The 141,565-nt window shown below is 51.5% G+C and overlaps 6 protein-coding genes across 6 annotated transcripts; 2 read left to right on the forward strand and 4 right to left on the reverse strand.

The window, feature by feature from the left end:
- Nucleotides 1–3,000: 3,000 nt before the first annotated feature.
- On the reverse strand, nucleotides 3,001–4,396 carry LOC310887852 (olfactory receptor 14A16-like). Its single transcript, XM_083814030.1, has one exon. The coding sequence runs from the start codon at nucleotides 3,998–4,000 to the stop codon at nucleotides 3,044–3,046; it is 957 nt and encodes a 318-aa protein (XP_083670156.1). The 5' UTR covers nucleotides 4,001–4,396; the 3' UTR covers nucleotides 3,001–3,043.
- A 9,708-nt stretch (nucleotides 4,397–14,104) lies between these two features.
- LOC310887721 (olfactory receptor 14A16-like) lies at nucleotides 14,105–30,530 on the reverse strand (the record flags this gene model as incomplete). Its single annotated transcript, XM_083813896.1, has 2 exons — nucleotides 14,105–14,173; nucleotides 29,661–30,530. The coding sequence occupies 2 exons, from the start codon at nucleotides 30,528–30,530 to the stop codon at nucleotides 14,105–14,107; spliced, it is 939 nt and encodes a 312-aa protein (XP_083670022.1).
- An 11,946-nt stretch (nucleotides 30,531–42,476) lies between these two features.
- On the reverse strand, nucleotides 42,477–43,414 carry LOC310887722 (olfactory receptor 14A16-like; the record flags this gene model as incomplete). Its single annotated transcript, XM_083813897.1, has 1 exon — nucleotides 42,477–43,414. Exon 1 carries the CDS (start codon nucleotides 43,374–43,376, stop codon nucleotides 42,477–42,479), a length of 900 nt encoding a protein of 299 aa, XP_083670023.1. The 5' UTR covers nucleotides 43,377–43,414.
- A 7,271-nt stretch (nucleotides 43,415–50,685) lies between these two features.
- On the forward strand, nucleotides 50,686–70,882 carry LOC310887864 (olfactory receptor 14A16-like; the record flags this gene model as incomplete). Its single annotated transcript, XM_083814042.1, has 3 exons — nucleotides 50,686–51,127; nucleotides 66,613–67,010; nucleotides 70,052–70,882. The coding sequence occupies 3 exons, from the start codon at nucleotides 50,686–50,688 to the stop codon at nucleotides 70,187–70,189; spliced, it is 978 nt and encodes a 325-aa protein (XP_083670168.1). The 3' UTR covers nucleotides 70,190–70,882.
- Nucleotides 70,883–87,882: 17,000 nt separating this feature from the next.
- Nucleotides 87,883–89,539, forward strand: LOC310887723 (olfactory receptor 14C36-like; the record flags this gene model as incomplete). The annotated part of the gene is made up of 1 exon (XM_083813898.1): nucleotides 87,883–89,539. Exon 1 carries the CDS (start codon nucleotides 88,343–88,345, stop codon nucleotides 89,537–89,539), a length of 1,197 nt encoding a protein of 398 aa, XP_083670024.1. The 5' UTR covers nucleotides 87,883–88,342.
- Nucleotides 89,540–126,127: 36,588 nt separating this feature from the next.
- Nucleotides 126,128–127,075, reverse strand: LOC310887861 (olfactory receptor 6E1-like; the record flags this gene model as incomplete). The annotated part of the gene is made up of 1 exon (XM_083814039.1): nucleotides 126,128–127,075. One exon carries the CDS (start codon nucleotides 127,073–127,075, stop codon nucleotides 126,128–126,130), a length of 948 nt encoding a protein of 315 aa, XP_083670165.1.
- Nucleotides 127,076–141,565: the final 14,490 nt, after the last annotated feature.

Genomic DNA, 141,565 nt, shown 5'->3' on the forward strand with positions numbered 1-141,565 from the left:
GGGCTTATCTTGTTTAATATCTTTGTTGATGACCTAGATGAGGGGATTGAGTGTACCCTCAGTAAGTTTGCAGACGACACCAGGTTGGGAGGTAGTGTCAATCTGCCTGAGGGTAGGGTCGCCCTTCAGAGGGATCAAGATAGGCTGGGATGAGGCTAATGGGATGAGGTTTAACAAGGCCAAGCACCCGGTCCTGCACTTTGGCCACAACAACCCCATGCAACGCTGTAGTCTTGGGACAGAGTGGTTAGAAGACTGTAAAGAGGAAAGGTACCTGGGAGTGTTGATCGATGCTCAGCTGAACATGAGCTAGCAGTGTCCTCAGGTGGCCAAGAAGGCCAATGGTATCCTGGCCTGTATTAGAAATAGTGTAGCCAGCAGGAGCAGGGAGGTGATCATCCCCCTGTACTCAGCTGTGGTGAGGCCACACCTGGAGTACTGTGTTCAGTTTTGGGCCACTCACTACGAGAAGGATATTGAGGCCCTGGAGCGTGTCCAGAGAAGGTCAACAAAACTGGTTAGAGGTCTGGAGCACAAGTCCCATGAGGAGCGGCTGAGGGAGCTGGGATTGTTTAATCTGGAGAAGAGGAGGATCAGGGGAGACCTCATTGCACTCTACAACTTCCTGAAGGGAGGTTGTGATGAGGAGGGGGTCGGCCTCTTCTCTCAGATAACTAATGATAGGACTCGAGGAAATGGCCACAAGTTGCGCCTGGGAAGATTTCGAGTAGAAATCAGAAAAAACTTTTTCTCTCAAAGAGTGGTCAGGCACTGGAACGACCTGCCCAGGAAGGTGGTGGAGTCACCGTCCCTGGCAGTGTTCAAGAAGCACCTGCATGAGGTGCCACGAGGTATGATTTTGTATCTTAGGGGGTAGTATTGGTGATAGGAGGATGGTTGGACTAGATGATCTTGTAGGTTCTTTCCAACCCTGTGTTTTTATGATTCTATGACTCTATGACTAATGGTAACAAGTATTTGGGGTTTGACTTCAAGTTAGGAAATGAGGTTGGGGATTAGAGCAATGGATGGCTTTCAGGGTGAGAGAGAACATTTAGGGTAGCACTAGATTTTTGCATTACTAGTTAGAAATACAGACATACTAATATAGACATACAATATAGATATAATATAGACATTACTAGTTAGAAATATAGTCATAACATGAATATTTTCCTAGTGAGTGTTGCAGAAGCAACAGACTTATCTGAACCCCTCTCACCTCTTCCAAATCTTTCCTTACTGTTATCCAAGACCCTATTCTCTCCACCAGATTTCCCACCTTTATTCTCCCAGCTTCTCCCTGTCCTCCCCAAATGTGTCACCCTCTTGGGGGCAGCTTTGTGATGGCCCTTATGACCTCAGGGGCTCTACCTTCCTGCTGTTGGCCAGCCAGGGGCTGGGACAGAAGTGACCTCACAGCCAGCATCCACAGGGCTATGAGGAGCTGTTGTACTCAGGAGGCCTCTTCCCAGCCCCCCCAGGAGCAGCAGTGGGTGCAGGGGATGCCCTGCAAAATCCCTCAGGTACTCTGCCTGCCAACCAGCTCGTGCTTCAGAAGGACTCCTACATGTCCAGGCTCACGTTTCTTCATACAGCCTTTAGCAACTCCAGCGCATCCTGAACGGAATGGCCGCCTCTGTGTGAAAAAGTGAATCAAGCACTGAATGTGCATTTTAGAGAAATGTTGAGAACTTTGCAGAAAATTATAGTAAAGGCTGAAAAAGGGACTGTACCGTCAAAAGTAAATGACCTTAGGAAACAATCTGTCCTGAAAGAATTGATGGCAACTCTAGGGAATGGCTTATGGAATTGGGCTCACTCAGATTCAGCCCCCACCCTCTTACCCCAAAAACCCTGCAGCCCCCCAGGCCAGCCCCACTCCCCAGCACAGCACAGCACCACAGTGTTGGCCCTGGGGCTCCTCAGGCAGTAACATTGCACACACACAGTGCCCTGCTCTGCTTCCAGGACACCCCATGTCCCACACAGTCTTGCCCCAGCCCACCATGTCTGGGCTGGCCTGAGCAGCCATTCCTGCAGCCCCTGCCCATGCTGCCCACAGCCCCCGAGCTGGCGGTGCTGCTCTGCAGAGCGAGGGGGCTGTGGTGCATGGGGCCGTGGGGGCACTCTGCAGGGCCGTGGGGGCACTCTGCAGGGCCGTGCTGGTCAGGCTGGGAAGGCAGAGGCAGCTGGTGGGGGGCACTGCCACTGACTGCCTCCCACACAAGTGGTTCTTTTGCCATGGAGGGTGCGCGCAGATAGCCGGCCTTCTTCAGAGTCAGAGACTCATGGAATAGTCTGAGCTGGAAGGGACCCACAAGGGTCATCAAGTCCAACTCATTTCCAATGTCAGGAGCTGTTTTTCACTATATCCAGTCTATGAAATTTCACCAGAGGTATAACAACCAGTTCATCAGACTGTTTTCCCTATGCCTGCTGTGTTTCCTGAAGCTGCAGAGATCTCCTTTGCCTGTTCCCTCCCAGATTTAGCACCTTATCTCTGGGTGGCTCCACCTGGGACATGCCCGTGCTCTATGGGCTGCACGCTCTACTGACTCCCTGGCACGCACTGTCCCTGCTGAACTCTTGACATCTCCTGGCAGCTCCTGCTTCCCTCCAGACAGACGCCTGCCTGCCATCAGCCCTCTCACATATTGTGGACAGAGGCAGGTGAATTCACCATCACTGCGGGTGCTGGCCAAAAACAGGGAACAGTCACAGGTGCACCCTGACAGAGCTGCTGTGCCAGGACCCTTCTCCTGCACACTGCCACGTGCCCCTGAAGCTCCATGACAGGTCTACAAGGAAGGGTGTCAGGCAAGTGAGTCAATGCATTGTCCTTTCTTTTATTAAAATACACAGAAAGCCTGACCCACCATTTTTACAACGACTTGGAGTCACATGAGACAGGTGCATACAACGTAAGAAGGTATGAACAATGATATTTCTTTGTGGGAAACACTATGAGAAGTAAAGCAAATTTAAAAAAAAAAAAAAAAGAAATAGAAACAAATAAAACCATTTCTGGGTCTTTATAAAGTTAACATACAGAAGACGGGCAGTTTATTCCTTCTGATAAAGCTCCAGTCATCACTTTCCACACTACATCCTTCAGCTCCTTGTTCCTCATGCTGTAGATGAGGGGGTTCACTGCTGGAGGCACCACCGAGTACAGAACTGCCAGCAAAAGATTCAGGGATGAGGAAGAGATGGAGGAAGGTTTTAGGTAGGCAAATAAGCCAGTGCAGAGAAACAGGGAGACCACGGCCAGGTGAGGGAGGCACATGGAAAAGGCTTTGTGCCGGCCCTGCTTGGAGGGGATCCTCAGCACAGCTCTGAAGACCTGCACGTAAGAAAGTACAAGGAAAACAAAACACCCAGATGCTAAACAGACACTAGCCACAATAAGCCCAACCTCTCTGAGGTAGGCATTTGAGCAGGAGAGCTTGAGGATCTGGGGGATTTCACAGAAGAACTGCTCCAGGGCATAGCCTTGGCAGAGGGGGAGGGAAAAGGTACTGGTAGTGTGCAGCACAGCATAGAGAAAGCCACTGCCCCAGGCAGCTGCTGCCATGTTGACACAAGTTCTGCTGGCCATTATTGTCCCATAGTGCAGGGGTTTGCAGATGGCAATGTGGCGGTCATAGGCCATGATGGTGAGAAGAGAAAACTCTGCTGAGATGAAAAATAAAAAGAAAAAAACCTGTGCAGCACATTCTGAGTAGGAGATGGCTGTGGTGTCCCAGAGGGAATTCGCCATGGCTTTGGGGACAGTGGTGGTAATAGTGCCCAGGTCAAGGAGGGCGAGGTTGAGGAGGAAGAAGTACATGGGGGTGTGGAGGCGGTGGTCGCAGACTATGGCTGTGAGGATGAGGCTGTTGCCCAGGAGGGCAGCCAGGTAGATGCCCAGGAAGAGCCCGAAGTGCAGGAGCTGCAGCTCGCGTGTGTCTGCGAATGGCAGGAGGAGGAACTCTGTGGGGAAGGTGCTGTTGGACATTTGCTGCCTCGGGGCATGCAGACCTGCTGTAGGAGAAGAAAAAAGTGAGAAGTTAGGCAGACTTCTCTGAGCAAAACCCAGTTCTCCTTCAGAGATATTACTATTCCCTGTTGAATGAAGAATGAGTCATCTCATTCAACAACCCTCCCAAGTGAATGACAGCGTGCCTGACAGTGTAGAATGGAGTTTGGGCACATTGTTCACCAGCAGTCCAGTTCAGAACAGAAGCTTACACCCATCTGCATCCTAGACAAAGAGAGTAGGAGAACCACACACACGAGGAGAAATAAGAGAGAATACCACAATGCTCCAACCAGCTGACAGGGGGAAAATCAGATGGGCACGCAGTGAAGCCTTCACTCTACCAAGCTTGCATGCTGCCTAGAGAAGTGACACTGCAGGGCAGGTACTCTTAGCCTCCTTGTTGTGTATCATCTTGCAGGACACAGGCTACTCTCCTTTTCTGGAGGTCCAGCTGAGAAGGAGGTGGCTCATACCCTAAAGCCCCTGAAGGCAGAGGCTGTGCTGGGTGTCAGAGGAGAGCAGGGGGTTGCTGCAGGCCTGGCAGGGAGTGCAGAATCCCCCCTCCCTTGGTCTTCCAGGCAGCAGCTTCCCTGTCCCCACATCTCCTCCCTGCCATTGCTGACAGACCCTGTCCCACCTGCTGTGAACTCAGCTCTGCCATGCAGACACCTCCTGTCCCAGGACACTTTTCTGGGACATATTCCTGTGTTCAGTGTCTAAGGAGCAGCTCTGACCTGTTCTGAGAGCCCTTCAGGGCCGGAAAGTGAAAGAGAAGACTTAGGAGGAGGAGATTTATGGCAGATAATCCCTGCTCTGGAGCTTGTCATTCTCCTCTTCTCCAAAGAAACCATGAGAGTCCTCCTGAAAGATCTCAGAGGCTGTAGGATTTGCCAGTAAATCAGGAGATGGCACCAGGAACAACTGCTGTGTTGCCTTGCAGCCAGAGACTTACCCTGTTCAGGGCTGGGAAGATTTCTCCAACACTGAGCTCTCAGCATCCCCCCTCCACACTGCCTTTAACATCTCCCTCCCTTCTCCCAGCCGCCCTTGTCCCCTGCAGGCAGTGCCCCCAGCCCTGCTGCGCTGTGCAGAGGAGCTGCTCCTGGGCAGAGCTGTCTCTCTGCAGCGCTGCCCGCTTGCCAGGAGCTCCCCTTGGTCCCATGAACCTGGCCCAGCTCTGCAGCACAGGGAGCTCTTGACAAGTCCCTGGGCCTCCAGGGGAATCAACTTTGAAACACGCTGAAGTAATCATTTATATTCCTTCACTCCACTGGAGAGGGACCACTGACCTTCCTCATTTCAGAAGAGGTATGACGTCCAAGGATCACCGTTCCAGGTCCTGGTTTCAGGCAGAACACACACCCAAGGATCTCCCTCCCCCTGCTGAGGGATTTCAGCTGAGTCAAACCAGGCATCTCATACTTGTTTGCAGTTCAGAGGCTAGAAGGGGGTTTAGCTGCCTCTCCCATGCCTCACAGAAGCCCACAGGAGTTGGGATTCCTCTTGTCTTTGTGCAGGTGGGCACAAATCAGGCAGCTGTATGTCAGCTGGTTGTCTCAGCTCCCAGCACATTGAATGGAGACAGAGGCCAGGAGGGAGCTGGTCAGATGCAGACCCCTGGTGACATTGGAGATGCCAGAGTGACTTTTGAGTGAAATTTGATGTGCCAAATTCCTCTGGGCCATAGAGATTTTACTATTGCATGTCCAATATAATATAGCTGTAGCCATTGCTCAATAGCAAAGAAATAAAAGGCAAGCTATGACCTGGTTGCCATCACTGAATCATGTTGGGACCACTCCCATGACTGGAGTGCTTCAATGACTGGCTGTAGGCTCTTCAGAAGAGACAGGCAGCACAGACAGGGTGGTGGTGTGGCTGTCTATATTAGAGAGTGTTTTGATGTTGTAGAACTCGAGTCTGAGAATGGTAATGTTGAGTCCCTATGGGTTTGGGTCAGCGGGAAGGCCAAGAAGGAAGGCATCCTGGTTGGGATATCTTATAGACCTCCAAACCAGGATGAAGAGACAGATGAGGCATTCTATAAGCAGCTGGCAGAAGTTGCACAATTGCCAGAACTTGTTCTCGTGGGGCACCTCAACTTCCCAGGTATCTGCTGGAAATACAGTACAGCTCAGAAGAAGCAGTCTAGGAGGTTTCTGGAGAGTGTGGAAGATAGCTTCCTGACAAAGCTGGTTACTGAACCTACCGGGACGGTGCCCAGCTAGACTTTTTGTTCACAAACACGGAAGGACTGGTGGGAGATGTGGTGGTCGGGAGCTGTCTTGGGCAGAGTGACCGTGAAATGGTAGAGTTCTCTATTCTTGGAGAAGTCAGGAGGGGGATCAGTAAAAGTGCTGTCTTGGACTTCCAGAGGGCAGACTTTCCATCGATCAGGACACTGGTTGGCAGAGTCCCTTAAGAGGCAGTTCTGAAGGGCAGAGCAGTCCAGCAAGGCTGAGCACTCTTGAAGAAGGAAACCTTAATGGCTCAGGAGCAGTCTGTCCCCACGTGCCCAAAGATGACCCGGCGTGGATAATGCATAAACACAAAAAGGAGGACTAAGGAGAATTTCGATACTTTACTGGAGGCACAGGGAAACTTAGTGTCCAGAGATGAGTAGAAGGCTGAGGTGCTTAATGTCTTCTTTGCCTCAGTCTTTAGGAGAAAGAGCAGTTGTTCTCTGGCTACCCAGCCCCCTGAGCTGGTGGAAGTGGATGGGGAGCAGAATGTGGCTCTCATAATCCAAGAGGAAATGTTTGGCGACCTGCTAAAGCACTTAGATGTAAGCAAGTCAGTGGGGATGGATGGAATCCACCCGAGGGTACTGAGAGAAGTGGCGGAAGAGCTGGCCAAGCCACTTTCCATCATTTATCAGCAGTCCTGGCTATCAGGGGAGGTCCCAGTCGACTGGCGGCTAGCAAACATGGTGCCAATCTACAATGAGGGTTGGAGAGTGGACCTGGGAAACTATAGGCCTCTTAGTTTCACTTCAGTACTAGGGAAGCTCATGGAACAGGTTATCTTTAGTGTCATCAAGTGGCACTTGCAGGGCAACCACGCGATCAGGCCCAGTCAGCATGGGTTTATGAAAGGCAGGTCCTGCTTGACAAACCTGATCTCCTTCTATGACAAAGTGACGCGCTTAGTGGATGATGGAAAGGCTGTGGATGTGGTCTACCTTGACTTCAGTAAGGCTTTTGACACCTTTTCCCACAGCATTCTCCTGAAGAAATTGGCTGTTCTTGGCTTGGGCTGGTGTACGCTTCTTTGGGTTAGAAACTGGCTGGGTAGCTGGTCCCAAAGTGTTGTGGTGAATGAAGAACTCCACTAGTGACCAGCAGTTGGAGGCCGGTCACAAGTGGAGTCCTCCAGGGCTCAGTTTTAGGGCCAGTTCTCTTTAATATCTTTATCGATGACCTGGATGAGGGGATTGAGTGCACCCTCAGTAAGTTTGAAGACGACAACAGGTTAGGTGCATGTGTTGATCTGCTTGAGGGTAGGAAGGCTCTGCAGGAGGATCTGGATAGGCTGGACCGCTGGGCTGAGGTCAACTGTATGAACTTCAACAAGGCCAAGTTCTGGGTCTTGCACTTGGGGCACAACAACCCCAAGCAGCGCTACAGGCTGGGAGATGAGTGGTTGGAAAGTTGCCTGGCAGAGAAGGATCTGGGAGTATTGGTTGATAGTCGGCTGAATATGAGCCAGCAGTGTGCTCAGGTGGCCAAGAAGGCCAACAGCGTCCTGACTTGTATCAGAAGCAGCGTGGCCAGCAGGACTAGGGAAGTGATTGTCCCCCTGTACTCGGCTCTGATGAGGCCGCCCCTTGAGTACTGTGTTCAGTTTTGGGCCCCTCACTAGAGGAGGGACATGGAGGTGCTCGAGCGAGACCAGAGAAAGGCAACGAATCTGTTGAGGGGTCTGGAGAACAAGTCTTGTGAGGAGCGGCTGAGGGAGCTGGAGTTGTTTGGCCTGGTGGAGGCTCAGGGGCGACCTTATCTCTTTCTATAGGTACCTTAAAGGAGGCTGTAGCAAGGTGGGGGTTGGTCTATTCTCCCACGTGCCTGGTGACAGGACGAGGGGGAATGGGTGAAAGTTGCGCCAGAGGAGGTTTAGGTTGGATGTTAGGAAGAACTTCTTTACTGAAAGGGTTGTTAGGCATTGGAATGGGCTGCCCAGGGAAGTAGTTGCGTCACCATCCATGGAGGTCTTAAAAAGTCGTTCTGATGTAGAGCTTAGTGATATGGTTTAGTGTAGGACTTGTAAGTGTTAGGTCATAGGTTGGACTAGGTGGTCTTGGAGGTCTCTTACAGCCTAGATGATTTTGTGGTTCTGTGATAATATCAATTATTATAGGAACGCTCAATATTATGTGTGTCTGTGTGTGTGTGTATACTTATTACAATGTTTCCTTATTTTTAATTTGGCTAATTTTGCACATTAAAATTGTATTATTCTTCCCATTTCCATTTCATTATCTACTTGTTGAGCATAGCTCAAAGACTCTTCACACAACGAGCCAGGCTCTCTGTGAATATAAACAAAAGAAAGGAGCCTGCACTGCCTTCTTTGTCTGACATCCTTCCTCTGAGACCTGGTCTGGATCTGCAGGGGTAGTGCCCGTGTGCAGGGGTGCTGAGGAAAAGAGTCCCATCCCAGCAGCACGGCCAGGGAGCACCAGCACTTGGTGCCTGCAGAGCTGCTCTCTTGCCACTGCCGCCCTCTCCTGCTGAGCCCTGCTGGTGGGGTCAGGCCCGGCTGCTCCTGTAGTTTGGTGCCAGTGCTGCTGTGGGGCTGTGCTGGGACTGCAGGCAGGGACAGGCAGTGGGCACGGCAGTGGCACAGCTGGCCTCCACTTGCTGCAGCACTTCCCTCCTAAGAGGGGATCTCCTCCGGGCACTGCCTGAACTGCAGGCCTTCCTGCAAAGTTGCTGTCAAGAACAAGCCCAAGGAAGAGACTCCAAAGAGGCTCTGTGCTTTGCTGCTTTCCAGATGGGCTTGGTGTGGTGAGAGCAGAGTCCCAGCATGGAGTTTAGGGATCTGGGGCTGGTTCACAAGTTCCCTGTTAGTTGCTAGTGGCCATGCAGCTGATGAATATTTCTAATTCCTAGACACTCGGGCTCCACAGAACATGATGGTGCTGATGGCAGATGAGGATTTTTTGTTGTTGTTTGTTTTATTTTTTCCTCTGGAGGGAGCCAGGGGCTTCCAGGAGAGCCCAGGTGATCTGCAGGGGCAATATGAGCCTGGGAGACAACTGCAGAACGTGAGCCTGTCCAAGGTGGACTGACCAGAGCTCAAGTGCTCAATCTGGTGTGAGCAGGCTGAGGAGAGCTCTGCAGCCCCAGGGCACACAGCAGCCCCAGCAAAGGAGTCTGGCGAGTGATTCCTTGCAGCCCTGGGGCAATGGCAGTGACCCCATGAGCTGGGTCTGCCTCCCAACCTGACCAGCACGGCCCTGCAGAGTGCCCCTGCGCCCCGGGCACCACAGCCCCTTGCTCTGCAGAGCAGCACTGCCAGCTGGGGCTGGGGCTGGGGCTGGGGCTGGGGCTGGGGCTGGGGCTGGGGCTGGGGCTGGGAGGGCGCTTCCCCTGAGTGTCTTCTAGGCCAGCTTCAGGCACATGGCTTCTGGACGTGAGCATGATCTTCACTGTGCACAAGGAGCTGAGAGACCGCCAACATGCACGGGGCTGGAACACTGCCTGCAAGGTCCCTCCTGCCCCAGCACCCCACAGGAGTGGCACAGAACTGGCTGCTGTGTGTCAGAGAGGCTGGGAGTCCAGCAGCAGTGCCATGGGCTTGAAGGATCACAACCAGCTCACTTCTACCTGGGCAGACTCTGGCCCAAGAAGGGGGTGTTTTGTAGGTATGGTATTAGGAGGGCAGTGGTGCCTCAGAAGCTCTAAGTCCAGTAGGAAGCGAATGGCTGTTAGCCTGTGAATTGACTTCTTTATGAAGTAGCTGACAGGTCATCCCTTGAATCCTGGCTGGGATCTGTGAGCCTAAAGGAGGCTCACATCTGCTGGTCTCCATGATAGGCCAGCAGATGCACCTGCTTTGCACATCGTTTGTGAGATCCTCTCTTCCTAAGTACCTGGTAGCCCCATTGAGGAAAAGGTCTTGAAGAGGTGTTGTCATGTCAGAGGTTTCAGCTTTTGCCTCATTCATCCTTCAGGGCTGCTTTCAGTTTTCTACACAGAGGGGGCCACTGCCTCCCAGATGCCTGAGGGAACACAAAGCCTTCATGAGGCCATGGAAAAAGTTACCCTGGGTCCATAGGAGCCATTCTGTAACCAAAATATATAGGCAGGAAGCGCACTTTTGTGGTGTTGCAGAGCTGCTGGGCACATTGTGCAGGGTGCTCCGACAGCCTTTGTGTCCTTCTCCATGCTGGCTTAGGAGCTGCTTCTTTCTCAGGAACAGAGGAGCCAACAGAGGTGAGAAAGATACTCTGAGTTCATGAAAGCCATCAGAAAGCTGCCCCTAAGAAGATGACTAATATGGGGAAGGCAGGAGGAGCCTGGCCAGGAGAGATGTGAGATTTGAGGGAGGAAAGAGGAGCTTGGACAGCAGACGCTAATGATTTTGGAGAGGTAAGAATATTCAGGTAATGTTGATCTCACCATAAAGCTGACTTAAAGCAGTCATATGAGGCCCTTACCCTATTTTAACCTGTTACGTTAATACTTAAATCTAAATGCCTAAATGAGGAGATGGGTGGGAATGCTCTGATGAGCTCAGCTCTACCTCAGGATCTCCTGCCCCAGCAGTACGAATGTGACTGTGGAAGGGACTGTGAGGTCACCTCTGTCTCTGCAGTTGATAGGGCAGCAGCAGGAACGTGTCACGGAAAGGGACTGTGAGGTCACTTCTGTTTGAAGTATCTGACAGGTCACACTTTCACCTAGGATCTGTACTTTTTGGCTGACATCTGCCAGTGGTCCTGCTAGGCCAGCAGAAGGCACCTGGGTGGCATGCTGACTGTGGGATCCCCTCTGCCTACATGCCCAGGACGATCCAGACAGAAAGAAGGCCTGAATATGGGTTGTACTGTCCCTTCTGCTTGAGTACTGAGTGGACAGCAGGCGGCACAAGGCTTGGTTGTGTCTACACAAGAAGCTGCAAGGCCAGCAGCAGGACCATGATTTGGAGGATGCTGGTGAGGTGACTTCTGGCTGGCTGGCAGACAGGCCGCAAGAAGGCCGATGGGTTGGGATGCCTACTTCAGGAGTGGTTTCCACCCTGATGGAGTTTTCTTTGGTAGTAGGAAAGAGCAGGAGAGAAAAAAACTGCTACAAAGTGCACCTTGGAAGGTTGGCACTGGCCATGAAGAGGAAGAAATGTCCCCCAAAGGGTTGTGCTGTTGTGCCACAGGTCACCCAAAGAGTGTCTGTGATCAGACCATGGCTTTGTGTTTCAAGGAACAGCTGGTGAGGGTTGACAAGACATCGGTGAAACGACGGAAATGCCGGGCTGAGAGCAAGGTGGTGAACAGAGATGGGTGTCTGCAGCCTTCAAGGAAATAGGGAAAAGTGTGGGGCAGCATAGGGAAGTCTGGAGAGGACAAAGAGGTGGGTGCTGGCAAGAAGAGAAGGCCCCAGCAGCCCTGACATTTTTGTCCCCTTGCATAGAGCTTCTGAGGAGATGAGATATAGTCATTGCAAGGGCGGTCATTGCTTTCCTGAGACCCTGTGCAGAGGCAGGGAGGTGTCATACCGCTGTTCTTCTCGTGGCAGCACACTGCTCACCAAATCCCACAGACCCCCAGCAAGAGCCCTGAGCCAGACATGGGGGTGCAGGATCTTCCCTCCCAGTGGCTGGAGTCAGGACCTGGCCCTTTTACTTCACCACAACAAACCCAGAGTTTTCTCAGCACAGTGCTTTGCCTATCTGTAAGGATGGCCTCCAGTTTTCTGCCCTAACAAGTCCCTGAGGAGAATCTCTTGGTAATGGCCCTCAGTGGGGCCCATTAATACTCCAAGTCACTTCAACTTTTCCTTCTGACTTTACTTTCTCAAGCAGTTGCATCATTCTCCTCTCAGTATCTCAGGTTCAGAGACTGAGCACCAAAATCCACCATGGAATTCATTAAAATGCAGAAACACCTAAGGAAACATATGTCTTCCATGGTTTTATTCAAGTCTTCAAGACTTGGACAACTAATTGGAGAGCTTTCATGGTGTAGTTAAGGGGGAAGATTTCAAAAAACACCTAATAAAAATCTTTTCTTGTTTTAAAAGCTGAATTTTGTTGCATTTCAGCTTTGAGCATCTTTCTTCAATTGATATTAATCCAGGGCTTCTCCGATGGAGACGTCCATAGGGAGGAAAAGCAGACTCTTGAGGTCTGACAGTGCATGGACAACCTTGCTCCTCTCCACCCCAACCCTGACATTTCTCTCATGGCCACCTGGCACTTGCATCACTTTTCCTTACACCAGACTTCTGCACTGAAGTCTGCAGCTGGATGTTACAGCCCCTTTGCACCAGCTCCCACCTGCTTTCCTTAGAGACCTGGCTGCACACAGGCACAGAAGGGCTTTTCCTCATTTTCAAACAAAAAACAGGAAAACATGCAGCAATTTTCCAAACAGCAAAGCAAGCTCCTCATCTGGAATGTCTTCAGTGAGGTTTACCTTCCCATAAGGATGACTGTAAATTAAGCACTTTATACTGATTGATAGGAAATTATAAGTATTAAGATTAACCTGGCAGGCACCTCAGCACCACACAGCTCACCCTCACCCCCCAAAAGCTCACGTGTTGAGGTAAGGACAGTTTGATAGGACAGAAAAAGAAGAGAGAATAATGATGATGATGATAATAATAATAATAATATGTACAAAGCAAGCATGCACAATGCAATTGCTCACCACCTGCTGAACGATGCCCAGCCTGTGCCTCTGCAGTGGCCCCGTTGACCATGGCCAGCCTGCATCAGGATCCAGTGTGCCTGTCTCTTGACCTTATTTTTTTCAGTGCAAAATCATATTTCAGAAGGATTTAGTACATGTTCTTTCCTTTCTCAAGAACAGCCTCTGCTTTCTAACCCCACATAATGATGCCATCAATGTACTGCTGGTGTTCAAGAGCTTGCCCTGCTCCAGGGCGGTCTGAATCAGTCCATGGCATATAGTAGGGCTGTGTTTCCACCCCTGAGGCAGTTGATTTCAGGTGGACTGGACTCCCTTCCAAATTAAAGCAAACTGTGGCCTGCATGGTGCTGGCAAAGGAATGGAGAAAAATGCTTTAGGTATATCAATTGTGGCATAGCAGTAGGATGCCTTTGACTCCAGTTTGTATCGATGGGAGATATCATCAGGGATGCTGGGGATAAGGTATGAGATGACATGCCATCCCACTCAGGCCAGCTGAACACCAGAGCCAGCAAAGGATGCCCAGAGCCTAGAGAGGGAACAGAGCTTAACAGGAGAGCTCCCACAGGCCCACATGGATGAGTTAAAGTTGCCCCATCCAGAAAGGCAGATGCATTGGGAGCCCAACTCAAATGCCTCTATGTAAATGCACGCAGCATGGGGAATAACCAAGGGGAACTGGAGGTGTGTGTGCGGTTGCAGGGTTATGATCTCGTTGCAATGACTGAGACATGGCGGGACATCTCCCATGACTGGAATGTGGCCATGGACAGCTTTGTGATTTTAGTGAGGACAGGCCAGGAAGGCGAGGTGGTGGAGTTGCTCTTTATGTCAGTGAGCAACTGGAATCTATGCAGCTCTGCCTAGGTGGGGACAAAGTGCAAGTCGAGAACCTATGGGTGAGGATCAAAGGACAGGCCAACAGGGGTGACAGTGTGGTGGGTGTTTACTACAGGCCACTGGATCAGGAAGAGGAAGTGGCTGAAGCCTTCTACAGGCAGCTACAAGTTGCCTCACGTTCTCAGGTCCTGCTTCTTATGGGGAATTTCAACCACCCAGATATTTGCTGGGGAGACAACACAACTCAGAACAAATGGTCCAGGAGGTTACTGCAGACCACTATGAATAACTTCTTGATACAGGTGGTAGGTAAGCCAACAAGGAGAAGGGCGCTGCAGGACTTGGTGCTAGCAAACAGAGATGGTCTAGTTGGAAACATGAAGGTTGAGGGCAGTCTCGGCTGCAGTGATCATGAGATGCTGGAGTTCAAGATCCTGCGAGGAGGAATCAGGGCAAAAGGAGGACTGTAACCCTGGATTTCAAGAGAGTTATCTTTGACCTCTTCGGAGACCTAATTGGAATAATCCTCTGGGCCAGGGCCCGAGGGGAAAGGGGGTCCAGGAGAGCTGTCTAATATTCAAGCACCACTTCCTCCAAGCTCAGGGTTGGTGCATCCTTACAAGAAAGAATTCGAGGAAGGGAACAGGAGAACTGCATGGATGGGCAAAGAGCTCTTGGGAAAACTTAAACAGAAGAAGAAAACGTACATGATGTGGAAGAAGGAACAGACCACTTGGGTTGAATTTAGGAACATTGTCAGAGAATGCAGGGATGCAATGAGAAAGGCCAAGGCCCAGTTAGAATTAAATTTAGTGAGAGACATCAGGGATAACAGGAAGGGCTTCTTCAAATACATCAGCAGCAAAAGGGAGACTGAGGAAAATGTGAGTGCTCAGCTAAAGGAGGTGGGTACCTTGGTGATGGCGGATACAGAGAAGGTGGAGTTACTGAATGCCTTCACTGCTTTGGTCTTCACTGCTAAGGCTAGAACCCAAGCACTTCTGAGCCTGGAAACAAGAGGGAAAACCTGGAGGGAAGAAGACTTTCCCCATGGTGAAGGGGATTGGCTTAGAAGTTATTTAGGCAAGGTAGACACCCACAAACCTATGGGCCCCAATGGGATGCACCTGAGAGTGTTGAGGGAACTGGCAGGCGTTATTGCTGAGCCACTCTCTATCATGTTCAAAATGTCTTGGAGGACAGGAGAGGTGCCTGAGGACTGGAAGAAAGCCAACATTACTCCAGTCTTCAAGGAGGGCAAGAAGGAAGACCCAGGCAACTACAGGCCGGTCATCCTCACCTCCATCCCTGGAAAGGTGATGGAGCAGCTCATCCTTGAGGCCATCTCTAAGCACATGGAGGAAAAGAAGGTGATCAGAAGCAGTCACCATGGATTCATCAAGGGGAAGTTGTGTTTAACCCACCTGGTAGCCTTCTACAATGAGATGACTGGATGGATGGATGGATGAGGGGAGAGCAGTGGATGTTGTCTACCTTGACTGCAGCAAGGCTTTTGACACTGTCTCCCATAACATCCTCCTGGGCAAGCTCCGGAACTGTGGGATCCATGAGTGCACAGTGGGGTGAATCGAGAACTGCCTGGATGGCAGAGCTCTGTGTTGTGCTCAACGGTGTCAAGTCTAGTTGGAGGTCTGTGGCTCGTGGTGTCTCCCAGGGGTCAGTACTGGGTCCAGTGCCATCCAACTTATTCATCAATGATCTAGATGAAGGGACGGAGTGCACCCTAAGCAAGTTTGTGGATAATACAAAGCTTGTCAAAGTGGCTGACACATCAGAGGCCTGTGCGGCCACTCAGAAGGACCTGGACAGGCTGGAGAGATGGGCAGAGAGGAACCTCATGAGGTTCAACAAGGGCAAGTGCAGGGTCCTGCACCTGGGGAGGAACATCTCTGGGCACCAGTACAGGTTGGGGGCTGACCTGCTGGAGGGCAGCTTTGCGGAGAGGGACGTGGGGGTCGTGGTGGAAAAGTTAGCCATGAGCCAGCAATGTGCCCTTGTGGCCAAGAAGGCCAATGAGATCCTAGCCTGCATCAGGAGTGTGGACAGCAGTTCAAAAGAGGTGATCCTCCCCTTCTGCTCAGCCCTGGTGAGGCCACACGTGGAGTACTGTGTCCAGTTCTGGGCTCCCTAGTACAAAAGGGATGTAGAACTTCTAGAGAGGGTCCAGCGCAGAGCCACAAAGATGATTAAGGTATTGGAGCATCTGTCCTGGGAGGAAAGACTAAGCAAGCTGGGTCTGTTTAGCCTAGAGAGGAGACTGAGAGGGGATCTTATCAGCCTTTATAAATGCTTGAGGGGACAATGTAAAGTGGATGGGGCCAAACTCTTCTCAGTGGTGGTGAGTGATAGGACAAGGGGTAATGGGTATAAATTGAATGACAGGAGATTTCATTGCCATATGAGGAAGAACTTCTTTACAGTTTGGGTGACAGAGCACTGGGACAGACTGCCCAGAGAGGCTGTGGAGTCTCCTTCTTTGGAGATATTCGAAATCCACCTGGATGCGATCCTGTGTAACATGCTCTAGGTGAGCCTGCATGAGTAGGGGGGTTGGACTAGATGATCTCTGGAGGGCCCTTCCAACCACAACCATTCTGTGATTCTGTGAAATAAATAAAAAGATGTTGTGTTGTTGTTCTTCTCGGTGTGTAAGTAGTCTTCATTTTCAGAATTTTGTAGCTTGTCTAGAAGATTTATGATTGTTTTCAAAGGTCTGGGACATGTCCCAGCAAGATGAGGAAGTTCCCTCTATGCAAATATAAATTTATATAGATATTTCCAAAAATGCATGTCCTCCCAATAACATAAATGGAGGTATTATATCCCCCAAACATATTTATCTTGGCATATTTCGCATCTACGTTTCAAATTTAAATGGATTTGAGAGCAATAAAGTCTTTAGAGGTTGAATAGGTCCTGCCTTTACTTCTTTGCCATTGTGCTACAGCTGCTAGCAGTTTCCTCATATCATCTCTGTTTATGACCCAGAGAAATCTGACACCACAAATGTCACTCAAATGTCACTCTGGCACCTCCAATGTCACCTGGTGTCTGCATCTGAACATCTCCCTCCTGCCTTCCACCTCCATTAAATGTGCTGGGAGCTGAGACACGCAGCAGACATGCAGATGTCTGGTTTGTGCCCACCTGCACAAAGGCAAGAGGAATCCCAGCTCCTGTGGGCTTGTGTGAGGCATGAGAGGCAGCTGAACCCCTTCTAGCATCTGGACTGCAAAAAAAGAAAGAGATGCCTTGGTTGACTCAGATGAAAAACTCCCCTCATCAGACGGAAGGCAGATCCCTCCCTGTCCTTGTGTGAGTGTTCTGCTTAAAACCAGGACATGGAAAGGTGATTTCTGGACATCATACTTTTCCTGATATGAGTAACGACAGTGCTGGAAATGAGTTTCCTTCCCCAGTGGAGGGAAGGAACATCAGTGATTACTTCAGTCCGTTTCAAAGTTGATTCCCCTGGAGGTCCAGGGACTTCTGAAGAACTCCCTGTGCTGCTGAGCTGGGCTGGGCTCCTGGGCCCAAAGGGAGCTCCTGGCAAGCGGGCAGCGCTGCAGAGAGACAGCTCTGCCCAGGAGCAGCTCCTCTGCACAGCGCAGCAGGGCTGGGGGCACTGCCTGCAGGGGACAAGGGCGGCTGGGAGAAGGGAGGGAGATGTTAAAGGCAGTGTGGAGGGGGGATGCTGAGAGCTCAGTGTTGGAGAAATCTTCCCAGCCCTGAACAGGGTAAGTGTCTGGCTGCAGGGCAACACAGCAGTTGTTCCTGGTGCAATCTCCACATTTGCTGGCAAATCATGCAGCCTGTAGGGGTTTTTCAGAAGAACCCTCAGAGTTTCCTTGCATAAGAGAGGAGTGAAAACCTCCAGAGCAGGGATTATCTGCCAAAGCTGTCAGAGGGACAGAACATGATTGTTCCTTCTCACGAGGCTGGCTGCAGGCTGTGCAGGCAGGGTGCAGGCAGGGATGGCCAGGGCTGTGGTGCAGATCAGGGTCCCTGCTGTGCCCCAGGGGCTGTGTGCCGGGGCAGGGCCTCTGCTGCCTGCCAGGCTCAGCACTCAGCTTGCCCGGGGAGCTTCCCATGGAGATGCGGGGAAAAGCTGCAGGTGGAAGGAGCCCCCCAGCAGGGCAGGGCAGGGCAGGGTCCTGCTGGTGCCCAGATGCTACTGCCTGGGGCAGGCTGCTCAGAGCTCCACAGCACCCCCAGGGCATCTTTGTGGGAGATTCCTGAAAGGCAAGAACAACACCTCCTGTACCTGAAGGGAAGGCACTCTCTGAGGTCTCTGCTTTAATCTTCCTGCTTTTCGAGGGCAGTCGGGATGATAATGCTGTTGTCAGGATTGTAGAAGTGACTGAAACTCACAGGGCATTACACTGAAAGAGACCTGTAGGTCTTTGAGGAACCTCACAATTTCGCTCCACACTCTTTAGTCTACAGACAGCACCAACACCACCTTCATTGTTTCTTGTGGGATTGTTGGAACTCCCTCTCAGCACGTTTAAGTAGGGAGATGCCTCTGGCCAGCGGATGCCTGATATCCATCCCTGGTGCTCTTTAGCATATACTGTATGGTTGTACTGACTCCTGCCGAGCCTACAGAGAGTCTGCATGTTCTCTGTGGCACCCTTAGGCAGAGAAACACAGAGCTCCAGGCAGGAGCAAGTCTTCTTCAGATGAAGATGCAGCGAGGATGCAGTCTTGGTGAGGAGGTTTCTGTGAAATATGGTTTAGGTTTTGCTCAGAAAAGTCTCTCTAACTTGTCACCGTCTATTCCCCCATGGACAGCCAACCATGCCCTGAGGCAGCAAATGTTCAACAGCAGCTTACCCACAGAGTTCCTCCTCCTGCCATTTGCAGACACACGCGAGCTGCAGCTCCTGCACTTCGGGCTCTTCCTGGGCATCTACCTGGCTGCCCTCCTGGGCAACGGCCTCATCCTCACAGCTATAGCCTGCGACCACCGCCTCCACACCCCCATGTACTTCTTCCTCCTCAACCTCGCCCTCCTTGACATTGGCTGCATCTCCGTCACACTCCCCAAAGCCATGGCCAATTCCCTCTGGGACACCAAGACCATTTCTTTCTTCAGTTGTGCTGCCCAGGTCTTTATGTTTGCTGTCTTTATTCTAGCGGAGTTTTACCTTCTCACCATCATGGCCTATGACCGCTACATTGCCATCTGCAAACCCCTGCACTATGGGACCATCATAAGTGGCAAAACCTGTGTCAACATGGCAGCAGCTGCCTGGGGTAGTGGGTTTCTCCATGCTGTGCTGCACACTGCCAATACATTTTCCCTTCCATTCTGCCAAGGCAATGCCCTGGACCAGTTCTTCTGTGAAATTCCCCAGATCCTCAAGCTCTCCTGCTCAGATGCCTACCTCAGAGAAGCTGGGATTATTGTTTTTACTGCATGTTCACTTTTAGTGTGTTTTTTTTTTCATTCTGTACTCCTACATGCAGATCTTCAGGGCTGTGCTGAGGATTGCCTCAGAGCAGGGACGGCACAAAGCCTTTTCCACGTGCCTCCCTCACCTTGCCATAGTCTCCCTGTACATCAGCACTGGCACATTTGCCTACTTGAGACCCCCATCCATGTCCTCCTCATCCCTGAATATTTTACTAGCAGTTCTGTACTCAGTGTTGACTCCAGCAGTGAACCCCCTCATCTACAGCATGAGGAATCAGGTGCTGAAAGATGCAGTGTGGAAAGTGATGTCTGCGTGTTTTTCAGAAGCAAAGTAGTTACTGTCATCTGCATATCACTGATAATGCAACTCATTACAGACCGAGATATTTTCATTATTTTTTCCTTCCATCTTTACTTTTACTTCTTTTACTGATGGTAAGGTAGTCCAGAGAGAAATGTGATCACTATTTGCATTCCACAGACAAAGCAGAGCTCTGCAACAACAGGAAATGGGAAAGGCGTTGGGAAAATTATTAGTTATTCAATCAGTGAAATTTCACAGTCTGGATTGAGTGAATCACCCCAAAACTTCTCCTGACATTGGAAATGAGTTGGACTTGATGATCCTTGTGGGTCCCTTCCAGCTCAGACTATTCCATGAGTCTCTGACTCTGAAGAAGGCTGGCTATCTGTGCGCACCCTCCATGGCCAAAGAACCACTTGTGTGGGAGGCAGTCAGTGGCAGTGCCCCCCATCAGCTGGCTCTGCCTTCCCAGCCTGACCAGCACGGCCCTGCAGAGTGCCCCCACGGCCCCGCGCACCACAGCCCCCTCACTCTGTAGATTAGCACTGCCAGCTCAGGGGCTGTGGGCAGCATGGGCAGGGGCTGCAGGAATGGCTGCTCAGGGCAGCCCAGACTGGCCTGGGGAGAGGCTGTGTGGGACATGGGGTGTCCCGGGAGCAGAGCAGGGCGCTGTGTGTGTGTGTGCAGTGGTGCTGCCTGAGGAGCCCCAGGGCCAGCAGTGTTTTGGTGTGCTGTGCTGGGGAGCGGGGCCAGCCTACAGGCGTGCAGAATGCCTGTGGGAGGGGAATTTCCTGCAAATTGCAGCAGCAGGGACACTGCCACTGACCTCCACTCCTCCATTTGCTGCTTTGGGGCCTGACCAACCTGGGCTGCACTGCTGGGCTGGGCTGGGGAAAGGAGAGGGAAGTATGGAGAGCTGGGGAGGGGCTGAGCTGGGCTGGTCTCCTGGGAGAGACAGGGAGGACCAGCAGAGCAGGGGCTGGGCTAGGCCCTTCTTCTCTGGACGCCCTGGCAGATGCTGCCCCAGGGCAATGGCCCTAGATCAGCCCCTTGCAACCACCGTTCGCAGCACCGGGCTCTCGCCCCAGCTCACACAGGTGGTTTCTTTCTCTAGGTACGGACACTAAATTACTAAATCAGGAGTCCGTCTTTACCTTGTCCATATGAGAGTGACCATAGTATTGGTGCAGTGAGATGATCCTGAGGAAGCCCAAGTGCCATAAACTATTCTCTAAGGTTGCCATCATGTCAGGTGGAACAGAGTTTCCAGGTCACTTCTTTTTGGCACTATGGTCCTTTGGGAAACCAGATGAATAAAGCAATACTAGTATTCATTATGCTAACTCCTTCTCCGCAGAGTTCTCAAAGTTTTCCTAAAATATTTGCATAGTTCTTTTCCACACATTTCCTTCACTGTGACCTGGAGTTTCTAAAGTCTTCATGGGGAAACGTGAGTCAGGATGTGTGGGAGGTCTTCTGATGCCTGAGCTGGTTGGCAGGCTGAGTACCTGAGGGATTGTGCAGGGCATCCCCTGCACCCAATGCTCCTGGGGGGGCTGGGAAGAGGCCTCCTGAGCACAACAGCTCCTTGTGGCCCTGTGGATGCTGTCTGTGAGGTCACTTCTGTCCCAGCACCTGGCTGTCCAACAGCAGGGAGGCAGAGCCTCTGAGGTCATAAAGGCCATCAGAAAGCTGCCCCCAACACGGTGACAAATTTGGGGAGGCCAAGGGAAAGCTGGGAGAATAAAGCTGAGAATTCTGGGGGAGAGAAGAGGGGTTTGGCTAACAGGAAGGAAAGATTTTGAAGATTTAGGAGGGGTTCAGGTAATGCTGCTGCTGGTGCAACACTCACTGGGAGAACATTTATGTTAGACCACTGGTAATATTTCTAACCAGGAACCTTTAAACCTGGTGTTACTCTTAATGCTATCCCTCATCCTGGAAGGAATCCATTGCTGTAATCCCTAAATTCAAATCCTACCTTGAAGTCAAATCCCAGACACATAACCTGTTACCATTAGTCTTAACCTATTGCTCTCGGTAATCCCTAGTCCTTAATCCGTAGCATTAATTTGTCAGCTTTAACACTAACCCTCATTCAGTAACAAAGCACATAATAAAACCCTAACCAAAAATCTAGCCCATACCCTAAACTCTGACTGGGTATTAAAAGCAGAACACCAAAGCCTCTCTCTAAGACTCTGCCCAATACTAAACATGGAAGGAAGATCCAATCCCTAGACCTTAACCTGAACACCTAATCCTCAAATCCCTCATTCCTACACACTTATCACAAAACTGAAGCGGTTTGGCTGCATGATTCTGAGCAGCGCTTGAGACGTCCTGCAGCAATGACTTGGTCTTGGAGGAGGCAGGTGGGGTGACATGGATCTGGTCAGGCCATAGGGCTCAGGGGGGAGATGGGTGGGGATGCTCTGCTGAGGTCAGATGTGCCTCAGGATCTCAGAAGGCAGCAGGAGGCCCATGGCTGTGCAGGTGGGTGTCAGGGCACTTCTGCCTGAGGGCTTGATAGGCCACCTCCAGGCACATGGCTGGTCTATGAGGGTGGCATTTTAGCTGTCATAAGGAACTGATGAGCCACTGGCACGCTGCAAGTGTAAGTCGTTATTTCAACATCATAGCTACTCTAGTGCCTAACAGAGGTTGCACAACGCTCTCTCCTGCCCATCAGAGAAGCTGAAAGGCCATCAGGAGATGCATGGCCTTGTAGGATGACAACGACTTTGCTTTTATTTTGTGGGTGTTGGGCGTCAAGGAGGACACCTTGTAGGTACGTTATTATAAGGTGTCGCCTGTGCCTTAGAAAGTCTGAATCAAGCAGGAAGCAGTTGGCTTTTGTGGGGACTGCGAGGTCACTTCTGCCTCTGGAGCTGAGAGACCAGCAGCAGGAGCATGGCTGGGCAAGGCACTGGGAGGTACCATTCTGTGAAGTATCTGCCAGGTCAACCCTTGCCTCCTGGCTGGCAGGTGGCCTTTTAGGCTCACATCTGCCAACGTCTCTCACAGGCCAGCAGAAGGCAGCTGGCTGGCATGGTGCTTGTGTGACGCCCTCTGCTCAAGTACCTGAAAGGCCCATTCAGAAGCTGCCTTGGATGTGGGTTTTCAAGTCCCTTGTGCCTGAATACATGACATACAGAGGCATGTGGCTTGGTTGTGTCTAACTGAATAGCTGAAAGGCCAGCAGGAAGGCCACGTGGCTTGGAAGATTAAGGTGAGGTTCCTTCTGTCTAGTCAGATAACAGGAAACAAGAAGGATGATTTAGCATGCCTTTTCTGAAGGGTAGTTTGAAAGATGATGGAGCTTTTCTTGGTAGTTGGACACAGCATGTGAGAGAAAAACTAGGGAGGTAGAGATATCAATGAAGCTATGGAAACGCCAAGGTTGGACCACTGTAGGAAAGCAAGATGGGTGTTTGTATCCTGAAGGGAAATGGGAACAGGTGTGGGACATCATAGGACAGCCAGTGGTAGAGATGGACAACGGTACTGGCAAGGCGAGAGTTAGCCAAGAAAACAACGGTCTTGTGCCCTTGGCTATGGCAAGTCTCTCTGCCACCAGGGCCTGGGAGGAGACATGTTGTCCTCTTAGCAGTTGGGGTTCGTCTCCTCTTTGCACTTCCTGACAGAGGCCAAGAGGTTTCATACCACTGTCTTTCACTTGGCACTGCATACCACACATCCCACCGATGGAGGAAGAGTCTGGAGATTCACATGAGGGGCAGGGCCTCTCTGCCCAGAGCTGCAAGCAAGGCTTGGTCTTTCTGCTTGATGAAACAAAGCCAGCATTTTCTCAGCCTCAGAGACACCTGCACAGGGCCTTGGCCTACCTGTAATCATGGCCTCAAATTACCTGCCCTAAGGAGTCCATGGGGCTTTGTCAGTAATGGCCCTCAGCAGGACCAATCAATGCTTTGAAGGACTTTGGGTTTGGCTTCTGACTTTGGCTTTCTGAGAGATTTCATCAGTCTCCTCTCAGGAGCTGAAGTTGATAAAGTTGTCAGCAACTACACCTTGGGGTTTATTGAGATACAGAGAGGCCTAAGAGTCTCTTAAAGAGGTCTGGACAGGTAGGAGAAGTTTGACACTGTACAGACAAACTTGCTCCTCACCTCTCCAGCTCTCACCATTTCTCTCATTGATCCCCTAGGACTTGCATCACTTCTCCTGACATCAGGATTCTCCACTCAAGTCTGCAGTTGCACCTTGTAGCTCCTTTGTCCCAACTCCCTCCTGCTTTCCTTAGAGAACAGGCTGCACACAAGTGGAGAAGAATGACTCTTAATTGCAAGGAAACTAAAATAAAGTATGATAAAGCTTAATAATCAATAAAACACACTGCTCAGTTGTGTGCTAGCTCTAGATTGTATGTAATGAGGCTCACCTCCCATAAGGGATGGTCTCATCAACATTTTTTTCAGTCAGTAGACATGAAAGACTTTGTAAAAACATAGTTCAGGAGTTGCCTAAAGACAGCGTTAGAATACATAAAGGAAGTAAAAGCTATGAACTCCTTGACGCTTAAAGCAGCAACTAGATCATAGTGTGATAGTCATAGAATCTTAGAATCAAAGAATGATACAATCTAGGAACAATTTAGGCTTGAAAAGGACTATAGGATCATCTAGTACAATGCCCCTGTTATGGTCAGGGGCATCTCTCAATACATAAGGCTGCTGAAAGGCCGTTCCATCCCAACTTTGAACACTTCCAGAGATGGGGCATTCACAACTTCTCTGGGAAACCTCTTCCAGTGCTGCACTACTCTCATCCTAAGATCTTTCTTCCTTATATCTAACCTATATCTACGCCCTTTCAGTTCAAAATCATGACCCCTTGTTCTGTCACTACAGACCCTGATAAATAAAATAAAATAAAATAAAATAAAATAATAAAATAAAATAAAATAAAATAAAATAAAATAAAATAAAATAAAATAAAATAAAATAAAATAAAATAAAATAAAATTAATAATAATAAATAAAATAAAAGTTTTTCTTTCTCATGAGCTCCTTTGAAATACTGAAAAGAATCAATAAAGTCTCTGGAGCCTTCTCTTCTCCATGTTGAAAAACTGCAACACTCTCAGACTTTCTTTGTAGGAGAGTTATTTGTTCCCTCTTATCATTGCCCTGTACTGTAGCCCCTCTAACTGGTCTATACCTTTCTTGCACTGGGGGCCCCACAATTAGATGCAGCAAGGCAGGTGGGGTCTCATGAGAGCAGAATGGAGGCGGAATCACCTCTCTGATGCTTCCTTGCAAAGAACCTGGTTTGCTCAATGCCAGCTGGCTAAATCCTTCCTCAACACAGAGCAGAGAACAACTAAAACACAGGGCTGCTTTAGCTCACTGGAGATAACAATTTTAAGGGCTGTCTGCCTCTCAACTTTTAGCAAACACAAAACACAAAGATCATTGCTGGATGAACACTTGGACAGATGAAGATATTTCTCTGGAGGTTTATGGAGAGACAAAATTTTTCTGAGGCCTCTAGCTCATCAGCTGAGATTTCTCCACATGAGACAGCCACGTGGGAGACATGAAGTAGAAAGGAACTTCTCTCCATCTCCACCATGGACATGGCCCCCGTGTAACATGTACAACCAAGTTTCCAAAGTACTGAGATGATGCAGCTGATGCACTGGGGGGGTCCTTAGCAAAGGAATAATGTGGGAAGAGAGGAGTCCAGCTGGAGGAGAGATAGCATGTGGATAAGAAACTGTGAATAAAAATAGATGGGATAACCTGGACATTGGTTTCTGAGGCCATTTCTGATATTTCTGGGTATCTGAAACCTCTGCATTGATCAGAAGAGCATGGCATAAGCCTTCAAGGTGACTGTCGCTCATTGCAGTGGCTGCAGGAGGTAGAAAAGACATGGACTGGGACAGCTGCTGTGCACTGCCTTGCACGGTGCTGAAAAAGTGTCCTCCTCTTCCTTGATCACCACCAGGATGAGGAGTTCATGTATCCTTGGACATGGATCCTGTGCACTTACATTTCAGGCCGGGTGCCGAGTAAAGCGCCCCATGGTCAAAAAAGCCAAAAGTTCTGTGTTGGCACCAGCCTCTGAGCCAAGCGTTAATCAGGTGGGCTTTCCGTGTCCACTCTGTAACTGCTAATCTACCTGCTACTATAGGGATGGACGAAAACACCACCTGTACTCCCGCTCCATCCACTAACCGTCCCAGTCCCCTAAAGTCCTGTTTGATAGCCTTCAGGCTTCTCTCTTCAATATTATCACTGCCAGTTTGGACTATCAAAAGTGGATAGTAGTCAGAGGGGCGAACCAGTTTGGGAAGCTTTCTGGCAACATCCCTGACCCTGGCCCCAGGGAGGCAGCAGACCTCCCTATGGGTAGGGTCAGGCTGACAAATAGGGCCCTCTGTCCCCCGGAGAAGGGAGTCGCCTACAATGATTACCCTTCTATCCTTCTTGGTGGAGGCAGTCTTGAGGCGTGGAGTCGACCTCCTCGCCCTAGGTATCCTCCTGGGTAGACTTTCTACCTCATCTTCACCCGCCAGTCTCTCAAGCTCTAGGGCCTCAAACCTGTTGTGTACACACAGCTGGGAAGGTGGGGGTGGTGGGGGGGCGTCGCCTGCGAGGTCAAGCAGGGGCCTGTCTCCATTCCTCCTTAACTCCTAGGTGCCTGACAGGGAAGGGGGTCCACCCCCATTTGAGTTGTCTCACCCCAGTACCTCTCCTTCAGGCCCTGCAGGGAGTTGCTCCACCAGTCTATCTCCCGCTCACACTCCCTGATAGCCCTCAACCTCTCCACCTCCTCCCTGAGCTCTGCCACCAGGCGGACCAGGTCATCCACCTGCTCGCACCTCACACACACAGAGCCTCTGCCTCCCTCAGATGGCAGCAACAGGCTCAGACACTCCCTGCATCCAGAGACCTGAACTGCCGCATTTTTGGGCAGGCAGTCAGTCTGGGTGGTTACAGACTGTCTAGAGAGAGCAGTCTGCCTGGTGTAGACCATTGCAGCCCAGCTAGTGGTCGACAGCCGTTAGAAGAGTTGTTCATATGGGTGGTGGGGGGGAACGTTCTGCCATCTCTGACCCCCCTGCTCACCCTGCCTGCGCGAACTGCCGCGCAAACTGCTGCCCCCCGCCCTTCTGATGCGTCACGCCCTGTTTGCCTGCCCTGTTCGCTGCGCTCCTGGTCACTCGCTCTCCCTAGGGGCTGCTTTTGAATGGCCGGGGAGGAGGTGCTGCTGGCTCTGCCTACACCTCGTCAGCCTCCCTCACGAGGGCTGCCGGGTCCTGGCGGCTCCCTCAAGTGGCCTCGATGCTGGAAAAAAAGCCCTGCCTGTCCCTATGCCCCGCTCCACTGCAGAACGCGTCTGCCCCAGAGCCGATCACCTCGGCAAGTGGAGTAGAGTAGGAATGATCTTGAAATAAAGATTTACACTAGCTGCATGTCAGCAGTTCCTCAGTTGCTTATGAGAGCAAAAATGGTATCCTCATTGACCATCCATGTGCCTGAAGGTGGCCTATCAGGTCCTCAGGCAGAAGTGCCCTGACACCCACCTGCACAGCCATGGGCCTCCTTCTGCCTCCTGAGATCCTGAGGCACAGCTGACCACAGCTGACCACCCATTTCCTCCTTGAGCCCTATGACCTGACCAGGTCCATGTCACCTTACCTGCCTCTACCAAGACCAAGCAATTGCTACAGAAACTCTCAAGCCCTTCTCAGCCTCATGGGGCCAGGCAACTTGAGTTTTGTGATAAGAGTGCAGGAATGAGGGATTTGAGGATTAGGTATTCAAGACAGAGTTTAGGGATTAGATCTTGCATTCCATGTTTAGGGATTGGGCAGAGTCTTATAGGGAGGCTTTGGTGTTCTGCTTTGAGTACCCAGTCAGTGTTTAGGGTATGGGCTAGATTTCTGGTTAGGCATTTATTATATGGTTTGTTATGGGACGAGGGTTGGTGTTAAGGCTGGCAGTTTAATGCTAGGGATTAAGCGATATGGATTATTGAGAGCAATGAGTTAAAAATAATGGAATGTGCTGATGTGGTGCGGGCTGGACTTCAAAGTAGGATTTGAGGTTGGGGATGAGAGCAGTGGATTCCTTTGAGTGTAAGGGATAGCATTTAGGGTAGCACCAGGTTTTCAGGTTCCTGGTTAGAAATATTGCCAGGAAATAAAACAAATATTTTTCCAGTGAGTCTTTTAGCAGCATCAGCCTTAACTGAACCCCTCTTACCTCTTCAAAATCTTTCTTTTCTGTTAGCCAAACCCCTCTTCCCTCCCCCAGATCTCCCACCTTTATTCTTCCAGCTTACCCCTGGCCTCCTGTAACATGTCACCCTGTTGGGGGCAGCTTTCTGATGGCCTTTATGACCTCAGAGGCTCTGCCTCCCTGCTGTTGGCCAGCCAGGTGCTGGGACAGAAGTGACCTCACAGCCAGCATCCACAGGACCATAAGGAGCTGTTGTGCTCAGGTGGCCTCTTCCCAGCCCCCCCAGGAGCACCGGGCACAGGGGATGCCCTGGACAATCCCTCAGGTACTCTGCCTGCCAACCAGCTCATGCTTCAGAAGGCCTCCCACACATCCGGAGTCATGTTCCCCATGCAGCCTTTAGCAAGTCCAGGGCATCCTGAAGGAAATGGCCACTGCTGTGTGGAAAACTAAATCAAGAACTTAATATATGTTGTAGGAGAGTGTTGAGAGCTCTGCAGAGAAGGAATTAGTGTGAAAGTCATGTTATTTGGCATTGGTCATATCCATATCCAGTGAACAAGGGCCCAGCCCATACTGCACTGTGGTTCCCCCCAGCCTCTCCCAGGAGGCCAGCCCAGTCCAGACCCTCCCCAGCTCTCCACACCTCCCTCTCCTCTGTGCAGCCCAGCCAAGCCCAGCCCAGCCCAACAGAGGAGCTGAGGCTGGGCTGGCCCTAAAGCAGAAAATGGAGAAGTGGAGGTCAAAGGCAGTGTCTCTGCTCCTGCCATCTGCAGGACATTCCCAACCCCTGGGCATCCTGCAGCTCCCCAGGACAGCCCTGCTTCCCAGCACAGCACACTAAAACACTGCTGGCCCTGGGCTCCTCAGGCAGCACTGCACACACACAGCGCCCTGCTCTGCTCCCGGGACACCCCATGTCCCACACAGCCTTGCCCCAGCCCACCACGTCTGGGCTGGCCTGAGCACCCATTCCTGCAGCCCCTGCCCATGCTGCCCACAGCCCCCGAGCTGATGGTGCTGCTCTGCAGAGCGAGGGGGCTGTGGTGCATGGGGCCATGGGGGCACTGTGCAGGGCCGTGCTGGTCAGGCTGGGAAGGCAGAGGCAGCTGGTGGGGGGCACTGGCACTGACTGCCTCCCACACAAGTGGTTCTTTGGCCATGGAGGGTGCGCACAGACAGCCAGCCTTCTTCAGAGTCAGAGACTCATGGAAGAGAAACAAACGAAGCAACAAGCCTCCTATGAGTCCATCCCTTTGCAATATCCATGAGAGCAGCTTTGGGAGAAGAGCTGAGCCTTCAGACACTGACCTCAACACATCCCCTATTATGCTGGAGATGCTGGTGTGGAGCCAGCTGTGTTAGAGAAGTGCCCCTGGCCTGTCCCTGCCTGTGGACACAGGACTGCCAAACAGGCAGCACGGTGAGCAAGCGACAAGAGCAATCAGTCCTCACAGCAACACAAGGGTTCCGTAGGAGAGCATGGGTGGTGAAGGAAAGCACTTCCAGACAGACCAAGCCCTGGGATTCCCTGACATTGCTGCTGTGCCAGGATTCTTTTTCCCTCCACCTCTTCACACAGCCAAGTGCCCCTGCAGCTCCACCACATGTCTCTGAGGGAGGATCTCAGGCAAGCAAGTCATTGCCAGGTCCTTCCTATTATTTAAATACACAGAGAGCCTGGCTCCTTCACACCAGGTTCCTATGTCACAATAGACAGGTAGATACTGAAATGGAAGAGGATGAACAAATACATTTCTTATTCTATCATGAATGACGGAAATGAAATTTAAAACATAAAAATTAAAAAGCACCAAATATATTGGGTCTGAAGCTGTAATGTTACATTATGAGCAGTATGTAAAAGATGGGCAGTTTATTGCTTCAGAAAAATGTCCAGTCATCACTTTCCACACTGCATTCTTCAGCTCCTGGTTCCTCGTGCTGTAGATGAGGGGATTCACTGCTGGAGGCACCACCGAGTACTGAACTGCCAGCAAAAGACTGAGGGAGGAGGAGGACATGGATGGAGGTTTTAGGTAGGCAAATGTGCCGGTGCTAATGAACAGGGAAGCCACGGCCAGGTGAGGGAGGCACGTGGAAAAGGCTTTGTGCCGGCCCTGCTTAGAGGGGATCCTCAACACAGCCCTGAAGATCTGCACATAGGAGAAAAGAATGAAAGCAAAACACCCAGATACAAAAGAGAAGCTAACAACAAGAAACCCAGCTTCTCTGAGGTAGTCATCTGAGCAGGAGAGCTTGAGGATCTGGGGAATTTCACAGAAGAACTGGTCCAGGGCATTGCCTTGGCAGAGGGGAAGGGAAAATGTACTGGCAGTGTGCAGCACAGCATTGAGAAAAGTACAGCCCCAGGCAGCTGCTGCCATGTTGACACAAGTTCTGCTGTCCATTATTGTCCCGTAGTGCAGGGGTTTGCAGATGGCAACGTAGCGGTCATAAGCCATGATGATGAGAAGATAAAACTCTGCTGCTACAAACACAAGAAACATGAAGACCTGGGTAGCACAACCTGCATAGGAAATGGCCCTGGTGTCCCAGAGGGAATTGGCCATGGCTTTGGGGACAGTGGTGGTAATAGTGCCCAGGTCGAGGAGGGCGAGGTTGAGGAGGAAGAAGTACATGGGGGTGTGGAGGCGGTGGTCGCAGGCTACGGCTGTGAGGATGAGGCTGTTGCCCAGGAGGGCAGCCAGGTAGATGCCCAGGAAGAGCCCGAAGTGCAGGAGCTGCAGCTCGTGTGTGTCTGCGAATGGCAGGAGGAGGAACTCGTTGGGGAAGCTGCTGTTGGACATTTGCTGTCTCTGGGACCGGTCCATTGAGAAAAAAAGAGAGAAAAGTTAGAGAAACTTCTCTGAGTAAAACCCACTCCTTCTCTCACAGAAATCACCACTCTCTGAGCTTGCATTTCAGCTATGGACATGACACTGCAGGGCAGGGACTCAGCCTCCTCGTTGTGTATCACACTGCAGGACACAGGCTCCTCTCCTCTTCTGGAGGTCCAGCTGAGGAGGAGGTGGCTCATGCCCTAAAGCCCCTGAGGGCAGAGGCTGTGCTGGGTGGCAGAGGAGAGCAGGGGGTTGCTGCAGAGAAGGTGCCTGCACTGCAGGCCTGCCAGGGAGTGCCTGACTCCCTCCTCCCTTGGTGTTCCGTGCAGCAGCTCCCTCTCCCTCCCTGCCCAGGTCTCTGCTGCCAGGTACTGGCCCTGCTGGCAGCTGCTTCCCTGTCCCCACATCTCCTCCCTGCCATTGCTCACAGACTGTCCCACCAGCTGTGTGCTCAGGTCTGCCATGCAGACACCTCCTATCCCAGGACATATTTAAGGGACAACTCCCCAAGTTCAGAGTCTAAGGACCAGCTCTAACCTAACAGAAGGTAACAAGAACGGGGGACTCAGTGTCTTTATCATAATGGAAAAATAAACTCCTTTCGTCGTCTGCCACCCAGCAAAGCAAGAGGAGAAATCTCAAAGCACAGAATGCTTCTCTTCAAGAATCCCTTGCTCTGGCATTTCTCTTGTGGAGTCCATTCTGAGACACCCTGGGAGTGCTCTGGAGCTGTGAGCAGCCTGCCCCAGGCAGCAGCCTCTGGGCACCAGCAGGACCCTGCCCTGCCCTGCCCTGCCAGGGGGGCTCCTTCCACCCACAGCTTCTCCCCGCAGTGCCCTGGGCAGCTCCCCGGGCAGGCTGAGTGCTGAGCCTGGCAGGCGGCAGAGGCCCTTCCCCGGCACACAGCCCCTGGGGCACAGCAGGGACCCTGCTCTGCACCACAGCCCTGGCCACCCCTGCCTGCACCCCGGCTGCACAGCCTGCAGCCGGCCCTGCAAGAATGAAGTCTCATGTCCTGTCCCTCTGAGAGCTTGGGCAGGTAATCCCTGCTCTGAACCTTGTCATTCTCTTCTCCAAAGAAACTCTGAGAGTCCTCCTGAAAGCTCCCATGGGCTGTGGGATTTGCCAGCAAATCTGGAGATGGCACCAGGAACAACAGCTGTATTGCCCGGCAGCCAGAGACTTACCCTGTTCAGGGCTGGGAAGATTTCTCCCGCAGCGAGCTCTCAGCATGCCCCCTCCACACTGCCTTTAACATCTCCCTCCCTTCTCTCAGCCGCCCTTGTCCCCTGCAGGCAGTGCCCCCAGCCCTGCTGCGCTGTGCAGAGGAGCTGCTCCTGGGCAGAGCTGTCTCTCTGCAGCGCTGCCCGCTTGCCAGGAGCTCCCCTTGGGCCCAGGAGCCCGGCCCAGCTCAGCAGCACAGGGAGCCCATAAGAAGTCCCTGGGCCTCCAAGGGAATTGGCTTTGAAACAGGCTGAAGCAGTCACTGATTTTTCTTCTCTGAGCTGGGGATGGACATTTACTTCCAGTAGTGTCTTTTCCCTTAATTCAAAAGAAGAGTTTGGCATGAGAATCATCTTTTCTTGTCCCATTGTGAGACCGGACACCCACAAATGATGCAGGCTGCATTCCATCTCTTCCGAGCACTTGTTGTTTTTCAGGGGGCGGAAACTTTTTCACAGAAATAGAAATCCCTTTGTCTACACAAGCTACACAACCAATTTTGTGCCTCCACTCTCATAGAACTACGGAATGTCTTGGGTTGGAGGGGACCTTAAAGACCTTCTTGTTCCAGCCCCGCTGCCATGGTCAGAGGCACATTCCACTAGACCAGGTTCCTCAAGGTCCCATCCACCCTGGCCTTGAACACTGCTAGGGAAGCGGGGTTCTACTTCTCTGAAGAACCTTTTCCAGTGCCTCACCAACCTCATAGTGAAGATTTCCGTCTTTAGATTTCAAGTAAATTTTCTCTATTATATTTTAAAAAGATTGCATGTATATATTGCAAGTATGGGATCTCCTGCAGATGGCAACAGCAGGAACACTGCCACTGACCTCCACTTCTCCATTTGCTGCTTCGAGGCCAGCCCAGTCTGGGCTGCTCTGCTGGGCTGGGCTGGGTTGGACTGGGTGGAGGAGAGGGAGGTGTGGAGAGCTGGGGAGGGTCTGGGCTGGGCTGGCCTCCTGGGAGAGGCAGGGAGGACCGGCAGAGCAGGGGCTGGGCTGGGCCCTTGCTCTCTAAAGGCTGCATGAGGAAACACGAGTCTGGACATGTGGGAGGCCTTCTTAAACATGAGCTGGTTGGCAGGCAGAGTACCTGAGTGATCGTCCAGGGCATCCCCTGCACCCAATGCTCCTGGGGGGGCTGGGAAGAGGCCTCCTGAGCACAACAGCTCCTTGTAGCCCTCTGGATGCTGGCTGTGAGGTCACTTCTGTCCCAGCACCTGACTGGCCAACAGCAGGGAGGCAGAGCCTCTGAGGTCATAAAGGCCATCAGAAAGCTGCCCCCAGCACGGTGACACATTACAGGAGGCCAGGGGAAAGCTGGGTGAATAAAGGTGGGAGATTTAGTAGAGATAAGAGGGACTTGGCTAACAGAAAGGAAAGATTTTGAAGAGTTAGGAGGGGTTCAGGTAAGGCTGCTGCTGCTGCAACATTTAGTGGGAATAAATTCATGTTAGATCCTGGTAATATTTCTAACAAGTAACCATAAATCCTAGGCATACCCTTAAATGCTGTCTCTCATCCTGAAATGAAGCCTCTGTAGTAATCACCAACATCAAACCTTACCCTGAAGACAAAGCCCATAACCACTTAGACATAACCACTTAGTGTTTTTTACCCCATTGCTCACTGTAATCCACAGCCCTTAATTCCTCGCATTAAATTGCCTTACCCTAGCCCTCACCCAGGCAGAAATTAAACCATAACCAAAAATCCAGCCCATACCCTAAACACTGAATGGGTTCCCAAAGCAGGAAACCAAAGCCTCTCCCTAAATATCTGCCCAGTCCCTAACCTGGGAAGACACTATCTATTCCCTAAATCCAAATCTGAACAACTAAGCCCTGAATCCCTCATTCCTGGACTTTAATAACCAAACTGAAGTGTCTGGCAGTAGTGGTGACTATGAGGTCACTTCTGCCTCTGGAGCTGATAGGCCATCAGTAGGAGCATGGCTGGGCAAGGGACTGGGAGCAGGCACGTGGCTTGGTTGTCTATCTGAGGAGCTGAAAGGCCAGCAGGAAGGCCACATGGCTTGGAAGACCCTGGTGAAGTTCCTTCTGCCTGGTGAGATGACTAGCCACAGGAAGGCTGATGGGTGTGGATGCCTGTGTGAAGGGTTGTTTCTGAGATGTTGGAACTTTCCTTGGTCACAGGAAACTGAGTGTGAGAGAAAACCTTCTAGAAATTGAGGCTTGGATGGTGGAGACAGGGCATGAGAGGGAAGATATATCACTGAAAAGATGATGCTTTAGTGTCAGAATTTCCCTGGAGGTAATATGTTATCACTCTATGACACTATGTTTCAGGGCACAGCTGGAGAAGATACAGACATCAATGAAGGCACAGAAATGCTAAGCTGAGAGCAAGGTAGGAAAGCAAGATGCATGTTTTCAGCCTGCAGGGAAACAGGGATGGGTATGGGACATCATAGGGCAGCCAGTGGTGGAGATGGACAAGGACACTGGCAAGAGTAGACTTAGCCAGGAAAACCAAGGCCTTTTCCCCTTGGCTATTGCAGGTCTCTCTGCCACCAAAGCCTAGGAGATGTTGTCCTATTAGCAATGGGGGCTCATCACCTCCTTGCACCTCCTGATGGAGGCCAGGAGGTGTCACACCATTGTCTTTCACTTGGCACTGCATAACCCACACCCCACTGCCTGAGGAAGAGCCTGGAGCTTCATGGGAGGGACAGGAGCTCTCTGCCCAGAACTGGCATCAGGGTTTGGCCTTTCTGGTTGATGAAACAAACCCAGCATTTTCTCAGCCTCAGAGCCACCTGCACAGTGCCTTGGCCTACCTGTAATCACGACCTCCAATTAACTCATCAGTCTCCTCTCAGGTGTTGAAGTTGTTGGACTTTGCAGAAGCTATACTTTGGGGTTTATTAAGACACAGCAAGCCCTGAGTGTCTCTTAAGGAGGTCTGGACAGGTAGGAGAAGCTTGACCCTTTATGGACATCTTTGCTCCTCATCTTCCAACCCCATTATTTCTGTCATTGCCACGCCAGGACTTGCATCACTTCTCCTGACATCAGACTTCTCCACTCAAGTCTGCAGTTGCACCTTGTAGATCCCTTGCACCAACTCCCTCCTTAGAGAAATGGCTGCACACAGATACAGAATAACGACTCTTAAGTGCAAGCAAACAAAAATAAAGTATAATAAAGTTTAATAAGCAATAAAACGCACTGCTGAAGTGTATGCTAAGTCCAGGCTGTATCCAATGATGCTAACCTCCTTTGAGGGATAACCAGGATTTTTTTCAGTAGGTTATGTAAAAACACAGCTCAGAAGATGCCTAAAGAAACAGGGCACATAAAGAAAGGGGAATCTTTGACCTCCTCGAAGGTTAAAGCAGCAACTAGATCACAGAATCATCAAATCGAATCATACAAGCATGGAATGTTCAGCGTTGAAAGGGACTCAGTGATCATCTAATCCAATCCCCCTGCCATGGGTAAAAATCTCTTTCACTACATTGGGTTGCTGAAAGCCCCTTGCAACCTGACTTTGTACACTTTCAGTGATGGGTCATCCACTCCTTCTATCAGAAACTTGTTGCAGTGTCTCTCTAATCTCATCCAAAAATATTTATTCCTTATACCCAACTTAAATCATCACCATTTCCATTGTCCTGTTAGTACCGACCCCAGCTTTTCTTTCTAGGAGAGCTCATTCAGTCCTCTTTTCATTTTCACGGCCCTCTTTTGGGTCCCCTCTAACAGGTCTATGTCTTTCTTGCACTGGGCACCCCAGCACTGGATGCAGTATTGCAGGTGGGGTCTCATGAAACTAGAGTTAAGCAGGAGAATCACTACACTTGACCTCCTGTCCACTTCTTTCATGCATCTCAGTATGCTGTTGCCATACTGCCAGATCATATTTTTCATCCACCAATATTCCCAAGTGCTTCTCTGCAGAGATGTTCTCAATTCATTCATCCCCCAATCTACATTGAGATTGGGGATTTCCCTGATTCACATGCAACACATGTGAATCAACAATTTTAAGACTGTGTGCTTCTCAATTTTAAGCAAAAACAAGCTACATAGATCTTTGCTGGGTGAACTCTTTGACTGATGAGGATATTTCTCTGGAGTTTCACAGAGAAACAAAATTTTTCTGAGGCCTGTAGCTCATCAGCTGAGATTTTCTCCAGATGAGACAGCCAGATGGGAGGAAGAAGAGGAAAGGGGCTTTTCTCTATCCCCACCATGGACATGACCCTGGAGGAATATGTACTAGGGAGTTTCCAAAGCAGTGAGCTGTTGCAGCCCACTGGGTGCTTCTTGGCAAAGGAATGAGGTGGGAAGGGTGGGGTCCAGCTCAAGGAGAAATACCATGCAGATGACAGTCTGTGAATAGGATGGGATGGCATAGCCTGGACATTCACATATCTCACATCTCAGCCAAGGATAGGGATTGTGTGGTTATTGCCACTTTTCTGGTATCTTCCTCCTCCAGTTCCTGTGACGGCCCTGCTTTGGAATAATCTGCCTCATCTTCTTCTTCCTCCTTCCCCTTCTTAGCTGGAGTTTCTTCCCTTACTAACTGGGCTCACTTTCACATCCACTGTTTCATCTTCGATGTAGGAGTGACTGATACCAGCCTTTGCATTACGGTTGAGTGTGGCTCGGTAGGCATGGGTCAGGCTGCAACCCATTGCAGTGATCCATGTCTCTCTAGAATTGGCAGGATGACAGCCTACTTTTTCCAAATATTTTGCTAGTTTTGCAGGATGTTGCACTTTTCCTGGGGTGCAGTTCCAAAACATTGGAGGTGCCCAGTGTCCTAGGTACTTCCCCATACTGTCCCACGTGCCCTGCAACTCCTACCTGTCGTGCCTCGGTGCAGACCTCTGGGTGGTATTCTTCAATAGTTGTTTAACATCAAACAAAGCCAGAAACACATTCAGGAGATGTAGTAAGAGGAACATGCTGATGTGAATATCCAAAGGATATTCAGAATTATCAAGGGCTATTGTTGCTGCTCCTACAGCGGGCATTTCATCATTCTCCTAGTGCCTGCCTTTGTATTCTGGGACTTGAGCAGTGTGGCTAGAGCTCTTGCCAGTGAAAACTGAGGCAAAAATGTCATTGAGTACCTCAGCCTTCTCCATATCCCAGGTAACAAGGTCTCCTGTTTTCTTCTGGAGAGGGCCCACAATTTCACTAAGTCTTCCTTTTATAACCAGTGTAACTAAAGACGCCTTTCTAGTTGCTCTTGTTGTTCCTGGTCAAATTTAATTCTAACAGGGTTTTAGCTAACCTGATCCCTGGCTGTTCAGACTGTTTCTCTGTATTCCTCCCAGGCTATCTGTCCTTGCATCCACCCTCTGTAGGCCTCATTTTTCTACACGACTTTGTGCAGGAGCTTCTTGTTTGTGTATGCCTGCCTCCTGGCCTTTTTCTCTGACTTCTTCTTTGTTGGGATGCACACTGTGTAGTGGGTTTACGTGGCAAGCTTTGGGTAGCAGGGGGCCATAGGAGTGGCACCTGTGAGAAGAATCCAGAAGCTGCCTCATGTTAGATAAGGGGCCTGCTGCTGGCCAGACCTGAGCAAATAAGCGACGTTGTTTGTGTCTCTGTGAGAGCAGATTTAAGAAAAGGAATAAAGAAAGAAAAGAATAAAGGAAGGAAGGAAGGAAGGAAGGAAGGAAGGAAGGAAGGAAGGAAGGAAGGAAGGAAGGAAGGAAGGAGGGAAGGAAGGAAGGAAGGAAGGAAGGAAGGAAGGAAGGAAGGAAGGAAGGAAGGAAGGAGGGACGGACCTGCTGGGGAACAGCAGCTGAGAGATGAGGGAGAAACGGCCTTGCAGACACCAAGGTCAGTGCAGAAGGATGGGGAGGAGGTGCTCCAGGCGCCGGAGCAGAAGTTCCCCTATGGCCTGTGGTGAGGACTATGGTGAAGCAGGTTGTCCCCCTGCAGCCCACGGTGTACCACGGTGGAGCAGGGTTCCATGCTGCAGCCCATGGAGGAGACCATGGCGGAGCAGGTGGACCTGTACTGAAGGAGGCTGCAGCCTGTGGAAGACCCCCACCAGAGCAGATTCTGGGCCGGAGCTGTAGCCCGTGGAGAGGAGCCCACGCAGGAGCAGGTGACCTGGCATGAGCTGCTGCCTGTGGGGCACCCAGGTTGGAGCAATGTGGCCCTGAGGGATGGACCCCGTGGTATGGAGCCATACCTGGAGCAGTTCTTGAAGAGCTGCTGCATGTGGGAAACCCACGCAGGATCAGTTCGGGAAGGATGGCATCCCATGGGAGGGACCCCACGTTGGAGCAGGAGAAGAGTGAGACCAACAAGGTCAGAAACGAAGTGCTATAGACTGAACACAGACCCCATTCCCCTGTTCCCCTGTGCTGCTCGGGGGGAGGAGGTGGAAGAGGGTGGATGGGAGAAGGGGTTTTGGGGTTTCTTTACTTTGTTTCTCACTTCTCTAACTTGCTAGTAATAGGCAATAAATTTTACTATCTATCTCCCTACTCTGAGTCTGTTTTGCCCATCACAATAGTTTTTGAGCGATCTCCCTGTCCTCAACTCTTGAGCCCTTTGCATCGTATTTTCTCCCCCTTTCTCTTTGACTAAGCAGCTTTCTCTTCCTTTCTCTTCCTTGGCCCCTCTTCCCTGAAGGACTTTGTCCCATGGTACTCTACAAAGGAGATGCCCCAGGAGGCCGAAGTCTGCTCTCCCGAAGTCCAGGGTAGTGTGATTGCTCTGCTCCCTCCTTGCTGCACTTAGGACCCTAAACTGCACCATTTCACGGTCACTGCAGCCCAGGCTGCCCTTGAGCTTCACATTCCCCACCAGCCCCTCCTTGTTGCTGAGAACGAAGTCCAGCATAGCACTTCTCTCCGCTATCAATGGGAGAAGGAAGTTATCATTAATGCATAACAGGACCTTCTTGGATTGCCTATGCCCTGCTGTGCTGTCCCTCCAACAGATACCAGGGTGGTTGAAGTCCCCCCTGAGGACCAGGGCTTTTGAATGTGAGGCTGCTTCTATCTGTTTATAGAGGGCCTCATCTGCTGGTCTTCCTGATCAGGTGGCCTGCAGCAGACTCCCACTATAATGTCTGCTGTCTCTACCCTCCCTTTACTCCTGACACATCAGCTCACTGTCAGATCCTTGTTCGTCCTCAGGCAGAGCTCCATGCACTCCAGCTGCTCACTCACATAGAGGCCACACTGAACTGAACCAACTGAACAAGCTCCCGTGGGTTTGTGGGGTGTGTGAGAGGAGCATCATCACACAAGGATCATCACATGGATCAACGCTTACCAGATCGGGATGAGATGCCTCAGATGGATCAGTGTTGCCCCACACAAGGGTAGCTAACCCCTCCTCATCCCTGCCTGTGTGTCCTATTTGTTATTGGCCATGAACAGAGTTTTCCAGAGGGAACGTTTGCACCTCTCAGTAACAATCAAACTCTCATAGGATTAACCATAATTCTGTACTCCATCTCTCTCCACTGTTTCACGAGGGACATTTGGTGATTATTTCAGTTGACTTCATTATTTTATTTGACGTCAAAGTATGTTCTGCAAAAGTGACTGTTGCCTTGCAGGAGCTGTCAGCCCTGGAGCCCCAGGGACACCTCAAGGGAGACAAGAATTAAAAACACGGTGAAACCTTGGGCTGGAGCTGTGCTGCTGAGTTGGGCCGGGCTCCTGGCAAGCAGGCAGACAGCTCTGCCCACGAGCAGCTCCTCTGCACAGCGCAGCAGGGCTGGGGGCACTGCCTGCAGGGGACAAGGGCGGCTGAGAGAAGGGAGGGAGATGTTAAAGGCAGTGTGGAGGGGGGATGCTGAGAGCTCACTGCAGGAGAAATCTTCACAGTCCTGAACAGGGTAAGTCTCTGGCTGCAGGGCAGCGCAGCTGTTGTTCCTGGTGCCATCTCCAGATTTGCTGGAAAATCCCACAGCCTATGGGATCTTTCAGGAGGACTCTCAGAGTTTCCTTGGATAAGAGGTGAATGACAAGATCCAGAGCAGGGATTACCTGCCAACGCTTTCAGATGGACAGGACATGAGGGCTCCTTCTCATGGGGTCAGCTGCAGGCTGTTCAGCCGGGGTGCAGGGAGGGGTGGCCAGGGCTGTGGTGCAGAGCAGAGTCCCTGCTGTGCCCCAGGGGCTGTGTGCTGGGGCAGGGCCTCTGCTGCCTGCCAGGCTCACCACTCAGCCTGCCCCCCATCCTCCTCCCCCACTCCCCTTAATGAATTAATTTCATTCCCAGTAGCTGTTATAGTGCTGTGCTTTGGATTTAGGATGAGAATAATGCTGGTAACACACTACTGAGCACTGCTTACGCTGAATCAAGGACTTTTCATCTTCTGATGCTGACCTGCCAGCAAGGTGGCCAGGGGTGCCCAAGAAGATGTGAGGGGACAGAGCCAGGATATGTGACCCAAACTGGACAAAGGGATATTCCATACCATATCACATCAAGATCGGCACTAAAACCAGAGCGGTTCTTTCGGGTGTTACCGTTGCTCAGGGACTGGCTGGACATCAGCTGGTCATGTGCAATTCCTCTGTCTATCACTTCTCTGTGTGTCCTTTTCCTTGTGATTTTTTTCCCCCTTTACTTTCCTCTTAAAATGTCCCGATCTTGACCCTCATGGTTTTGTTTTTGTTTTTATTTTGTTTTTATTTATTTTATATTTTTTTTTGATTTTTTTCCCCCATCCCACTGTGGGGAAGTGACACCGAATGGCTGCATGGTGCTGAGCTGCCTGCAGGGCTAAACCACAACAGATGGCGATGCCTCTGGGCTGTTCCCTGCCCCTGGATGTGTCTACAGGGCAGAGGTGAGCACACAACACAGGGCATGGGGTCTGTGAGCCATGGCAGGGCATAGACGTGGGGACAGAGAAGCAGTTCCCAGCAGGGACAGCTCCAAGCAGCGGAGACAAAGGCAGGCACATCCCTTCAGTCAGAAGTGACCTGGAAGGAATGTGTTATCCCTCCATCACATCGTGTTTCAGGACAGAGCTGGGGAGGGTACAGACATTAATGAAGGTACAGAAATTTCAAGGGGACAGCAAGGTAGGAAAGCAAGATGGATGTTTGTAGCCTACAGGGAAACAGGGACAGGTGTGGAACAGCATAGGACAGCCAGCAGTGGAGATGGACAAGGGCACTGGCAAGGTTAGACTTAGCCAAGAAAGCCAAGGTCTTGTCCCCTTGGCTATGGCAGGTCTCTCTGCCACCAAGGCCTAGGCGGAGACATGTTGCCCTATTAGCAATGGGGCCTCATCACCTCTATGAACCTCCTGAGGGAGGCCAGAAGTTGTCACACCATTATCTTTCACTTGGCACTGCATACCACACATCCCACTGCCCAAGGAAGAGCCTGGAGCCCCACATGAGGAAAGGAGCACTCTATGTCCAGGGCTGTCAGCAGGGCTTGGCCTTTCTGCTTGATGAAAGAAACCCAGGATTTTCTCAGCCTCAGAGCCACCTGCACAGGGCCTTGGCCTACCTGTAATCATGGCCTCCAATTACCTGACCTAAGAAGTTCATGGGGCTTTGTTAGTTAGAGCCGTTAGAGGGACCAATCAGTGTTTCGAAGGACTTTGGGTTTGGCTTCTGACTTTGGCTTTCTGAGAGATTTCATCAGTCTCCTCTCAGGAGCTGAAGTTGATAGACTTAGCAGCAACTACACCTTGGGGCTTATTAAGAGAGAAAACTCTAAGAGTCTCTTAAGGCGGTCTGGACAGGTAGAAGTTTGACACTGTACAGACAACCTTGTTCCTCAGCTCCCCACCTCGCATCATTTCTCTCACTGGTCCCTGAGGACTTGCATCACTTCTCCTGACGTTAGGCTCCTCCACTGAAGTCTGCAGTTGCACCTTGTAGTTCCTTTGTCCCAACTTCCTTCTGCTTTCCTTAGAGAACAGGCTGCGCAGAGGTAGACAACAATGATTCTTAACTGCAAGCAAACTAAAATAAAGTATGATGAAGCTCATTAATCAATGAAGCACACTGATCAATTACATGCTAGCTCTAAGTTGTATGTAATGAGGCTCACCTCCCACAAGGGATGGTCTCATCAACAATTTTTTTCAGTCAGTAGACATGAAAGATTTTGTAAAAACATAGTTCAGGAGTTGCCTAAAGACAGCGTTAGAATACATAAAGGAGGTAAAAGCTATGAACTCCTTGAGGCTTAAAGCAGCAACTAGATCACAGCATGACAGAGTCATAGTATCTTAGAATCAAAGAATGATACAATCTAGGAACGGTTTAGGCTGGAACAGGACTCTAGGATCATGTAGTCCAATCCCCCTGCCATGGCCCAGGACATCTCTCACTACATCAGGTTGCTGAAAGGCCATTCCATTTAGAATTTCAACACTTCCAGTGATGGGGCATCCACAACTTCTCTGGGAAACCTGTTGCAGTGCTGTACTACTCTCATCCTAAGACCTTCCTTCCTTTTATCTCATCTCTATCTACAACCTTTATGTTCAAAAGGCCCCGTTTAAAAAAAAAAAAAAAAAAAAAAGTTACCTTACGAGTTATAGGATGGAGAAGACAAACAGTTTACTACTTCTGAAAAAATTCCAATAGTCAGTTTCCACACTGCATCCTTCAGCTCCTGGTTCCTCATGCTGTAGATGAGGGGTTCACTGCTGGAGGCACCACCGAGCACAGAACTGCCAGCAAAAGATTCAGGGATGAGGAAGAGATGGAGGGGGGCTTCAGGTAGGCTAAAATGGCAGTGCTGAGGAACTTGAAGACCACGGCCAGGTGGGAAAGACCAGACCACGACTGAGAAACATTAAGACCACAGCCAGGTGAGGGAGGCACATGGAAAAGGCTTTGTGCCGGCCCTGCTTGGAGGGGATCCTCAGCACAGCTCTGAAGATCTTCACATAGGAGAAAAGAATGAAAACAAAACAACCGGATACTAAAGAAAAACTAACCAGGAGAAGCCCAACCTCTCTGAGGTAGGCATCAGAGCAGGAGAGCTTGAGGATCTGGGGGATTTCACAGAAGAACTGGTCCAGGGCATTGCCTTGGCAGAGCGGGAGGGAAAAGGTATTGGCAGTGTGCAGCACAGCGTTGAGAAAAGTACTGCCCCAGGCAGCTGCTGCCATGTTGACACAAGTTCTGCTGGTCATTATTGTCCCATAGTGCAGGGGTTTGCAGATGGCAATGTAGCGGTCATAAGCCATGATGATGAGAAGAGAAAACTCTGCTGTGACAAAGACAGCAAACATGAAGACCTGGGTAGCACAACCTGCGTACGAAATGGCTGTGGTGTCCCACAGGGAATTGGCCATGGCTTTAGGGACAGTGGTGGAGATGGAGCCCAGGTCAATGAGGGCGAGGTTGAGGAGGAAGAAGTACATGGGGGTGTGGAGGCGGTGGTCGCAGGCTACGGCTGTGAGGATGAGGCCGTTGCCCAGGAGGGCAGCCAGGTAGATGCCCAGGAAGAGCCCGAAGTGCAGGAGCTGCAGCTCACGCAAGTCTGCATATGCTGGCAGGAGTAACTCAGTGGGGAAGGTGTTGTTGGATATTTGCTGCCTCTGTACATGTGGACCTGTGCATGGAAAAAAAAGACAGAGACAATAGAGGGAGACGTCTCTAAGCAAAACCTCTACCATACTTCACAGATCCCTCCTCAGCATGACACTGCATCTTCCTGTAAGGCAGACATGTTCCTGCCTGGAGCATGGGTTTTTCTGCTTAAGGTTTCCACAGGGGGCAGGTAGATTCTTTGTGGGCTCTGGAGGTGTCAGTTCTGTGCTACAGTATTTGATAAAAAGTACCAGGGACAGATCTCATGTGTCCACTGGCCAGAGGCATCATGCTATTTGCTGGTGCTTAGGAGTTCCAACAATCCTTCAAGAGACAGTGAAGGTGGTGTTGGTGTTTTCTGTAGTCAAAAGGGTGTGGAGGGAAACTGTGAGGTTCCTTACATACCTACAGATCTATTTCAGTGTAATGCTCTTGGAGTTTCAGTCCGTTCTACAAACCTGAAAATTCCATTATCGTCCCCCCTGACCACCCTTCACAGCAGGAAAATGAAGGCAGAAACCCTGGAGTGTGACTTTCCTACTGGTAGAGCAGATGTTGGTCTTCCTTGTCAAAAATCTCCCCCAGAAATGCCCTGCGGGTGCTGTGGAGCTGTGAGCAGCCTGTCCCAGGCAGCAGCATCTGGGCACCAGCAGAAGGACCCTGCCCTGCCAGGGGTGTTCCTTCCACGTGCAGCTTCTCCCCTCAGCGCCCTGGGCAGCTCCCTGGGCAGGCTGAGTGCTGAGCCTGGCAGGCGGCAGAGGCCCTGCCCCAGCACACAGCCCCTGGGGCACAGCAGGGACCCTGCTCTGCACCACAGCCCTGGACACCCCTGCCTGCACCCTGGCTGCACAGCCTGCAGCCAGCCCTACAAGAATGAAGTCTCATGTCCTGTCCCTCTGTTATTTATGGCAGATAATCCCTGCTCTGGAGCCTGTCATTCTCCTCTTATCCAAGGAAACTCTGAGAGTCCTCCTGAAAGATCCCATAGGCTGGGGGATTTTCCAGCAAATCTGGAGATGGCACCAGGAACAACAGCTGTATTGCCCTGCAGCCAGAGACTTACCCTGTTCAGGGCTGGGAAGATTTCTCCAACACTGAGCTCTCAGCATCCCCCTTCCACACTGCCTTTAACATCTCCCTCCTTTCTCCCAGCCGCCCTTGTCCCCTGCAGGCAGTGCCCCCAGCCAATCTGGGTCCAATCTGGTTCCAATCTGGGTCCCCAACGGGCAGCAGCTCTGTCCTGGTTGCAGTTAAGACAGAGTTAATTTTCCCTCATAGTAGCTGGTAGGGTGCTATGTTTTGGATTAGGATGAGAAGAGCGCTGATAACATGCTGATGTTTTAATTGTTGCAGAGCAGTGTTTACACCAGGCCAAGGACTTTTCGGCTTCTCGCTCTGTCCTGCCAGCGAGCAGGCTGGGGGTGCAGCAGGAGCTGGGAGGGGACAGACCCAGGACAGCTGACCCAAACTGGCCAAAGGGGTATTCCATACCATCTGACGTCATGCTAAACAATATATAGGGGTGGCTGGCCGGGGTGGGGGGCCGGCTGCTCGGGGATAGGCTGGGCATCGGTCAGCGGGTGGTGAGCAATTGCATTGTGCATCACTTGTTTTCTTACACATTATTATTATTAATACTATTATTATTATCACTATTATTATTATTATTGTTATTATTATATTCCTGTCTTAATAAACTGTCTTTATCTCAACTCACCGGCTTCACTTTCCCGTTTCTCTCCCCCATCCCAGAGAGGGAGGGGGGAGGGTGAGCGAACGGCTGTGTGGTGTTTAGCTGCCAGCCGGGTTAAACCACAACAAGCTCCTGCCAGGTCACCTGCTCCTGTGTGGTCTCCTCTGCATGGGCTACAGCCCTGACCCAGAATCTGCTCTGGTGGGGTTCCTCCACAGGCCACATCCTCCTTCAGTGCAGGTCCACCTGCTCCACCGTGGTCTCCTCCACGGGCTGCAGCATGGAGATCTGCTCCACCATGGTACACCATGGGCTGCAGGGGAGCAACCAGCTTCACCATGTTCCTCTCCACAGGCCACACGAGAACTTCTGCTCCAGTGCCTGGAGCATCTTCTCCCCATCCTTCTGCACTGACCTTCGTGTCTGCAAGGCTGCTTCTCCCTCCTCTCTCTCCCAGCTGCTGGTTCCCTGTTCCACACCAGATTCTTTTTCTTTCGTTCTTCATTTTCTTAACTCACCAGTGACAGGACCCGCAGGAAAGGTGTTAAGCTCAGGCAGGGGAAGTTTAGGCTGAACATCAGGAAGAGGTTCTTCACCGAAGGGGTGGTTGCACACTGGAATAGGCTCCCCAGTGAAGTAGTCACTGCACCAAGGCTGTCTGAATTTAAGAAGCGATTGGACTGTGCACTTAGTCACATGGTCTAAACTTCTGGGTAGACCTGTGCGGTGCCAGGAGTTGGACTTGATGATCTTTATGGGTCCCTTCCAACTCAGGATATTCTATGATTCTATGAAATCTGCTCTCAAAGAGACGCAAACAACATCACTTATTTGCTCAGCTCCGGCCAGCAGCAGGCCCCTTATCTAACATGGGTCAGCTTCTAGATTCTTCTCACAGAAGCCGCTGTGTTGGATACAGCCTGGACTTAGCATACACTTGAGCAGCGTGTTTTAATGCTTATTAACCTTTATTATACTTTATTTTAGTTTGTTTGCACTTAAGAGTCGTTATTCTGTATCTGTGTGCAGCCGTTTCTCTAAGGAGGGAGTTGGTGCAAGGGATCTACAAGGTGCAACTGCAGACTTGAGTGGAGAAGTCTGATGTCAGGAGAAGTGATGCAAGTCCTGGCATTGCAATGACATAAATAGTGGGGTTGGAAGATGAGGAGCAAAGATGTCCATAAAGGGTCAAGCTTCTCCTACCTGTCCAGACCTCCTTAAGAGACACTCAGGGCTTGCTGTGTCTTAATAAACCCCAAAGTATAGCTTCTGCAAAGTCCAACAACTTCAACACCTGAGAGGAGACTGATGAGTTAATTGGAGGCCATGATTAGAGGTAGGCCAAGGCACTGTGCAGGTGGCTCTGAGGCTGAGAAAATGCTGGGTTTGTTTCATCAACCAGAAAGGCCAAACCCTGATGCCAGTTCTGGGCAGAGAGCTCCTGTCCCTCCCATGAGGCTCCAGGCTCTTCCTCAGGCAGTGGGGTGTGGGTTATGCAGTGCCAAGTGAAAGACAATGGTGTGACACCTCCTGGCCTCCATCAGGAGGTGCAAGGAGGTGATGAGCCCCCAGTGCTAATAGGACAACATCTCCTCCTAGGTTTTGGTGGCAGAGAGACCTGCAATAGCCAAGGGGACAAGGCCTTGGTTTTCCTGGCTAAGTCTACTCTTGCCAGTGTCCTTGTCCATCTCCACCACTGGCTGCCCTATGATGTCCCACACCCATCCCTGTTTCCCTGCAGGCTGAAAACATGCATCTTGCCTTCCTACCTTGCTCTCAGCTTAACATTTCTGTGCCTTCATTGATGTCTGTATCCTCTCCAGCTGTGCCCTGAAACACAAAGCTATGGACGGAGCACAGATTCCCTCAAGGTGACGTCTGACACTAAAGCACTACCCTTTTGGTGATATATCTTCCCTCTCATGCCCTGTCTCCACCATCCAAGCCTGAATTTCTAGAAAGCTGTCTGTCACCGTGAACAGGGGAAGTTTCCTGTGACCAAGGGAAGTTCCAACATCTCAGAAACCATCCTTCACACAGGCATCCCAACCTATCAGCTTTCCTGTGGCTAGTCATCTCACCAGACAGAAGGAACCTCACCAGGGTCTTCCAAGCCATGTGGCCTTCCTGCTGGCCTTTCAGCTCCTCAGATAGACACAACCAAGCCACATGCCTGCTCTCAGTCCCTTGCCCAGCCATGCTCCTGCTGTTGGCCTATCAGCTCCAGAGGCAGAAGTGACCTCAGAGTCACCTCCACAGCCAGACACTTCACTTTCATTATTAAAGTCCAGGAATAAGGGATTTGAGGATTAGGTGTTCAGGTTAAGGTTTGGGGATTGGATCTTGCCTTCCAGGTTAGGGATTGGGCAGAGATTTAGGGAGAGGCTTTGCTTTTCTGCTTTGGGAACCCATTCAGTGTTTAGGGTATGGGCTGGATTTTTGGTTATGGTTTTATTTCTGCCTGGGTGAGGGTTAGAGTTAAGGCAATTGAATGCAAGGAATTAAGGGCTGTGGATTACAGTGAGCAATGGGGTAAAAAACACTAAGTGGTTATGTCTAAGTGGTTATGGGCTTTGTCTTCAGGGTAAGGTTTGAGGTTGGTAATTACTACAGAGGCTTCATTTCAGGATGAGAGACAGCACTTAAGGGTATGCCTAGGATTTATGGTTACTTGTTAGAAATATTACCAGGATCTAACATGAATTTATTCCCACTAAATGTTGCAGCAGCAGCAGCCTTACCTGAACCCCTCCTAACTCTTCAAAATCTTTCCTTTCTGTTAGCCAAGTCCCTCTTATCTCTCCCAAAGCTCCCACCATTATTCTTCCAGCTTCCCCCTGGCTTCCCCAAAGGAGTCACCCTCTTTTGGGCAGCTTTCTGATGGCCTTTATGACCTCAGAGGCTCTGCCTCCCTGCTGTTGGCCAGCCGGGTGCTGGGACAGAAGTGACCTCACAGCCAGCATCCAGAGGGCTACAAGGAGCTGTTGTGCTCAGGAGGCCTCTTCCCAGTGCCCCCAGGAGGAGTGGGTGCAGGGGATGCCCTGCACAATCCCTCAGGTACTCTGCCTGCCAAGCATCTCATGCTTAAGAAGGCCTCCCACACTCCAAAGTCATGTTTCCTCATGCAGCCTTTAGAGAACAAGGGCCCAGCCCAGCCCCTGCTCTGCCAGTCCTTCCTGCCCCTCCCAGGAGGCCAGCACAGCCCAGACCCTCCCCAGCTCTCCACACCTGCCTCTCCTCCACCCAGCCTAGCCCAGCAGAGCAGCCCAGACTGGGCTGGCCTTGAAGCAGCAAATGGAGAAGTGGAGGTCAGTGGCAGTGTCCCTGCTGCTGCCATCTGCAGGAGATCCCATACCCTTCCAAGGTGCAACCTTTTTAATATAAAATAGAGAAAATTTACTTGAAATCTAAAGAAGGAAATCTTCACTATGAGGTTGGTGAGGCACTGGAAAAGGTTCTTCAGAGAAGTAGAACCCCACTCCCTAGTACTATTCAAGGCCAGGGAGGATGGGACCTTGAGTAACCTGGTCTTGTGAAAGGTGCCTCTGACCATGGCAGCGGGGCCCGAACAATATGGTCGTTAAGGTCCCCTCCAACCAAAGCCATTCTATAGTTCTATGACACTTCAGGCCCCAAATTGGCTGTGTAGCTTGTGTAGACAGAGGAATTTCAATTTCTGTGAAAATGTTTCCTCCCCCTGAATAACAACAAGTGCTTGGAAGAGACAGGATGCAGCTTGCCTGTCACATTGCGGGTATGTGGTCGCACAATGGGACAAGAAAAGTTAATTCTCAAGCCAAACTCTTGTTTTGAATTAGAGAAAAGGAGAGCACTGGAATTAAGTGTCCATCCCCAGCTCAGAGAAGAAAAACAAGTGTTTGCTTCAGTGAGTTTCAAAGTTGATTCCCCTGGAGGCCCAAGGACTTATCAATATCTCCCTGTACAGCTGAGCAGGGCTGGGCTCCAGGGCCCAAGGGGAGCTCCTGGCAAGCGGGCAGCGCTGCAGAGAGACAGCTCTGCCCAGGAGCAGCTCCTCTGCACAGCGCAGCAGGGCTGGGGGCACTGCCTGCAGGGGACAAGGGCGGCTGGGAGAAGGGAGGGAGATGTTAAAGGCAGTGTGGAGGGGGGCTGCTGAGAGCTCACTGCAGGAGAAATCTTTCCAGCCCTGAACAGGGTAAATCTCTGGCTGCAAGGCAACACAGCAGTTGTTCCTGGTGCCATCTCCTGATTTGCTGGAAAATCCTGCAGCATATGAGACCTTTCAGGAGATCTCTCAGAGGTTCTTTGGATAAGAGGAGAACAACAAGGTCCAGAGCAGCGATTACCTGCCATAAATAACTGATGGACAGGACATGAGGGTTCCTTCTAGAGGGGCCGGCTACAGGCTGTACAGCCGGGGTGCAGGCAGGGGTGCCCAGGGCTGTGGTGCAGAGCAGGGTCCCTGCTGTGCCCCAGGGGCTGTGTGCCGGGGAAGGGCCTCTGCCGCCTGCCAGACTCAGCACTCAGCCTGCCTGGGGAGCTGCCCAGGGCACTGCGGGGAGAAGCTGTGGGTGGAAGGAGTCCCCGGAGCAAGGCAGGACAGGGCAGGGCAGGGCAGGGTCCTGCTGGTGCCCAGAGGCTGCTGCCTGGGGAAGGATTTTCACTGTACCACAGCACCCCCAGAACACCTCAGAGCAGACACCTCAAGGGAAAGGTCAGAGCAGGGGTTTCTTGAAGAGAAATATTCAGTGCTTTGAGATTTCTCCTCTTGCTTTGGGGGTGGCAGTTAGAGACAGGAATTTACTTCTCCATTTTGATAAAAGCACTGAGACGCTAGTTGTTGTAAGGTCTTTTAGCTCTGAGCTGCTCCATAATCATTGAAAACATGGAGATATCCCTGAAAATTACCCTGGGACGGGAGGTGTCTACAAGAAAGAGCTGAGTACACTGCGGGTGGGATGGGGTCTGTAAGCAATGGCAAGGAGGAGATGTGGGCACAGGGAAGAAGATCCCAGCAGGGACAGCTCCAGGCAGGGGCAGGGAGGGGAAAGGGAACTTCTGCCTGAAATTCCAAGGGAGGGGGGATTCAGGCACTCCCTGCCAGGTCTGCAGTGCAGGCACCTTCTCTGCAGCAAACCCCTGCCCTCCTCTGCCACCCAGCACAGCTTCTGCCTGCAGGGGCTTTAGGGCATGAGCCACCTCCTCCTCAGCTGGACCTCTAGAAGAGGGGAGGAGCCTGTGTCCTGCAAGGTGATACACAACATTGAGGCTAAGAGTGCCTTCCCTGCAGAGTCACTTCCATAGGTGGCATGCAGGCTTGGTAAGCTGAAGGCTTCCCTGCATGCCCATCTGCCTTTCCCTCTCTCAGCTGGTTGGAGCATTGTGGTATTCTCTCTTATTTCTCCACATGTGCGTGGTTTTTCTACTCACTTTCTCTGAAGTGCAGGTGAGTGTAATCTTCTGTTCCGACACAGACTGCCTTCAACCCCATACCCGTACAAAGGTGTCTTCAAGGGAACAAGTCACCCAAGCTTCATTTTATACTGTCAGGCAAACTGTCATTCAGATGGGAGGGGTGGAGAATGAGATGAATCATTCAGCTCAGGGAACGCTGATTTTCTGTGATTCTTCTGAGAGAAGGAGTGGGTTTTGCTTGGAGAAGTTTCTCTAACATATATCTGTCTTTTCCTCCATGGACAGCCAACCATGCCCAGAGGCAGCAAATGTCCAACAGCAGCTTCCCCAACGAGTTCCTCCTCCTGGCATTTGCAGACACGCGCGAGCTGCAGCTCCTGCACTTCGGGCTCTTCCTGGGCATCTACCTGGCTGCCCTCCTGGGCAACGGCCTCATCCTCACAGCTGTAGCCTGCGACCACTGCCTCCACAAACCCATGTACTTCTTCCTCCTCAACCTCGCCCTCATTGACCTGGGCTCCATCTCCACCACTGTCCCTAAAGCCATGGCCAATTCCCTCTGGGACACCACGGCCATTTCGTACACAGGTTGTGCTACCCAGGTCTTTATGTTTGTTGTCTTTGTCACAGCAGAGTTTTTTCTTCTCACCATCATGTCCTATGACCGCTACATTGCCATCTGCAAGCCCCTGAACTATCAGACAATAATGGCCAGCAGTACTTGTGTCAACATGGCAGCGGCTACTTGGGGTAGTCCTTTCCTCTATGCTGTGCTGCACACTGCCAATACTTTCTCCCTCCCGCTATGCCAAGGCAATGCCCTGGACCAGTTCTTCTGTGAAATTCCCCAGATCCTCAAGCTTTCCTGCTCTGATGCCTACTTCAGGGAAGCTGGGCTTGTTGTGGCTAGTGTCTGTTTAGCATCTGGGTGTTTTGTCTTCCTTGTGCTGTCCTATGTGCAGATCTTCAGGGCAGTGCTGAGGATCCCCTCCCAGCAGGGCCAGCGCAAAGCTTTTTCCACTTGCCTCCCTCACCTGGCTGTTGTCTCCCTGTTCATCAGCAATATCGTGTTTGCCTACCTGAAGCCCCCCTCCATGTCCTCCTCCTCCCTTAATCTTTTGCTGGCAGTTCTGTACTCGGTGATGCCTCCCACAGTGAACCCCCTCATCTACAGCATGAGGAACCAGGAGCTAAAGGATGCTGTTAGGAAACTGATTTGGGGGATGTTTTTCAGTACTCATAAAGTTTCTTTCACTCTCCAGAAATGAAAATTGTGCATCCCATTGTTTTTTTTTTTTTTTTTTTTTTTTGCAACAAATGTGTTTTTTTTTTTTCATTATTAATAAAATTGCTTTTTCCTTATTGTCATATTGACTGTTTTTGCTTCTTGCATTCCCACATAGATGTTTGGATTCCTCCCACTGCAATGAATGAGTGAAACTGCTCTGTCTCATATGGATGCTTTATACATGTACATATAACTGTGAGTCAGTTAATCCTCTCATAAAAACTTTGTAATAAATGGGATAACCCGTGTGCACTGTCCGAAGGCTAGGATTTCTCTCCCAAACCAGTGTCAAGAATAGGCCCAAAGAATTGTTCCCCACAAGGGACTGTTCCTCCTTCAGTTCAGGAGAGAATGGCTCACTGTTGGTTCGTGACCTGTCAGAGACCAAGGGCTAGATTTAAACTCACCCATGGGTGTCTGCTGACAGCAGAGGCAGCAAACGGTCACTGCATTACATAACCAGGGCTGTTCCCACATGTGACCCGTAGATGATGTCCTTCAGGAGGGGAATCTGGAGCTACCTGCACAGCCCAGGGTACCTCCAGGGACAGCGGAGCCTGGTGTGGGCAGTGACTGCTGCCCCTCTGAAAGTGAGAGATCTCCCACTGTGATCTCAGCCACAGGGAAAGAACTAAAGCCAGGTATTCACAGGGAACCTGTGACTCTGCAATCTCAGAGAAGAGAGTGGGAACCCAGGAGGCAGTGGGAAGGGAAGCTGGGGGGTGATTCATTTCCCCCTTCGTGAAGTACTTCTGTTTGGTCCAGCCCAGTGATCTAGACCTAGCTGAATCTGCTTCCCACCCTGACCAGCACAGCCATGCATATTGACCCCACAGCACCACAGCCCATTTGCTCTGCAAAGGAGCACTGCCAGCTTGGGGATCACATGTGGGGAGCACGGGAACAGTCATTCCCCACGGCCCAAGGGGAGCTGATCTTTGAAATTTGACCAGCTCCACCCTTCTGCTGGCATCAGTGTCTATACTGGGGGTACAGCCACCAGTGGATCAGCACTGGGTCATGGGCCCAGAGACTTCAATACCCAGCTGCAGAAAGCACTGACTAACCTGATCTACCTGTGAAGCTATCACTGCTCAGAGAAGATGATGGTAGTGGACACCTCCAGAGGTCCCTTCTGACTCAGGGAAGAAAGGGTTGGACTTCACAGTCAGACTGCATGACAATCCTATGTTTTGAGGCCTTTGAGGCTGCTGCTTGTAAATCCCTGCTCCTCAAGGTTACACATTGAGCAGAGTAATTCTCAAAATGAGGCTCTGACTCATGGGAACCTGTGGTACAACAGGTGCAAGGATACTACTGAAAAGTTCTCAGAAACATTACCAGGTATTCCAGAATGACTGAGTCACAAATTTGTTGGACTTAGAAAGAGTCTCTCCCCATCTTTCTTGTAAGCCCCTTTTAAGTATTGGAAGGCCTGAAGAAGGTTTCCCCCAGAGTGTTCTCTTCTCTAGGCTAAACAAGCCCAACTGTCTTCATGGGAGAGGTGTTCCGCTCCACTGATCACTTCTGCGGCTCTGCTCTGGTCCCACTCTGTAAGTCCTAAATCTTACATGTCTGTTGTGCTGGGCCCCCAGAGCTGGATGCAGGACTCCAGGTAGGGTCTCACAAGAGGAAAGTAGAGAGGGAGAATCATCTCCCTTATCCTGCTGTCATCGCTGTTTTTGATAGAACCCAGGATACAGTTGGCTTTCTGGGCTTCATACGCACAGTGCCAGCTCATTCATCAAATCATTAAGGTTGGAAAGGACCTTCAAGATCATCTGGCCCAACCATCACCCTACTGCTAATGTCACCCACTAAACCATGTCACTAAACTCCAGGTCCAACCTTTCATGGAACACCCCCAGAGATCATGACTCCACCACTTCCCTGGGCAACCTGTTCCAATGCCTGAGTACTCTTTCTGAGAAGAAATGTCTCCTAATTTCCAAACTAAACCTCCCCTGGTGCAACTTGAGGCCGTTCCCTATAGTTCTATCACTAGTTTTCTGCGAGAAGAGGCCGACCCTCAGCTCCCCACAACTTCCTTTCAGGTAGTTGTATATAGAGGTTGTTGTATAGAGCAATAGCATGTCCCCTGAGCCTCCTCTTCTCCAGTCTATACAACCCCAGTTCCCTCAGCCACTCCTCATAGGACTTGTGTTCCAGACCATTCACCAGCTTCGTAGCTCTTCTTTGGACATGTTCCAGGGCCTCGATGTCCTTCCTGTAGTGAGGGGCCCAAAACTGAACACAGTACTCAAGGTGCGGCCTCACCAGAGCTGAGTACAGGGGGATGATCACCTCCCTGGTCCTGCTGGCTGCACTATTCCTGACACAAAGCAGGATGCCGTTGGCCTTCTTGGCCACCTGGGCACACTGCTGGCTCATATTCAGGTGAGCATCAACCAGCACCTTTTCCTTTTCCTTTTCCTCTTCACAGCTTTCCAGCCACTCTGCCCTAAGCCTGTAGTGTTACATGGGGTTAATGTGGCCAAAGTGCAGGACCTGGCACTTAGCCATGTTGAACCTCATCCCATTGGCCTCTGCCCATCAACCCATCCTGTCCAGGTCCCTATGCAGGGCCTTCCTACCCTCCAGCAGACTGACACGTCTCCCCAACCTGGTGTTCTCTACAAACTTACTGAAGATGCGCTCAATTCCCTCATCCAAGTCATCAAGAAAGATATTAAAGGGGTTGGGCCCCAACTCCGACCCCTAGGGAACACCACCAGTGACCGGTCACCAGCTTGATTTCAGTCCGTTCACCACCACTCTCTGGGCCTGGTCATCCAGCCAGTTTTTAACCCAGCAAAGTATGTACCTGTCCAAGCCATGGGCTGCCAGCTTCTCCAGGAGAATACTGTGGGAGACTGTGTCAAAGGTCTTGCTGAAATCTAGGTAGGCTACATCAACAACCTTTCCGTCATCCACCAAGCAGGTCACCTGGTCATAGAAGGAAATGAGGTTGGTCAGGCAGGTTCATGCCTTTCATGAACCCATGCTGATTAGGCCCGATCCCCCTGGTTGTCCCATATATGGTGTGTGATTGTATCCAAGATGACCTGTTCCCTCACCTTTCCTGTCAGGCTGACAGGCCTGTAGTTCCCCAGGTTCTCCTTATGACCCTTGTTAGAGATGGGTGTCACATTTGCAAGTCTCCAGTCATCTGGGACCTCTCTGGATGACCATGACTGCTGATAGATGGTGGAAAGCAGTTCAGCAATCGTATCCGCCAGCTCCCTCAGCACCCTCGGGTGGATCCCATCTGGCCCAATGGACCTGTGACAGACCAGGTGGAATAGCAGGTCTCTAACTTTTTCCAGTAAAGGATGCAGATTCTCCTTGGTCCTCCTCTTACTCTTAATAGATTTGTAAAAAGATTATTTGTTATCTTTTACCACAGTGGCCATGATGAGCTCATGCTGGGCTTTTGCCTTTCTGATTTTTTCCCTGTATATGCTAGAAACTTCTTTGCACTCTCCCCAAGTTGTCTGTCCCTTCTTCCACTGGACATAAGCTCTCTTTTTCTCGTGGACACTCAGCAAAAGTTCCCCGTTCAGACATGCCAGTCTTCTTCCCTGCTGTCTCATTTTAAGGCACACGGGACAACCTGCTCCTGCACCATTCAGACTTCCTTCTGGAGGAGCATCCAGCCTTCCTGCACACCCCTGCCTTTCAGGATTGACTCCCAAGGAACCCTCCAGACCAGGGTCCCGAACAGCTCAAAGTCTGCCCTCTGGAAGTCCAAGGTAGCAGTTTTACTGACCTCCCTCTTGACTTCACCAAGAATAGAGGACTCTACCATTTCGTGGTCACTCTGCCCAAGACAGCTCCCTACCACCACATCTCCCACCAGTCCTTCTCTGTTCATGAACAGCAGGTCTAACAGGGCACACCCCTGGTAGGCTCACTAACCAGCTGAATCAGGAAGCTATCTTCCACATGCTCCAGGAACCTCCTAGACCACTTCTTCTGAGCTGTATTGTATTCCCAGAGTATGTCCAGGAACTTTAAGTCCCTCATGAGTACAGGTGCTGACAATTACATGACTTCCACCAACTGCTTGCAGAATGCTTCATCCATTTCTTCATCCTCATTTGGAGATCTATAACAGACCCCCACCAGGATGTCCGCCTTGTTGGCTTTCCCCCTGATCCTTATTCATAGGGGCATAACCATATCATTCCCAGCCCTGAGCTCTACAACATCGAAACACTCTCTAATATAAAGAGCCACACCACTGCCCCTCCTTTGTTGCCTCTCCTTTCTGAAGAACTTACAGCCATTCTTTGCAGCACTCCAGGAAAGATCGTACACAGAGAAAATGAGGCGGTGATTGGTGACAGCCAACATGTCTTCATTAAGGGCATATTGTGCCTGATAAATCTGGTGGCCTTCTACGGTAAGATTACAGCATTGGTGGATAGGGGAAGAGCAACTGACATCATCTACCTGAACTTGTACAATGCATTTGACAATGCCCCCGCATGATATTCTCATCTCTAAATTGGAGAGACATGGATTTGACGGGTGGACTACTCGCCGGGTAAGGAATTGGCTGGATGATCATACTCAAAGGGTTGCAGTCACTGTATCAACATCAAACTGGAGATCAGTAAAGAGTGGTATTCCTCAGGGTTAAGTATTGGGACCAGCACTGTTTACCATCTTTGTTGGTTACATGGACAGTGGGATCAAGTGCACCCTCGTCAGGTTTGCCGATGACACCACGCTGTGCAGTGCAGTTGACATGACGGGGGGAAGGGAAGCCATCCAGAAGTACCTTGACAGGCTTGAGACGTGGGCCTGTGCAAACCTCATGGAGTTCAACCAGGCCAAGTTCAAGGTCCTGCATCTGGTCTGGGGCAATGCCAAGGACAAATACAGGCTGGGCAGAGAATGGATTGAAAGCAGCCCTGAGGAGAAGAACATGGGTGTGTTGGTGGATGCAAAACTCAGCATGAGCTGGCAGTGTGTGTTTGCAGCCCAGAAAACCAACCGTATCCTGGGTTACATCAAAAGAAGCATGGCCAGCAGGGCAGGGGAGGAGATTCTTCCCCTCTACTCTGCTCTCATGAGACCCCACCAGAGTACGTTGTTCAGCTCTGGGGCCCGCAGCATAAGAAGAAAGTGGGAATATTAGAACAAGTCCAGAGGAGGGCCACAAAGATGATCACAGGGCTCAAGGACCTCTCCTGTGAAGACAGGCTGAGAGAGTTGTGGTTGTTCAGTTTGCAGGAGAGAAGGCTTTGGGGAGACCTTCAATCATTCTATGATCATCTAGTTCCATCCTCCCCTGACATGGGCAGGGACACCTTCTCTCCCACTAGTGGAAGTTGCTCAGAGCCCCATCCAAGTTGAGCTTCAACACTTTAAGGGAGGGGGCATCCCCAACTTCTACAGGCAACCTGGTCCTGTATCTAGCTACCATCACAGTAAAGAATTTCTACCTTATTGGAGATCAAAATCTACCCTCTTGTAGTTTGAAAATGTTCCCTCTTGTCCTGTCACTATACATCCTGTTAAAGCATCTATCCACAACTTTCCAGTACACCCCCTTTATGTATTGCAAGGCCGCATTAAGGTCTCCTCAGAGGCCTTTCTTCTATACTCTGAAGTACCCCGGCTCTCCCAAGCTTTCTTGATGAGGTTTTCCAGTCCTGTGATTATTTTTGCGACCTTCTATCATACGTCTACTTCTTTCTTACACTAGGACCCTAAAGCAGGATGCAGGTGGGGTCTCACACAGATGGAGAAGAGGAGGAGAATCACTTCCCTAGACCTGCCACCTATGGTATTATGATCCAGTCCAGGATACGACTGGCTTTCTGGGCTGTAAGTGAACATTGCCAGCTCATTTCCAGGTTTCCGTCTACCAATATCCCCAAGTCCTTCTCTGCAGGTCTGCTCTCATACCAGTCATCACTCAGTCTTCACTGATGCTGGGGAGTGTCCTGACCCAGGACACTTGTCCTGGGACAAGTCCCACTGGTCCTGGGAACAGGACCTTGTGCTTGGCCTTGTTGAACTGCAGGAAGTTCACATGAGCCCACTCCTCAAGGCTGTCTAGGTTCCTCTGCATGGCGTCCCTTCCCTTTACTGTATCAACTGCAATTTTGGCTGTCTCAAATCCCCTCCCTGTCTTCCATGAACCTTAGCATGCTTTCCAGGAGGTTCTGCTCCGAGATCTTCCCAGGCACAGAGGTAAGGCTGACCAGTCTGTAGGTCCCTGGGTTGTCATTTTTAGCCATTTAAAAGATAGGTGTTATATTTTCAGACTTCTGGGGACATCACCTGACCCCAACAACTTTTCCAATATGATGGATAGTGGCTTAGGAACTTCATCTGCCCGTTCCCTCAGAACCCTGGCATGCACCTGATTGGGTCTCATGGAGTTTACACCCTCAGGTTCCTCAGGTAGTTTCAAACCTGTTCTCTCTCTGCAGTGAGTGGACTTCACCTCCCCCGTCCCCGCCTTGACATTTTGTGACTTGGGAGGTGTGGAATGGGCGGGTGAGAAAGTCCAAAATGGTGTTGAGTACCTCAGCCTTTTCCATGTCAGTTTTAGTCAGGTCCCTTGTGACCCTTTTTACGGAGGGTACAATTTCTTTGCTGCCTTACGTATCTGCAGAAACCCTTCTTGTTATTCTTTGCATCCCTAGCCAAGTTTCCCTCCAGCTGTGCCTTGGCTTTCCTGATCCCATCCCTAAACTCCTGGGCCATATCCCTATGAACTTTCCAATTTGTTTTTCCCTACCTCCACTGCCTTTGCTTTTCCTTTCTGTGCTTTAGTTTGATTATGACATCCTGACTCAGACATTGGTCTCCTGCCTCCCTTGCCTCATTTCTTCACTGCCCCAGGAGACATTGGCAGTGCATTCAGGATGCTGTTTTTTTCCAGAGATGCTGGTAGGGAGGTCAGGTCTTGTACCACATTCAAAGCATTTGTGACAGGTTCAGAGATGATTGGATGAAGCCTCAAGAGAAGTGGTGTAAACCTAAAGAATAACATGTTAGTACGATTATCTACAGGAAAAGACAAACTCTGAGATCTGTGCATAGAAGAGGAAGCAAGTTCTTGTTGATGGTACAAGGTTCCTTGTGGTCAATTTCTCAGTGCCTTCTGGAACTCGTAGTTCCTCATACTGCAGATGAGGGAGTTCAATGTCAGAGACATCACCGCGTACAGAACTGCCAGCACCCAATCTGATGATGGGAACCAGATGGAGAGGACCTTCAGGGAGGAAAAAATGAGGTGCTGGAGGCATAGGGAAAATGCTCTGCTTTGATGCCAGGGCTCTGCATTGAAAAAAAAAAAATCCTTTTTAAATGAATAGAAGAAACACAGAAGGCCACCTGTCGTGTGACAATAGGCACAGTTACAGAAGGACTCTGAGTCTGACTGTGTTCGTGTCCCTGCAGAACTAGAATGAATGCAAACACTTGTGTACAACCATGGTTACCAATGACAGAATACTCCAAAGCACAACATATGTCTGTGATCAATTGGAGATTTCTTGTGAAGAAAGACAGACAGCTTATTCTTTCTTAATTACCACCAGTAGGATCAGTTCCTTCAGTGCCCCTTTGATCTCCTGGTTCCTCATGCTGTAGATGAGGGGGTTCACTGCTGGAAGCACCTCCGAGTACAAAACTGTCACCGCCACATTCAGGGATGGGGAAGAGGTGGAAGGGGGCTTCAAGTAGGCAAACATGATAGTGCTGAGAAACAGGGAGACAACAGCCAGGTGAGGGAGGCATGTGGAAAAGGCTTTGTTTTGTCCCTGCTGTGAGGCAATCTTCAGCACTGCCCTGAAGATCTGCACATAGGACAGCAACAGAAAAGCAAAACATGCAAAGAGTAAACACGCTGAAAACCCAACGAGGCCAAATTCCCTGAGGTAGGCATCTGAGCAGGAGAGCTTGAGGATCTGGGGAATTTCACAGAAGAACTGGTCCAGGGCATTGCCTTGGCAGAGGGGGAGGGAAAAGGTATTGGCAGTGTGTACCATGGCATTGAGAAAGCCACTGCCCCAGGCAGCTGCTGTCATTTTGACACAAATTCTGCCACCTAGGACGGTCCTGTAGTGCAGGGGTTTGCAGATGGCAACATAGCGGTCATAGGCCATGACAATGAGAAGTAAATACTCTCCTCCAAGTAAAAAAACTAACAGAAAGACTTGTGCAGCACATCCCAAGTAGGAGATGGTCCTGGTGTCCCACAGAGAGTTGACCATGGACTTGGAGAGAGTGGTGGTAATACTGCCCAGGTCGAGGAGGGCGAGGTTGAGGAGGAAGAAGTACATGGGGGTGTGGAGGCGGTGGTCGCAGGCTACGGCTGTGAGGATGAGGCCGTTGCCCAGGAGGGCAGCCAGGTAGATGCCCAGGAAGAGCCCGAAGTGCAGGAGCTGCAGCTCACGTGTGTCTGCAAATGACAGGAGGAGTAATTCTGTGGGGAAGCTGCTGTTGAACATTTTCTCTCTGTGGGCCCTGACAACTGTCCCAAGAGAAAAAGACGGTGAAGAGTTAGAACAGATTTCTCTGCACAAAACCAAAGCTATTTCTCATAGACTCTCCCCCACAACACGCCTATCCTCTGTGCTATTTGGCAGAACCTTGCTGCAGTTCTCTGCCGGGAGCTCTGCTTTCTGCTGTCTGAGTACGCCATGAGGGGCAGGACCTCTGCCCATAGACTCCCGAGGAGTAGGTCATGCTCTAATTCTGTGGTATCTGGGAGCAGGGGGGGTGCAGGGGCCAGGTCCGATATTCAGGATCTCTCAGGTAAAATCCCTCTGAACACTGAAGAGCTTGTCAGTATCTGCACCCAGGAGTGCTGGGACACCACAGCCCCATGGCCACATGGCTGGGGTAGAAGCCACAAGGTTAGTGCCTGACTCTGCAGCTGAAACTGCTGACTGCCCTGCCGGAAGCTCCACAGGTTAGAAAGGCCCTTTGGCACCTTGTTCCCCTGCAGACACCTCCTCTGCAGGATGCTGAGCACCAGTGCCTGATCCTCAGCTGAACTCCTCCCCATCACTCCAAGGAGCTGACATACCCAAGAGCCCCAGCATAAGAGAAAGACTGAAACAGGTGGAGGGAAAAGGACAAGCAGGATGACCGACAGAGAGGAGAGACAGATGAGCAAGCAGAAAGGGGTCACCCTGCCCAGCCGTGCCTGCTGCCTGCCAGGCAGCACCATGGCAGAGCAGCGGCTGTCAGCCCTTTGCTGGGCAGTGGGACAAGGCACATAACAGGAAAGGAAGATTTGCCTTCTTCTGGGGCTCTGGCTACCCAGGAGGCAGCTCCTGCCCAGGAACTCTGGATCATTCCAGCCTGTCTGTCCTGAAGTCTGTATCCATCCATTGAAGTACCCCATAACTGCATGTCCTGTCCCACCATGCCTTGGCAGTGACTCCATGGATGTCAGAAATCACAGGCTCCAGCTTGTCCTGGTCTGTGCACCTGGCTGAGGGCGTTGGTACATCTTTGAAATGTTACACCTCAGACCATGCCTAAAACTTAATGCTCTCTGCAATGACAATGAGAAACAGAACTGGGATGGACAGTGGGAAGAAAATTCTTCTGCCCTCATTTGCCAGGCCAGGGAAGAAATCACCCTGGGAAGAAATAGGTTTGCTTTCAGTCTATCTCTGCAGCCCCTGAGGGCCATTGGTGGAGGTTATGCAGCTCTCCAAGAGTCTCAAGGTACTGCTGAGCAGCACACTCTGAAAATGGTTGGTCTGTTCCTTGACAGATACATCAAGGGATAAGTAAAGAATGGAGGAGAGAAAAAAATAGGTGTTTGAGAGCATAGGCACATGAGTGGACTGCCCTACATCTACTAAATTAGGAGGCTCCTTCAATTCTTTTGATGGTATAGGGGCCTTACAGAGACATTTGATAGATTTGAATGCTGGTCAGTTGCCTACCATATAAAAATTAACAAGAACTAATGCCAGATTCTGCACCTGGAACAGTGTATTTCTGGATATACGTATAGACTGGAGGACATGTGGATGGAGCATAACCCTGCAGAAAGGGATCTGGGGGTTGTGGTTCATGGTACGTTCAGGAAGAGTCAACAATGTTCCCTGCAGTGACCAGGAGATGGTGGAATTGATCCTGTGGGAGGACAGCGTAGCTCAGAAAAAGCAAGCTCACAGCTCTGGTCTTCAGGAGAGCAGTCTGTGGCCTCTTCAATATCTGCTTGGAAGAACACTGTGGGATAAGGCCCTGGAGAGAAGAGCAGTCCAAAAAGCTTGTTAATATTCCAGGGTCACCTCCTCCAACATCAAGAGCAGTCCATCCCAAGAAAGACGAAATCAGGTGAAAATGGCAAGAGACCTGCATGGATGAACCGGAAGATTCTGGCCAAACTCCAACACAGAAAAGAAGCATAGATATGGTCGAAGCAAGAACAGATAACCTGGGAGGATTACAGAGGCCTTGTCTGAGCATGTAGGGAAGAATAGCAGAGAACTGAAGCCCGACTCTAATGGAATTTGGCCAAGGATGTCTAAGGCAGTAAGAAGGGCTTCTAGAAGTACATAGGTGGCAAAAGGAAGGTTCGGGAATATGGACTCACTGCTGAATGAGGACCAAGATCTGTTGACACAGGACAGGGAAAAGGCTGAAGTGCTGACTTCCTTCTTCACCTCAATCAGTACTGGCAAGTCTGGCCTTTGGGAATCCCAGGTCACAGAGAATGGGGGTAAAGTCTGGGGCAAGGAAGACGTACACTTGGTGGGAGTGGGTCAGGGCAGGGTATACTTGACCAAATGGGATACACAGGTCTATGGGACCTCATGGGATTCACCCATGAGAGCAGAGGGAGCTGGCTGATGTCCTTGCACAGCCACTCTTGGTCATCTTGGATCAGCCCTGGTGAGTAGCAGAATGTGCCTCCTAGCTCCAAGAAGCATTACTTGCAAAGGCAAATGCCATATTTCCTATCATTCCTCACACCATCAATAAAAGAAAAATACATTTTTTTCAGTGTTGTTTAAATAACTCAATAAATGATTTTTTTTTATTTATGTCTCAGCTCAGCCTCAACTTTGCCTTCCAGACAAAGCCTTTTGTAGCCTCTTCTGTCTTCCAAGACTTGGTCACATATTAAAGGAAAGATGAAAACAGAACAAACACTCTTCAAGACAGCTGTTGCACAGGGGTTCTCCAGGGCAGCTGTGTTTTAGTGCAGGAGGAAACTGGCTTTGAGAGGGTTTAGGAACAGTCATGGAGTGTGTCTGCACAGCATGAAGGCTTTCTGTTTCTCATACTGCCCCCCACGCCATGTAGTTTGGAGTTGTGCAGGACATTGTGATGGCACACAGCCAGGAGAGCTAACCCAAAGTGTTCAGATTGACGTTCCTCACCATCCAGCACCCCCTGCAGCCTACCACATGAATACCAAAGGAACACCAAATACATGTCCTGTGGGGAGTGGCTGAGAGAGTTGGGATTAGTCTGAAGAAAAGAAGACTCCAGGAGACATTATTGTGGCCTTCCAATACATAAATGGGGCCTACACACGTGTGTAGTGACTAGACTAGACTAGACTAGACTAGACCAGAATAGTTCGGTTGGAAGAGACCTTCAAAGATCATCTAGTCCAACTGCCTGACTTCTTCAGGGCTAAACAAAAGTTACAGCATATTAATGAGGACAATGTCCAAATGCTTCTTGAACACTGACACTGGCTTGGAACAAGAACCAGGTCTCAAGGAAGCCTGTTCCGGTGTTTGATCACCCTCAGAATACAGAAAATTTTCCCTGCTGTCCAGTCTGAACATCCCCCGGTGCATCTATGTGCCATTCCCACACGTTCTGTGATCAGTTACCAGGGAGAAGAGATCATCACCTCCCTCTCCACTTCCACCCTCATGAAGTAGCTGAGAACAATGAGGTCGCCCCTCATACTTCTTTTCTCCAGACTAGACAACCCAAATGTCCTAGGCCTCTCCTCATAGGACATCCCCTTTTACAAGTATTCCCTCTTTTCCCTTGGTTTCCCAACTGACAAGGTTCCTGGTCAGATAACCTTGCTGGAAGAAATGTTTTCTCTCTCTCCCATGCTCCCACCAGTCAGTGTGACTGACCAGGTCTGGCTCCCTCACTGCCTCCTTTATCACTTGTTGATCAGGTTTGTGTCCCTGGATGTGTTGTGCTTTATCCCCAGGAGGTTGCCAAGCACCACACAGCCACTCTCTCCCTCCCCATTCTTAAAAGAACAGGGGGAGAAAAATAGGAGAATTATCTGGAGAGACTGTATCAGGGAGTGTAGTGATAGGACAAGGGGCAGTGCTTTTAAGCTAAAAGAGAGTAGATTTAGATCAGATCTAAAGAAGAAATTCTTCATGCAGTGGCTGGCGAGACCCTGGAACAGGTTGCCCAGGGAAGTGGTGGATGCCTCATCCCTGGTAGTGTCCAAGGTCAGGTCGGATGGGACCTTGAGCAAACTGTTCTAGAGGGAGGTGACTCTGCCCATTTCACAGGGACTGGAACTAGACCTTAAGGTCCCTTCCAACTCCAAACGTTCTATGGTTCCATGAACTTGCTGGGTTGTGTAGTCTGTGTAGACAGAGGGATATCATTTGCTGTGAAAAAAAAATTCCTTCTCCTGAATATTAACAAGTGCTTGAAAGAAATAGAATACAAATTGGGGGGGTCCTAAATAATAACAGGACAGGAAAAGAAGATTCCCATAAGGAACTCCTATTTTGATTCAGGAGAAAAGACAGCATTGGAAACCGGTGTCTCTCTCTAGCTGACAGAAGGAAGAACAGTGATTGCATCAGTTTGATTCAAAGTTGATTCCCCTGGAGGACCAGGGACTTGTCAAGAGCTCCCTGTGCTGCTGAGCTGGGACAGGCTCCTGGGCCCAAGGGGAGCTCCTGGCAAGCGGGCAGCGCTGCAGAGAGACAGCTCTGCCCAGGAGCAGCTCCTCTGCACAGCGCAGCAGGGCTGGGGGCACTGCCTGCAGGGGACAAGGGCGGCTGAGAGAAGGGAGGGAGATGTTAAAGGCAGTGTGGAGGGTGGCTGCTGAGAGCTCACTGTGGGAGAAATCTTCCCAGCCCTGAACAGGGTAAGTGTCTGGCTGCAAGGCAGCACAGCTGTTGTTCCTGGTGCCATCTCCAGATTCGCTGGCAAATCCCACAGCCTATGGGATCTTTCAGGAAGACACTTAAGAGTTCCTAAGATAAGAGAAGAACAATAAGTTCCAGAGCAGGGATTACCTGCCATAGCTGTCAGAGGGACATGGGATGATGGTTTCTTTCTGTGGGGCTGGCTACAGGCTGTGCAGCCGGGTTCCAGGCATGGGTGTCCAGGGCTGTGGTGCAGAGCAGGGTCACTGCCGTGCCCCAGGGGCTGTGTGCCGGGGCAGGGCCTCTGCCGCCTGCCAGGCTCAGCACTCAGCCTGCCCGGGGAGCTGCCCAGGGCACTGCGGGGAGAAGCTGCAGGTGGAAGGAGTCCCCTCAGAAGGGCAGAGCAGAACAGGGTCCTGCTGGTGCCCAGAGGCTGCTGCCTGGGGTAGGGTGGCTACAGCTCCACAGCATCCCCAGGGAATCTTTGGGGGAGATTCTTGAAATGGAAGAGAAAGGCCTGCACTACTAGTAGGGAAGGCACACTCTTGGGTCTCTACCTTCAATTTCCTGCCCTGAAGGACTCTCAAAACAGGTCAGAACTGCTGTATATCTGCTGAACATGAGGAGATGTCACTGGGCAATTATCTGGGACAGGAGATGTCTGCAGAACAAAGCTGAGCACACATCAGGTGGGATAGGGTCTGTGAGCAATGGCAGGGAGGAGATGTGGGGACAGGGAAGCAGCTGCCAGCAGAGGCAGCTCCAGGCAGCAGAGACGTGGGCAGGGAGGGAGAGGGAGCTGCTGCCTGAAACACCAAGGGAGGGGGGATTCAGGCACTCCCTGCCAGGCCAGAAGTGCAGGCACCTTCTCTGCAGCAACCCCCTGCTCTCCTCTGCCACCCAGCACAGCCTCTGCCCTCAGGGGCTTTAGGGCATGAGCCACCTCCTCCTCAGCTGGACCTCCAAAAGAGGAGAGGAGCCTGTGTCCTGCAGTGTGATACACAACGAGGAGGCAAAGAGTCCCTGCCCTGCAGTGTCACTTCTCCAGGCAGCATGCAAGTTTGGCAAGGTGAAGGCTTCACTGCATGCATTCATCTGATTTTCTCTCTGTCAGCTGGTTGGAGCATTGTGGTATTCTCTCTTATTTCTCCGTGTGTGTGGTTCTCCTGCTTGTCTAGGGTGCAGATGGGTGTAAGCTTCTGTTCTGAACTGGACTGCTGGTGAACAATGTGCCCAAACTACATTCTACATTGTCAGGCACACTGTCATTCACTTGGGAGGGTTGTTGAATGACCTGACTCATTCCTCATTCCACACAAGGAATAATAATATCTCTGAAGGAGAACTGGGTTTTGCTCAGAGAAGTCTACCTAACGTCTCACTTTTTTCTTCTCCTAGAGCAGGTCTGCATGACCCGAGGCAGCAAATGTCCAACAGCACCTTCCCCACAGAGTTCCTCCTCCTGCCATTCGCAGACACACACGAGCTGCAGCTCCTGCACTTCGGGCTCTTCCTGGGCATCTACCTGGCTGCCCTCCTGGGCAACGGCCTCATCCTCACAGCCGTAGCCTGCGACCACCGCCTCCACGCCCCCATGTACTTCTTCCTCCTCAACCTCGCCCTCCTCAACCTGGGCACTATTACCACCACTGTCCCCAAAGCCATGGCCAATTCCCTCTGGGACACCAGGGCCATTTCCTTCTTTGGTTGTGCTACCCAGGTCTTTATGTTTGTCACATTTGTCACAGCAGAGTTTTCTCTCCTCACCATCATGGCCTATGATTGCTACATTGCCATCTGCAAACCCCTGCACTATGGGACAATAATGACCAGCAGAACTTGTGTCAACATGGCAGCAGCTGCCTGGGGCAGTACTTTTCTCTATGCTGTGCTGCACACTGCCAATACCTTTTCCCTTCCCCTCTGCCAAGGCAATGTCCTGGACCAGTTCTTCTGTGAAATTCCCCAGATCCTCAAGCTCTCCTGCTCAGACGCCTACATCAAAGAGGCTAGGCTTATTGTGGTTAGTGCCTGTTTACTATTTGGGTGTTTTGTCTTCCTTGTGCTGTCCTATGTGCAGATCTTCAGAGCTGTGCTGAGGATCCCCTCAGAGCAGGGGAGGCACAAAGCCTTTTCCACATGTCTCCCCCACCTGGCTGTGGTCTCCCTGTTTATCAGCACTGGCATATTTTCCTACCTGAAGCCCCCCTCCATGTCCTCCTCCTCCCTGAATCTTTTGCTGGCAGTTCTGTACTCGGTGGTGACTCCAGCAGTGAACCCTCTTATCTAGAGCATGAGGAACCGGGAGTTGAAAGATGCGGTGTGGAAACTGATGAATGGATGTTTTTCAGAAGGAATAATCTGCCCATCTTAGAATCATAGAAACATAGAAACATAGAACAGCGTGGCTTGGAAGGGACCTCAAAGATCATCTAGTTCCAACCCCCCTGCCATGGGCAAGTATGCCACCCACTAGATCAGGTTTGCCAGGGCCCCATCCAGCCAGGCCTTGTAGACCTCCAAGGATGGGGCATACACAAGTTCTCCGGGCAACCTGTTCCAGTGCCTCACCACTCTCTGAGTGAAGAATTTCCTCCTAACCTCTGATCTAAATGTCCCCTCTTTTAGTTTAAAACCATTCCCCCTTGTCCTGTCATTATCTGACTGAGCAAAAAGTCATTCTCCATCCTTTTTTATGCCCCCTTTAATTATTGAGAAGATGCAATCATCACAGACAGCCCCTCGTAACCACCGTTCCCTGCACTGGGCTCTTGCTCCAGCTCAGACAGGTGGTTTGTAGGCAACGAATTCGCCCTAAAGCCTTCTCTTCTGTAGGCTGAACCACCCCAACTCTCTCAGCCTTCCTTCACAGGAGGGGTGCTCCAGCTCCTTGATCATCTTTGTGGCCCTCCTCTGGATCTGTTTTAACAGATCAACATCCTTCGTGTGCTGGGGCCCCAAACCTGGATTCAGTACTCCAAGCCGGGCCTCACAATAGCAGAGTAAAGGGGGACAATCACCTCCCTCGACCTCCTAGCCACTCCTCTTTTGATGCAGCCCGGAATGCAGTTGGCCTTCTGGGCTGCAAGCGCGCACTGATGGTTCATGTTGAACAGTTCATGTCCACCAGAACAAGAACCTTCTCTGCAGGGCTGCTCTCAATGCATTCTTCTCCCAGTCTGTCCTCATGTCTGCGATTGCTGTGAGATAGGTGTAACGCCTTACACTTGGACTTGCTGAACATCTTTAGTTTCTCATGGGCCCACTTCTCATGCTTGTCCAGGTCCCTTTGGATGGCATCCCTTCCTTCTATTGCATCAACTGCACCACTGAGTTTAGTGTCATCTGCAAACTTACAGAGGATGCACTCGATCCCCCTGTCTTGTTCTTTTTCTGCATATCATTCATAATGTAACTCATTAAAGGCCCAGATGCAGGTTTGTTTGTTTTTTATTTTGCTTGTGAGTATATTTTTTCTCTTTATGTTACTTGTGAAATTATTTTCCACAAAGAAATATCTTTGTTCATATTCTTTCATTTCAGTATCTACATATCCCCTGTGACTCCCAGACTTGGTGTAAACAATGAGCCAGGCTCTCTGTATTTAAATAAAAACAAGGACCCTACAGTGACTTGCTTGCCTGAGATCCTCCCTCAGAGACTTGTAGTGGAGCTGCAGGGGCACTTGGCTGTGTGCAGAGGTGGAGGGGAGAAGTGTCCTGGCACAGCAGCACTGCCAGGGAGCCCCAGGGCTTGGTCTGTCCCAAGCTGCTCTCCCTTTCACCTCCCACACTCTCCTACAGAGCCCTTGTGTTGCTGTGAGGACTAATTGCTCTTGTCACTTGCTCACCGTGCTACTGTGGGGCAGTCCTGTGTCCACAGGCAGGGACAGGCCAGGGGCACTTCTCTAACACAGCTGGCTCTGTACCAGCATCTCCAGCATAAAAGGGGATGTGCTGAGGGCAGTGCCTGAAGGCTCAGTTCTCCCAAAGCTACTCTCATGGACATTGCAAAGTAAAGATAATTTTCTGAAGTACAGATAAAGTGCTAAATCTGGGTGGGAACAGGCAAAGGAGAGCTCTGCCACTCCAGGGAACACAGCTGGTAGAGGAAAAGCAGTCTGCTGAGATTTTATACCTGTGTTGAAATTTCGTAGACTGAATACAGGGAACCACCCCAAAACATCTAATGACATTGGAAATAAGTTGGACTAGATGATCCTGGTGGGTCCCTTCCACCTCGGCTATTCCATGAGTCTCTGACTCTGAAGAAAGCCGGCTATCCGTGTGCACCCTCCATGGCCAAAGAACCACTTGTGTGGGAGGCAGTCAGTGGCAGTGCCCCCCACCAGCTGGCTCTGCCTTCCCAGCCTGACCAGCACGGCCCTGCAGAGTGCCCCCACGGCCCCACGCATCACAACCCCCTCACTCTGCAGAGCAGCACCGCCAGGTCGGGGGCTGTGGGCAGCATGGGCAGGGGCTGCAGGAATGGCTGCTGAGGCCAGCCCAGACGTGGTGGGCTGGGGCAAGGCTGTTTGGGACATGGGGTGTGCTGGGAGCAGGGCAGGGTGCTGTGTGTGTGCAGTGGTGCTTCCTGAGGAGCCCCAGGGCCAGCAGTGTCGTGCTGTGCTGTGTCTCGGAGCGGGGCTGGCCTGCGGGGCTGCAGGCTATCTGGGGGAGGGGAATGTCCTGCAGATGGCAACAGCAGAGAAACTGCCACTGCCATCCACTTCTCCATTTGCTGCTAGTCATCATGACTTTAACACTAACTCCTTGTCTGCAGAGTTCTCAACATTTTCCTAAAATATATATTCAGTTCTTGATTCATTTTCCACACAGCAGTGGCCATTTCCTTCAGGATGCCCTCGAGTTACTAAAGGCTACATGGGGAAACATGAGTCTGGATGTGTGGGAGGCCTTCTGAAGCATGAGCTGGTTGGATGCCTGCTGGATGCTTGAGGGAGGGTATTCTCCTGCAGCCGGCAGCAGCAGGGACACTGCCACTGACCTCCACTTCTCCATTTGATGCTTTGGGGCCAGCCCAGCCTGGGCTGCATTGCTGGGCTGGGCTGGGCTGGGGAGAGGACGGGGAGGTGTGGAGAGCTGGGGAGGGGCTGGGCTGGCCTCCTAGGAGAGACAGGGAAGACCAACAGAGTGGACACTGCCACTGTCTATTTCCATGTGCCTCCCTCACCTGGCCGTGGTCCCCCTGTTTGTGAGCACTGGCTAGTTCGCCTACCTGAAGCTCCCCTCATTCTCCACCCCATCCACCGACCTGCTGGTGGCAGTTCTGTACTTGGTGGTTCCTCCAGCAGTTAACCCCCTCATCTACAGCACGAGGAACCAGGAGCTCAAGGATGCAGTGAGGAAACTCTTTGGATACATGCTTCAAGCAAGTATTTGCACACATTCTTCAACATTAATCATGTGCCTATAATCCTATCAGGGCACTGATGTTTTCTGAAATAAACTGTTAGGACAATCTTCTTTAATTTTATTTCTTTCTTAATATTGTCTAAAGCTCGTGAATTTGACTTAATGTTATTCTTAGTGTCCAATATGTAATGTTTTTTTAGTTTTGACCCATTCCTCTAATGTACTTATAGAACTGGGATTCTCGTGCAGATAACAACAATAAAGAAGAGAGTAGAAATTTACTGGTCTCATGTCCCATCTCCTCCCATCTCTTCTGCAGCTGGGGGAGCAGCCCCAACATGCACGAGGAGCTCAGGACCAAGAGCCCAGCTGCCACATGGAGGAGCAGCCCCGGTGGCCCTCAGGGCTGCCCCTCACTGCCCGCTGGGCTCTGCCTCTCTGCTGCCTTCGGGTCGGGGCTGCTGCTTCCCTGGAGCCATGGCCATGGCCAGCAGCAGGACGTGGCCTTTTCACTGCTGCTCTCTTTTGGCTTCCACTTTGTTCTCTTGTTCCCTTGCATTTCTCTTAGCCCTCAAATCACGGGTACCTTGGTGACAGTCCTGATGTCTCTACAGTGGCATCTCTGCCACATCTCTGCACTCGTCTTCCAAAGATAGTGTCAGAAATAAAACCAAGGACACCTTCCCTGGACAGGCCTCTTGCTTTTCTGGGCTTCACCATGGATCAGAGTCCCATAGTGATCACTGAAGGACTGTGGGATGCCTTCTTGGTTGTACATAGCCTAGCAAATAGTAGCTGGCCTTTCACTGGCCTGGGAGTGTCCCACTGGTGCTGGGCCTGATGGCAAATCGCATCCTGGAGAGGAATCTGGAGCTGCTCTGTGCCTGGGGCAGGCCTCTTGTGCTGGCCTGGGGAGCGGGGCTGGCCCTGCGGGGCACAGAGACTCTGTGCTGGAGATCTCCCAGGAAAGAGACCAGGGCTCCTCCAGCTTCACGGACCTACATTTCCTGAGCCAAGGCTGTCCCAGCCCAGGGGCTGCTGGGGAGGCCCAGAGCCGCCTTTGTCCCAGCAGCTGCGGTGCCTTGCGAAGGGCTTTGGGCTGTGGTGGCCGTGCCCAGAGCCCTGCAGCAGCCTGCAGTGGGCAGTGCCCGGGGGTCAGCTCAGCCTGGGCTGCTGGTCTGGGCTGGGCTGGGCTGTGTTGGGGAGAGGGCAGGGAGGTGGGGAGAGGTGGGCAGTGGTTGGGCTGGTTTGGGCATTGCCTGGCAGAGGGCAACAGCAGCGTCAGGGAGCAGTGGGAGCATGCAGGGGAGGGCTCCCAGCAGGACTTGGTGCTGCAGAGCCGGGGCTGGGGAAGGGAGCCCAGAGCTGCAGGGGCAGGGGAGAGGAGGTCGCTCTGGGCCCTTGCTGGCCTGGGCAGAGCAGGAGGGGTTCCAGGGCATTCGTCCCCTCACCGCAGCCTGCCAGGACCTGCAAGGCGGTCATGGAGTGTCCAGGGCCAGGCTCTGCCCCATGGCCACGAGCCCTGCCTGTCCTCCTCCTGCCACGCTCCGTGAGGTGGCTGCAGCAGAGGGGACCCCCAGCCAGCCCCTGCAGGGGGCTCTGCCACCCACCTCACCCCAGCCGTCTCCAGCACCCTCCTTGCTGCTCTCTGACGCACACCAGGACCTCCCAGTGCGTGCTGGACAGCACATCTGCTTAGGGCCAGTGAGGCTGCTGCAGGGGCAGGGAGCTCAGCAGCGCCTTTGCAGCCCCCTGCCCTGCACCTGCCTCTCCGCTTGCCCTCGGCCTCGGCCTTATCTCTGCTGACAGGAGTGCTCTTGGCATGTGCTTCCTGGCCTCCTCTCATGTCCGCACAGCTGCTGCGCACTCAGGCTGCTGGCACAAACGTGTGCTTACAAGCAGCACCACCCCTTGGGCTGCTCCTCCTGGCCTCCCCCACCCACTGCCTTGACTCCTTGTCTCTGCTGGGCCCCACCTTCCACACCCAAATGTGTCCCTTGGCTGTCAGCTCCTTCTCCCCTGCCCCACAGGATGACGAAGATGGGGTGGGACGTATTACTGTTATGTGTGGAAGTGTTTTTGTAATCCGCATTGGTGATGGCACAAAACGACAGTTCCTTCAGCAGTGATCTACATCCTTCTTCAGGTGAATTTTCAGGATCTATATTCATCACAGGAGAAGAAATACAGATGTTCACCTTTACTTGCATTGTCATTGATTTGTCCATCATGGTGTACTCCCTCATCTTCCAGGTACTTCCACCCATCTTGAATAAACAATCCTTGTTGAATGTCCCCTTTCCAGCTGCCTGTCCGGATCTATGCACTTCCCATGGTTCTCCTGCTTTGCCGTCCCCTTACTCTTTGATCATTCAGACCACTCTCACTGACCCAGTTGCTGCTTTGAGCTTCATTGAGTTCAAGCTTGCCCATCTATTAGCAGTCTGCCTAATTGTTTCTGTAGCAAGCTCCTCATCATTTGTTATTGAATTAAGATCATATGGAATAATACTAATATTAATACTTATAATTTCCTATCAATCCGTATAAAATGCTTAATTTACAGTCATCCTTATGGGAAGGAAAACCTCACTGAAGACATTCCAGATGAGGAGCTTGCTTTGCTGTTTGGAAAATTGCTGCATGTTTTCTTGTTGTTTGTTTTAAAATAAGGAAAAACCCTTCTGTGCCTGTGTGCAGCCAGGTCTCTAAGGAAAGCAGGTGGGAGCTGGTGCAAAGGGGCTGTAACATCCAGCTGCAGATTTCAGTGCAGAAGTCTGGTGTAAGGAAAAGTGATGCAAGTGCCAGGTGGCCATGAGAGAAATGTCAGGGTTGGGGTGGAGAGGAGCAAGGTTGTCCATGCACTGTCAGACCTCAAGAGTCTGCTTTTCCTCCCTATGGACATCTCCATAGGAGAAGCCCTGGATTAATATCAATTGAAGAAAGATGCTCAAAACTGAAATGCAACAAAATCCACCCTTTAAAAAGAGAAAAGATTTTTATTAGGTGCTTTTTGAAATCTTCCTCCTTAACTACACCATGAAAGTTCTCCAATTAGCTGTCCAAGTCTTGAAGACCTGAATAAAACTATGGAAGACGTATGTTTCCTTAGGTGTTCCTGCATTTTCATGAATTCCATGGTGGATTTTGAAGCTCAGTCTCTGAACCTCAGATACTGAGAGGAGAATGATGCAATCGTTTGAGAAAGTAAAGTCAGAAGGAAAAGTTGAAGTGACTTGGAGTATTAATGGGCCCCACTGAGGGCCGTTACCAAGAGATTCTCCTCAGGGACTTGTTAGGGCAGATAATTGGAGGCCATGCTTACAGACAGGCAGAGCACTGTGCTGAGAAAACTCTGGGTTTGTTGTGGTGAAGTAAAAGGGCCAGGTCCTGACTCCAGCCACTGCAAGGGAAGATCCTGCACCCCCATGTCTGGCTCAAGGCTCTTGCTGGGGGTCTGTGGGATGTGGTAGGCAGTGTGATGCCAGGAGAAGAACAATGGTATGACACGTTCCTGCCTCTGCACAGGGTCTCAAGAAAGCAATGAGCTTCCTTGCAATGACTATATCTCATCTCCTCACAAGCTCTGTCCAAGGGGACAAAATGTCAGGGCTGTTGGGGCCTTCTCTTCTTACCAGCACCCACCTCTTTGTCCTCTCCAGACTTTCTTGTGCTGCCCCACACTTTGCCCTATTTCCCTGAAGGCTGCAGACACCCATCTCTGTTCACCACCTTGCTCTCATCCTGGCATTTCTGTGGTTTCACCGATGTCTCATCAACCCTCACCAGCTGTTCCTTGAAACACGAAGCCATATTCTGATCACAGACACTCTTTGGGTGACCTCTAGCACCACAGCACAACCCTTTGAGGGACATTTCTTCTTCTTTATGACCAGTGCCAACCTTCCAAGGTGCACTTTGTGGCAGTTTTTTTCTCTCCTGCTCTTTCCTACTACCAAAGAAAGCTCCATCAGGGTGGAAACCACTCCTGAAATAGGCATCCCAACCCACTGGCCTTCTAGGGGCCTGTCAGCCAACCAGACAGAAGTCACCTCACCAACATCTTCCAAGCCATGGTCCTGCTGCTGGCCTTGGAGCTTCTTGTGTAGACACAACCAAGCCTTGTGCCGCCTGCTGTCCACTCATGTACTCAAGCAGAAGGGACAGGACCACCCACATTCAGGCCTTCTTTCTGTCTGGGTCCTCCTGGGCATGTAGGCAGAGGGGATCCCACAGTCAGCATGCCAACCAGGTGCCTTCTGCTGGCCTAGCAGGACCACTGGCAGATGTCAGCTGAAAAGTACAGATCCTAGGTGAAAGTGTGACCTGTCAGCTACTTCAGACAGAAGTGACCTCACAGTCCCTTTCCATGACACGTTGTTGCTGCTGCCCTATCAACTGCAGAGACAGAAGTGACCTCACAGTCCCTTCCACAGTCACATTCGTCCTGCTGGTGCGGGAGATCCTGAGGCAGAGCTGAGCTCATCAGAGCATTCCCATCTCCTCCTTGTGACCTACAAGCTGCTGAGATCCATGGCCCCTCACATTCACCTTTGAATGCACAGCAATCTCACGGTTCCTGCCCTGCCCCAATGGAACAAGAACCTAAAGTTAAGGGTTAGGAAAAGGGTTAAAGGTGAGAAGGTTAATGCACAGGAAGACAGGCTTTGGATGATAGTTGTTCGTGTATGGCACTAGGGACTATGGCGAACCTTTCTGGGTGAGAGATTAAGCAGATGCTTAGTGGGAGGGTTTGGTGTTCTGCTTGGGGTGTCAGGTCTGCGGTTAGGGTATGAGCAAGCTCTTTGGTTGAGGGTTTTGTTTAGGTCTGCTGGAAGACTAGGGTTAAATAGAGCATTTCAATGCTAGTGTTAAGGGCAGGGATCAGGGTGAGCAAGAGAGTAAATGTAACGGAGAGGGGTTATGGACTAATTTTGGCTTCAAGGGATATTGTGGTCAAAAGTTAGAGCAGTGGATTCCTGTCAGGGTGTGGAGTGGCATTTAGATTTAGGTATTAACGTAATAGGTTAAAATAGGGTAAGGGCCTCACATGACTACTTTAAGTCAGCTTTATGGTGGGATCAACATTACTTGAATATTCTTACCTCTCCAAAATCGTTAGCTTCTGCTCTCCAAGCTCCTCTTTCCTCCCCCAGATCTCACATCTCTCCTGGCCAGGTTCCTCCTTTTTCCGCATATCATTCGTCTTCTTAGGGGCAGCTTTCTGATGGCTTTCATGAACTCAGAGTATCTGTCTCACCTCTGTTGGCTACTCTGTTCTTGAGTTCCTGAGAAAGAAGCAGCTCCTAAGCCAGCATGGAGAAGGACACAAAGGCTGTCGGAGCACCCTGCACAATGTGCCCAGCAGCTCTGCAACACCACAAAAGTGCGCTTCCTGCCTACATGTTTTGGTTCCAGAATGGCTCCTATGGACTCAGGGTAACTTTTTCCATGGCCTTGTGAAGGCTTTGTGTTCCCCCAGGCATCTGGGAGGCAGTGGCCCCCTCTGTGTAGAAAACTGAAAGCAGACATGACAACACCTCTTCAAGACCTCTTCCTCAATGGGGCCTACCAGGTACTTAGGGAGAGAGGATCTCACAAACAATGTGCAAAGCAGGTGCATCTGCTGGCCTGTCATGGAGACCAGCAGATGTGAGCCTAGAGGCACAGATCTCAGCCAGGATTCAAGGGATGACATGTCAGTTACTTCAGAAAGAGGTCAACTCACAGGCTGTTTAACAGCCATTCACATCCTACTGGACTTAGAGCTTCTGAGGCACCACTGCCCTCCTAATACCATACCTACAAAACACCCCCTTCTTAGGCCAGAATCTGCCCAGGTAGAAGTGAGCTGGTTGTGATCCTTCAAGCCCATGGCACTGCTGCTGGACTCCCAGCCCCTTTGACAAACAGCAGCCAGTTCTGTGCCACTCCTGTGGGGTGCTAGGGCAGGAGGCACCTTGCAGGCAATGTTCCAGCCCCGTGCCTGTTGGCGGTCTCTCACCTCCTTGTGCACAGTGAAGATCATGCTCACGTCCAGAAGCCATGTGCCTGAAGCTGGCCTAGAGGACACTCAGGGGAAGTGACCTCCCAGCCCCAGCCCCAGCTGGCGGTGCTGCTCTGCAGAGCAAGGGGGCTGTGGTTCCTGGGGCGCAGGGGCACTCTGCAGGGCCGTTCTGGGCAGGCTGGGAGGCAGACCCAGCTCATGGGGTCACTGCCGTTGCCCCAGAGCTGGAACAATTCACTCGCCAGACTCCTTTGCTGGGGCTGCTGCATGCCCTGGGGCTGCAGAGCTCTCCTCTGCCTGCTCACACCAGATTGAGCACTTGAGCTCTGGTCAGTCCACCTTGGACAGGCTCACGCTCTGCGGTTGTCTCCCAGCCTCATATTGCCCCTGCAGATCACCTGGGCTCTCCTGGAAGATCCTGGCTCCCTCCAGGAAAAAACAAAACAAAACAAAACAAAAAACTCTTCTGCCATCAGCGCCATCATGTTCTGTGGAGTCCGAGTGTCTAGGAATTAGAAATATTCATCAGCTGCATGGCCACTAGCAACTAACAGGGAACTTGTGAACCAGCCCCAGATCCCTAAACTCCATGCTGGACTCTGCTCTCACCACACCAAGCCCTTGTGGAAAGCAGCAAAGCACACAGCCTCTTTGGAGTCTCTTCCTTGGACTTGTTCTTGACAGCAACTTTGCAGGAAGGCCTCAGCCTTCAGGCAGTGCCCGGAGGAGATCCCCTCTTAGGAGGGAAGTGCTGCAGCAAGTGGAGGCCAGCTGTGCCACTGCCGTGCCCACTGCCTGTCCCTGCCTGCAGTCCCAGCACAGCCCCACAGCAGCACTGGCACCAAGCTACAGGAGCAGCCGGGCCTGACCCCACCAGCAGGGCTCAGCAGGAGAGGGCGGCAGTGGCAAGAGAGCAGCTCTGCAGGCACCAAGCGCTGGTGCTCCCTGGTTGTGCTGCTGGGATGGGACTCTTTTCCTCAGCACCCCTGCACACGGGCACTACCCCTGCAGATCCAGACCAGGTCTCAGAGGAAGGATGTCAGACAAAGAAGGCAGTGCAGGCTCCTTTCTTTTGTTTATATTCACAGAGAGCCTGGCTCGTTGTGTGCAGTGTTTGAGTTAAGCAGACACCCATGGGTGAGTTTAAATCTAGCCCTTGGTCTCTGAGAGGTCACAGTGCAATAATGAGCCATTCCCTGAACCAAAACAGGAACAGACCCTTGTGAGGAGCAATTCTTTGGGCCTATTCTTGACACTGGTTAGGGAAGGAAATCCCAGCCTTCGGTCAGTACGCTCTGGTGATTCCGTTTTATTACGGAGATGTAATGCAGGAGTCTTCACTGAGTCTTCACAGTGCTAGACGCACATTTATACAGCCTCCATATGGGACAGAAGAGGTTCATTAATTCATAGGGGGGGAGGAAGGGAATCCAAACACTTATGTAGAAATGCAAGGAGCACAAACACTCATAATGACAACAAGAACAACTGGAACAACAACAACAACAACAACAACAACAACAAAAAGGAATTCTAACAATAATGAGAACAACCAAAACACAAGCCTGGAAGGTGTTGTACTGGGCTTCATTATTGGAGAGTGAAGGGATCTTTATGAGTACTGAAAAACATCCATGAAATCTGTTTCCTAACTGCATCCTTGAGCTCCTGGTTCCTCATGTTGTAGATGAGGGGGTTCACTGCTGGAGGCACCACCGAGTACAGAACTGCCAGCAAAAGGTCGAGGGATGGGGAAGAGATGGAGGGGGTCTTCAGGTAGGTAAATGTGGCAGTACTAAGAAACAGGGAGACCACAGCCAGGTGAGGGAGGCACATGGAAAAGGCTTTGTGCTGTCCCTGTTCCAATGGGATCTTCAACACGGCCCTGAAGATCTGCACATAAGACAGCACAAGGAAAACAAAACACCCCCCAAAAAAACAGGCACAAACCACAAGAAGCCCAGCTTCTCTGAGGTAGGCATCTGAGCAGGAGAGCTTGAGGATCTGGGGAATTTCACAGAAGAACTGGTCCAGGGCATTGCCTTGGCAGAGGGGGAGGGAAAAGGTATTGGCAGTGTGCAGCACAGCATAGAGAAAAGTACTGCCCCAGGCAGCTGCTGCCATGTTGACACAAGTTCTGCTGTCCATTATTGTCCCGTAGTGCAGGGGTTTGCAGATGGCAACGTAGCGGTCATAGGCCATGATGATGAGAAGATAAAACTCTGCTGCGACAAAGACAATAAAGAAAAAGAACTGGGTAGCACAGCCTATATAGGAAATGGTCATAGTGCCCGACAGGGAGTTGGCCATGGCTTTGGGGACAGTGGTGGAGATGGAGCCCATGTCTAGGAGGGCGAGGTTGAGGAGGAAGAAGTACATGGGGGTGTGGAGGCGGTGGTCGCAGGCTATGGCTGTGAGGATGAGGCCGTTGCCCAGGAGGGCAGCCAGGTAGATGCCCAGGAAGAGCCCAAAGTACAGGAGCTGCAGCTCGCGTGTGTCTGCGAATGGCAGGAGGAGGAACTCGTTGGGGAAGGTGCTGTTGGACATTTGCTGCCTCAGGGCATAGTTGCCTGTCAATGGAGGAAAAGGCAAAGGCATGTTAGGGAGACTTCTCTGAACAAAATTCACGCCTTCTCTCAGAGAATTCACCCTTCCCTGAGCTGTATGAACCCGCTCATTATCCTACCCTCCCAACTGAGTGACACCATGCCCGACAGTTTAAAATGAATCTTGGGCCCTTTGTTCCCAAGAAGACACCCTCAGGGCAGGGCCCAGCATTCCTTGTCAGAAGAGAAGTTTATACTCACCTGCACCCCAGACAAAGAGAGCAGGAGAATCACACACAGCTGGAGACATATGAAAGAATACCACAATGCTCCAACGCACTGACACAGAGAAAGGAAGGCAGGCATGCAGGGAAGCCTTAACCTTACCAAGCCTGCATGCCACCTATGGAAGTGACTCTGCAGGAAAGGCACTCTTAGCCTCAGCGTTGTTTATCACACTGCAGGACACAGGCTCCTCTCCTCCTCTGGAGGTCCAGCTGAGGAGGAGGTGGCTCATGCCATAAAGCCCCTGAGGGCAGAGGCTGTGCTGGGTGGCAGAGGAGAGCAGGGGGTTGCTGTAGAGAAGGTGCCTGCACTGCAGGCCTGGCAGGGAGTGCCTGAATCCCCCCTCCCTTGGTGTTTCGGGCAGCAGCTCCCTCTCCCTCCCTGCCCAGGTCTCTGCTGCCTGGAGTTGTCCCTGCTGCCAGCTGCTTCCCTGTCCCCACGTCTCCTCCCTGCCATTGCTCACAGACCCTATCCCACCTGACGTGTGCTCAGCTTTGTTCTGCAGACATCTCCTGTTCCAGATAATTGCCCAGGGACATCTCCTCATGCAGATATACAGCAGCTCTGACCTGTCCTGAGAGCCCTTCAGGGGAGGAAAGTGAAGGTAGATATCCCAGAAAGTGCCTTCCCTACTAGTAGTGCAGGCATTTCTCTTCCATTTCAAGAATCTCCCCCAAAGATTCCCTGGGGGTGTTGTGGAGCTGCAACCACCCTGACCCAGGCGTCAGCCTCTGGGCACCAGCAGTGTCCTGCCCTGTTCTTGTTGGGGGGCTCCTTCCACCTGCAGCTTCTCCCCGCATCTCCCTGGGAAGCTCCCCGGGCAGGTAGGGTGCTGAGCCTGGCAGGCGGCAGAGGCCCTGCCCTGGCACACAGCCCCTGGGGCACAGCAGGGACCCTGCTCTGCACCACAGCCCTGGCCACCCCTGCCTGCACCCCAGCTGCACGTCCTGCAGCCGACCCCATGAGGAGGAGCCCTCATGTCCTGTCCCTCTGACAGCTTTGGCAAGTAATTTTGTATCCAGGGAACCTCCCTCTCCTCTAAACTAGGGAAGCCAGAACAGACCCTGTAACATGTACTACCGGCCGTGGGAAGTGGCAGCTGTAGGAAAACCCTCTAGGATACTGCACCTGCCTGCCCTCACACAGACACTTACCCTGTTCAGGGCTGGGAAGATTTCTCCTGCAGTGAGCTCTCAGCAGCCCCCCTCCACACTGCCTTTAACATCTCCCTCCCTTCTCTCAGCCGCCCTTGTCCCCTGCAGGCAGTGCCCCCAGCCCTGCTGCGCTGTGCAGAGGAGCTGCTCGTGGGCAGAGCTGTCTCTCTGCAGCGCTGCCCGCTTGCCAGGAGCTCCCCTTGGTCCCAGGAGCCTGGCCCAGCTCAGCAGCACAGGGAGCTCTTGACAAGTCCCTGGGCTTCCAGGGGAATCGGCTTTGAATCAAACTGATGCAATCACTGTTCTTCCTTCTTTCCACTCAAGAGAGACACCTATTTCCAGTGCTATCTATTCTCCTAGTTCAAAGGAAGAGTTCGTTATGAGAATCATCTTTTCCTGTCCTTTTATTAGTTAGGACACCCACAGATTGACACACAGCTGTATTCCATTTCTTTCAAGCACTTGTTAATATTCAGGAGAAGCAATCTTCTTCACGCCAAATGAAATCCCTCTGTCTACACAGACTACACAACCAATTGTTGGCCAGCATGCTCATGGAACCATAGAATCTTTGGGGTTGGAAGGGATCTTAAGTTCTAGTTCCAGTCACTGTGAAATGGGCAGTCGCTTCCCTCTACGACAGTTTGCTCAAGGTCCCATCCAACCTGACCTTGGACACTACCAGGGATGAGGCATCCACCACTTCTCTGGGCAACCTGTTTCAGGGCCTCACCACCCACTACGTGAAGAATTTCTTCTTTAGACCTGATCTAAATCTACTCTCTTCTAGCTTAAAAGCACTGCTCCTTGTCCTATCACTACACTCCCTGGTACAGTCTCTCCAGATATTTCTCCTATGTCTCTCCCCCTGTTCTGTTAAGAATGGGGAGGGAGAGAGCAGCTGTGTGGTGCTTGGCTGCCTCCTGGGGATAAAGCACAACATAGCCAGGGACACAAACCTGACCAACAAGTGATAAAGGAGGCAGTGAGGGTCAGACCTGGTCAGTCACGCTAACTGGTGAGAGCATGGGAGAGAGAGAAAATGTTTCTTCCAGTGAGGTTATCTGACCAGGAACCTTGTCAGCTGGGGAACCAAGGGAAAAGAGGGAATACTTGTAAAAGGGGATGTTCTATGAGGACAGGTTGAGGACACTTGGGTTGTCTAGTCTGGAGAAAAGAAGGCTGAGGGGCGACCTCATTGCTCTCAGCAACTTCATGAGGAGGGCAAGTGGAGAGGGAGGTGATGATCTTTTCTCCCTGTTAACTGATCACAGAACGTGTGGGAATGGCACATGGATGCACCAGGGGATGTCCAGAGTGGACAGCAGGAAAAATGTTCTGTACTGTGAGGGTGGTCAAACACTGGAACAGGCTTCCTTGAGACCTGCTTTTAGTTCCAGGCCTGTCAGTGTTCAAGAAGCATTTGGACATTGCCCTCATTAATATGCTGTAACTTGTGTTTAGCCCTCAAGAGGTCAGGCAGTTGGACTAGATGATTTTTGAAGGTCCCTTTCAAATGAACTCTTCTCTTCTCTTCTCTTCTCTTCTCTCTCTCTTCTCTTCTCTTCTCTTCTCTTCTCTTCTCTTCTCTTCTCTTCTCTTCTCTTCTCTTCTCTTCTCTTCTCTTCTCTTCTCTTCTCTTCTCTTCTCTTCTCTTCTCTTCTCTTCTCTTCTCTTCTCTTCTCTTCTCTTCTCTTCTCTTCTCTTCTCTTCTCTTCTCTTCTCTTCTCTTCTCTTCTCTTCTCTTCTCTTCTCTTCTCTCTCTCTTCTCTTCTCTCTCTCCTCTCCTCTCCTCTCCTCTCCTCTCCTCTCCTCTCCTCTCCTCTCCTCTCCTCTCCTCTCCTCTCCTCTCCTCCCTCCCTCCCCTCCCCTCCCCTCCCCTCCCCTCCCTCCCCTCCCCTCCCTCCCTCCCCTCCCCTCCCCTCCCCTCCCCTCCCCTCCCCTCCCCTCCCCTCCCCTCCCCTCCCCTCCCCTTCCCTTCCCTTCCCTTCCCTTCCCTTCCCTTCCCTTCCCTTCCCTTCCCTTCCCTTCCCTTCCCTTCCCTTCCCTTCCTTCCCTTCCCTTCCCTTCCCTTCCCTTCCCTTCCCTTCCCTTCCCTTCCCTTCCCTTCCCTTCCCTTCCCTTCCCTTCCCTTCCCTTCCCTTCCCTTCCCTTCCCTTCCCTTCCCTTCCCTTCCCTTCCCTTCCCTTCCCTTCCCTTCCCTTCCCTTCCCTTCCCTTCCCTAAGGCTACAATAATTTATCATGGAGTCTTGTCTTCTCGATACTAAGCAATCCCAACTCTCTCAGCCACTCTTCACAGGAGGTGTACTTGGTGTGCATGGCATGCTTTTGGTAGTGGCGTGGTGGGCTGCACAGGGTGCTGGATGGTGAGGAATATCAATTTGATCACTTTGGGTCAGCTCTTCTAGCTGTGTCCCATCACAATGTCTTGCACACTCTCAACCCACATGTCATGGGGGGCAGTATGAGAAATAGAAACCCTTCATGCTGTGCTTACATGGGTCAGCACTAAGTGAATGTCTAATATCTAATCTAAAACTACTCTCTTTTAGCTTTATAGCTATTACCCCTTGTCCTGTCACTACATTCCCTGATAAAATGTCCCTCCTCAGCTTTCCTGTAGCCCCCCTTTAGGTACTGGAAGGTTGCTTTAAGGTCTCCCCAGAACCTTCCCTTTTCCAGCCAGATCAAAAATAAAAAATAAACAAAATAAAATAAATCAATTCTTCCAACCTCTCTCTTCATAACAGACCTGCTCCAGCCCTCTGAACAATTTTGTGGCCCTGCTCTGGACCTGCTCTACTAAGCTGATGTGTCTTTTATGCTGAGCTGAGACAGAAATAAAAAGATAGACATTTATTGAGCTATTGAAGAAACACTAAAAAATTCTGCATTTTTCTTTTATTCGTGGTGCAAGGAACATTGGGTAATATTGCGTCTTCCTTTGCAACTAATGGTTACACTTGATGAAACAGTTTTCCTACAAATAGCTAAATTTCTGCTCGTCAATGGCAAGTACTGAATAATGAGTTATTTTATTTATTATTTTATTTTATTTTATTTTATTTTATTTTATTTTATTTTATTTTATTTTATTTTATTTTATTTTATTTTATTTTATTTTATTTTATTTTATTTTATTTTATTTTATTTTTTGATTTGATTTGTTTTTAATTTGCATGTGTGCACAGCTCTTGCTTTACTTATTAAAATGTCTTTATCTCAGCCCACAAGGTTTCTCACTTTTAGACCCACTGGGTGGGAGGACCAAACTAGCTGCTGTGTGGTGCTTAGCTACTTCCAGGTTAATCCACAACAAAACCTTACTGAAGTCAGAGTAGATCTATATCCACTGCCCTCATCTGCCGGGCCAGTCATTTCATCACAGACATTTGATGTCCAAACTGGTCAAGTGCCATTTCCCCTAAATGAAGACATTGCAACTGCTCCAAATGATTTTCTTGTCCATCCTGTGCCTGGAAATGAGTTCCAGGTTGAGCTGCTCCATCGTCTTCCCAGGGATGGAGTGGAGCCTAAGCAGCCTGCAGTTCCCTGGGCCCTCCTTCTTGCCATTCTTGCAGCTGTGAGGGACATTTGCTTTCCTCCAGTTTTGGGGCACTTCTGCTGGTCACCAGGATTGATCCCAGAAGACCAAGAGTGACCTTGTAAGGACATCAGCCAGCTCTCTCTGCTCTCATGGGTGCATCCCATAAGGTCCCATAGATATGTGTATCCCATTTGGTTTAGTATGCCCTGACCTGACCCACTCCCACTGAATGTACATCTTCCTTGCTCCTGACTTTCCCTTGTTCTTTGTGACCTGGGATTCCTGAAGGGCAGTCTTGCCAGTACTGATTGAGATGAAGAAGGAACTCAGCACCTCTGTTTTTTCCCTGTCCTGTGTCAACAGATCCTGGGTCTCATTCAGCAGTGGGTCCACAAAATCCTGAACCTTACTTTTGTCACCTATACACTTCCAGAAGCCCTTCTTACTGCTTTAGACATCCTTGGCCAAATCCCATTAGTCGGGCTTTAGCTTTCCGATATTCTTCCCTACATGCTTAGACAAGACCTCTGTATTCCTCTCAAGTTACCGTCTCTATGCTTCTTTCTGTGTTGGAGTTTGACCAGGATCTCCTGGTTCATCCATGCAGGCCCCTTGCCATTTTTGCCTGATTCCGTCTTTCCTGGGATGGACTGCTCTTGAAGTTGCAGGAGGTGATCCTGGATCATTAACGACCTTTCTTGGACTGCTCTTCTCTCCAGGGCCTTATCCCACAAGACTCTTCCAAGCAGATGGTTGAAGAGGCCAAAGACTGCTCTCCCGAAGACCAGATTACTATTTGTTCTCTTTCTCAGTGTTGTTGCAAACAGCAGGCAGAGTTTCGCATGGTCCCACAGCTGAGGTGTGACAGCCCAAAGATGTGCCGACACCATCAGCCAGGTGCTCAGACCAGAACAAGCTGGAGCCTGTGATTTCTGACATCCATGGAGTCACTGCCAAGGCATGGTGGGACAAGTCTTGCAGCTTGGGATCCTTCAGTGGGTAGGTACAGACTTCAGAACAGACGGGCTGGAATGATCCAGAGTTGGATTTCCTCACTGAAGGTGCTTGGATATAGGGAGCTCCTCTATGTGACCTGTGAAACATTCCATGAGCCCTTGTGGGTGCCAATCAGAGAGGGGGTCACTAAGGGTGCTATCATGGTGGGAGAAAAAGAACTTGCAGCCATGTCAAGGAAGTGGACAGAGTCATTGTTAAGCACCCCAAAGAAGTCTCTGGATGTATGAGTCTGGGTCTCCCTGAGGGCTTTTTAATGTCCCTGCCATTTTCCACATGGGGAACAGAGCTATGTGCAAACAGTCCAGGTGGTTTCTAGAGTGTATTGGAATAGCTTCTTGGTCCAGCTGCCAGATGGTCCAACAGAGGTAATACAAACCTGGATCTGATACCTGCATGCCAGAAAGAGCTGGCCAGGGATGTGATGATCCGTGTCAGCCCTAGCTGTCATGACCCTGAAATTGTGGGGTCCCAGATCCCAAGGGGTGTGAGGAAGGGGAATAAAAGACTTTTATTGGAGATCCCAGGTGAGCAGCCCACAAGTGCAGAACAGTGGTTGGACACCTCACAAATTCTGTGCAAGGCTGAGGAGGCAACGAGGCCCTGGGGCTGGTGTCCTCTCGTGGTCCTCAGTGGAAGAGATGGCAGCCCTAGATAGCTGAGAGGACAAGGACCTCAGGTCTGTTGGTGGAGGTCCCAGTCACACCAGAGCCCTCAGCTATTCCCACCACAGGCTGTCCAATGTTTTTGCATGTCTGTGCTTTTTTCTCTGCAGATAACTCATGTCACTTCAGAATAAGAGATAACACACCTTTCTCCATTAATTTTCTCCCACTTTTGGGAAAGAGAGAGAGATTATAGGGGAGGTTTATATGATTTAGCTAACTGCCATGGGACAGCTCCCAGGTTAGTGACAAGGCACAAAGGAAGGCAACATTTTTAGGCAGTATACACTAGACAAAAAGCCAATACCTCTATTCCCAATCTCTGAAGTCCTAACTTAAAGGACTACTGCTAGCTTGGACAACCTCTGGCACCTCAAATGTCAAATGGTGTTTGCATTTGAACAACTCACTGTTCTTCCCTATCTCCTGTAATTACTTGAGGGAGCTTAGCCTAGAGTATTTTGTACATACCTAAACAGAGGTGAGAGAAATCCCAAATTGTGTGGGTTTGTGGCTGATATGGAAGGTTCTGGGCCCCATTACAGGCTTAGGACACCGAACTCAGAATGAGGTGCATCAATTGACTTGCTGTGATCATTTCCCTCAACTTGGGAAAATGTGATCCCTGCCACTCACCGTCTGGGTGTCCTGCCTAAAAGTGGAAGAGGACAAGGTGATTCTTTGATGAAACTTCTCCTGATAGGAGAAATGGCACTGCTGGAAGTAAGTAAGTGCCTCTCCCCAGCTGTGGGAGGGAACATCAGGGATTGCTTCAGTCTGTTTCAAAGTTGATTCCCCTGGAGGCCCAGGGACTTGTGAAGAGCTCCCTGTGCTGCTGAGCTGGAGCAGGGCTCCTGGGCCCAAGGGGAGCTCCTGGCAAGCGGGCAGCACTGCAGAGAGACAGCTCTGCCCAGGAGCAACTCCCCTGCACAGCGCAGCAGGGCTGGGGGCACTGCCTGCAGGAGACGGGGAGGACAGAGTTGTTAAAGGCTTTTTGAAATGAGAAGACAACTTAGCGCTCCTTGTTTGAGAAATTTTCAGTGTACTTTATACAAGTCCATGTAAGGGCAGAAACTTTATACAAGTCTCCATGTAAGTGTAAGGCAGATGCAGTACCTGCAGGGATCTCCTGAAGCTGGCATATCCGCCAGTTTACGGGATATGTCAGGAGTGCTCCTGCTACTTTTCCAGTCTGGAGGAGAAGAACCTGCCCCAGGTCAGTGTTTTTCTGCTTCACCATCAGAGGCCAGGACATGAGGGTTCTTTTTCATAGGGCCGGCTGCAGGCTGTTCAGCTGGGGTGCAGACAGGAGTGCCCAGGGCTGTGGTGCAGAGCAGGGTCCCTGCTGTGCCCCAGGGGCTGTGTGCTGGGGCAGGGCCTCTGCCGCCTGCCAGGCTCAGCACTCAGCCTGCCCGGGGAGCTGCCCGGGGCTGCAGGGAGAAGCTGTGGGTGGAAGGACCACCCCTGGCAGGGCAGGACAGGGTCCTGCTACTGCCCAAAGGCTGCCACATGGCTCAGGGCTTCTCAGAGCCCAAACTCGTAGCCTAAACAACTTCTCAGAGGAAGTTGCTTGATAGGGGAAGAAATGGAAGGGTTTACCTGGAAAGGAAAGAGCCTGTGAATTGAGATTTCTCCTCTTCCTTGCAAGGTTAGGAGTGAGATGGGAACTCACTGCGACTCTAAATCTGTTTCACTGAGAGGTGAATAAGTCTGGGTGCATCAGATTAGTTCTCCTTGATTTACAGATATGCCACTTTACCTTTCCAGCCTCATTAGGTTTTGTCCAATATTCTGGTTAGCACTTTGTAACATGGAGGTGTCCCTGAGCTGTGGCACGGGACAAGACGTGTCTGCAGTGCAGCACTGAGTACATGGTGGGTGGGAAGAGGTCTGTGAGCAATGGCAGGGAGGACATGTTTTGGACAGGGAAGCAGCTGCCAGCAGGGACAGTACCAGGCAGCAGAGACCTGGGCAGGGAGGGAGAGGGAGCTGCTGCCTGAAACAGCAAAGGAGGGGGGATTCAGGCACTCCCTGGCAGGCCTGCAGTGCAGGCACCTTCTCTGCAGCAACCCCCTGCTCTCCTCTGCCACCCAGCACAGCCTCTGCCCTCAAGGCCAGGGGTTCTCAGAACTGGTGGCAGACCAACTGCAGGGAGGAGGAATGCCCCAGTGCCATCTGTCTGTCCCTGTCCTGCCTCCCTTGGCAGGAACACTGGGGCATTTCACCATATTTCCCCATCTCTCCTTGCCGTCTTTGTCCCAGCTAAACCCTGTGGGGTCTGGGCCCTGCAGTGTGTGGGGCTGGCAATGAGCTGGCCCTCCCTGCAGGACACCCCATCTTCAGGACATCTCTCTCATTCCCTGGGTCGTCCAGCTGGGCTGCAGGCTGCCGTCCACAAGGGCACAGCTCCCCCGAGGCAGCTTTGCTATCTAGGAGCCCGATGCAGAAGACAGCTCACTGCTAAGGTGATGGAAATGCTGCTGGATGGTGTCTGTGGGCATCTGCAATGAGCCCTCTGTGTCTTTGGCTGGGAGGGGAGAGCTGAGGTCCTCCTCAGGTACACCGACATGGGGCGGGGAGTTGTTGATTCGCACTTTCAGACTGGATTCGTCTGCTCTCAGCAGTGTCCAGGTTCTCCTCAGGGGAACATCTGGGGGTGATCATCCTCCACCTCAAAGAGCCACCTGCACAGGTAACCTGAGACCGGGACTGATGGATAGGCTGGCTGTCTGCCCTCTGCACTAAGGGACAGTCCATCTCAGGACCCACAAGATTTCACTTCACATGCAGCAGAAACGCCAAGGATTTCTACATAACTCAAACACTCCTCAGGTGTGGTGGGACAGCTAGAAGAAAATGAATAAAACAAAATCCCCGCAGCCCTTTTCAGTAGTCAAGTGAACTGGCAGTGACAATACTGAAAAGATCTTTGCTATCATTAGTGGACTTACATCTGAGATCACGCCATGATCCTATTTTCTAGCTTCTGTAGGGCATGACAGCCTCCTCTGAAGTCCAGAGCAGAGTCCCTGCTCTACTGGCAGCCCCAGACTTAAAGCAATCAGAGCTCCAGGAAAAGGGAGCTGCACAAAGTGTTTTTTTTTTTTTTTTTTTTTTTCTGAAAAGAGAGAGGCAGTGTTTGGGGGTATTCTGTGACAAATGGAGTAGGTTTGACTTAGTGAAGTCTACCTTCATTTTCTCCTTGCACAGACCCTTGCAGCAGAGGCAGCAAATGTCCAACAGCAGCTTCCCCAACGAGTTCCTCCTCCTGCCATTCGCAGACACACGCGAGCTGCAGCTCCTGCACTTCGGGCTCTTCCTGGGCATCTACCTGGCTGCCGTCCTAGGCAACGGCCTCATCCTCACAGCCGTAGCCTGCGACCACCACCTCCACACCCCCATGTACTTCTTCCTCCTCAACCTCGCCCTCCTCGACCTGGGCACTATTACCACCACTGTCCCCAAAGCCATGGTGAATTCCCTGTGGGACACAAGGACCTTTTCCTACTCAGGATGTGCTGCTCAGGTTTTTTTCTTTTTCTTTTTAATCTCAGCAGAATTACATCTTCTCACTATCATGGCCTATGACCGCTACATTGCCATCTGCAAACCCCTGCACTATGGGACAATAATGGACAGCAGAACTTGTGTCAACATGGCAGCAGCTGCCTGGGGCAGTACTTTTCTCTATGCTGTGCTGCACACTGCCAATACCTTTTCCCTCCCCCTCTGCCAAGGCAATGCCCTGGACCAGTTCTTCTGTGAAATTCCCCAGATCCTCAAGCTCTCCTGCTCAGATACCTATGTCAAGGAAGTTGGGATTCTTGTAGGCGGTGTCTGTGTAGCATTTGGGTGTTTTGTTTTCATTGTGCTGTCCTACGTGGAGATCTTCAGGGCTGTGCTGAGGATCCCCTCAGAGCATGGACGGCACAAAGCCTTTTCCACATGCCTCCCTCACCTGGCTGTGGTCTTGCTGTTCATCAGCACTGGCATATTCACCTACCTGAAGCCCCCCTCCATCTCTTCTCAGTCCCTGAATCTTTCACTGGCTGTTCTGTACTCGGTGGTGCCTCCAGCTGCAAACCCCCTCATCTACAGCATGAGGAACAAGGAACTGAAGGAAGCAATTAAGAAACTGGTGTCACTGTTGTTTTTCAATAATGATCAGCTTTCTATCCTTCTCCACAAATAACATCAGGGGTTTCCCAGTCCTTTATTTTGGCTTTGATTGTGTTTTTGGTGTGTGTTTTTTACTGTTTTCTTTAATTGTTATTATCAGCATTAGTAGTAGCATCACCTTTACTGTTGTCATTATCATTATTACTATTGCTTTCATTTACATTATTGTTATTTGTGGTTATTATGTTATTACCTAGATGTTTATTTTCAGCTCACTTCTGCTTAGGAATGAATTTGCTTTGTCTCTTTTGGAACCCATATCAGATTGCATCTCATGCTGTATCACAGCTGACTTTCTCATTGTGTCTCTGATAAAATGGGTTTTCCCCAGAGCAGTGGCTAAAGCCTGGGCTATTCTTCCAGAGTTGGTGCCAAGAACAGGCCTGAGCAACTGCTCCCCAAAAGGGCCTGTTGCTCCATGGCTTCAGAAGCAAAAAGCTGAATCAGAGAACCATGGAATCATAGAATCATTCTGGCTGGAAAAGACCTCTAAGATCATCCAGTCCAACCTTTCACCTAGTACTGACAAGTCCACCACAATGTCCCATTGTAACCTGATTGAGACTGAGGGCTAGATCTAAGACTAATGTATAAGCTGGCAGTGATGGGGTAGACGGTGAATGGTCACTGCATTACCTACACTGGCTGTCCCACATGTGACATGCAGAGGATGTCCTAAAGGAGGGGAGTCTGGAGATGCCTGGAGAGCCTGGAGCATCTCCAAGGACAGAAAGTGCCTGGGTCAGGCAGTGACCAGAGCCCTATGATGTGAGAGATCACCCAAGGTGGAGTCACCCAAAAGGAAAGGGCTAAACCCAGGTGACTGCAGGGAAATGAGGACTTTGAAGTTGTGGGGGAGGCACTGGACACTGAGCAAATACAGTGAAGGGAGGCTGGAAAGAGATTCATACCACCCTTAGGCATCTTGCCTAAGGCACTTGCCGAGGCGACCGGCTCCGGGGCAGACGCGTGCTGCAGCGGAGCGCGGGATCAGGGCAGGCAGGGCTATTTTTCGGGCATCGAGCCTACGTGAGGGAGCCGCCAGGCACCGGCAGCCCTCGTGAGGGAGGCTGACGAGGCGTAGGCGGGGCCAGCAGCGTCAGCGACAGCTCCTCCCCCCGGCCGTTCAAAGGCATCCCTTAGGGAGCGCGAGCGACCAGGAGCGCGGCGACCAGGGCCGGCAAACAGGGAGTGACGCGGTGGGAGTGACGCGGCAGTTAGCGAGGCAGTTGGCGCAGGCAGGGCGGGCAGGAAGGGCGGAGCGCTCACACCCGCCCATAGGGACAACTCCTCTAACGGCACTCTCCTGTCAGCTGGGCTGTAATGGTCTCCACCAGGCACGGTGCTTTCTCTAGGAAGTCAGTGCACACCCAGACCGACTGCCCGTCCAAACATGCGGCAGTTCAGGTCTCCGGATGCGGGGAGTGTCTGAGCCTCTTGCTGCCATCGGCGGGAGGCAGGGAGACTGCTTGCGTGAGGTGCGAGCAGGTGGACGACCTGGTCCGCATGGTGGCGGAGCTCAAGGAGGAGGTGCAGAGGCTGAGGGATATCAGGGAGTGCGAGCGGGAGATAGACTGGTGGAGTGACTCCCTGCAGGACCGGAGCGAGAGGGACCAGGGTGAGACGCCCCAAAGGGGGGTGGACCCCCTGCCCTGTTGCCATCGGGCAGAGGGAGGGGACCTGCGAGTTGAGGAGGAATGGAGACAGGTCCCTGCTCGACCTTGCAGGAGATGCCCTCCCCTTCCGGCGCCGCCTTCCCAGGTGCCCTTGAACAATAGGTTTAAGGCCCTGGAGCTCGAGAGACCCGTGGGTGAGGATGAGGTAGGAAGCCTACCCGGGAGGATGCCTGAGGTGAGGAAGTTGACTCCACGCCTCAGGACTGCCTCCACCAAGAAAGAAAGAAGGGTGATTGTTGTAGGCGACTCCCTCCTCAGGGGAACGGAGGGCCCTATTTGTCGGCCTGACCCCACACATAGGGAAGTCTGCTGCCTCCCTGGGGCCAGGGTCAGAGACGTTACCAGGAAGCTTCCAAACCTGGTTCGCCCCTCTGACTATTACCCGCTTTTGATAGTCCAGGCTGGCAGCGATGATGTTGAAAAGAGAAGCCTCAGGGCCATCAAACAGGACTATAGGGGGCTGGGACGATTGGTGGAGGGAGCGGGAGTGCAGGTGGTGTTTTCGTCCATCCCTATGGGGGAAGGGAGAGGCACGGAGAGGACATGGAAAGCTCATGTGGTTAATAGGTGGCTCAGAGGCTGGTGCCAGCATAGAAATTTTGGGTTTTTTCACCATGGGGAGCTTTACTCGGCACCCGGCCTGATGGCCCCAGATGGGTCTCTATCTCCAAGGGGAAAACGGATCCTAGGCCAGGAGCTGGCGGGGCTCATAGAGAGAGCTTTAAACTAGGTAAGAAGGGGGACGGGGCTCAAACAAGGCTTGTCGGAGCTGTGCCGGGGGAAACAATGGCTAGGCCGGGGAAGAAGGCGATGGCCCAGCTGAAGTGCATCTACACTAATGCACGCAGCATGGGTAACAAACATGAGGAGCTGGAAGCCATTGTGCAGCAGGCAGGCTACGACTTGGTTGCCATCACGGAGACGTGGTGGGACCGCTCCCACGACTGGAGTGCTGCAATGCCTGGCTATCGGCTCTTCAGGAGGGACAGGCAGCACAGAAGGGGTGGTGGCGTGGCTCTCTACATTAGAGAATCTTTTGATGTTGTGGAACTCCAGGCTGGGAATGATAAGGTTGAATCCCTGTGGGTTAGGATCCGCGGGAAGGCCGGCAAGGCTAGCATCCTGGTGGGGGTCTGTTATAGACCGCCGAACCAGGATGAGGAGACGGATGAGGAGTTTTATAGGCAACTGACAGAAGTTGCAAAATCGTCGGCGCTTGTCCTCGTGGGGGACTTCAACTTCCCGGACATATCCTGGAAACACAACACGGCACAGAGAAAGCAGTCTAGGAGGTTTCTGGAGAGCGTGGGAGATAGCTTCCTGACGCAGCTGGTCAGTGAACCTACCAGGGGTGATGCCCCGCTAGACCTTCTCCTCACAAACAGAGAAGGACTGGTGGGAGATGTGGTGGTCGGAAGCTGTCTGGGGCAGAGTGACCACGAAATGGTAGAGTTCTCTATTCTTGGCGAGGCCAGGAAGGGGACCAGTAAAACTGCTGTCTTGGACTTCCGGAGGGCTGACTTTGAGCTGCTCAGGACGCTGGTTGGCCGAGTCCCTTGGGAGGCGGTTCTGAAGGGCAGAGGAGTCCAGGAAGGCTGGGCGCTCCTCAAGAAGGAAATCGTGATGGCACAGGAGCGGTCCATCCCCACGTGCCCAAAGATGAGCCGGCGTGGAAGAAGACCGGCCTGGCTCAACAGAGAGTTGCGGCTGGAGCTTAGCAGAAAAAAGAGGGTTTATAATCTTTGGAAAAAAGGGCGGGCCACTGAGGAGGACTACAAGGATGTAGCGAGGCTGTGCAGGGAGAAAATTAGAAAGGCCAAAGCTCATCTGGAGCTCAATCTGGCTACTGCCGTTAAAGACAACAAAAAATCCTTTTACAAATACATCAACGCGAAACGGAGGACTAGGGAGAATCTCCATCCTTTACTGGATGCGAGGGGAAACCTAGTTACTAAGGATGAGGAAAAGGCTGAGGTGCTTAATGCCGCCTTTGCCTCAGTCTTTAGCGGCAATACCGGTTGTTCTCCGGACACCCAGTGCCCTGAGCTGGTGGAAGGGGATGGGGAGCTGGATGTGGCCTTCGCTATCCATGAGGAAATGGTTGGCGACCTGCTACGGAGCTTGGATGTGCGCAAGTCGATGGGGCCGGATGGGATCCACCCAAGGGTACTGAGAGAACTGGCGGAGGAGCTGGCTGAGCCGCTTTCCATCATTTATCGGCAGTCCTGGCTATCGGGGGAGGTCCCGGTTGACTGGCGGCTAGCCAATGTGACGCCTATCTATAAGAAGGGCCGCAGGGCAGACCCGGGGAACTATAGGCCTGTCAGTTTGACCTCAGTGCCGGGGAAGCTCATGGAGCAGATTATCTTGAGGGTCATCACGCGGCACTTGCAGGGCAAGCAGGCGATCAGGCCCAGTCAGCATGGGTTTATGAAAGGCAGGTCCTGCTTGACGAACCTGATCTCCTTCTATGACCAAGTGACGCGCTTGGTGGATGAGGGAAAGGCTGTGGACGTGGTCTACCTTGACCTCAGTAAGGCTTTTGACACCGTTCCCCACAACATTCTCCTCAAGAAACTGGCTGCTCGGGGCTTGGACTGGCGTACGCTTCGCTGGGTTAGAAACTGGCTGGATGGCCGGGCCCAGAGAGTTGTGGTGAATGGAGTCAAATCTGGTTGGAGGCCGGTCACTAGTGGAGTCCCCCAGGGCTCGGTACTGGGGCCGGTCCTCTTTAATATCTTTATTGATGATCTGGATGAGGGCGTCCAGTGCACCCTCAGTAAGTTTGCAGATGACACCAAGCTAAGTGCGTGTGTCGATCTGCTCGAGGGCAGGAAGGCTCTGCAGGAGGATCTGGATAGGCTGGAGCGATGGGCTGGGGTCAACTGCATGAAGTTCAACAAGGCCAAGTGCCGGGTCCTGCACCTGGGCTGCAACAACCCCAAGCAGAGCTACAGGCTGGGAGATGAGTGGCTGGAAAGCTGCCTGGCCGAGAAGGACCTGGGAGTATTGGTGGATAGTCGGCTGAATATGAGCCAGCAGTGTGCTCAGGTGGCCAAGAAGGCCAACGGCATCCTGGCCTGTATAAGAAGCAGTGTGGCCAGCAGGTCGAGGGAAGTGATTGTGCCCCTGTACTCGGCTCTGGTGAGGCCGCACCTCGAGTACTGTGTTCAGTTTTGGGCCCCTCGCTACAGGAAGGACATGGACGTGCTCGAGCGAGTCCAGAGAAGGGCGACCAAGCTGGTGAGGGGTCTGGAGAACAAGTCTTACGAGGAGCGGCTGAGGGAGCTGGGCTTGTTCAGCCTGGAGAAGAGGAGGCTCAGGGGAGACCTCATCGCTCTCTACAGTTACCTGAAAGGAGGCTGTAGAGAGGTGGGGGTTGGTCTATTCTCCCACGTGCCTGGTGACAGGACGAGGGGGAATGGGCTAAAGTTGCGACAGGGGAGTTTTAGGTTGGATGTTAGGAAGTACTTCTTTACCGAAAGGGTTATTAAGCATTGGAACGGGCTGCCCAGGGAGGTGGTGGAGTCACCATCCCTGGAGGTCTTTAAAAGACGTTTAGATGTAGAGCTTAGGGATATGGTTTAGTGGAGTACTTAGTGTTAGGTCGGAGGTTGGACTCGATGATCTTGAGGTCTCTTCCAACCTAGAGAAATCTGTGAATCTGTGAATCTGTGAATCTACTGTCCTAGGAAATGCACCACTGTCCCTTCACACACCTGCCACCTCCCACCAAAGACGGGGATTAGCAGAGACCCCATCCAGCCTGGAGCCCCGTGGGGAGCATGAGCAGGGCACCAGGACTGTCCAGCCACGTTAGCAGAGGGATCGTGAGAGATCAGATGGGAGCTGCCTTGAGCTGGAAATTGCCTCACAGAGGAAAATCATAGAATCATAGAATATCCCGAGTTAGAAGGGATCCATAAGGCTGATCGAGTCCAACTCCTGGCTCCACACAGGTCTACCCCAAAATTCAGACCATATGACTAAGAGCACAGTCCAAACACTTCTTAAACTTCGACAGGCTTGGTGCCGTGACTACGTCCCTGGGGAGCCTGTTCCAGTGCGCGACAACTCTCTCAGTGAAGAACCTCTTCCTGGCACCCAGCCTGAACCTCTCCTGTCGCAGCTCCAAGTAAACTAAACTCCTCCAAGTTTAGTATCGTCACCAAATTTGCTCAAAACACAATCTAGTTCTACATCCAGATCATTTATAAAAACATTTAAGAGAACTGGGCCTAAAATGGAACCTTGGGGAACCACACTAGTGACCAGCCGCCAGCCTGATGCGGACCCATTTACCACAACACTTTGAGCCCTGCCCGTCAGCCAATTGTTCACCCATCATGTGATGTTTTGTTTAGCTGTATGCTGGACATTTTGTCCAGTAGAATGCTATGGGAAACTGTGTCAAAAGCTTTACTGAAATCCAAAAACACCACATCGGCTGGTTTCCCTTGAACAAGTAGATGGGTGATCTTATCATAGAAAGAAATCAAATTTGTTAGGCAGGACCTACCCCTCGTGAACCCATGTTGGCTGGACCAATGACTGCATGGTCCCCCAGGTGCGCTTCAATAACTTAAAGGATAATCTCCATAATTTTACCAGGCACTGACGTGAGACTGACAGGCCTGTAGTTGCTAGGGTCTCCTTTCTTGCCCTTCCTGAAAACTGGAAAAACATTTACCAGCTTCCAGTCTACTGGGACCTCTCCAGATTCCCAAGACCATTGAAAAATAATTGAGGGAGGTCCTGCGATGATGCCAGCCAGCTCTCTGAGCACCCTGGGATGAATCCCATCCGGACCCATGGACTTGTATGGATCCAGGTGGAGCAGCAAATCCCGCACACGTTCAGGGTTGTTTGGGAGTTTATCATTCCCACCATCACGGTCATCCAGCTCAGGGCAGCTGGGGTCCCAAAGCCCATCATCGGTGTTGAAGATGGAGGCAAAGAAAGCATTAAACGTCTCTGCTTTGCCTGTGTCCTTGTCTGTGAGGTGACCTTCCCCATCAAATAGCAGACCTATGTTTTCTCTGGTCCTCATTTTTCTATTCACATATTAAAAAAAAAAAAAAAAAAAAAAAAACAAACAAACAAAAAAAACAAAACAAAACAAAACAAAACATTTTTATTGCCTCCCACTGACCTGGCCAGCTTCAAGTCTAATTGGGCTTTGGCAGCACAAATTTTCTCCCTACAAATGCTAAGAGCATCTCTGTAGTTCTTCCACATTACCCGACCCTGCTTCCAGTAGCACTTCCTTTTTATGCCTAAGGTCCAGAAGATCCCTGGTCAGCCAAGTTGGTCTTCTGTCCCGCCTGCTTGACTTCTGATATTTTGGAATTGCCTGATCCTGTGCTTTTAGGAGGCAGTGCTTAAAGATTGACCAGCACTGATGGACTCCAACATCTTCAAAAGCAGTTTCCCAGGGGACCTTGCTAACTAGTTCCCTGAGCAGCCTGAAGTCTGCTCTCCCCATATCCAGGGCTGAAGTTTTGGTGGCAGTTTTCCTCCTGTCACCAAAAATTTTAAACTCAAATGCTTCATGGTTACTATGACTGAGACAGCTGCCAATTCCCGCAGCCCACGCAAGGCCCTCTCTGTTCTCCAGCAACAGATCTAGGAGGGCACTTTTCCTAGTTGGCTCCCTTAGCATCTGCACCAAAAAGTTATCTGCAAGGTGCTTTAGGAACCTCCTGGACCTCCTTGTGTTTTCTGTGTGGTAAGTGTGGAGGTGTTTTAGTGCAGAGGGTAACCGGATTTGAGAGGGTTTAGGAACAGTCATGGTGCATCCAGCTTTCTTCAGGTTTATGAGGGGATCTTAACTTCTTTTCTGGTTTTGACATCTCCACACCAGTGGCCTCATCAAACACCAGTCAGATCCTGCCCTCCCTTCCTGGTGTAGCAAGAGCAGTCACATCCTGCATCTATCTGTGCATTCATTTGTCCCTCCCTGTCTTCAGGGCACTGTGCCGCGCAGATCCCCCACCACTACTTGCCCCCAGCATCTTCATGGAGGTGGCAGCACCAACACTACTGCCAGCAGGTTGAAAGAGGTGATTGTGTCCCTCTACTCTGCCCTTTTCAGACTCCGTCTGGAGTCTTGCATTGAGCTCTGGGGCCCGCAGCACAATAGACACATGGACTTAGTCGAGCAGGTCTACAGGAGGGTCACAAAAATGGTCAGAGGGCTGAAGCATGTCTTCTATTAGAAGAAGCTGGGAGAATTGTTTTTGTTGTTGTAGTTGTTTGTTTGTTTGTTTGCTTTTGTTTTCAGGCTGGAAAAGGGAAGGCTCTGGGGAGACCTTACAGCAACCTTCCAGTACCTAAAGGGGGGCTACAGGAAAGCTGAGGTGGGACACTTTATCAGGGAATGTAGTGATAGGACAAGGGGTCATCGTTTTAAACTAAAAGAGGGTGGATTTAAATTAGATTTGGAAGATTAGGAAGATCATTAGATTAGGAAGAAATTCTCTGAAGGAGATGAGACCTTGGAACAGGTTGCCCATTAAAGTTGGGGTTGGTGCCCCATTTCTGAAAGTGTTCAAAACCAGGTTGGATGGGGCTTTGGGCATCCTGGTTTAGTGGAACACCATGGTGGGTAGGGCGGTTGATCTTTAACGGTCCTTACCAATCCAAAACATTTCATGATTCTATGATTCTATTTCAGAGCAGCTCGTATGGAGCTGTGTTTTGAATTTAAGACCAAAACAGTGTTGATAACAGACCAGTGTTTCAGTTATTCCTGAACCATGTCTGCACAGGATCAAGGGCTTCTGTTTCTCATACTGCCCACCCCTCAAACATGTGTGTTGATGGTGAGCAGGATATTGTGATGGGGCACAGCTAGGACTGGTGACCCAAAGTGATCAAATAGATGTTCCACACCATGCAGCACCCCCTGCAGCCCACCACCCCACTTCTAAATGCATGCCATGCACACCAAAAGCACCTCCTTTGAAGAGAGGCTGAGATAGTTGGGATTGCTTATCTTGAAGAAGAGAAGACTCCAGGAGGCATTATTGTGGTCTTCCAATACATAAATGGGGCCTACCCACGTGTGTAGTGAGTACACGTAGAGTAGAGTAGAGTAGAGTAGAGTAGAGTAGAGTAGAGTAGAGTAGAGTAGAGTAGAGCAGAGCAGAGCGGAATGGAACGGAATGGAACGGAATGGAACAGAGCAGAAGAGAACAGAACGGAATAGTTCAGTTGGAAGGGACCTTCAAAGATCATCTAGTCCAACTGCCTGACCTCTTCAGGGCTAAACAAAAGTTACAGCATCCTGAGGGCAATTTCCAAAGCCTCTTGAACACTGGCAGACCTGGGGCATCAAGCAGGCATCAAGCTAGGGAGCCTGTTCCAGTGTTTGACCACCTTCACAGTACAGATTTTTTTCCTAATGCCCTGTCTGAACCTCCCCTGGTGCAGCTATGTGCCATTCCCGCAAGTCCTGTCATCGGTTACAAGGGCGAAGAAATAACCTCTTCTCTTCCCCTCCTCAGAAAATTGTTGAGAGCAATGAGGTCATTCCTCAGCCTTCTTTTCTCCAGACTAGACAACCCAAGTGTCCACAGGTTGTCCTCATAGGACATGCCCTTACATTGGTGGCATTACCCCTTTCGCTTGGTTTCAGAGCTGACAATGTCCCTGATCAGATAACCTCACTGGAAAAAACATTTGCTCCATATCCCATGCTATCATCAATCAGTGTGACTGGCGAGGTCTGCTTCCCCCTTCTCTACCTCTCCGACCACCTCCCACTCTTCCTCCCCCACCCCCCTGCAACCGCCACCACCCAACACCCCATCTTCTTAACAGAAAAAAAGGAGAACGATGAGGAGAATCTGTGACTGTATGAGCCTGCAGGCCAACAATTGGTGATGCAGTTGGTGTAGACAGAAAGATTTCAGTTGCTGTGAAAATGTTTCTTCCCCTTGCATAACAGCAAGTGTTTGGAAGAGATGGGATGCACCTGCCTGGCAATTTCTGGGGGTCCTCTCTAACAGGACAGGAAAAGATGATTCCCATAACGAACTCTTTCTTTGAACTAGGAGGAAAGATAGCACTGGAAGTAGGTGTCTCTCTCTAGCTCACAGAAGGAAGAAAGTGATTGCATCAGTCAGTTTCACAGTCGATTCCCCTGGAGGCCCAGGGACTTGTCAAGAGCTCCCTGTGCTGCTGAGCTGGGACAGCCTCCTGGGCCCAATGGAAGCTCCTGGCAAGCGGGCAGCGCTGCAGAGAGACAGTTCTGCCCACGAGCAGCTCCTCTGCACAGCGCAGCAGGGCTGGGGGCACTGCCTGCAGGGGACAAGGGCGGCTGAGAGAAGGGAGGGAGATGTTAAAGGCAGTGTGGGGGGGGGGATGCTGAGAACTCAGTGTTGGAGAAATCTTCCCAGCCCTGAACAGGGTAAGTCTCTGGCTGCAGGGCAACGCAGCTGTTGTTCCTGGTGCCATCTCCTGATTTACTGGCAAATCCCACAGCCTCTGGGATCTTTCAGGAGGACACTTAAGAGTTCCTAAGATAAGAAGAGAATGACAAGTTCCAGAGCGGGGATTACCTGCCTAAGCTGTCAGAGGGACAGGACATGAGGGTTCCTTCTAGAGGGGCCGGCTGCAGGCTGTGCAGCCGGGGTGCAGGCAGGGGTGCCCGGGGCTGTGGTGCAGAGCAGGGCCCTGCTGTGCCCCAGGGGCTGTGTGCTGGGGCAGGGCCTCTGCCGCCTGCCAGGCTCAGCACTCAGCCTGCCTGGGGAGCAGCCCAGGGAGATGCAGGGAGAAGCTGTGGGTGGAAGGAGCCCCCCAGCAGGGCAGGGCAGGGCAGGGCAGGGTCCTGCTGGTGTCCAGAGGCTGCTGACTGGTGTAGGCAGCTCACAACTCCACAGCACCCACAAGAAAACTTGGGGGGTGATTCTTGAAAGAGAAGGCCAACTCCTGAGTGACCTGCAGGGAAGGCACTGTCTGAGGTCTCTGCTTTCACTTTCCTGCCCTGAAGAGCAGTCAGGGGAATGCTAATGGAGTTGTCAGGTTGTGTCAGTCAATGAGGCTGTTACAGCATTACACTCACGAGGTCTGTAGGTCTGTGAGGAACCTCACAATTTTCCTCCACGCTCTTTAACCTACATACTTCATTGTTTCACGACGTATTGTTGGATGTCCTGCTCAGCACCTAAAATACTGAGATACTCTGGCCAGTGGGCACCTGAGACCCATCCCTAGTGTTTTTTAGCAGATGCTGTAGGTCGGTACTGATTCCAGCTGAGCCCACAGAGGAGCTGTCTAGTCCCTCTGAACCCTTAGCAAGTAAAACTGAGAGCCTGAGGCAGGAGCACAACTTCCTCAAAGGGAAGTAGCAGTTTTTCTTGCTGAGGAGATTTTGATAAAACAAAATATATAGGTTTGGGTTTTGCTCAGAGAAATCTCTCTAACTTGTCTTTGCCTTTTACACCATTGAAAGCCAACCATGCTCTGAGGCAGCAAATGTCCAACAGCAGCTTCCCTACAGAGTTCCTCCTCCCGTCATTCGCAGACACACGCGAGCTGCAGCTCCTGCACTTCGGGCTGGAGGTGACAGCAGCAGAGACACAGACAGAGTATGTGTTTTCCTTGTCCATATGAGATGCTTATGGAGTGGATGTGGTTAGATGAACCTGAGTGAGCCCAATTCAATAAGCCATTCCCGAGGATTGCCATCAATTCTTTCAGGACAGACGGTTTCTTAAGGTCATTTCCTTTTGAGGGTACAGTCCCCCGTGGAACTACTTGAATTATTTTTTCAGCCTTTAAAATAATTTTCTTCAAAGGTCTCAACATTTCTCTAAAATGCACATTCAGTGCATGATTCACTTTTCCACATAGAGCTGGCCATTCCCTTCAGGATGCCCTGGAGTTGCTAAAGGCTACATGAAGAAACGTGAGTCTGGACTTGTGGGAGGCCTTCTGAAGCATGAGCTGGTTGGCAGGCAGACTACCTGAGGGATTGTGCAGGGCATCCCCTGCACCCGGTGCTCCTGGGGGGGCTGGGAAGAGGCCTCCTGAGCACAACAGCTCCTTGTAGCCCTCTGGATGCTGGCTGTGAGGTCACTTCTGTCCCAGACCCTGGCTGGCCAAAAGCAGGGAGGCAGAGCCTCTGAGGTCATAAAGGCCATCAGAAAGCTGCCCCCAAGAGGGTGACACATTAGGGGAGGCCAGAGGAAAGCTGGGTGTATAACGGTGGGAGACCCGGGAGAGAGAAGAGGGTCTTGGATAACAGTAAGGAAAGATTTGGAAGGGGTAAGAGGGATTCAGGTAAGGCTGCTGCTTCTTCAACACTCACTGGGAAAATCTTCATGTTATGTCCTGGTAATATTTCTAACTAGTAACCTGAAAATCTAGTGCTACCCTAAATGCTCTCTCTCACCCTGAAAGGCATCCATTGCTCTAATCCCCAACCTCATTTCCTACCTTGAAGTCAAACCCCAAACACATTACTTGTTACCGTTAGTCACAGAGTCATAGAATCATAAAAACACAGGGTTGGAAAGAACCTACAAGATCATCTAGTCCAACCATCTTCCTATCACCAATACTACCCCCTAAGATACTAAATCATACCTCGTAGCACCTCGTGCACGCGCCACTTGAACACTGCCAGGGATGGTGACTCCACCACCTCCCTGGGCAGGCCGTTCCAGGGCCTGACCACTCTTTGAGAGAAAAAGTTTTTCCTGATATCTGATCTAAAACTCCCAAGGCGCAACTTCTGGCCATTTCCTCGAGTCCTATCATTAGTTATCTGAGAGAAGAGGCCGACCCCCTCCTCATCACAACCTCCCTTCAGAAAGTTGTAGAGTGCAATGAGGTCTCCCCTGAGCCTCCTCTTCTCCAGACTAAACAATCCCAGCTCCCTCAGCTGCTCCTCATGGGACTTGTGCTCCACACCTCTCACCAGTTTTGTTGACCTTCTCTGGACACGCTCCAGTGCCTCAATATCGTTTTCGTGGTGAGGGGCCCAAAACTGAACACAGTACTCCAGGTGCGGCCTCACCACAGCTGAGTACAGGGGGATGATCACCTCCCTGCTCCTGCTGGCTACACTATTTCTAATACAGGCCAGGATACCATTGGCCTTCTTGGCCACCTGAGGACACTGCTAGCTCATGTTCAGCCGAGCATTGATCAACACTCCCAGGTACCTTTTCTCTTCACAGTCTTCAGCCACTCTGTCCCAAGCCTATAGCGTTGTATGGGGTTGTTGTGGCCAAAGTGCAGGACCGGGTGCTTGGCCTTGTTAAACCTCACCCCTTTAGCCTCATCCAAGCAGTTCAGACTATCCCGATCCCTCTGAAGGGCCAACCTACCCTCAGGCATATCAACACTACCTCCCAACCTGGTGTCGTCTGCAAACTTACAGAGGGTACACTCAATCCCCTCATCTAGGTCATCAATAAAGATATTAAACAAGATAGGCCCCAGTACCAAACCCTGGGGGGCGCCACTTGTAACGGGACGCCAGCTGGACTTAACTCCATTCATCAAAACCCTCTGGGCACAGCCCTCCAGCCAGTTCTTTACCTAGAGAAGAATATACCTGTCCAGGCCATGGGCAGCCAGTTTCCCCAGGAGAATACTGTGCGAGACCATGTCAAAGACGTTGCTGAAGTCTAAGGAGACTACATCAACAGCCCTTCCCTCATCTACCAGTCTGGTCATACGATCATATAACAGACCCCCACCAAGATGTCACCCCTACAGGCCTTTCCCCTCATTCTTATCCATTGACACTCTACCATTCCCAACCCCAAGCTCTTCAACATCAAAACACTCTTTAATATAAAGAGCCACACCATCACCCTTCCTTCCTTGTCAATCCCTTCTGAAGAGCTTGTAGACGTCTATCACAGTACTCCAGTCGTGGGAGTGATCCCACTATGCTTCATTACAGCAGCTAGGTCAGAGTTAGCCTGTCTCACAGTCGCTTCCAGCTCCTCCTCTTTGTTGCCCATGCTGCATTCATTGGTGTAGATGCACTTCAGATGAGACATCTGCCTCACCCCCAGCTTCAGCATTGTCCCCCCAGGCACTTCTCTGGTGATCCCTGCTTTATCCCCTTCCCCCGTCATAGCTAAAGCTCTCTGGATGAGTCCTGCTAGCTCCTGTGCTAGGATTCATTTCCCCCTTGAAACGCTTTGAATCTCTATGGTTCTACTTAGAGAAGCTCATATAAGCTGAGTTTTGCATTTGAGACCAAAAGAGTGTTGTTAACAGACCAGTGTTTCACTTACTATTGAACCATATCAATGGGTTCTCCATCTCTCATGCTGCCCCCCCACGACATGTAGGTTGGGGGTATGCAGGACAATGCAATGGGACACAGCCAGGACAGCGGACCCAAAGGGATTAAATAGATGCTCCAATAGGTGTTCCAGCCCACCATCCCACTACCAAAAGCAACTCCCAGACTGCAGCAGAGGAGCCTTCTGGGGAAGAGCTGGAGGGCTGTGGGGACCCACCAGCAGGCGCTGGGAGGGCAGCTTGGATGCCAAGTCCTGCCCAAGGGTCCAACCTTTCTCCCCGTTCAGCTCCTGTAAGAGAGGTATCTCTGCCTGTGGATGCTGGGCAGGCATCCTTGGGCTCCATGAGGGCACTGCCAGGGAGTGCCTCATGGGGCTTCACAGAGAGCCACTTTGTCTGGAAGCTGCCTATGGCTGGCAGGATGGAAATGTCTCTGTCAGTAGGAATAGTGTCCAGGGACCGGGGCTCTGACAGCCCCACAGCCAGACACTGATCCTGCTGGCCCTAAGACGTGACCCTCCCCAAACGCTGTGTTTCTGAGCTCTGCTCCCCTGGATCAGCCTCAGGGAGATGCCCTGACACCTGGGCAGGGAAGCAGCGGGTCTGGGGCAAAGCCCCAGAGGGTTTTAATATAAACATTTGCCAACACACAGCATAAAATCAGGGGAATACCAAGAGGGGAAATACCCATGTGTGTCTGCTGCCTGCTGGAAAAGGGAGACCGTTCCCTGGCACTCACGGCTCTCCCAGTGGCACTGAGCTCTCCTCCCTCCCGGCTGCACCCAGCTGCTCGGCAGGGCTGGGCTCTGCTGGCCTGGAGCTCTGGGACACTTGTGCATGGGGCTCCAGTGTCACACCCTGGGTGTCCTCGTGGGGACATGCCAGAGACACCTCTTCAGCATCGTCATAGCCCATGCTTCCCGGGAAGGGGGACGAGGTGTCTCCCTCAGCTCCAGGCTCCCCAGTACTTCTCTGGGAGTGCAGGCTTCCCCCTGTAAGCATCAAGGCAGGTTGTGGTTGGTCCTGTGGGGAGCGCTTTGGGGCTGTACATCACTTTCCTCCTCCTCGCCAGCTCTGAGACATTCGGCCCATTCTCCCAGCCCCCAGGAAATCTCCCAGGACGGGTTCCCCGTGCCGGGAGATCAGGCTCTCGATACAACATGGACTTGCCTGGCGCTGGGGTTGGTACCAAGGAAGTGGCAGCGCTGCATTGCCCTCTCACCTGTGGCTGCATCCCTGGGCCCATCTCCCTCCTCTGGAATCCCGGGCGCATCCCAGTCCCCCTGCCCAGGGACAGGATCCTCCTCAGAGTCAGAAACCTCCCCAGCATCATCATAGCCATCTGCTGGGTCACCTCCGGGCAGGACAGGGACATCTGAAAGGAGAGGGCAGGTGATGGCAGTGAGAAGAGACGTTCTGCAGAGCAGAGGATGGGAGAGTGTGCAGGGGCACAGGGCTGACACGCTGCTGGTGTCAGGGCCACAGCAGAGCCTTCACGCTTGCAGCTCTGATGATGGCACTCAGCGGCACAGCTGTCTGTCTATCTGCAGGGAGGAGAGATGGAGTCCTTCCCTCCCCTCCCCCTCCAATCCCTGGGTCTGGCCCCAGACCATCCTCCTCCTCGCTCTGCCTGGGGTAGGGCTGCAGCTGGATCAGGGACCCCTCTGAAAAGGAGCCTGCAGACAGCTGCAGCGGGTGCTGTGGGGTGAGCCCTGCTGGCCCATCTTGCGGTCAGCACTGCTGGGGATGGGCACCCACAGAGCTGGGGCTGCTTGGGGAGGAGATCCCCAGCTCCTCTGGGACCAGCCCCTTCTCAGAGGGGCTCCCAGAGCTGCCCTGGGACAGTCCCTTTGCTCAGCCCTTGGATGTCCCCAGGGTGCAGGGCCAGGCAGAGAGGGGCTGTCCCCTCTGGGATGGGCAGATCTGGTGGGGAGGAAGCTCCTCGGTGGGGACCAGCACCTGGATGCTCTCCTACAGAAATGAAAGCCCCAGCATTTCAGGGACCATGGGCAGGAGCTGCAGGGCACAGCCCTGGTCTGGGGCAGGGAGAAAGGGCCCTGCAGATGTGCCCCCACAGGGACATGCACCCACCTGAGAGACTGAACCTCGGCTGCTTCTCCCACGCCAGGCTGTAAGCGATTTCCTCGTACACGGCCTCAGGGAAGGGCTCCCCAGCTCTCCCGGAGCCTGGGGACAGAGGCAGGGCTGGTCTGGCAGGGCTGGTCTGGGGATGGGCAGAGAGGGACGGGACCCCACTGGGCTCCCCCAGTCCCATTCCCTGGGCTAGCACAGGGCTGTCCCCATAGCACAGCCCCACTGTGTTGTGTTGGCACTGTGGCCACAACCCCAGGGAAGACAGCATCCCCATGGAGATGGTCTGGGGCAGCGTCAGCCTCACACCATCCCTTTGGAGACAGCCTTATGCCCCTTTGGTCTCTGGGTCACGTCCCAGTGCAGACCCTGCACCAGCTCCCGCATTTCCCCTCCCCATGGAGCTGCTCCGTCTCTGCCCCACGCGTCAATAGCACAGCCCGTGCCCTGTTGGGGGGTGGCTGGAACCACAGTGATGGAGCCTGCTGCCCCACGCTCCTCCTGCCAGTGCTGCCCAGAGCACTGACAGCAGTGCATCCTCCCCATCTCCCTCAGCCCACCTCTCACATTTCTCTCCTTCACCCAGGACTCATGTCCTCGTGGTCTGGGCTCTCTCCACCCCTCCTGCTGCAGCCGCATGGTCTATCAATCCGTGGGGCAGCAGGTGGGGCAGAGGGCAGCACACAGCTCTGCCTGTGCCCCTCACCAACATCCCCAGCACACCCAGCCCTGCCAGGAGGCATCTCCCCCCCAGGACCACTGGGGAAGGACCCACCTCTGCGCCGAGCCCTGGCACTTCGCACCTGCCCAGCCAGGAGGGCCAGGAGCAGGCAGAGGAGGGCCCCCAGGATGATGCAGATGATGACAGGCACCGAGAGTCTCTCACTGGTGGTGGTCAGAGGGCCCCGGGGGGGATCTGCATGGGCAGGAACATGGCAGGGGCAGCATCAGGCATGGGAGAGTTTGGGGGCAGGACACGCCACTCCTGACCACACAAGGCAGCAGGGGCTGGGGGGGACAGGGCTGGGTGATGGGGCAGCTCCCACCCTGCTGGGTACATCACAGACTTCCCCCAGCTCCCTCGATTTCCTGGGAGTCTCAGAGCCCAGCAGGGAGCCCCTTCCCCTGGCTGTGGGTCACAGCCTGGCCATGGGCAGACCCAGCCCCGGGGGAAGAACAACTTACCTACTCGTGGGGGGGGTGTTACTGTCCTGGGTGCAGCTGCAGGGCAGGAGAAGGAGAGCCAGGCTGAGAGGCTGGGGCTGCGGTACCAGGCAGCCTCCCTGGCAGAAGGCCCCAACATGTGCCACATGAATTGTCCCTTCTGCGGGGCTGGGCAGGGTGGCAGGGACAGGGCCCAGCACATCTGCTCTGGGCCGCTCACAGGACAGTACAGGCAGCCCAGGGGATGTGCGGGGACATCCAGCCCCACAGGGCACACAGCACCCACCACCAGCCTCCAACTCTGCAGGGACACCCTTGCTTGGGCCCGCAGTGGGGCCATGCCAGGATCCAGCAGGGGAGACGCCCAAGCCAGCTCCTTGCCAAGCCCCCAGCGATGTCTCCCAGCCCCACTGCTCACCTGAGCAATGCACAGCCGCATCTGCCTTATGCTGGCAGGCACCGCTGTCCCCTGGCTGGGCCCAGCAGTCCTGCAGAGACAGCTCTGTCCCCCTGCACTCCATCAGCCAGATGGGGCCCGTCCCCTCTCCAGCAGCAGCCTGGCCCAGGGCATAGACCGCGGGGCCACAGCCCAGTTGCCTGCATGCCACCTGGGCATCCCGCATGTCCCAGGCATTGTCACACAGCGTCCCCCACGCGCCGCGGTGCCAGACCTCCACTCTGCCCGAGCAGCCGTCCTCGCCTCCCACAGCACGGATCTTCTCCCTGTCTGGGGAGGCAGCGACCTCCCATTGCACCGGGACAGCTGGGACAGCCCTGCCAGGTGAGGGGGACACGCGCAGGGGCAGCTCCCTACCTGTGCACGTTGTGGAGTTGGGGCATGCAGCCACCTGTGGCCTTTCTGTCCATGTCCCAAAGGAAAGAGAAGTTGGGCTGAAGGGACTGCTCTGGGGGTCATGCAGGAGAGAGCAGGGCTGACCTTTGCTTGCACGTCCCCATGCAGTTACCATTGCAGGTGATGTGGGCCTCATCTCGGAGGTCATCACACGACTGCGGATGCCAGGGAGTAGAGGGACACTGCCAGAAGGAGCTGTTGCTCTTCCCGCACTCCACATGATCCAACCACGCGGTGCCAGACAGCTTGGCATCATTAGAAATTGTTTCCAGGGAGCCTTCATTCCCGCAGCCCAGCTCCTTGCACACCAGTGACACTGTCTTCGTATTCATAAAGTTGGAGCAAACGCTGCCCCACGTCCCATTGTAGAAAACCTGCAGGCGCCCGGAGCAGCCGTCGCTGTTCTCCAGCCTCAGGGCCATGAACTCTGGAAGGAGGAAAGGCCCCAGGGACGTCCTTGGATGTCAGCCACTGATGGCCTTGGCCCTAACTGGCTCTGCCCTCACCCCAGCCTCCCAGGCCCCAGCTCCCAGCCCCACTCCCAGCACAGACCTGAGCAGATGACTCCCACGTCCTCCTTGTGCCCGCAGTCGTGCTGCCCCCAGGCCTCAGCAGGGCAGTCCCAGAGAGCAGCTTCGGCCCCGGAGCAGTTGACACCGTCCAGCCAGATCTGCCCGGAGCCCTCCCCGAACCGAGCGGAGCCGGCTGCCTCCACGGCCCCTCCACAACCCAGCTGGCGGCAAACGACGGCGGCGTCGGCCAGGTCCCAGGCGTCGTCACAGACGGTGCCCCAGCGCCCCTGGTAGTAGATCTCCACTCTCCCGGCACAGCGCCCGGCCCCGTCCGCCAGCCGGACCTGCCGGCTCCCTGCAGCGGGGAGAAGCCCCGGCCGTCAGGGGCTGGCTGCCTGCCCAGCCCCACACCTGGGGGACGTGCAGCACCACTCACCATAGCACACGGCCCCCACGTCCTCTGCGATCCCTGCTGACAGTGTGCTCTCGGGCAGGGAGGTGTTGCAGAGGCTCAGGTCAGCGTCGTGCCCTGTGCACCGCACCCCGAGCAGCCCCACTGGGCCCAGCCCTCGCTCGGCCCTCACAGGGGTGTAGGCTGCCTCTGCCTCTCCACACTGCAGCTGCTGGCACACCACGCTGGCCTCCTGCATGTCCCACTGCTCATCCAGAACTCTGCCCCACGTCCCGTGCTGGAAGACCTCCACGCGCCCGTCGCACCGGCTCCCTCCGCCCACCAGCCGCAGGGACATGGGGCGAGCCGGGCCTGGTGAGAGCAGAAATTCAGCCAGGCGCTGCCATGGAGTCCCCAGCTCTGGGTGGCCGTGCCACGCACCAGGGGCAAATGCACTTTGCAGCACTGCCCAGCACTCACCTGAGCAAATGACAGCAGCAGCGTTCTCGTGGGAACACTGCGAGGCCCCCAGGGCAGTCACCGGGCACTGCCCCAGGTGGGCTTCAGTCCCGTCACAGTGGAACGAGTCTCTCCAGATGGGGCCAGTTCCTTTCCCAAAATGCCCTCCTCCAGGAATGGACTCAGCAAAGCCACAGCCGAGGTGCCGACAGAGAACGTGGGCGTCCGAGAGGTCCCAGTGGGAGGTACAGAGGGTCCCCCACGTCCCCAGCACCTCGACCTCCACCCTGCCCGCACACGCTGTGCTGCCGTTCACCAGCCTGAACCCTGTATACTCGAGGACAACAGAGGGTGAGAGAGGCCACATTTGTGCTCTTGCTCCCACAGGAGCTGCAGGAGAGGCCAAAGGGACAACGTGCCTTTCTCCTCGTGCAGCACTCTTTTAGGGCTGCAGACCACCACCTCCCCCCAACTGTCCCCCACCCAGTATAGCCCAGTGCCCACCCTGCCCCCACCACAGATCCAGTGGGCACCATCCCACCCTGAGTCCTTACGTGTGCAGGTGACATGAGTGCCATTGCTGTGGGTGCAGGGCTGGTCCCTGGCTGCTCCCGTGGGGCAGAAGGAGAGGACGGGTTCATTCCCCACACACTGCAGCTCTCTGTCCCAGATGGAACCGGCCCCTTCTCCCAGGTGAGCTGCCCCATGCACTGACAGGGCTGTGCCACACTGCAGCTCCCTGCAGACCACCTCGGCAGCTTTGGCACCAAACTGGGAGTCACAGACAGCTTTCCACTGGTCCCTGTCGTAGACCTCCACACTTCCTGAGCAGGGGCTGTCCCCTCTGACCAGCCGGACAAATCCTGGAGCAACCAAGGAGACCTGTGAGTTCCCAGAGCCCTCTGGCACTTCTGTGCCCACCTCCCACCTCATCCCTAAGGTGGCCACATGCAGAGCCCCTTGGCCAGCCCAGCAGCTCTCAGTGGGTGCTGATGGCACAAAGAGGTCAGGCCCCCCCTGCTGCTCCTCAGAAACCAGCCCAGCACCCATGGGCTGCCCTCTCTCCCAAGCCCCCAGCCGCAGGCACCGCTCAGAGAAACTGCTGCTGCCCGGAGCCCCTGGGCTGCCTGGTCCCAGACCCAGCACTGCAGCACCCGCAGCACGTGGGCCCAGGGAAATGGGCCCAGGCACTGGGGGCTGCTGCAGCCTGCTCTGCCCCACCGGGCTCAGGCCAGGCTGAGGAACCCCTTGGAGCTGCCAGAAAAGCCCCCTGTTCCCAGGGGCTGCTGGGGCTCTTGGGGAGCTGCTGTTAGATGGGGCACATCTGGGGAGCAGGTAAAGGGGGGTCCTCAGGCAGGGACCGAATGTGGTGCTGGGCATTCACATCCCCAGCCACCAGCTGGGCAGAGGGCCGGAGAGCAGGCAGAGAGCAGCCCTGGGCTGACACGAGCTCCCAGTGCAAAGGCAGGCACTGAGAAGAGCCAGGAGGTGCTGGCACAGCCCCTGGGGCACAGGGCAGGCAGGAGACGCTGGGCAGTGGGTCAGCATGGCCTGGAGGGGCCATGTCTCCAGGGTTTGGCTCTCATGGAGTGACCCTGGGACAGGAACAAGGTGCTGCTTGCCACCCTGTTCCTCCGCCCAAGCCCAGTGCTCCTGCCCTCTGAACAGCCCCTCTGCTTTGGCCGAGGTTCTCTTGTCTGATGGGGGTACAACCCAAAAGGCCTGGGCCATGGCACGCCCTTCCCTGAGGCTGCTGGTGGCTGGGGGAGTTGCTCTAGATTCCCCTGGCATAGGGACCAGCCTGCCAGACAGGGCCTGGGCGAATGGGAGGAGAAAAATGGGAACCAGCCAGCACAATGGGGAAGGGTGGGGGCTTTCCTCTCCCAGCCCCGGGCACCTCCCCAGGGTTGGCTGCTCCAGCTTCAGGGCTGGGCTAGGTGCGCTCCCACTGGGCTTTCCCCAGGGACAAGGGACACCAGCAGTGACAGAGCCAGCTCAGAGTGCAACTTGACACACAGAGCCATGTTCTGGTGTCCATTTGTTGCTTCCTGAGGTCACAGCCAGGTCCCTTAGAAGTGTCCTCGTCCCAGAGGAAGGGAACAAGTTCAGTCCTTACCTGAACATGTCACTCCAGCATCCCATCTGTGATCGCAGTAAGATACCTCCTGTCTTATATACGAGCAGTTAGACAGGGCTGTCTCCATGCCATTACATTTAACTTCCTCCATCCAAATGGGGCCAGATCCTTGCCCAAAGTGTGCATCCCCAGGAGCTTCAAGAGCAACCCCACAGCCCAGCTGCCTACAAACCACTGCAGCATCGTCCTTGTCCCAGGAGTCATCACACACGGTCCCCCACTGGCCCTGGTGTTTCACCTCCACTCTCCCAGCACAGCGCCAGCCACCATCCGCCAGCCTCACCTCCGCAGCCCCTTCAAACACCAACACAGGAAGGGTCAGGAGAGCTTCGAGCCCCACACTGAGGGTCTGAGATTGTCCCTGGATCAGGCACAGTCACAGACCCCAGGGTGGGAGCTCTGTCCTGCATGGCCTGTCCCTGGGGTGGTGCGGGGGTCTTTCCTCTCCCCATGGGCTGAAATGGGCTGGGGGTGCCCAGCTTCAGCCCTCTTGCACCATTCACTGCCACACAGCCCTCAGCACCTTCTCCCACCCCAGTGGCTCCCTGCCCCTGCCCATGCCCACCTGCATACCACCCCCAGCCCTGCACAGGGCTCCCACTCCTCCCCAGCCCAGGAGTCCCTGAACAGCCCCATGTTCCTTGACCCATACTTCTCCCTGTCCCACTTGCCCCAGGCACCTCCCAAATGTACCAAAAACCCTGGGGCTTCCTGTCTGCCCAGGGGGCACAAAGAAAAACTCACAAGGTTCCCCCCCACCTGTGTCCCCTCCTCATCCCTGCTGTCAGCCCAGCCTCTAAGCTTGGCCAGGGCCCCCAGGAAGGGCACCTCTCTGACACCTCTGGTGCAGAAGCCACAGTCCCCTTCCATCTGGGGGGCACAACCTGCCCTCCTGGGATCACTGTTTCCCCAAATCCCAGGGGCAGGGAGCAGCACACAACCCCTCCAGGACACCCCACACATAGGCTGTGCCCAGGAGATGGCTGAGGACTGCTGTTACTGTCTGGGCCTTCTCCATCTCCAGAGGGACAGTGCTGGGGAACAAGGGGTCCCAAAAGGGTACACAAGGACACGGTGTCTGGAAATGCAGCCAGGTATGGGCTGCCATAATCATGGGAGCTGTGGAAATGGATTACCCCCTCCCACCCAGAGAGACACAGATTAAAGCACAGGGCTGAGGGACTGAGAACCTTCTGCCTCTCATTTCACTGGTGCCTGGAAAGCAACCCCACTCCCAGGGGGATCCTGATGACCCCGCTGCTGCTGAGGGGGTCCCAATGACTCCGCTGCTGCCCGCTGGCCCCAGGCTGTGGTACAAAGCACTTACCTCTGCAAGGCTGCACCCAGAGGAGCAGCCACAGCACCCAAGGGGACAGGAGTCCCTCTGTCCCCATCCTGAGGCTCCTGCCCTCGCAGCACGGCCCTCCCGCTGGAGCTCCTCGGACCCACAAGGCAATGGAGGTGATGAAAGAGCAATATATCTGTGCAGATGCTGTCCCAGCTGCAGGAGGAGCCAATCGAAGCAGCAGGCACCTTTTTAGACGTTATCGGCACTTATCTCCCCTCCGACGCAGCCCAGCTCTCCAATGAACTTCTCCAGCGCTCTTCATGACCATATATGAGGGACGGCTCCACTGCGGGTCTCACGTCACTGCGGTGGGAGATCGTCGTGGGGTAGGGCTGGGTGTGGGGGCAGATGGGTCTGACACCCCTTGCAGCCCGCTGTGGGGACCGGGAGCACGGAGCATCTCCTGAGCTGTAGCGTCCAAGAGCCCAAGGTGCGATTGTCCGGCCGTCCCTGCGCCATGGGATCCACGGGGCTGGGCCTGCAGCGGGGCTGTGTCAGGCTGGGAAGGGCCCAGCCCCTGCCCCTGCTACAGCCCCCGCTGTGCTGGCAGCAGCAGCTGGGAAAGGCCCTTGGGCAGGGCCCGAGCCCCATGCCGGGAGCGCTGGCTGGCCCGTCCCTCCCCAGGGAGCCTCCTGTGGGGTCCTGGCAGCAGCCAGAGCTGGTCCAGGGCCTGCCCTGGCAGCAGAGCTGCAGCCCAGAGCCTCAGGCGTCTCCCTGGCTCTCAGCGTGTCACCCAGGGGCCGTTATTCCCCGCGGCGGGTCGGGAGCTGGAGCCTGCCTGCCACTGCAGGTGCACAAACCGCAGCCCACGTGACATGGCGCCCGGGCAGGAAGGCGGTGGTTTCCTCCTGGCCCCGTGCCCAGGCCTGGCCCTGCGCTGCCTCCCAGCCTCCTCGCAGCACCAAGCCTGGCAGAGTCCGAGAAGTGCTTGGACAATGCTCTCAGACATATAGCTTATTTTATATATATATATACATATAATATTTTTAAATAAAGAATATATTTTATAAATACATATATATTTTACATACATATTATTATATTGTATTATTATATTTTATTATTATGGATTATATATTTATAATATATTTAAATTACATATTATAATATATATTGCTTATATTATATTATATTATATTATATTATATTATATTACATTATATATAATATATTATTATTATACATATTATATATTAAATGTTTATTTTTATAAATATACATTTTTATATTTTTAATATTTTTAATATATATTTATAGTTTTTATAGTTTTTTAGATACATCTAGCTTATTTTTTAGTCTGGAGGCTGGAGATGGATTCACTGATCTTCAATTCTTTCCAGTGCGGGGTATTTCATGATTCTGTCCAACCCAGCTCCAGGTGATGCCATAGCATCCTCACCTGCCATGGGCCTGCTCCTGGCCTGTATTCAGACAGCAATGACCTCACAAACACCTACACAAGTTCTTGGCCTGCTCCAGGCCTGCCAGCTCCTCAGGCGCCAGTGACCTCACAGGTACCTGGACAATCCATGGGCCTTGCCCTGACCTATCAGCTGATTGATCACCAATGAGCTCCCCACAGACCCACACAAGCCATGTGCTTATTCCTGGCCTACTGGCTTCTCAGGCACCAGGGTCCTCACAGCGTCTAGCACAGGCCATGTTTGCTCTCAGCCAGTTAGTTACACAGGCACCACTGGCATCCAGATGGCATTCACAGGCCAGGGGCCTGCTCCTGGCCTATCAACTCCTCAGCTGACCATGACCTCATAAGCACATGTTGCCTAATGGAAGGTGTCCCTGCCTGTAGCAGGGGGGTGTGGACTAGATGGTCACTAGGGTTCTTACAACCCAAACCATTCCATGATTCTGTGATTCTCTGATATCCGTGCAGCTGATGCATACTCGCCATGGAGGTAGTCAGGCTCCAGTGACCTCCCAAGAACTTATACAGTCATGCACCTGCTCCTGGCCTACTGGCTACTCTGCCAAGAGTGGCATCACAAGTCCATTCCCCAGGCATGGGTCTCCTTCCTGCCTGTCATCTTCTCAGGCACCAGTGACCTCACAAGCTCCTACGAGAGCTGTGGGCCTGCTGCTGGTCTGTCAGCTCCACAGGCACCACTGACCTGAGCACCACATAGACACCTCTTTGCTTCCTGCTCACCTATGAACAAGTGTGATGCAGCAGTAGACAGGTGCCTGGGATTTCTGTTGGAGGGCAGGAGTAATAAAGCATGGGGTGCCATCACTGACATGACATCATAAGCTCCCACAGACCCACACAAGCCATGTGCTTATTCCTGGCCTACAAGCTTCTCAGGCACCAGGGTCCTCACAGTGTCTAGCACAGGCCATGTTTGCTCTTGGCCTGTCAGCTACTCAGGCACCACTGGCCGTCAGAGGAACATTCACCTGCCATGGGCCTGCTCCTGGCCTATCAGATGTTCGGCTGACAGTGACCTCATAAGCACAAATGATCTATTGGAAGATGTCAGTATCCATGCCCTTGACAGGGGGTGGGTGCTCATGTTCAGCTGGCTGTTGACCAACATCCCCAGGTGCTTTTCTGCTGGGCAGCTTTCCAGCCACTCTTCCCCAAGCCTATGCTGCTGCATGAGGTTGTTATGATCCAAGTGCAGGAGCTGGCACTTAATCATTGTTGAATGTCATGTGATTGGACTCAGTCCATCAATCCAGCCTTTCCAGATCCCTCTGCAAACCTTTCCTACCCACAAGAAGATCAACTGTCCCAACTAACTTGTTATCATCTGCAAATGTACTGAGGGTGCACTTATTTCTCTCATTCAGATCATCCATCAAAATAGTAAACAAAACTGGACCCAGTACTGAGGCCTTGGGAGTGCCACCGGTGACCGTCCACCAACTGGACTGATCGCTCTTCACTCAGACTCTTTGAGCATGGCCTTCCAGACAGTTCTTCAAGCAGCAAACTCTACACTTGTCCAAGCCATGAGCGGCCAGATGGGTTGTCATTCTGCAGGGCTCCTGCTGCTGAGTCCACATGGAGAAGATGTAGCTCCTTCTTCAATGCTTTTTCTAATGCCCTGTTCTCAGTCCTTTCAAACCAACTAAGCATGAATCTGGTGCTTGTGATGAGCTGGTGCTCAGCTCGTGTTCCAGTTACTTGCTAGCATGTATCATCGTCGTTGAGTTTGTACAGCATGGGCATTCTTGCATTCCCTTTTGTCTCTCTTTGCTTGAGTCTGCATTGTCAATGGTAGTTCAGGAAGACTAGAGGAGTGGCTGCTAGGGAAGGACAAGTTTGCATCTGTCATGGTGGGACTTTGGTCAGCATTCACAGTGCAGTGACTCAAGCTGTGACACAGCCAGGAGTTCTGTCCTTTGAGGGAATCACGAAGGTAGTTCCTTCTTGAAGGGCGATGCCATCCTGAGTCCTGTCCTTGTCTGTGCAGCATCTGTCAAAGGGTTGAATATCCGTTTCTCCTCAGAAGAAAGGCCCCACCATGAGGGGCTGCCTAGAGCTGGGCTCCTCTCCACAGTTCTGACGCAGTCTTCTCCTGCAGGGGCTCTCCCTGGACTGCAGCCTCCTTCAGGCCACATCCACCTGCTCCCACATGGGGTCTTCCATCAGCTGCAGTGTGGAGATCTGCTCCAACATGGTGCGCCACAGGCTGCAGGGGAACTTCTTCTCCAGCACCTGCAACACCACCTCACCCTCTTTCTTCACTGACCTTGGTGTCTGCAGGGTTGTTTTCTCTCACATTTTCTCAGTCTTCTCTCCCAGCTATTCCTGCATGCCATTTTTACCCCTTTCTTTAAAATGCTCTCACAGATGTACAAACAGCATCACGCATTGGCTGAGTTTGGCCAGCAGCATGTCCCTTTTGGAGCCAGCTGGAAGTGGCTCTTCTCTAACAAGGGGCAGCTTCTGGACTCTCCTCACAGACACCAGCCCTGCAGCCCCCCTGCTACAAAACCCTTTCCATGTAAGCCCAATACAACCTCCCACCTGCAAAGTAAAAACAGAGCCCAGACAAGCAGCAGCAGACCCATGAGCAGGCAATGGCAAGGCACTGCTGCTGCTTTGGGGATGCTAGCAGATGCAAACCCTGGGAGAACTGCTCTGAGGTTTTTTGGCTATTCCCTCCATGGAAGAGATAAGACAAGGAGGGTTTTGGCAGGGGGTGAGCTATTCCTCACTTTTGCTTAGGTGGGAAGTTAGAAATCAGCCCAGGTGCTTGCACCAAACCAAACACACACACACACACCCCAGGGCACCAGGGACTGCACTACCATGGGCCACCTCTGCACACCCATGCATTTCCCTACAGGACAAAATGGGTGACACACACCTGGCCATTGCAGGACCAAGGGGCCACCACAGAGATACTGTAGCTTGTCTCAGGGCATGTGCTAACCCTGGTCTGGGCTGGAAAGCTCCCCAAAGTGCTCAGTGCAGTATTTCCAGCCTGTGGAGTTCAAGTAATAGTCAAACAAGCTGTGTGGAGTGCCCTGACACCCATCTGTACAGCCATGGGCCTCCTGCTGCCTCCTGATATCGTGAGGCACATCTGACTTCAGCAAAGCATCCCCATCCATCACCTCCTTGAGCCCTGTGACATGTCCAGATCCATGTCACCTCACCTGCCTCCTCCAAGACCAAGTGATTGCTGCAGGATCTCTCAAGCCCTGCCCAGCTTCATGAGGCCACACTGCTTCAGTTAGGTGACTAGATCATAGGAATGCAGGATTTGAGGATTAGGTGATCAGGTTAGGGTTTAGGGATTAGATCTTGCCTTCCAGGGTTAGTGGTTGGGCAGAGTATTAGAAGGAGGCCTGTGTTTTCTGCTTTTTGGGTTCTAGTCTGTGTCTAGTGTAGAGACTATGTTATTTGTTGGGATTTTCTTCAGGGCTCTGTTGAGGAATCATTTTAAGGCTGGAATTCAATGTTAGGGACGAAAGGCTGAGGAATAGGCTGAGAAATGAGCTATGGTAAGTCCTTGTGGGTTTGGGACTTGGCTAACCCGTGCCAGATGAGGTTTGAGGTTAGGGATAAGAGTAGTGGATTCCTTGCAGAGAGAGGGGTAGCATTATATGTAGGGGTAGGGCTTATGGCTACTGCTTAGAAATATTGCCAGGGCTTGACGTGAATATTTTCCTAGTAAGTGTTGCAGCAGCACCAGGCTAACCTGAACCCCTCTCACCTCTTCCAAATCTTTCCTTTCAGTTAGCCAAGCCAATCTTCTCTCCCATAGATTTCCCACCATTATTCTTCCAGCTTTCCCCTGGCCTCCCCAGATGTGTCACCCTGTTGGGGGCAGCTTTCTGATGGCCTTTATGACCTCAGGGGCTCTGCCTCCCTGCTGTTGGCCGGTCAGGGGTGGGACAGAAGTGACCTCACAGCCAGCATCCACAGGGCTACAAGGAGCTGTTGTGCTCAGGATGCCTCTCCCCAGCCCACCCAGGAGCGCTGGGTGCATAACCCCTCAGGTACTCTGCCTGCCAACCAGCTCATGCTTCAGAGGCCTCCCACATGTCTGGACTCACATTTCCCTGGGAGTTCTTCAGCTCCTTCAGGGCATCCTGAAGGAAATGGCCACCTCAATATGCAAAAAAAATATCAAGCCGTGAGCGTACAGGGAAGTGTTCAAAACTCTCTGTGGTGGGCAAGAAAGTCTTCAAGTCTAGATTTGTTTCATTCAGGTGCATTCCCAGGGCACATTGCCATCAAAGGAAAGTGACCTTGAGTCACTGTCCCGCAGGATGCCCCTAGGGAATATCTTATGGAACTTCTGCTCACTGGTAGTCATCTCTCCACACCCACATCCTGTGCACTCTCATATGGACAAGGAAAACATGGACTCCTGATATAATAATTCGATATCCCCCAGAGGAGGAAAAATAAACCACTTGTGTGAGCTGTGGCAAAAGCCCAGTCTGGGAATGGTGTTTGCAAGGAGCTGCTCTGGGACCATTGCCCTGAGGCAGCATTTCCCAGAGTGTTCAGAGAACAATGGTCCAGCGCAGCCTCTGCTCTGCTGGTCCTCCCTGTCTCTCCCAGGAAGCCAGCTCAGCCCAGCTCCTCAGCAGCTCTCCACACTTCCCTGTCCTCTCCCTAGCCCAGCCCAGCCCAGCAGAGCAGCCCAGGTTGGGCTGGCCCCAAGGCAGCAAATGGAGAAGTGGAGGGCAGTGGCAGTGTCTCTCCTTCTACCGTCTGCAAGAGATTTCCCTCCCCCAGGCAGCCTGCAGCCCCCCACGCCAGCCCCACTCCCCAGCACAGCACAGCACCACACTGCTGGCCCTGGGGCTCCTCAGGCAGCACCACTGCACACACACAGTGCCCTGCTCTGCTCCCGGGACACCTCATGTCCCACACAGCCTTGCCCCAGCCCACCACGTCTGGGCTGGCCTGAGCAGACATTCCTGCAGTCCCTGCCCGTGCTGCTCACAGCCCCTGAGCTGGTGGGGCTGCTCTGCAGAGTGAGGGGGCTGTGGTTAGTGGGGCTGTGGGGGAACTCTGCAGGGCCTTGCTGGTCAGGCTGGGAAGGCAGAGCCAGGTGGTGGGGGGCACTGCCACTGACTGCCTCCCACACAAGTGGTTCTTTGGCCATGGAGGGTGCGCACAGATAGCTGGCCTTCTTCAGAGTCAGAGACTCATGGAATAGCCTGAACTGGAAGGGACCCACCAGGATCATCTAGTCTAACTCATTTCCAATATCAGGAGAGATTTTGGGATGATTCACTCGATCCAGTCTATGAAATTTCCCTGACTGAATAACTAATAATTTTCCCGACCCCTTTCCCATTGCCTCATGTTGTAGAGCTCTGCGTTGCCTGTGGAACAGAAACAATGATCATATTTCCTTCTGGATTACTGTATCATCAGTAAATGAAAGTAAAAAAAAGGAAAATGAAACAAAACAAAACAAATACATCTTGGTCTGTAGTGAGTTGCATTATCAGTGATATGCAGAAGATGACAGTCATTTTATTGCTTCTGAAAAACATCCAGACAACGCTTTCCACACTGCATCCTTGAGCTCCTGGTTCCTCATGCTGTAGATGAGGGGGTTCAGTACCGGAGGTATCACGGAGTACAGAACTGCCAACAAAAGATTCAAGAATGAGGAGGACATGGAGGGGGGCTTCAGGTAGGCAAATGTGCCAGTGCTGATGTACAGGAAGACCATGACCAGGTGAGGGAGGCATGTGGAAAAGGCTTTGTGCCGGCCCTGCTGCGAGGGGATCCTCAGCACTACCCTGAAGATATGTGCATAGGACAGCACGATAAAAAGAAAACAGCCTAAAAGTGAACACGCAGTAACCACAATAAACCCAATTTCTCGGATATAGGCATCTGAGCAGGAGAGCATGAGGATCTGGGGAACTTCACAGAAAAACTGGTCCAGGGCATTGCCTTGGCAGAGGGGGAGGGAAAAGGTATTGGCAGTGTGAAGCAGAGCACTGAGAACACCACTGCCCCAGGAAGCTGCTGCCATGTTGAAACAAGTTCTGCTGTTCATTATTGTCCCATAGTGCAGGGGTTTGCAGATGGCAACGTAGCGGTCATAAGCCATGACGGTGAGAAGATAAAACTCTGCTGGGACAAATGCAACAAACGTGAAGACTTAGGTAGCACAACCCAAATACGGAATGGTCCTGATGTCCCACAGGCAATTGGCCATGGCTTTGGGGACAGTGGTGGTAATAGTGCCCAGGTCGAGGAGGGCGAGGTTGAGGAGGAAGAAGTACATGGGGGTGTGGAGGCGGTGGTCGCAGGCTATGGCTGTGAGGATGAGGCCGTTGCCCAGGAGGGCAGCCAGGTAGATGCCCAGGAAGAGCCCAAAGTGCAGGAGCTGCAGCTCGCGTGTGTCTGCGAATGGCAGGAGGAGGAACTCATTGGGGAAGGTGCTGTTGGACATTTGCTGACTTTGGGTGTAGTAGCCTGTCCATTTAGAAATTTAAAGAGGAATGTTAGATAGTGTTTTCTGAGCAAAACCTAAACCAAATTTCCTTGAAACCTTCTTAGCAAGACACACAGTCTTTTCCCTGTGAAAAATACATGCTACTGCTTGGAAAATATGTTTATTTATTTTTTTATTTATTTTTTCCCTAAGGATACGATAATCGTCAGGTTAATCCTCTGTAGGCCTCGGAGGGGTCAGTACTGCCCTACAGTATGTAGTAAAGAATATCAGGGACTGATCCATTATAATCCTCCTTACTGTCCTTCATGGCAGCAAAATAGAAGCAAAGACTCCTGAGAGTGCGTTTCATTCAGGTAGTGCAGGCATTGGTGTTCCCTATCAAAAATCTCCCTCTAAGATGCCCTGGGGGTGCTGTGGAGCTCTGAGCAGCCTGCAACAGGTAGCAGCCTCTGGGCACCAGCAGGACCCTGCCCTGCCCTGCCCTGACTGGTGGGCTCCTTCCACCCGCAGCTTCTCCCCGCAGCACCCTGGGCAGCTCCCTGGGCAGGCTGAGTGCTGAGCCTGGCAGGCGGCAGAGGCCCTGCCCCAGCACACAGCCCCTGGGGCACAGCAGGGACCCTGCTCTGCACCACAGCCCTGGCCACCCCTGCCTACACCCCAGCTGCACAGCCTGCAGCCGGCCCTGCAAGAAAGAACCTTCATGTCCTGTCCCTCTGACAACTTGGCTGATAATCCCTGCTCTGGAGCTTGTCATTCATACAGTAGAGAAAGTAGAGAGTCCTCCTGAAAGCTACCACAGCCTGTGAGATTTGCCTGCAAATCAGGAGATGGCACCAGGAACAACAGCTGTGTTGCCCTGCAGCCAGACACTTACCCTGTTCAGGGCTGGGAAGATTTCTCCTGCAGTGAGCTCTCAGCATCCCCCCCCCACACTGCCTTTAACATGTCCCTCCCTTCTCCCAGCCGCCCTTGTCCCCTGCAGGCAGTGCCCCCAGCCCTGCTGCGCTGTGCAGAGGAGCTGCTCCTGGGCAGAGCTGTCTCTCTGCAGCGCTGCCCGCTTGCCAGGAGCTCCCCTTGGGCCCAGGAGCCTGGCCCTGCTCAGCTGCAGAGGGAGCTCTTCCCCTGGGTCTCCAGGGGAATGGACTTTGAAACAGGCTGAAGCAGTCACTGATTTTGCTTCTCTGAGCGGGGAATGGACACTTACTTCCAGTGATGTCTTTTCCCCTAATTGAAAATAAGAGTTTGGCTTGAGAATCCTCTTTTCTTGTCCCATTGTGAGACTGGACACCCACAGAGTGACAGGCAGGCTGCATCCCATCACTTCCAAACACTTGTTGATACTCAGGGAGATGAAATTTTTCATAGAAACCGAAATCCCTCTGTCTACATAAGCTACACAACCAATTGCTGGCCTGGAGGATCACCATATCATAGAATGCTTTGGGTCTGAAGGGACCTTAAAGACCATCTAGTTCCAACCCCCACCATGGGCAAGGGCACCTCCCCCTAGACGTGGCTGCTCAAGGTCCCATCCACCCTGGCCTTGAACACTACCGGGGGGGTGAGGCATCCACCACTTCTCTGAGAAACCTGTTCCAGTGACTCACTTTTTTTTTCTTTAAACTGTTGCCCCTTTTCCTACTGCTACACTCCCTGATAAAGAGTCTCTCCCCATCTCCGGTTTATCTCCCCCTGTTCTCTTAAGGAGGGAGAAGGAGAGAGTGGCTGTGTGTGTGTGTAAAGTGTAATGCTGGTAAAAGGCATGTGCTATGAAGACAGCCTGTGGACTGCTGGGTAGTCTGCAGAAAAGAAGGCTGAAGGGCGACCTCATTGCTCTCAATAACTTCCGTGGGAGGGGAAGTGGAGAGGGGGGTGCCGGTCTCTTCTCCCTGGTAACCAATGGCAGGACATGTGGGAGAGGCACAAAGCTGCATCAGGGGCTGTTCAGACTGGGCTTTAGGAAAATTTTCTGTACTGTGAGGGTGGTCAGACACCAAAACGGGCTTTCTAGAGACCTGGTTGATGTTCTGTGACTGTCAGTGTTCAAGAGGCATTTGGATCATAGAAACATAGAATCAAAGAATGGCTTGGTGAGGAAGAGACCTTAAAGATCATCCAGTTCCAAGCCCCCTGCCATGGGCAGGGATGCCACCCACTAGATCAGGTTACCCAGGGCCTCAGCCAGCCTGGTCTCGAACACCTCCAGGCCTAGAGCATCCACAACCTCTCTGGACAGTCTGTTCCTGTGCCTCACCACCCTCTGACTGAAGAATTTCCTCCTAACCTCTAATCTAAATCTCCTCACTTTTAGTTTAAAACCATTCCCCCTCTGTCATTATCAGATTGAGCAAAGAGCCGCTCTCCATTTTGTTTTTTTTTTTATGATCTCCCTTTAAGTACCGAAAGGCCACAATGAGGTCAACCCAGAGCCTTCTCTTCTGTAGGCTGTACAGCCCCAGCTCTCTCAGCCTTTCATCTTAGCAGAGATGCTGCAGCCTTCTGATCAATTTCACGGCTCTCTGGACCCACTAACAGATCAACATCCTTCTTGTGCTGGGGGCCCCAAATATGGTTGAGTCACCATCCCTGGAGGTCTTTAAAAGACATTTAGATGTAGAGCTTAGTGATATGGTTTAGTGGAGGACTTGTTAGTGCTAGGTCATACAATGGACTAGGTGATCTTGGAGGTCTCTTTCAACCTAAATGATTCTGAGATTCTGTGATAAAGAGTCTCTCCCCATCTTTCTACCATTTCTCTCCCCCTGTTCTGTTAATGTGGGGGAAGGAGAGAGTGTGTGGTGCTTGGCTACCTCCTGGGGGTAAGCCACAACATATCCAGGGACACAAACCTGACTGACAAGTGATAAAGGAGGCATTGGAGAGGGAGTGCTGGTAAAAGGGCATGTCCTATGAAGACAGCCTGTGGACTGTTGGGGAATCTGCAGAAACTTCCTTAGGAGGGGAAGCCGGTCTCCTCCCCCTGGTAGCCCAGGATGCTGCTGGCCTTCTGGGCTGAAAGCTCACACTGTCGGCTCATGTCAAGCTTTTTGTCCACCAGAACCTCCAAGTCCTTCTCTGAAGGGCTGCTCTCAATGAATTCTTCACCCAGTCTGTACTCATGTTCAGGATTGCCCTGGCCCAGGTGCAGCAGAACCTCATTAGGTCCACATGGGCCCAAATCTCAGCTTCGTCCAGGTCCCTTTGGTTGCCATCCCTTCCTTCTATTGTATCAACTGCAACACTTAGCTTGGTGTCACCTGCAAATTAGCTGAGGGTGTACTCGATCCCACTGTTTATGTCATTGATAAAGATATTCAACAGTACCAGTCTCAGCACAGACCCCTCCTGAGGTGCACCACTTTTCACTGGCCTCCACTGTGCTCAAGAAAGGGGATATGGTGGGTAATCACCACGTGACAGCCGATTGTTTTACCTGCATGACCATGGGGAGGACATGAGAAAATGGGATGGGAAATCTACCTTGACCCTAGAGGCACAGCTACAGGAGTTGCAAGGAAAAACAATTGCCAAAGGGGGGTCCTTATGAGAAAATTGCTGCTCCCGTTTCCAGCAGGCAGTCCCTGAGACACAGTAACAAATCTTATGACCAGGGCTAGAAGGGCTCTGCTTCCAGCCAGATGGAGGGAAGGGACAATCATGTTTATTGGACTGTGTGGAGTTGATGACCTGGAACATCAGACACACAGGTGTATAAGACTGTAGTGGGCACTGGTGCAAAGTGTAGTGTGGACATTAAACAGCTGTCTGCCTTGACCCGGTCTCTCATGGGACCTTTCTGTTGTGGGGTTGCTGAGGGTTGAAGAACAGCAGGTGCTGATGGCTACCCCAGTGGTGCACCTGAGGCAGTATCGCAGTAACTGAGACTCCCTGATTCCCATCCATGAGCTGGTTCATCAAGTGGAGAGCCAAAGGGTGAACAGCAAGACTCGCTCACCCTTTAATAGTCCCATATGGCCAGTGGACTATTGCGGCCTGAAGGAAGTCATGCCACTGCTGAGTGCTGCAGTGCTGGACATGGTAGAACTTCAATATGAACTAGAGTCAAAGGCAGCCAAGCGGTATGCCACAACTGATATCACTGATGTGTTTTTCTCCATCCCTTTGGCAGCAGCGTGCAGACCACAGCTTGCTTTCCCTTGAAGGGCTGTCCAGTCCACCTGGAATTGACTGTTCCAGGGGTGGAAACACAGCCCTACCATTCGCCATGGACTGATCCAGACTGCACTGAGCAGGGGGAAGCTCTGGAATACTTGCAGTATATTGATGAAAACATAGTGTGGGGTGACAGAGCAGCAGGAGATTTTGAGGAAACAAAGACAATAATCCAAACCCTTCTGAAAACCAGTTTTGCCTTAAAACAAAACACAGTCAAAGGACCTGTACAGGAGAACCTATTTATTATACCTTTAGAGTACTTTTCCAAAAGTTATGCAGAAGAGATGGGATCACTTCTCTTAAGAGCTCTGAAGGTTATAGTCAAGTCTTACTTAAGTCTGAACTGTCTATTTCCCTTCATTTTTTCATCTTAATTTAAGGTTTTGACCACCTCATTGAATATCTGCAGCTTTTGCAAGAGTTTTGAAGCTTGAAGTTATGGTGCCTGTATAGATTTTACTCTCCTTGTCTTTTTCATACCATGCTTTCAGGGTTCCTATCTGTTTCTCAGCATCATGGGTTTGACCTGTACAGCAGGACAGTTGACATTAGTAACCTTTGTTTTCATGGATCAGATCTCTTCCAATTCAATATTCAGGTTCTCTCTTTTCTTAGTACGTTTTCCTCTTAATCTATTTATTTTTTGGCTGTAGAAGATCTCACCTGTGTTGGCAATAATGTGCACTTCAGTCAGTTTTCTCTTGCCTTTTTGCCTTTCCTCTCATTTCAGCCTTGCTGCACCTATGTCATATATAGAGATGGTTTTGTGCCCAGCAGGCACACATTCTGGCAGCCCGAGAGAGCTGAAGCTGCTGCATCTCCATGTCCCTGGGTTCAACCTGAGCAAGGCAGAGTGTGTACTCCTGGGAGGCACACACACAAGCCTCTCCGGCTGAGCAGGACAGAGACCCGTTAGTGGAAAATGTAAAGTGGTTGTTTGTGTGCGTGCATGTTTGTGTGTGTGTGTGCAAGGTGGATCCCTCCAGCAGCTTGGCTCAGACACTCAGCCTCCCCAGGACATGTCCCTGGCTCCCATTCTCTCCACTTGAGGGCATCTGAACAGGCCCTCTGACACCCTGGTTCTAGTCCAGTTGCTGCACTCAGCCCCAGGTACACACACCATGTGTCCCTACAGCCCTTGGCAGCAACCCTCTTTGTATATTGTGATGCAGACAGCTGCTGCCAGTGACTCATCTTCATGGGTTTCCTGCCTGGACACCAGGGTGGTGGTCCACCCAAGACAGTCTTAGAAGGAGCTGGGACAAGATCTTGGTTCCGCAGGAGCCTGTGACTTGGGTTCCCACCTGCCATTGTGCTTTGTGCTCTTCTGGGCTCATGGAGATGGGCTGTTGTTGAGCTGGGGGCTCTCCTGTGCTGGGCCTGGGAGCAGCCAGGGCAGGGCATGAACTGAATTACTCATCCTGCCACCGCTTCCCTGGGCCTTCCTTTTGCGTGCAGATGCACTTCTTATCAAACAGCCTAACACAATCCAGCAGGATCATAAACCTCCAGAGGCATCTACTTGTGGAGGTCACATACATATGGAGGTGGTATTACATAAGATATGACAGCAGAGAACTTATATTGCTCTTCAGAAATGCATCACGATTAGGGGAAAATCTGTGCTGTTGCACGGGCCATGGCTTCCTTCAGGGCCAGCATCATGGCCTTGTTTCTAAGACTGTAGATGAATGGGTTTAAGAATGGGTACAGGACAGTGTTCAGCAAAGCTACAATGCTGTTGGTCTCCAAAGAAACATGTCCTGAGGGATGTGCGTAGAGAGCAATGCAGCTTCCATAGGCAATGGCCAAGGTGGTGAGATGGGAAGAGCATGTAGCAAAAGCTTTTTTCCTCCCAGAGGCTGCTGGCATTTGCAGAATACAGAAAAAGATGCTTGTGTAAGATGCCAGAGTTAAACACAAGGAAGACAGCACGATAAACAATATGAAAACTGATTCTGTTTTCCAAAGCAGGGTGATGTCAGAGCAGGAAAGTTGGAATAAGGGGGTGTTGTCACAGAAAAAATGCTCAATCTTGTTCAAACCACAGAAAGTGAGCTTTGAGAGCAGCACCAGGTGGTAACTCAAGAATGTGAAGCCCATGACCCAAACAGCAGCAACCAGGTGGATGCAGAGCCGATGCCTCATGATGGCAGCATAGCGCAAAGGCTGGCAGATGGCAACGTAACGGTCAAAGGACATGACAACAAGGAGAGTGAACTCTGCAGCACCCAGGGCAAAATAGAAAGAGGACTGGGCAAAGCAGCCACCTACTGAGATTGTTCTCCTGCCAGAGCTCAGAATCCCCAACAGTTTGGTGCTTGTGGAGGACGTAAACCAGATTTCCAGGAATGCCAGGTTGCCAATGAAAAAGTACATGGGGGTTTGCAGGCGGTTATCCACACACACCAGGAAAATGATGGCTGCATTCCCCATCACCGTTGTCAGGTACATGAGTAGAAGTACCAGGCAGAGAAATAGCTGTAGCCTTTGATCAAGCCCTGAGAAGCCTGAGAGGATGAATTCAGAAATGACAGTTCCATTGCCTGTTCCCATGCCCAATTTCCATTTATCCTGCTGAGGCAGGAACATGGCAAAACCAAGTACAGTAATTTCATGGTCTGGACAGAAGGCTATCTTCTTCCTTCTCTCTTTCCTTGCTTGCAGGCTTCCCATACAACAGAGAGAGACTGACTTTTCTGTTTCACATATCAGCTAGAGTACTCTGGGAATTTCTTGTCTTCTTTCCAACTTTGTCCATCAGCCACAAATGATTCTTTCTCAAGAACACAGGGCTAACAAGGGGTTGTTAGTGATTGCACCCTGTTCCTGGGAAAGTCCACATTCACTCAGAACAATTGCGAACATCCATCATAACGTTTCAAAAGGAAATATCATGTACTCCACAAATACTTTCTATTACATAGGTGTTAAACCATCAATTCAAATATGTACATTGAAAGTTATTCTCTCTCCTCTTCAGTACTTGCCTTTTTGGACTAGCAACAGCTGGGGATCCCTTGCTTGATTTCAAATTAAGCAAATTTCAAGTACCTCTTTTGCAATGCCCTGCTTTCTTTTACATCATCTTCCTTTGTTTCTTTAGGAAAGAGGGAATACCAGTAGCAAGTGTAGTTTGCCTTTTTCAGTACTCTAAATCAAGGACAAAATTCATTATTGTCCCACCAGATCAATGGAAATGGATCTGTCACACAATCTCATCTGACCTCATTCTGCGTGGAAATGCAGTTGTTTCCAAACAGTTGCTCTTCTCTCTTACTGTCAGATGGTGTCACCTAAATGCCTTAGTGCTCCGAGAGGTGGAAAAATCTTGTCATCGTCAAAAGTTTAAGGATGGTCCTTGTTGTACAAAGAGGAAGCGCCTAAAAAAAGCAAAGTGCCAAGTACTATTGTGTAGGCTTATATTTCAGTTGTCTAAAAGTCATATCCTGGAGGCTGAGCAATTTAACTTACTCCCATCCTGTCAATGCTGAGAGAGAGAAGAGCATCTGAAAGAGATCCCTCACCTTTATTTTGCATGGCAGTTCTAGGCTGGGACGACCCAGCCACAAGGACTTTCTCTTGTCTCCATTGACTGTTGGGGAAGCCTCGGGAGAACAAGTTCTCACAGGCACCAGGAGTGAAGTAGGTGAAACTCATTACTGAAGTCTCAAGTCTCTGATGATTTTGGTAAGTTGCTCTCTTCTGTAAATCAAACTACTCCTCTAAAAGGGAAAAAAAATTAAAAAAAAAAAAGAGAGATAAAAAAAGAGAGAGAGAGAAACTTACTCAATAAAGACAGACATTTTCTCCTTCACCTTTCCCTATGTGTTTAGACATAGAAAAGATCACAGCAGATGACTACAGAAAGAGAACACCTCAAAATGCAAGGGTGGATGAGGAGATGATGGGTTCGAGGCAGTGAAGTAGTTTCTCTGTGGGCTGTTGTTGTGGTTTAACCCGGCTGGCAGCTAAACACTGCTGCAGGAGCTGGAGTGGCTGCAGGAGCTGGAGCTGGAGCGGCTGCAGGAGCTGGAGCGGCTGCAGGAGCTGTCGCTAGGTTGATAGTAGCATCAATTGCAGCTCGATAGGCACAAGCCAGACCCCAGCACGCTACAGTGATTTGTGTCACTTTGGAACTGCCAGAGTCATGACACCTTTTTTTCAAGCATTCTGCCAGCTTTTTAGGATTTTGCAGTTGTTCAGGGGTGAATGTCCAAAACACTGGAGGTGACCACTGCTCTAGAAACCTGCCCATATCCTCCCACACTCCCTGCCACTCGCAACTATCCCGCCTCAAGACAGATCTCCGGATGAGATTCCTAAGTAGTTGTTTAACCCTCCACAAAACCTGAAGCGCATTCAGGAGACATAACAACAAGAGCAGGCTGGTCTGAGTATCCCAAGGATATTCAACATCTCGGAGAACCACCGTAACTAGCTCGGCGGATAAGAGGGTGGTGAAGGAGAAAGGGAGAGTGAACAGGGAGGGAAACATGTCTTCCCCTGTCCCCTTCACAGATTGGCTCCCTAACGAAAACAGGCAATAGGTGTAATTGCTAATAGTTTCCAAGATATGGTTTCCAAAGTATAGAGTCGACGACAGTGCTGAATACAAATACCAGGTTAGAGTCATGACCAGAAATTTCATAATTTCATAAGCCATTGTTACACCGCACAGTACCATAACAATCTTAAACCAGGGCCCGGAAAGGATAAACAGTGCAACAGGGAGCACATACAGAAAGTGATGCGCTATAAAACTCAATTTGGAAAACAGGCACAGCAGACTGGAGATTAAGGCAATCAACATGGTGACTAGCAACTATTAAGCAGGTCCAATACTTATACCAATTTTAGTTTAACACACTCAGGTCAAATCTGTCAATATCTCAACCCTTCGGGCCCCACGTTGGGCGCCAAAAGGACTGTTGTGGTTTAACCCGGCTGGCAGCTAAACACCACACAGCCGTTCGCTCACCCTCCCCCCTCCCTCTCTGGGATGGGGGAGAGAAACGGGCAAGTGAAGCCCGTGAGTTGAGATAAAGACAGTTTATTAAGACAGGAATATAATAATAACAATAATAATAATAATAGTGATAATGATAATAGTATTAATAATAATAATGTGTAAGAAAACAAGTGATGCACAATGCAATTGCTCACCAACCGTTGACCGATGCCCAGCCTATCCCCGAGCAGCTGGCCCCCCCACCCCGGCCAGCCACCCCTATATACTGTTTAGCATGACGTCAGATGGTATGGAATACCCCTTTGGCCAGTTTGGGTCAGCTGTCCTGGGTGTGTCCCCTCCCAGCTCCTGCTGCACCCCCAGCCTGCTCGCTGGCAGGACAGAGCGAGAAGCTGAAAAGTCCTTGGCCTGGTGTAAACACGGCTCTGCAACAATTAAAACATCAGCATGTTATCAGCGCTCTTCTCATCCTAATCCAAAACATAGCACCCTACCGGCTACTATGAGGAAAAATTAACTCTGCCCTAACTGGAACCAGGACAGCTGTATTGTCCCCTCAGGACCTGTCCCAGTGCAGAATGGGTGCACTTGGGCAGTAAAATGGGAAGCTCAGAAGTGGGTAGTACAACCATATTTGCATGGTCATTACAGCATGGGGTTTGGGCTGATCTTAGACTCCAAATGCCCCGCCTTGCTCTGTGCAAAGGACTGGCAAAGGGGAATCTCTGCACTGGCTTCATCTGGAAAATTTGTTGAGATTAATCCATTGGCTGTAATTGTTTTAGCAAAAGCTCAAGCCCATTCACCAAGAGCAGTATGTTGTGGTTTAGAACTGACAGACAGCTAAGCACTGAGGGGATCTGGTCAAGGTAAGGCTTTTGACACCGTTTCCCACAACATTCTCCTCAAGAAACTGGCTGCTCGGGGCTTGGACTGGCGTACGCTTTGCTGGGTTAAAAACTGGCTGGATGGCTGGGCCCAAAGAGTTGTGGTAAATGGAGCCAAATCCAGTTGGAGGCCGGTTACTAGTGGAGTCCCCCAGGGCTCACTGCTGGGGCCGGTCCTCTTTAATATCTTTATCGATGACCTGGATGAGGGGATCGAGTGCACCCTCAGTAAGTTTGCAGATGACACCAAGTTAGGTGCATGTGTCGATCTGCTCGAGGGAAGGAAGGCTCTGCAGGAGGATCTGCATAGGCTGGACCGATGGGCTGAGGCCAACTGTATGAAGTTCAACAAGGCCAAGTGCCGGATCCTGCATCTGGGGCGTAACAACCCCAAGCAGCGCTACAGGCTGGGAGACGAGTGGTTGGAAAGCTGCCTGGCAGAGAAGGACCTGGGAATACTGGTTGATAGGCAGCTGAATATGAGCCAGCAGTGTGCTCAGGTGGCCAAGAAGGCCAACAGCGTCCTGGCTTGCATAAGAAGCAGTGTGGCCAGCAGGTCTAGGGAGGTGATTGTCCCCCTGTACTCGGCTCTGGTGAGGCCGCCCCTCGAGTACTGTGTTCAGTTTTGGGCCCCTCGCTACAAGAAGGACATGGAGGTGCTCAAGAGAGTCCAGAGAAGGACAACGAAGCTGGTGAGGGGTCTGGAGAACAAGTCTTATGAGGAGCGGCTGGGGTTGTTTAGCCTGGAGAAGAGGAGGCTCAGGGGCGACCTTATCGCTCTCTACAGGTACCTTAAAGGAGGCTGTAGAGAGGTGGGGGTTGGTCTATTCTCCCACGTGCCTGGTGACAGGACGAGGGGGAATGGGCTAAAGTTGCGCCAGGGGAGGTTTAGGTTGGATATTAGGAAGAACTTCTTTACTGAAAGGGTTGTTAGGCACTGGAATGGGCTGCCCAGGGATGTGGTTGAGTCACCATCCCTGGAGGTCTTTAAAAGACGTTTAGATGTAGCCCTTAGTGATATGGTTTAGTGTAGGACTTGTTAGTGTTAGGGCAGAGGTTGGACTAGATGATCTTGGAAGTGTCTTCCAACCTAGATGATTCTGTGATTCTGTGACCATTTCCCCTGCAATGAGGGTAAGTAAGAATGGGAGGCAGTGATGGGAAACAAGTCTGGTCAGTCACATTAATCAAAAGATCACAAAAACAAAAAAGATTTGGTTTCAAATGCACCTAAAAGATCATAAAGTTCCAACTGCCCTGCCATAGGCAGGGGCACCTTCCACCAGACCAGGCTGCTCAAAGCCCCGTTAAGCCTGGCCTTGAACACTTCTAGGGATGGGGCACCCACAGCTCCTCTGGTCAACCTGTTCCAGTGCCTCACTACCCTCAGAGAAAACAATTTCTTCTGAATATCCAGTCTAAAACTACCCTCTTTTAGTTTAAAAGCTACCTCTGCTCTGATTGGAAATGCAGGATGGGGAGACCCAATGGGCATAGTTTTTTGTGCTGCTGCTGCTCCTAAGGACAAGAGATATGCATCCCAGTCTCTCTCAGGAGCCTCACAATGAACTGTAGGTGCATGGGGTTCACGTCCAAGCCTGATACATGAACTCCTCATTCTGGTCAAGGAAGAGGAGCGCTCTTTTTGTAAGCACCCAGCAAAGAAGTGCACAGCAGCTGTCCCAGTCCATGTCTTTTCTACCTCCTGCAACTACTGCCAATGGGGGGTAGTCACTCTAAATGCCTATGTCATGCTTTTCTGATCCATGAAGAGTTTTCAGATACCCAAAGGCATCAGAAATGGCCCCAGAAACCAATGTCTAAGATATTCCATCTATTTTTATTCACAGACTGTCATCTGCATGAGTACACCCTCAGCACGTTTTCAGTTGACACCAGGCTGAGTGGTACAACTGACATGCAAGTGGGAAGGAATGCCATCCACAGGGATCTAGACACACTTGACAACTTTGCTCATGAGAAACTCCTGATATTCAGCAAGGCCAAGTGCAAGGTGCTGCACCTAGGTAATGGAAAGCCCCACTCTCCATATAAATTTGGGGATGAATAGATTGTGAGACTGCCTGTTGAGAGGGACTTGTACTGGTGTACTCGAAAAGATGAAGATCTGGCTATCAGCTGGCAGTGTGCACTTGCAGCCCAGAAAGCCAGCTGTATCCTGGGCTGCAACAAGAAAGCGCAGCAGGTCAAGGGAGGTGATTCCTTTCCTTGTCTCTGTCCTAGTGAGTCCCCACCAGCAGTACTGCATCCAGCTCTGGGATCCCCAATGCAAAAAAAAGACAAAGAGTTTTTAGGGTGGCTCCAGAGGCCATGAAAATGATCAGAGTGCTGATATATTTCCCATGCAAAGAAAACCAGAGAGAGTTGGGGTTGTTTAACCTGCAAAGAGAAGGCACCAGGGACAGCTTATTGCTGCCTTTTCAGAGAATCACAGAATCACAGAATCATAGAAAAACAGAATCATAGAATCATAGAATGGCTTGTTTTGGAAGGGACCTCAAAGATCATCTAGTTCCAAGACCCCTGCCATAGGCAGGGACGCTACCCACTACATCGGGTTGCTCAGGGTCTCATCTCACCTGGTCTTGAACACCTCCAGGGCTGGGGCATCCACAACCTCTCTGGGCAAACTGTTCCAGTGCCTCACCACCCTCTGAGTGAAGAATTTACTCCTAACCTCTAATCTAAATCTCCTTTTAGTTTGAAACCATTCCCACCTCATCCTGTCATTTTCTGATTGAGCAAAAAGTTGCTCCCCATCTTTTTTTAGAAGTCCCCTTCAAGTATGGAAAGGTTGCAATAAGGTCACCCCAGAGCCTTATGAGGGTCTGTAGTGACAAGAGATGTCATGCTTTTGAAATAAAAGGGCTGATTTAGATTGGATATAAGGAGATATTTTTACAGTGAGAGTAATGAGACATTAGAACAGCTTTCCCGGAGAATCTGTGGATTCCCCATCACTGGAAGTGTTCAAAGTCAGGTTGGAAGGGGCTTTGAACAACCTGATGTAGTGACAGACGCCCCTGCACATGACAGAGGGATTGGATTAGATGATCTTAGAGTCCTGTTCCAGCCCAAATCTTTTCATGACCCTTTCATTCTTTGATTCTGTTATTCCATGATCTAGTCATTACTTGGAGCTTCAGGGATTCCAAAGCTTCTGTTTCCATATGTAGACTAGAAGTATGTCTAGGAAACTCTTAAACCTTAGTTTTGCATAATCTTTCATGTCTACAGACTAGGGAAAAAGAAAAAGAAAAAGAAAAAGAAAAAGAAAAAGAAAAAGAAAAAGAAAAAGAAAAAGAAAAAGAAAAAGAAAAAGAAAAAGAAAAAGAAAAAGAAAAAGAAAAAGAAAAAGAAAAAGAAAAAGAAAAAGAAAAAGAAAAAGAAAAAGAAAAAGAAAAAGAAAAAGAAAAAGAAAAAGAAAAAGAAAAAGAAAAAGAAAAAGAAAGGTTATAACTTGTGGGAGATGAGCTTCATTGGGTACAGCATGGAACTAGCAAACACTTAAGAGAGTGTGCCTTATTGATTATTAAGCTTTATCATACTTTATTTTAGTTTCCTTGCAATTAAGAATCATCCTTCTGTACCTGTGTGCAACCTGTTCTCTAAGGAAAGCAGGAGGGAGAGGTGGGACAAGGGAACTACAAGGTGCAACTGCAGACTTGAGTGAAGTCTGATGTGAGGAGAAGTGATGCAAGTCCTAGGGGATCAGTGAGAGAAATGGTGTGAGCCTTTGCCTTCTGGGACTTGGGCAGTGCGGCTAGAGCTCTTGCCAGTGAAGACTGAGGCAAAGAAATCATCGAGTACCTCAGCTTTCTCCATATCCCGGCTAAACAGGTCTCCTGTTTCCTTCAGGAGAGGGTCCACATTTTCCCTCATCTTCCTTTTATCACTGTCATACTTAGAGAAGCCCTTCTTGTTGCCCGTGACCTTCCTGTCCAGATTCTATTTTACCAGGCTCTTAGCTTTCCCGACTTGATCCCTGGCTGCTCAGACAATGTCTGTGTATTCCTCTCAGTTTACCTGTCCTTGCTTCCACCTTCTGTAGGCTTCCTTGTTGTGTATGAGCTTGGCCAGCATCTCTTTGTTCAGCCATGTGGCCTCCTGGCCTTTTTGCTTGACTTCCTCTTTGCTGGGATGCAATGCTCCTGAGCTTGGAGGAGGTGACTCTTGAAGAACAGCAACATTTCCTGGACTCCTGTTCCCTCTAGGGCTTTGTCCCATGGTACCCTACAAAGCAGATGCCTGAAGAGGACAAAACCTGTTCTCCTGATATCCAGGGCTGGGAGCTTACTGTGTCCCGTCCTTGCTGCCCTAAGCATCCTGCACCCCACCAGTTCATGGTCACTGCGGCCCAGGCTGTCCTTGAGCTTCACATTCCCCACCACCTTGTTGCTGAGAACGAGGTCCAGCATACCACTGGCTAGCTCAGAGTAAATGAACTCCATCCAAATGAACTCCTAATTAACTGGGTCCAGCCAGATCCATATACTGGGTAAAATCTTTCTAATGGGAAAGGAGGGCTGAGGTAGACAGCCTGATCCTCCTGGGATGAGAGGTCTGGAGCAAGGCAGTGGGTGTCCCTGTCTCAGTCCAAGAAGATGTAAGGCAAGGAGAGAAGAAGACTTGAGATGCAGCCAGAGGAGCACAGCTGGAGCTGGGATGTAGAAAGCCTCAGCTCTTCTGAGACAGAGGGACCTGTTTTGTTGGAGGCTGAAGGGAGCAGAGAAATCCACATGTCCTTCCAGACACGATTCCTCTTCCCAGCATGGGAGGTGTACAGGGGCTTCTTCTGGTAGCCAAGGGCAGCAAGTGTCCATGACTCCTCCCAGCACTGTTGGACTCCCACTGCAGGAGAAGCATTTCTTCTGCCTCTGCCCTAGCTGGAAAGGCAGGAGAGGACAGCCCAGTGGACACAGTTGTTTGTGCTGGTGCTGCTAAGGACAAGAGATATGCATCCCAGTCTATCTTGGGAGCCCCACACTGAAATGTAAGTGCACAGGATCCATGTCCAAGGCTGATATATGAATTCCTCATCCTGGTGGTGATCAAGGAAGAGGAGGACACTTTGTCAGCACCGTGCAAGGCAGTGCACAGCAGCAGTCCCAGTCCATGCCTTATCTACCTCCTGCAGCCACTGCAATGGGCGACAGTCACCTAGAAGGCTTATGCCATGCTCTTCTGATCCATGCAGAGGTTTCAGATACCCAGAAATATCAGAAATGGCCTCAGAAACCAATGTCCAGGTTATCCCATCTATTTTTATTCACAGTTTCTTATCCACATGCTATCTCTCCTCCAGCTGGACTCCACTCTTCCCACATTATTCCTTTGCTAAGGAACCCCCAGTGCATCAGCTGCATCATCTCAGTACTTTGGAACCTTGGTTGTACATGTTACACGGGGGCCATGTCCATGGTGGAGATGGAGAGAAGTTCCTTTCTACTTCATGTCTCCCACTTGGCTGTCTCATGTGGAGAAATCTCAGCTGATGAGCTAGAGGCCTCAGAAAAATTTTGTCTCTCCATAAACCTCCAGAGAAATATCTTCATCTGTCCAAGTGTTCATCCAGCAATGATCTTTGTGTTTTATGTTTGCTAAAAGTTGAGAAGCAGACAGCCCTTAAAATTGTTATCTCCAGTGAGCTAAAGCAGCCCTGTGTTTCAGTTCTTCTCTGCTCTGTGTTGAGGAAGGATTTAGCCAGCTGGCATTGAGCAAACCAGATTCTTTGCAAGGAAGCCTCAGAGGGGTGATTCCCCCTCCATTCTGCTCTCATGAGACCCCACCTGCCTTGCTGCATCCAATTCTGGGGCCCCCAGTGCAAGAAAGGTATAGACCAGTTAGAGGGGCTACAGTACAGGGCTATGATAAGAGGGAAGAAATAACTCTCCTACAAAGAAAGTCTGAGGGTGTTGCAGTTGTTCAACATGGAGAAGAGAAGGCTCCAGAGACATTATTGATTCTTTTCAGTATTTCAAAGGAGCTCAAGAGAAAGAAAAACTTTTATTTTATTTATTATTATTAATTTTATTTTATTATTTTATTTTATTTATTTTATTCTATTTTATTTATCAGGGTCTGTAGTGACAGAACAAGGGGTCATGATTTTGAACTGAAAGGGCGTAGATATAGGTTAGATATAAGGAAGAAAGATCTTAGGATGAGAGTAGTGCAGCACTGGAAGAGGTTTCCCAGAGAAGTTGTGGATGCCCCATCTCTGGAAGTGTTCAAAGTTGCGATGGAATGGCCTTTCAGCAGCCTTATGTATTGAGAGATGCCCCTGACCATAGCTGGGGCATTGTACTAGATGATCCTATAGTCCTTTTCAAGCCTAAACCGTTCCTAGATTGTATCATTCTTTGATTCTAAGATTCTATGACTATCACACTATGATCTAGTTGCTGCTTTAAGCCTCAAGGAGTTCATAGCTTTTACTTCCTTTATGTATTCTAACGCTGTCTTTAGGCAACTCCTGAACTATGTTTTTACAGTCTTTCATGACCCTGTGGGAGGTGAGCCTCATTACATACAACCTAGAGCTAGCACACAACTGAGCAGTGTGTTTTATTGATTATTAAGCTTTCTCATACTTTTAGTTTGCTTGCAATTAAGAATCATTATTCTCCACTTGTGTGCAGCCTGTTCTCTAAGGAAAGCAGGAGGGAGTTGGGACAAAGGAGCTACAAGGTGCAACTGCAGACTTCAGTGGAGAAGTCCGATGTCAGGAGAAGTGATGCAAGTCCTAGGGGATCAATGATAGAAATGGTGAGAGCTGGAGAGGTGAGGAGCAAGGTTGTCTGTACAGTGTCAAACTTCTCCTACCTGTCCAGACCTCCTTAAGAGACTCTTAGGGCTTGCTGTGTCTTAATAAGCCCCAAGGTGTAGTTGCTGACAACTTTATCAACTTCAGCTCCTGAGAGGAGACTGATGAAATCTCTCAGAAAGCCAAAGTCAGAAGCCAAACCCAAAGTCCTTCAAAGCACTGATTGGTCCTGCTGAGGGCCATTACTGACAAAGCCCCATGAACTCCTTAGGGCAGGTAATTGGAGGCCATGATTACAGGTAGGCCAAGGCCCTGTGCAGGTGTCTCTGAGGCTGAGAAAATGCTGGCTTTGTTTCATCAAGCAAAAAGACCAAGTCTTGCTTGCAGCTCTGGGCAGAGAGGCCCTGCCCCTCATGTGAGGCTCCAGACTCTTCCTTGGTCGGTGGGATGTGTGGTATGCAGTGCCAAGTGAAATACAGTGGTATGAAACCTCCTGGCCTCTGTCAGGAAGTGCAAAAAGGAGACGAACCCCAACTGCTAAGAGGACAACATGTCTCCTCCCAGGCCCTGGTGGCAGAGAGACTTGCCATAGCCAAGGGCACAAGACCGTTGTTTTCTTGGCTAACTCTCGCCTTGCCAGTACCGTTGTCCATCTCTACCACTGGCTGTCCTATGATGTCCCACACCTGTTCCCATTTCCCTTCAGGATACAAACACCCATCTTGCTTTCCTACAGTGGTCCAACCTTGGCGTTTCCATAGCTTCATTGATATCTCTACCTCCCTAGTTTTTCTCTCACATGCTGTGTCCGACGACCAAGAAAAGCTCCATCATCTTTCAAACTACCCTTCAGAAAAGGCATGCTAAATCATCCTTCTTGTTTCCTGTTATCTGACTATACAGAAGGAACCTCACCTTAATCTTCCAAGCCATGTGGCCTTCCTGCTGGCCTTTCAGCTCTTCAGAAAGACACAACCAAGCCACATGCCTGTTGCTCTCCAGTCATGTACTCAGGCACAAGAGACTTGAAAACCCACATCCAAGGCAGCTTCTGCATGGGCCTTTCAGGTACTTGGGCAGAGGGCATCACACAAGCACCATGCCAGCCAGCTGCCTTCTGCTGGCCTGTGAGAGACGCTGGCAGATGTGAGCCTAAAAGGCCACCTGCCAGCCAGGAGGCAAGGGTTGACCTGGCAGATACTTCACAGAATGGGACCTCCCAGTGCCTTGCCCAGCCATGCTCCTGCTGCTGGTCTCTCAGCTCCAGAGGCAGAAGTGACCTCGCAGTCCCCACCAAAGCCAACTGCTTCCTGCTTGATTCAAACTTTCTAAGGCACAGGCGACACCTTATAAGAACGCACCTACAAGGTGTCCTCCTTGACGCCCAACACCCACAAAACAAAAGCAAAGTCGTTGTCGTCCTACAAGGCCATGCATCTCCTGATGGCCTTTCAGCTTCTCTGATGGGCAGGAGAGAGCGTTGTGCAACCTCTGATAGGTACTAGAGTAGCTATGATGTTGAAATAAAGACTTACACTTGCAGCGTGCCAGTGGCTCCTCAGTTCCTTATGACAGCTAAAATGCCACCCTCATAGACCGGCCATGTGCCTGGAGGTGGCCTATCAAACCCTCAGGCAGAAGTGCCCTGACACTCACCTGCACAGCCATGGGCCTCCTGCTGCCTTCTGAGATCCTGAGGAACAGCTGACCTCAGCAGAGAATCCCCACCCATCTCCTCCTTGAGCCCTATGGCCTGACCAGATCCATGTCACCCCACCTGCCTCCTCCAAGACCAAGTCATTGCTGCAGGACATCTCAAGCACTGCCCAGAATCACGCAGACAAACCGCTTCCGTTTTGTGGTAAGTGTGTAGGAATGAGGGATTTGAGAATTAGGTATTCAGGTTAAATTCTAGGGATTGGATCTTCCTTCCATGTTTTGGGATTGGGCAGAGTCTTAGAGAGAGGCTTTGGTGTTCTGCTTTTAATACCCAGTCAGAGTTTAGGGTATGGGCTAGATTTTTGGTTAGGGTTTTATTATGTGCTTTGTTACTGAATGAGGGTTAGTGTTAAAACTGACAAATTAATGCTACGGATTAAGGACTAGGGATTACCGAGAGCAATAGGTTAAGACTAATGGTAACAGGTAATGTGTCTGGGATTTGACATCAAGGTAGGATTTGAATTTAGGGATTAGAGCAATGGATTCCTTCCAAGGTGAGGAATAGCATTTAGGGTAACACCAGGTTTAAAGGTTCCTGTTTAGAAACATTACCAGTGGTCTAACATGAATGTTTTCCCAGTGAGTGTTGAAGAAGCAGCAGCCTTACATGAACCCCTCTTACCTCTTCAAAATCTTTCCTTTCTGTTAGCCAAGTCCCTCTTCTCTGCCCCAGAATTCCCAGCTTTATTCTCCCAGCTTTCCCTTGGCCTCCCCAAATGTGTCACCGTGTTGGGGGCAGCTTTCTGATGGCCTTTATGACCTCAGAGGCTCTGCCTCCCTGCTGTTGGACAGCCAGGTGCTGGGACAGAAGTGACCTCACAGCCAGCATCCACAGGGCCACAAGGAGCTGTTGTGCTCAGGAGGCCTCTTCCCAGCCCTGCCCCAGGAGCAGTGGGTGCAGGGGATGCCCTGCACAATCCCTCAAGTACTCTGCCTGCCAACCAGCTCAGGCATCAGAAGACCTCCCACACATCCTGACTCACGTTTCCCCATGAAGACTTTAGAAACTCCAGGTCACACTGAAGGAAATGTGTGGAAAAGAACTATGCAAATATTTTAGGAAAACTTTGAGAACTCTGCGGAGAAGAAGTTAGCATAATGAACACTAGTATTGCTTTATTCATCTGGTTCCCCAAAGGACCATAGTGCCAAAAAGAAGTGACCTTGAAACTCTATTCCACCCGACATGATGGCAACCTTAGGGAATAGTTTATGGCACTTGGACTTCCTCAGGTTCATCTCACTGCACCAATACTATGGTCACTCTCATATGGACAAGGTAAAGATGGACTCCTGATTTAGTAATTTAGTGTCCGTACCTAGGGAAAGAAACCCCTTGTGTGAGCTGGGGTGAGAGCCTAGTGCTGCAAACAGTGGTTGCAAGGGGTTGATCTAGGGCCATTGCCCTGGGGCAGCATCTGCCAGGGCATCCAGAGAAGAAGGGCCCAGCCCAGCCCCTGTTCTGCTGGTCCTCCCTGTCTCTCCCAGGAGACCAGCCCAGCTCAGCCCCTCCCCAGCTCTCCATACTTCCCTCTCCTTTCCCCAGCCCAGCCCAGCAGTGCAGCCCAGGCTGGGCAGGCCCCAAAGCAGCAAATGGAGTGGAGGGCAGTGGCAGTGTCCCTGCTGCTGCAATTTGCAGGGAATTCCCCTCCCACAGGCATTCTGCACCCCTGTAGGCTGGCCCTGTGCCCCAGCACAGCACAGCACCACACTGCTGGCCCTGGGGCTCCTCAGGCAGCACCACTGCACACACACAGCGCCCTGCTCTGCTCCCGGGACACCCCATGTCCCACACAGCCTCTCCCCAGGCCAGTCTGGTCTGGCCTGAGCAGCTATTCCTGCAGCCTCTGCCCATGCTGCCCACAGCCCCTGAGCTGGCGGTGCTGCTCTACAGAGTGAGGGGGCTGTGGTTAGCGCGGCTGTGGGGGCACTCTGCAGGGCCGTGCTGGTCAGGCTGGGAAGGCAGAGCCAGCTGATGGGGGGCACTGCCACTGACTGCCTCCCACACAAGTGGTTCTTTGGCCATGGAGGGTGCACACAGATAGCCGGCCTTCTTCAGAGTCAGAGACTCATGGAATAGCCTGAGCTGGAAGGGACCCACAAGGATCATCTAGTCCAACTCATTTCCAATGTCAGGAGAAGTTTTGGGGTGATTCACTCGATCCAGTCTATGAAATTTCACTGATTGAATAACTAATAATTTTCCCAGTGCTTTTCCCATTTCCTGGTGTTGCAGAGCTCTGCTTTGTCTGTGGAATGCAAATAATGATCACATTTCTCTCTGGACTACCTTACCATCAGTAAAAGAATTAAAAGTAAAGATGGAAGGAAAACATAATGAAAATATCTCGGTCTGTAATGAGTTGCATTATCAGTGATATGCAGAGGACAGTAACTATATTGCTTCTGAAAAACACGCAGACATCACTTTCCACACTGCATCCTTCAGCACCTGATTCCTCATGCTGTAGATGAGGGGGTTCACTGCTGGAGTCAACACCGAGTACAGAACTGCTAGTAAAATATTCAGGGATGAGGAGGACATGGATGGGGGTCTCAAGTAGGCAAATGTGCCAGTGCTGATGTACAGGGAGACTATGGCAAGGTGAGGGAGGCATGTGGAAAAGGCTTTGTGCCGTCCCTGCTCTGAGGCAATCCTCAGCACAGCCCTGAAGATC

This window comes from Anser anser (assembly GCF_964211835.1).
Source record: "Anser anser genome assembly, chromosome: 29".
NCBI lineage: Eukaryota > Metazoa > Chordata > Aves > Anseriformes > Anatidae > Anser > Anser anser.

What these genes read in the sequence shown, in the direction of transcription:
- LOC310887852 (XM_083814030.1), bottom strand. Translation starts at nt 4,000, where the DNA reads ATGTCCAACAGCACCTTCCCCACAGAGTTCCTCCTCCTGCCATTCGCA.